The 128,294-nt window shown below is 31.9% G+C and overlaps 10 protein-coding genes, 1 long non-coding RNA gene and 1 pseudogene across 14 annotated transcripts; 5 read left to right on the top strand and 7 right to left on the bottom strand.

Annotated features, from left to right (window-relative positions):
- The first annotated feature begins 474 nt into the window (after positions 1–474).
- Positions 475–4,770, top strand: LOC118042208 (Golgi SNAP receptor complex member 1-2). The gene is made up of 6 exons (XM_035049816.2): positions 475–813; positions 892–1,085; positions 2,153–2,242; positions 2,330–2,401; positions 4,292–4,421; positions 4,526–4,770. The coding sequence occupies exons 1-6, from the start codon at positions 675–677 to the stop codon at positions 4,621–4,623; spliced, it is 723 nt and encodes a 240-aa protein (XP_034905707.1). The 5' UTR covers positions 475–674; the 3' UTR covers positions 4,624–4,770.
- A 9,520-nt stretch (positions 4,771–14,290) lies between these two features.
- Positions 14,291–17,157, top strand: LOC118042207 (axial regulator YABBY 1). Its single transcript, XM_035049815.2, has 7 exons — positions 14,291–14,667; positions 14,864–15,013; positions 15,264–15,381; positions 16,181–16,229; positions 16,452–16,527; positions 16,678–16,752; positions 16,858–17,157. The coding sequence occupies exons 1-7, from the start codon at positions 14,572–14,574 to the stop codon at positions 16,924–16,926; spliced, it is 633 nt and encodes a 210-aa protein (XP_034905706.1). The 5' UTR covers positions 14,291–14,571; the 3' UTR covers positions 16,927–17,157.
- A 7,713-nt stretch (positions 17,158–24,870) lies between these two features.
- On the bottom strand, positions 24,871–27,397 carry LOC118042206 (protein GRAVITROPIC IN THE LIGHT 1). Its single transcript, XM_035049814.2, has one exon. It carries the CDS (start codon positions 27,012–27,014, stop codon positions 25,545–25,547), a length of 1,470 nt encoding a protein of 489 aa, XP_034905705.1. The 5' UTR covers positions 27,015–27,397; the 3' UTR covers positions 24,871–25,544.
- A 4,389-nt stretch (positions 27,398–31,786) lies between these two features.
- LOC118042205 (zinc finger BED domain-containing protein RICESLEEPER 2-like) lies at positions 31,787–33,637 on the bottom strand. Of its 3 annotated transcripts, none has more exons than XM_035049812.2 (3): positions 32,304–33,637; positions 32,126–32,212; positions 31,787–32,018 (listed from the first exon to the last, which is right to left on the bottom strand). In XM_035049812.2, the coding sequence occupies exons 1-2, from the start codon at positions 33,514–33,516 to the stop codon at positions 32,172–32,174; spliced, it is 1,254 nt and encodes a 417-aa protein (XP_034905703.1). In that variant the 5' UTR covers positions 33,517–33,637; the 3' UTR covers positions 31,787–32,018; positions 32,126–32,171. The 3 variants fall into 3 exon arrangements, 2 of the variants coding, with proteins under 2 accessions (XP_034905703.1, XP_073263893.1); XM_073407792.1 differs by having other exon boundaries at positions 32,176–32,212; XR_012169291.1 differs by having other exon boundaries at positions 32,126–33,637.
- A 53-nt stretch (positions 33,638–33,690) lies between these two features.
- LOC140955328 (uncharacterized) lies at positions 33,691–36,282 on the bottom strand. The gene is made up of 3 exons (XR_012169290.1): positions 36,149–36,282; positions 35,975–36,034; positions 33,691–34,442 (listed from the first exon to the last, which is right to left on the bottom strand). It is a non-coding gene; the product is annotated as an uncharacterized lncRNA (long non-coding RNA).
- Positions 36,283–47,067: 10,785 nt separating this feature from the next.
- Positions 47,068–49,068, bottom strand: LOC118042204 (protein RGF1 INDUCIBLE TRANSCRIPTION FACTOR 1). Its single transcript, XM_035049810.2, has 5 exons — positions 48,819–49,068; positions 48,550–48,732; positions 48,378–48,452; positions 47,971–48,111; positions 47,068–47,846 (listed from the first exon to the last, which is right to left on the bottom strand). Exons 1-5 carry the CDS (start codon positions 48,819–48,821, stop codon positions 47,508–47,510), a joined length of 741 nt encoding a protein of 246 aa, XP_034905701.1. The 5' UTR covers positions 48,822–49,068; the 3' UTR covers positions 47,068–47,507.
- Positions 49,069–59,742: 10,674 nt separating this feature from the next.
- On the top strand, positions 59,743–62,963 carry LOC118042202 (vesicle-associated protein 1-3-like; annotated as a pseudogene).
- A 2,346-nt stretch (positions 62,964–65,309) lies between these two features.
- On the bottom strand, positions 65,310–68,366 carry LOC118042200 (scarecrow-like protein 6). Of its 2 annotated transcripts, none has more exons than XM_035049808.2 (2): positions 67,119–68,366; positions 65,310–66,992 (listed from the first exon to the last, which is right to left on the bottom strand). In XM_035049808.2, exons 1-2 carry the CDS (start codon positions 67,720–67,722, stop codon positions 65,524–65,526), a joined length of 2,073 nt encoding a protein of 690 aa, XP_034905699.1. In that variant the 5' UTR covers positions 67,723–68,366; the 3' UTR covers positions 65,310–65,523. The 2 variants fall into 2 exon arrangements, with proteins under 2 accessions (XP_034905699.1, XP_034905698.1); XM_035049807.2 differs by having other exon boundaries at positions 65,310–67,010; positions 67,119–68,364.
- Positions 68,367–76,911: 8,545 nt separating this feature from the next.
- LOC118042201 (autophagy-related protein 8f) lies at positions 76,912–79,671 on the top strand. Its single transcript, XM_035049809.2, has 6 exons — positions 76,912–77,167; positions 77,286–77,342; positions 77,434–77,489; positions 78,392–78,444; positions 78,625–78,743; positions 79,344–79,671. Exons 2-6 carry the CDS (start codon positions 77,306–77,308, stop codon positions 79,445–79,447), a joined length of 369 nt encoding a protein of 122 aa, XP_034905700.1. The 5' UTR covers positions 76,912–77,167; positions 77,286–77,305; the 3' UTR covers positions 79,448–79,671.
- Positions 79,672–96,516: 16,845 nt separating this feature from the next.
- Positions 96,517–99,795, top strand: LOC118042199 (scarecrow-like protein 6). Its single transcript, XM_035049806.2, has 2 exons — positions 96,517–97,709; positions 97,818–99,795. Exons 1-2 carry the CDS (start codon positions 97,094–97,096, stop codon positions 99,308–99,310), a joined length of 2,109 nt encoding a protein of 702 aa, XP_034905697.1. The 5' UTR covers positions 96,517–97,093; the 3' UTR covers positions 99,311–99,795.
- A 6,996-nt stretch (positions 99,796–106,791) lies between these two features.
- Positions 106,792–110,093, bottom strand: LOC118042198 (vesicle-associated protein 1-2). The gene is made up of 8 exons (XM_035049805.2): positions 109,848–110,093; positions 109,622–109,692; positions 109,443–109,524; positions 109,226–109,341; positions 108,964–109,128; positions 108,802–108,852; positions 107,821–107,898; positions 106,792–107,196 (listed from the first exon to the last, which is right to left on the bottom strand). Exons 1-8 carry the CDS (start codon positions 109,897–109,899, stop codon positions 107,086–107,088), a joined length of 726 nt encoding a protein of 241 aa, XP_034905696.1. The 5' UTR covers positions 109,900–110,093; the 3' UTR covers positions 106,792–107,085.
- Positions 110,094–117,330: 7,237 nt separating this feature from the next.
- LOC118042197 (SPX domain-containing protein 3) lies at positions 117,331–120,454 on the bottom strand. The gene is made up of 3 exons (XM_035049804.2): positions 120,062–120,454; positions 118,088–118,253; positions 117,331–117,871 (listed from the first exon to the last, which is right to left on the bottom strand). The coding sequence occupies exons 1-3, from the start codon at positions 120,305–120,307 to the stop codon at positions 117,501–117,503; spliced, it is 783 nt and encodes a 260-aa protein (XP_034905695.1). The 5' UTR covers positions 120,308–120,454; the 3' UTR covers positions 117,331–117,500.
- Positions 120,455–128,294: the final 7,840 nt, after the last annotated feature.

Raw genomic sequence — 128,294 nt, 5'->3', positions numbered from 1 at the left:
TCTAGGACTGTTTTACGCAAAAATATCACCTAAATAAATCCATTTATGAACATGAAAATCTCTTTTCAAAACTAAATTATAAGAAAGCAACGTAAATCAAAATTGGCATTAAAAGAAAAGGTTAAGTTTAAGGCATGAGATTGTGACTTTAAAATCGTTCGAGGAAATAATGTAGTATTGGTACGAGGATATCTCTTATCATTAAAAAAAAATGTAAAATTATTTAGTAAATTTTTTTGGATATATTTATTTCTTATTTTTTTTATATGAGGTTAAGAATAAAATTACGGTCCTATTAAAAAAAAAAATTACAATTAGCAAGTTCTCATTCATAAATCAGAGAAGCCAGGTGGAGCTTAAGAATACATTTTATCGGCCCATCGAAAGTCTCATAACTGTAGCAGGAATTTTAGAAGCCCAAAGAGATTAAGCCCATCTATAAATCCTAAGCATTTGAGGCCCAGTCAGAAAGAAAGGGAGTGCCCCCCCTTGTCATCTCACTCTGCTTTCTTTCCCTGCGATTCGAGTGGGATGAAGCATCCAATACAAGCTAGAGAATATATATACATAAATAATAAATCCGTGAGGAAAATAAACAGTGATACCGTTGGATCACGAAACAAGGCAATAGCAGTGGTAGGACCAGATTGTAGTTCGTGAGGATCGGATCCAAAATGACTGATCCAAATCTAGAGTTACAAGAATCGGGTTGGGAAGAACTTAGAAGAGAAGCAAGAAAGATCGAAGGAGATCTCGATGTCAAACTCTCTTCTTATGCTAAACTTGGCGCTCGATTTACTACTCAAGGAGGAGGTGAATTTTGTTTTAATTTTGATTAATTAATTAAGTGGAGATTATTTTAAGTAATAAGAAGTGATGAGTATGAATCAGGTTATGTGGAAGGTGGTTCGCCAACAGTTGGATCCAGTAGGTCATGGAAATCAATGGAAATGGAAATTCAATCTTCACTTGAGAAGTTACTTGATATAAATGATGCTATGAGTAGATGTGCTGCTGCGTCCGCTGCTACTTCAGTTACTCAAAAGCTAGCAAGGCATAGAGATATACTTCATGAGTTTACGCAGGTTTGGTACCTGTTTTTCTTATGATTTTGCTTCTATCTAGTGTCTTTTTTCTTTTTTTGTACCGAAATGTTAGGAAATTTCTGTGTTGTGTTGTATGTATGCGATGCGCGTATTGGCAGCAATGTGGATAGGAAATTCGATAGAGTGTTTTTTTTTTAGATTAATGTGGCTTAATTCCGATCAGAGAGGGGGGGGGGGGAGATAGAAATAAATGTGGCTTTTATTGAAAATGGGACAAGTATAGAATGGAGAAGAAATACAATTTACAAACTAGTGTACGAACCTTCATTGGGATATGGAAATGATGGTGTGGGTGTTTTCGATATTTTGTTGTGAGAAGATAGTTGATTTGGTTGTTACTGTCTTTGTGCTTAATTTCCATCAGTCTGTCATGATTGCAGGCAAAATCCGTTTCAGTTTTTTTACTTTTCTTGCTTTTTTTTCATTCGAAGACTGTATGAATCATGCTCTGTTTTCCGGGACTTAATTCCTGCACCCTAAACAGCGAGAAAGAATGGATAGTAACAAGTTAGCTATTTGTGCTTACATGACTAAAATTTCAAAGGGTAATTTTAATTTAGTGGTATGCATCTGATCTCGTAGAAAGTTTTTTTCAAAATGCTTCTTTTATTCCTGTTGGCGTCTTAAGCTCAACTTCAGATCTTATTCAAAATCTCTCTTTCTATTTGGCAGTCGCTGGTTTAATTTTGCAGTTGTCAGTTTATGATCGAATAGCAAAGCCCAAGATAGCACTTCAAAAATTTGTGGCAGGGGATAAGAAGAAAGAAAACTTGCTATACTGAATTGCTCAAAAATTGATTTTGTTCATCTCTTATGTCATGTTCTATTTAACTAGTTAGCGGATTAGTTAGATGCTAAAAAACAAGCATATTAGGAATTTTTCACACCACTTCTATTTTGACAGTTTTTTCCTTTATGAATGCTTCATATTTCATTACATCCTAATCTTTTTTATTTCATTGTGGACACAACTTCTATATTCTTGTGTTAAGAATTGCTGTTTTAGTGGCTTCTGTCTCATTAAGCAAATAAAATTGTTACTTTAGGAGTTTAGACGAATCAAGGGAAACATAAACTCAATGAGGGAACATGCTGAGCTTCTGAGTTCTGTCAGAGATGATATTAGTGAGTACAAGGTGAGCGTCATGTGAACTCTTAAAACTGTTCTATGATCTCATTTTTCATTTCTCAAAATTGATGTTTGTTTATCTGTGTACTTACAGGCATCTGGTAGCATGTCACCAAGAGTGCAGTTACTACGAGAAAGAGCTGCCATCCACGGAAGCATTGCTCATGTAAAACTTTCTCACTTTCTTTTTGCCATATTTACATCAGATTCTTTAGATGAAAATTTTGCCCTGCTCATTTCTTGCCGTTTTAGTTGATGGAAAAAGAAATAAGGATGTTGGAATGAACAACTGGCTATGTTGAACAGGATAGAGTTAAATAATAGGTTTTCTTAGCTAGGATGTAGAGACAGGATGAAATACGGACAGGATGAACAGAAGTCATTAACTAATTCAGGATGCTACAAGAAGAGGAAGCTGGAAAAGGCAAAAAAGAATTGTGAGTGCAATAAATTTCAATAGCCTAAGAGTTGGCATATCTGGCATAGATAGGGGAAAATGGCAGGAAATACATGTAGTTGGCTATCAATAGTGGAAGTTGATTTTTTTTTCTCCTTTGATGTCCACCAGTTTTGCTTTTTTGTCACTAGATCTGTAAATCTAATCACCACCAACTCCTTTAATTGGGTATGAACCCTGAACCTCTACAGCATTGCACTTTGCGAAGTGACAGGTACATCACTCAGCTAATATGGACAGTGAGAGTTTACTGCATTTCTAGTTTACTAGCAGTGTGCTGCAGTGGTGGATTTTGGGAAAGTGAGATAAATGTTAAGTATAGCCGCACTTTCTTTTTGCCATATTTACATCAGATTCTCACCAATGAAAATGGGTGGAAGAAAAATATGGTGAGGAATTTGGTTTTCCGCTCATCTCCTGCAGAAACAAGGAACTAAGGAGTGGAATGAAAGAAATTTCCTTTCCATGGCCACTGTATCCATTTTTTTCTATTTGGAGAGAGACTTCAAAGTACTTTTATGATGCTGAAGTCATAAATCATATGGTTTGATTTGGATTGGAAGAGAGGAACAACACTGCACTTCAATAGAGGAAGAGAGTTGAAGAACAACAAGCGCGAGGCACTATTTGTAGAGAAATTAGTGTATTAGAACTGTCTGTCCATCTATAATGAAATAGATATGGATTGAGATTTTTACCAATCTATGATGTTTATTCTGATGATGATTCCAATGTTAATTATGGAAGCAACAGTGAGAGTAATGATACATATGATGTCTGCACAGAAAAGTCAAAAGTTGAGTTAGAAAAGAATATCATAGTAGCAATTCAACAAAAGGAATACATTGGTCTGTGATATACTGATCCTTTCGACTACATGATAGAACCTCAAAACATAAGCATTTACAAAGATTATATGTTGATTGCGGATGTTGATAATAAACAGTTGTGCTGCCTAAGACAACAACGGAAGAGGAACAAATTTCAAGGTCAAGTTTGTTGTGCTAATGTTACCATACATTAAAGGAAACAACTATTCAGTTTTGGATATGTACTTGAAACGCCAAAGAAAAAAAAGGATGGCAACTCTTGATTGGACATTCATGATGTTGAGGCAGGAATGGTTTCAACTCGAGAATATGTTTCTTCTAACCTAGGGAGAATGACTTGGGAGCTTTGTCATTTTATTATATTTCTGATATTAGAGTTAATTTATTTAGGGTCATGTGATTAAAATATTTCTTTTATAGGCCAAGTAATTTTACTTGGAGACTCAGACTAGAAAACTTTTTTCCCACAAGGACATGGGACTTGAACTAGTATAAATAGACTGCGAGGTTATTCTAAAATGTAGCTTTTGTTAATCTATCAATCTATTCAGATTCTTGAGGTTTCTTATGAACCCTAAATTCTATGATCATGTTCCAACTTCATTTTATCCTAGTTTTAACCATTATTCTGCTGTAATTTTTTTTTTCTACTGCTTCCCTCGTGCCAATCTATGTCATGAAGTCCCCTGCAATAACCATTCAGTTCTTTTGTCAGCAAGTTGTTCGTTGATATTAAGTCAATTAACAATGTTGGTCCACGTCTGTGCAGATAGATGATGTTATTAATCAAGCTCAAACGACCAGGGCTGTTTTGGGTTCTCAAAGGACTCTTTTTGGAGATGTTCAAGGGAAAGTGAAGCTTCTAAGTGACAAATTCCCGATTATCCGTGGCCTTCTTGGTACTTTACAAAAGCCATCTGTATTATAAACGTTTATTTCTTGATATTCTGCAACATTAAATAGTTATATAACAATTCTTCTTCTTCTTCTTCTGTTTTCTAAGGTTCTATCAGGAGGCGCCGATCGAGAGACACGCTCATTCTGTCTGCAGTCATTGCTGCTTGTACATTGTTTCTTATAATCTACTGGCTTTCAAAATAACGTACAAATGCTATTTACTGCTACAAAACTTACAAAACGATAATGCTCTTCCAAATCAATTTTGTTTCTGTAATTTGTTAGGATGGATTAAGTTGTGTATGCATGCATGTGGTACCATTACGCCAAGGTATACCATTTTGTTTCGTATGGGATTTTGCTTGTTCCAAACACATGGCTAGATGTTTATTAATGTTCACATGAACAGCCACACAAGGATTTAGATGTCAACAAAAGAGACATATCTCGTTGCTGCATAGGAACTACCCGTCAGCATGATGGTTCCTTGTCATGCCTTGAAACATCAATTTCTCTTGTGGCGCAGCTTTTGCCCTTGTTTGGATTACATTGAAACCTCTTCTTCATGGATTTTTCCAGCTCATCAACCTCACATTGAAATCTTGCCGGACGGGACACGTGAGTGCCAGACATGTCTCTTGTTGTATTCATTTCTTGATATGGAATTCTCCATCTCGTCCTTATTTGTTACCGTTCTAATGTCGGAAGCCATTCTTTCCAACGCTGCCCTCGATTAAACTTTCTGGAGCTTCCCTGTCAGGTTGCACCTTCTTATTTCCCGATTATAACATGTAGCTGCACAAGATTTTCGAGGTGGAGCCCAAGTTGCTTACAAGATGCATCCAAAAGTCAGAATTTACCCTTGCCTGAGCCGCACATTTGGCCTAGAAGCCAGCAAATTATGTTAGCTCGCAATGTCATATTGGTCTTTTCCTTTTAGACATGTCAAATACAGCTTAATTATCTTGCATTCAAGACTTGAATCCAATAGCCAAGGAGCAGGTGAATAGCAGTTCTGTATGCATGTTTTGTCCTTCATTTTCTGGCAGAAGTAACCAGCTAATTAATGACCGGAAAACAGTCGCTTTTGTGACCACAATGATAAATAAAACAGAATAGTAAGAAACTTGGCGTACGCTATAACCACATGAAACTTCAATTAACAGAAGTTCCACCAATGGCTTCCAACGCGTCTAATTAGCTAAAGCCGAAGAAACTACAAGTGAGATGGCCCCATGCCTTCATTAGACAATCATCATTCATTACGTTCACATGATAACTTCCAAGTGGTGCTTCTTCAGACACATATAAGATTTAGTTTATCATTTTCGATAGGAATTCTAATTAAATCCACTCCCACTCCCAACCAAAACGGAAAAAGACAAAACAAAAGAAAGAAAGATTTTAGAAGTGGGCTTCAGACATATTTCAATTGTAAGAACAAAAGAAGACAACTTGATGTAATCAACGCATGCACTGCAACAGAAAGAAGTTGAGGTGTGAAAAACAATGGCATGTGATAGATTTAAGGATACGCAGTATCTTATTCATCGAGAAGTAAGGGGAAAAATACAAAACAAGAGGGCAAACAAGTTTTAAAACCTAACTGGCTTCTTTCTACTAGCTAGGTTGTATTTTGGCAGAAATCGAACACCATAAACTGTTGAATTTATACCATTTATGGTGAATCAGTGAACGTGGTAGTTCTGTAAAAAAACAAACAAGAAATGGATCTAATTTTCATGTCTTTTGCGACAAGCCTCGAGGCCTACAGCTTGAGATGGCTCTTTGTAACAGGGGCTTGGCTACCTCCCTAACTCAGCCATGTTGATGTAGTAGTAGCAGTAGTACTTTTTTGTGACAGTCAATCTGTACACTACCACATTCACACACCACCCTATTACTCAGAGCTTGAGATGCCAAAACAAACTGCACAGCCCTAAAACCATCATCTTTATTGGATTTCTACCCTTTTCTTTTTCTTTCAGGCTTTTTACACGGAAGGCTTGTTTTAACTTCTGTGCATGTATGTACATATGCCTTTTCATAATGGAAGATGAGATCACTTATTGTTTGGTTGTTGTTGTTGTTAATTATATGTGTGTAGTTGTCTTATTCTCATATGGAGTCTGGTGTGAATGATGTTGGAAATTTGAGGCTTTCCGAGAAAGAAAAACTACGATATTACTTATTCCCAGTAAATCCCAATATATAGTTAAAATCCGATGTTCCATTTTCATATGGAGGTCTCATATTTAAATCCTGAATGTTTTATGGTGATGAACTGGGAAGGGAAGAGGACTATAATTGGTTCGACTTTTTGCATCTGCGAAGAAAACAGTTGATGCCAGAGAATTAGCCGGTGGTTGCTTGTCAATATATAGTGTGAAAATGCTAAAACTTGGATCAATTTGGATATGGTACCTGCATACTGTGCCTGAAATTTGTCTTAATTAAAACTCATTTTCCATCATAAAACTGTTGGAAAACTTTGTATAAGAAGGCATAATTAGAACCAAATTAGGAGTGAGGTACATTTACTTTTTAGGTTAAAATTTTATATTTTCAATATAAATTCTTTAGCATAGAGCATTAGTATAATTTAAACAAATTATAAGTGAATGAAAAATTAATCTTAAAAAATTATTGGTTAACATGTTTTTAGTAAAACTTAAAACCTTCTAAAAACTATATCCCATATTAAAAAAAATAAAACTTTGTTATGGTTTATTTAGGGTGAAGTGAGAAGAGTTAATATTGGGCTTATAGATTTATGATCAGGTTTTTAAAGGAAAAATGATCTAAGTAAATATGTTTTGGATTTAAACTCATATGAATCCAAAAGTATTTCGTTAAGAAAGGTTTAAACCCATAAGTTATGTATCTTGATACAATAATCTACCAAATCAGTATCTCTCAATAAATATTTATATAGGGGATATATTGTTGGAAAATACTGTTTAAGAACATGTTTAATAAGCACATTTAAGATCAAATTAAAAGTGGGGTTTACTCACTTTTGATGTTAAAACTTTATTGAAATTTAATCTTTAATATAAGCTCTTTAACATAAAACATTAACATAATTTAATTAACTAATTATGGGTGAATGATAAATTAATATCAAATAAGTCTTGGTTGATATGTTTTAGTGAAACACAAAATCCTTTAAAATCTGTATCTTACATTGAAAAAAAACAAGTTTATCTCGTGGCTTATCTAGTAGGATGATGAAAAGTTAATATTAAATCCGAAAAACACTTAAATTTTTAAAGTGGAAAGAATCAAAGTAAAGTGAGTTTTGGGCTTAAAATCATATGTATGCAGACTTGGCTAGTGCTTGGGCTTGAGTTTGGGTTTAGATTTTTTGTAAAATAATTTTTTAGGTTATAAGAGATTAGTTTTGCCAACCTATTATAATTTTGGACTTGGACTTGAGTTTATAGTTTTTTGAACCATGAAGAATTAATCTTGTGAGCCCGTGTTTTGTTCGGTCCAGCCTATAAATGTTAGAACCTGAACAATATTTTTTAAAAGTATTTTATGCAAATTTGAATAATTGTTTTTGCTCAAAGAATTCAAAATTATGGCCTAAACATTCAAGTTTAATTTAGAATTTAATAGTGAAAATTAATTCTGATTGTTTCTGGAATTAGTTTTTTTAAATCTTTTTAGGTTTGAAAACCCACTATAAAAGGGTGTGAAGAAAGAGATTTGCATAAATGTTTTCTAGATTTTACACTCTTTCTCACCTCATTTTTATTTTTATTTTTATTTTGTCATTTTTAAAGTTTTGACTTTCCTTTTAAATCTAGAACTTAGATTTACTTTGTTAAGAAATAATTGAATCCATTTAACTTTTGTTTGTAGACCTTGTTTTGAAGTGCATCCCAACAAAATAATGGTGCTAAAATCATTAGAGACTTATTACAAACATTATAGTTGCACCAAGTTAAGAACAATAAAGTTTTAAGGACAAAATATCTATCATTAACAACAAAAAAAGCTTTATTATTTTAAAATACCTCAACAAGCAAGCACCCTTTTTAATTTTAATTTAAACATAAATATTTAATAATATTAGTATGCATACTAGGATTTTGATTTGATATTAATTGTAATTTTAAATATATACTTGCATACTAAAATTCAATTATTATATTTGTGTTGAAAGCATATTTTTATATAAGTTTTTATGTTGCATGCTTATATATTTAAGTTTGCATGAACATTAATGTTTTTTTAAACAAATTTTTTATTTAGCATCCCCTTTAATTATAATAATAAATTAAACAATCTATATTTTTTTACTAATCTAGTAATTTATGAATAACGAAAACAACTCCCTTAGTACCCTAAAAAACAGGGAACATTGGAAAGTTACAGTATATTTGCTCAGTTGCAAGGCCGGTGCCTTGCCAACAAAAACAAAAATTGAGGAAAAAGGAAGAAAGACAGAAAAGAAAATAGGGCAGCTCAAGTCCTTGTCAATTAATCAAGCTCATCGTACTCTTTATATTTAATATCTGATGAGCAGCTCATATATAGCTTCCCCCACCTCTATAATAATAATAATAATAATAAGTTGTGTTTGGTATAAAAGATAAGTTAATTAACGTCTAATTAAGTAAACATATACATCGAAGGGATGAAAAAATCATCAACTAATTAAAAGAAATTAACTAATACGGTTAGTGATTTTACCGTAGCTTTTTTTACTATACCTCTTCGCTTATTAGACCTTTTCACTCGGTAATAATATGGATTGAAAAAATAAAATTATGATTTTGTCCTTGTCAACAAAATATAATTGGTCTTGGCAGTGGCTTTATAGTGATTTTTTTGTTGTTTTGTGCAAAGTAAAATGACTAATTTAAAAAAAAAATTAAAAATACTGTAGCTTTTTTATTGTACCTTTAGAATTCGTAGCACTATGACTTGGAGCTCTAAAATAATGATTTTGCTCTCACCAACAAAACACAAATGGCCTTTACCGGAGGTATTGTGGTTTTTTTTGGTTGATTTGTGTACAGTAAAATGATTAATGTATCTTTTGATGGAAAAAATTAATGTACTTGCAGACAAGGGCATTTTTTACTATTTGATTTTAGAAGCACATTATAATGACCACAATTCTTTTATATTTATATTGTCTTGAACCTGAGTTAAGAGGCTTTTTTTGTATTTTTAATATGTTTTTTTTTTATTATTATCGAGTCTGATCAAGAACAATTTATTATTTTAATATGTATAAAATATAATTTATTTTCAAAAGATGAGTTGCCCGTGTAAATAATGTGGACGTGCATGCGTGCTCTCTTGCTCTTTGAATGACATGTACCACGTCATCCAACGACCAAACTTTAGCTCCAATGACAATGTTTTAGTTCTCACAATATCGTCTTCATTTCATTTCTGTTCAGTGCATATGCGTCTAAAAGATATTGAGTTTTGTGCCGATCATTGTTTCTTTTTTTCATTAATCTTTCCTTTTCATTTCAGAGCCTTCCCTTGTATATTTTCAAAACATTTATTTGATTTGTTTTTTTTTTAAATTTCTTTTGTATATTTTTTTTACTTTATTTTAAATAATTCATAAATTAAAATTTTCTTTCAATTTAATTTTTTTTTCATCTTTCAGATTTAGTTTTTATTTATTTATTTGTATTGTGATTTTTTTTGTTCCATTCTATGTGATATGTCCCGCAACGAATAGTATAATCAGCATGTACAGGAGAAGCTGTGCTTTGTCGAGACCTACCTATCATACGCACACCTTAATTAATGTCGACCTTTTCTGTCTCCTTAAACTATTAGCTTTGTTCAGAATATTATGAAAAGGAAATTGGCAAAGATCCGATCGAGTTAAAAATCTTTACATCTTGAAATTACTACATAATAATAAACCATGTTCGTATGCACCAAAACACCTTCAGCTTCTTATAATTGATTGATGCAGCTGTAAATCTAAATCCCGTGTTTGGTTTGATTCAGTATTGTACAAAGAACTATAAATTAAATTATTTTTAAAATTTTATCTAGCAATTGAATTGATTTTTAAATACAATATTAAAATTTTAATGACCAAATAATTTCTGATTCATATCTTATCACCCTTGTTTTATCTAATTAAACTAATAAATTAAGAACAAAATAGTAATGTATATTTACAAATTTCAAGTTTAACATATTTTCATTTAAAATTATATATTAAAAGATAATATAAAACAATCGTCAAAACTTCTTTAATGATTTAAATTTTTAAATTGGGATGGTTTTTTTTAACATGATGAATCATTTCTAAGCTATCCTTTCAAGCCCATAGATGTCTTAACTTTGATTCTTTTGGTAGCGACTTAACTAATTACTCTGTAATTATTACAGCTAACAAGGAAAAATATGATTATAAACACATTTTTACCTTTAAAAGAAAAGTACATACCATTCACTTGGTGACTTATTATATAAATTATGAACTATTAACAACATTCACTCATTGTATTTGTAAGAAACTTATCATTTGATAATTTTGCAAAATTTAAATGAATGTATGGGTGATATTTCAGAATAATTAAGGAAGATAAAATCGAGAATAATTAAGTGTATTAACCTAACTTGTAATTACCAATCACACTTGATTGACTCCTGAATACAAAAATTCGTAATAAGCAAAACCAACAAATCCTCAACATAATGGTTAAAAGATGCCATAATTTTTAATCCAATTATTTGACCAGACTCAATTTTTCACATGAGATTCTCTTGATCCAGTTCTATGAAGGTACAATTTTTCCATTGATTTTCATGGATTTATTGTGTTATTTTGAATTTTATGTTATTTTTTTATATATTTTAGGATTATGATATTATTACTTAGTCTAGGTCTTTTTTTTTAGCCTATAAAAATATGGTAAATCTTTTCCAGAGGTAGATTTTATTTCATTATAATAAATTGTGAATTTAGAGTTATATTACCTTGCACCTTTTTTCACTCATTGAGTTATTTTATTTTATTTTATTTATTGTTGTAATGTTTTTGTGCTTCCTGCATCACATGCTTCATTGGTGGGCTGGTACTGGGGAGAAGATGATAAACAAACAAACACCCCCTCCACGCCATTTCCCTGAACCAAAGCCATTTTTTATTGTATCAAATCGCCAATGCTAAAAACAAATCATAGATAGACCGATCTTGGAATCCCCATAAAAAAATGAAAAAAAATAAAAACTATGCTGTATAATTGATTAAGAAGTACCTAATTAAAGATGGCAAGTCAGGACTCACTGTCATTTCTAACCGCGTGACTGAAACTTTTCCACTGATCAAGCAATTTCAGGGAAGAGAGAACCCTTTTGCACCCATCATGAGGGAGGATGGTGATAGTTTTCAAAAAATTTAGAGAAAAAACTGCAGCCATCTTTTTCAGCAAGCGCAGGGGTTGGTGTTGCTTCGCAAACATGTTGCATAAGAAAGTAAAACCTCTCTGTGAAGGTGACACAGTATAGGCCTTAGTGGGCTAACTAAATGAGCTAAAACTAGTCCTAAATATAGAGAAAACTATCCAGGACAAAGAAAGTTAAAATTCAAATAATAAAGCATCTCTGGCTTCCTGGTGTCCCTGACAACTACGTATCTCTGTACATGTGTGTGGGTGTGTGAGAAGAAGAGGGAGAGAGGGAGAGAGAGATATCTGAGTAGTCAAATCGGTAGGCATATAAAAGTTTTATTAATTTTTCCTAATTTTATGTGCTATTTTATTATTTCTAGTGTATATAACTCTAATGTGTTATATAATTGTCACTACAATAATGTGATTGGTTTATTTTCCGTGTATTTTTTGAGTTTTTTTGAAAGTCACCGGAGAATTTAGTTAATGAGTATTTGGAAGTATGGTGGTTTTTTATTTTTGATGTGTTTTAGTTAGTGAAATATTAAATTAATAAATAAAACTTGATAATCCTTAATTATGGGATGTCGGGTACCTTGAGTGGTGGGGATCTCCAACAGACAGCTCGATGCCCTCTCCTACCATTTGTCTTTAGCCTCCCATGTTTCTTTTCTTTTCTTTTCTTACAACAAATTCCAGACCCTAAGGAGGACGAACCCTGTTGGGCGTTTTGTATATATATATGCAATGTATTTTCAAAAAATCACGCCAATCCAAAATAAGCTGCAAGGAGATTTGACTTGTCAGTTCAATTTCTACCATTGAATAGCCTATTAATTCTTATTTCTTGGTCACGAAGCTTGGAATTAGTTTTAAAAAAATAAATCTTTAAAAGTTATTACGTACGTGCGTATAACCCAATCCATTGGAATTACAATAATTGTTTGATATTTGGGTAATTAATATCTCAACAGAAGCACACTTAATTAATTCTTAATTCCAAAGAGTCTGCTGCATGGATTTGGTGTGCCTTTCAACTAGATCATGAACCAAAACCTTCCTTATTAATATCAAGATATTTAATTTAGATCTTCAATACCTATTTTTCCTCATGACAACTCTTTTCATTCACCATCTCCGGACTTATAATTAAAGGTATATATTCAACATGGCCGAACTATTTTAAATACATTCCAAACAGCGTTTTTAAAAAAAACTTTTAATTATTTTATAATTAAAATCTTTTATATTTTTTAATTATTTTGATATGCTAATATTTTAACATATTTTTAAATAAAAAATACTTTAAAAAACAACCACTAATAAATTCTCTCAAACACTTCCTTGGAGATGTACATTATCTCATTTTATCTACTATATATGTGCGTCTGCCTCTGGATGTACAGTTTTTTGTTGGTGAAATATAAATTATGCAAAGCATGGGAATGGACTGGCTCCGAAGCTAACCGAAGGACTAAGAAAACCCAGTTTAACCAGTCTCAAGCAGTTGTTGAACTAGTTGTGGTGTCATTAAGAATACATATATGTCCTACTTATTTAGTAAGTGGTTCAATAATAAAATCTTGACATTAAAAGATTTATTTTTCTTGTAATTTCAAGTTCGAGTCCTATAATTACTGGTATAATTATTATTTGAGAGTTACATCATTATTAACTTTAAAATTCATAGAATTAATTAAAATATATATAAATTAACCTAGATATTCATTTTAAAAAAAAAAATACACATACACCCTGCTACCAGTAAATAAACAAAGAAAAAAAATGTGTATATCTACGCACACACGCACGTAAAGTTTCAAAAGAAATTTCGTGAACACATGATGATCGACATTCGAGAATGAAGAAGAAGAAGAATGCAGCATGACCTCAAAGAAATTGATGGCTGACAGACGATGTGATACATGGAATCTCTAATTAATACCTCAAATAATTAATTTGGAAGAATAGGGTTAAGTACATCGGTTAGACAAAAGTTCTGGAACCAAAACAGAATGAAATGACAACCTGGGCTTGAGTGAAGGCTTATTATTATTACAAGTAAAATAAAAATAACGACCAAAGCGTAGGTGCCCGAGTTGAAGGGCTTTTATTCATCAAGTCAAGGCGAGTGTAAAGAGCATCAAAGATGGGGTGTTTTTTTCTGTGACCTTATCGGGGGGGTACCATGGAATTGTAGTGAGCAAAGAAAAGTAAGGGAGGGTTTTTCCTTCTCGCCATCTTAACTATGAAAACAACAGGTGAATGAGCCAAAGCCCATGCAAACGTCCTTTTCTCACTCCCCACCTCTGCCGCCTCTGCTCTCTCTCATCCTCTCAAGCAGACAAACATCCATTGCCCATTGGGAATGCCAACCATTCATTTGCTCTCTCTCTCTCTCTCTCTTACTGTGGACTGTTCATGATAGATACATCAAGAACTTGTACAAACAACAAAACATGTAAAAACGTTAGCAATAATTAATAACAGTGATGATAAAATTCTAGTATTAAGAAGCGGAGAGAGAAGATGAGCACTTTCTGGTTCTTCTCTATTATAGTATATTAGTAGTATCAACATCCTCATTTCTCTCTTTCATATATATCTCTCTCTTCTCTCTTTCGCTGAGTAACAACTCAACAATCAAGAAGATCAGATCAAAGGAAGAGGATCTTTATCTGTTCCATCAAAATACCCACTGGTCAGACAATCCATCAATCAAATCAACAAAATCTCAGAAAGAAAGAAAAGTATCATAAAAAAGATGTCCTCGTCTTCAGCTGCCTTTGGACCAGACCACCTCTCTTCCTCCGAGCAGCTTTGTTATGTCCATTGCAACTTTTGTGACACTGTCCTCGCGGTATCATTTTCTTCCCACTTTTTGCCCCTTATCTTGTCCCTAATTTTCTGTTCCATTATTGTTCTTCTTCTCCTTATGGAGGCTTGAACCTGAATCTGAGCCAATTGACCAAACCACCACTGGCTTCTTCTTTTTCTTATTCTTCAATGGGTTTCTTAAGGAATTCAATTGTATTTTTTGTGGGTTCCTTTTATAGGTGAGTGTACCTTGCACTAGCTTGTACAAGACTGTTACGGTTCGATGCGGTCACTGCACCAACCTTTTGTCTGTGAGCATGCATGGCCTCCTTCCTGCAGCTAATCAATTTTATCTTGGCCATGGCTTCTTAAATCCTCAGAATATCCTGGTATATCAAGCTAGAATGTTTTAGGGTTAATTTCAAACATCTATTTTTTTAATCCATTTTTTTAGGTATTTATACCCTAGACATTAGGTTCGAGTATATTTTATACTCAAACTATAAAAAAGACTAGTTAATTTCCTTTGATTTCTCTTACAAAAGTCCATATATATATATATAAAAATTATGTAAACTTGGATTTTGATTCTAGTAAGTGTTTTTATGGTTACTGGGGTAATACATATCTATATTCTAGGAGGAGATCAGGAATGGAGCACCGCCGAATCTGCTGATCAATCAGCCAAATCCAAATGAATTGGTTATTCCAATTCGAGGCGTTGAGGAGATCCCCAAACCACCTATGGTTAACAGACGTGAGATCCTTTACATTTCTCTCATTTCTTTGACATAGCATTGGCTTTTTCAGTAGTCTACGAGAAGCCGCACTCTAAAATAAAATTGAGTCATTATTTGATTGAATTGACTCCACCAGTCTTCTTCAACTTTCTCGATTTCAATTGCACTTTTGCATCTCTTACACACAGTAGCTATAGTCTCTTGACTTATCAAGGGAAAAAGTAGGTGAAAAACAACAGTGCCCTAGATATCTTGGTTTTGCCTTCAGTACCAAGCATCTTTCGGACACTACTATCATATCTGGCCTTCTTCATGCTATTCAACATTTATTTTGTACTACCACAAAGGCTACTGTAGATTTGCAGCTAATAGGTCAGTTGCATTACTTTGAGACTTCCATGGCTTATCCCATCTGCTCTAGTGCTACTTCTTCCTTATCTTTTTTCTTGAAGAACTCTTAACTATCATGTCCTGAAATTTTAGTGTATCTTTACTCAAATGGGTCTTTGAATTTCTTCCATTGCTTTTATTATTTCATCAATAACCCTAAAATATGAAATGTAGCTCACCTTTGTCTACTTCTACGCATGTGATAGAGTTTTCAGTTTTCTCCCCCGGAAATATAGATATAGAATCCATGGATAGATAGATTGGATAGACCCTTTAGAGATGATGATGAAGCAATGATGAGGGCGGGAGAGAGAGGGGAGAGAGAGAGAGAGAGAATAAAAGCAGATATCTTACACATAGTCAGCGAAGTTATTTTAAAGATCTGTCTGTTTCTTTGTCGTTGATATGTCTGTTTTCCATGTTCAGCTCCGGAAAAGAGACACAGAGTCCCATCTGCCTACAACCGCTTTATCAAGTAAGTTATTATAATCTTACAAACTTTATAATATCACAATTATGCACATACAAAATGAATTTCTTTGTTACACATACCAATATAGGCGTAAATAGATTTTAATTAAGCTACTCTCTCATTGACTTCTCCATATTAACTGCAATTAATGGACAGGAATTTGTATTTTCCTAAATATGAAGCATATATATGCATGAATTGACATTATAATGTACCGATTTGCAGGGACGAGATCCAGCGCATTAAAGCTGGGAACCCTGATATAAGCCACAGAGAAGCATTTAGTGCAGCTGCAAAGAATGTGAGATCCAAGAAAACTCAAAATGTTATTACTATTTAGTTCGGGTTTCATAATGCAGCTATTGCTACTTTAGCTATGATTAGTAATTAGTTAACTAATGACTGTATGGGCAAATATAATTTTCTTCATTTGTTTGTTTCTTTCTTTCAGTGGGCCCACTTCCCACATATCCATTTCGGACTTATGCCTGATCAACCTGTGAAGAAAGCTAACGTGCGTCAACAGGTACTTCTGATTGAAACCCTAAGAATCCAAAACCAGTAGCTAGAGAATTGGAGAAACAGCCCACTTTCAAGGCATCTTAATTAGTTTTAAATTTGTGTTTTGTAGGAAGGAGAGGATGTGCTCATGAAAGATGAGTTTTTTGCTGCTGCAAATGTGGGGGTCACTCCCTACTAAAAATGGAGCTCTTAGGGTTTTCTTTGTTACTCTTCCCTCTTAATTTACCCTTGTCTTTTAATTTTCTTGTAATTGTTTTCAAGGTACTTCTTTTAAGCTCTCTTTTTAGAAGACCCCTAAGAATTAATGGGGTTGCTGTTGGATTATGTTGGTGTTGGTTTGGGAGAGGGTTTTGAAGCCTCTAATGTATGTGAAGCCTAGCTGCTAAGCTGCCCCGATCGAACCATCCAATCTTTGATGTTGATACTTGGTACGTATAGTTCTCAAAACGTTAGCTATGATTACTAGTAATGATGAGGAATTCTACTATCATACCCAACTCTTTCATCGAACGTTTTTTACCCATCACTTCTCTTCAATACTTCTGTGAAACTATATGTTAAAAGTGTGTTAAAGATTGGTTTAAAAGTTTTTTTTATTTGAAAATAATATTTTTTATTTTTTAAAATTTTTTTTTTGATATTAGTATATTACAACAATCTAAAAATACTAAAAACAATTTATTATTTTAAAGTAAAAAAAAAAAAGCAATTTCTTTCAAACATACGTGGATTAAGGCACAGGTTGTACCTGTGTTTTGTCCAAATTTGAATATTTTTTTTTTTTTTGCTAAAATTGAGTTCAGTTTGTACTTTTTGGATCGTTTTGATGTGCTGATATCAAAAATGATTTTTAAAAAATAAAAAAACATCATTGGCATATATTTCGGCACGAAAAGCTATTTGAAAAGCAACCGCTACCACACTACCAAACACGCTCTAAGTAGTTTTTCGATTCCAGCTGGAAGCTACACGCGCAGTGTACACAAACTGAGAATGAATGAAAATATTGTTCGACGAAAAGTATTTGATTTTAAACCCATCGATTGTCTCAAAGTTCTAAAACTGGGGAGAAAAAAGAGAGAAATTAAGTTGCAGCTAACTTAAATTCAATGAAAATTCCGCTAGGCTTGATAGCTAGCGTTGAGATTTTGTATTTGCTTGGGCAAGAGGATTTTGCATTGCACGATAATATTGTGCACCAAATCCCATGCATGAATGATTTTTATCTTTTAAAATTATTAAAAACAATATTATCATATATTTTTTCTTAACTTCCCTTACAATCTATTATTAATTTCTAATTAATCTTCCTTCTTTCGCAGTTTAATTGTCTTTTTTAGGATTCTCGTTCTTTCTTAATTGCTACCCAAAAACTCTCTATCATGTGTTTTTTTTTTTAAATAATAATAATAAGAACCGTCTATATTTATCTCCACTGCCAAGTAAATTTGTGATATGCCTTAATTTGTCAGCAATTGAGTTCATCTCAATTTTCTTTTCATGTAAGTTTATTAATTAATATGGTGAACCGAATGCCTTGTATAATATCAGATGAAGAGCGTTCACAATTTCTTGCTTAACACATTAGATTCAAGATCCACTTATAATCAGATTACATTGGACTTGTGCAGAGTATTCAACTTCAACATCCCAAAGGGAAAGAATAAATTAATTTTGTTAATTTAATTTTGTTAAAGGATTATATATACTAAATTGACATATAATAAAATCGTTTCTCTTATCTTATCATCTTCTCTATCTTCAATCTTTCATACTGCTAGAGTTTGGTCCAAATTAAACCATTCAAAGATTACGGGGCCGGGTGTGTATATATGTCTGTATCTCCTATCTTGAAATGAGATTTCTCAAACACATTGCGGGAGTAATTAATTTATCAAATAATAAATATGAAATTCAATATAATTCTTTTCATCTCTTTTTTTTTTTTTCTCCCAAATATTTTCTTACAAAATAGTTAAAGCCGTACATATGTACTTCAACAGCATTAGCTCTGCTAATGTTCGGGACGAATGTCGTTGAATTATAACGAGAGGGACTGCATGGCCCATTAATTGGGCCCAGCTGGTTGCTTACAGTCACCCGGTCCCGGATGACATTAATTAATTTGAATATTTGACATTAATTTCGGGTAAAGTTTGTGACAATAAGAACAATATATTATAGTATGAGCATATATAATGCAAAAAATTCTTGTGCCAGTGCAAATTCTGGTTACATTTTCACGTGCATAAAAGCACATCAAAGAAATCCAGAATTAATAATTAATAAAAATTATTGTTATGTGTTCAAACAAACAAATTCTACTAATTTTTCAAACACATGAAACTTCCACTTCGATCAATTATATATTTGATGTTTAAGAGACTAACAACTCCGTAATTAAAACATTTGTTAGTATGGAATTTTTGAATGGTTTGTTTGTAAAATATTGCTTTTCTTCAATCAAAATGAAGTGTCGGTGATGATCCATAGTTAGTGGCAAGACTTTTATGAACCTTCACCTAGAGCATACAGATATCTCGGGCTGATGTGATTGCAGAAACAGAAACTTTCAACTACGGCATAAAAATATGAAATAGATAACAAGAAAAATAAATGAGTGTTCATGTAATTTTTTTATTAATAAAAGATTAACAAGTGAAATGAAACATCTCAGATTTTTTATTAAAAATACAAAATCACATAAATAAAAATCAATCAATAAAATAATATTATATAACAGTAAAAAATGACTTTAAAGCTCCTATAGGTTTCTATAAATAAAAGCTCTCATCCTAGACAATAAAGGAAAAAGATTCTTGAAGATATAAAAATTTTCCTCAAAACAAACACTTTCAAGCAATGAAGCTCTCTAAGAACTCTCAAACCCCATTCATCTACGCTTGAAGTCTACAAAAAACAAAGATTTATTGAATCAAGCATAAGCGTCTTATAAGAGTTTTTCAACAACACTTTGAAGACAAATCAAAGGTACTCTCCTAATCACCAAGTCTCATTCTGCACTCCATGCCTAAATTTGTGTTCTTGCAAAGCACAAGTCTTGATTTGATTGCACAAATAAATCAAGTCATCACATATTAAATCCAAAGGAAGAATTAAAGGGTTGTTTTATTCTTTTGTTAGAATATTTTAACCAAAAAAAATATTTTAATAAAATAAAATATATGTACAAAGTGCTTGTTTAATTTCAAGTGCTCAAAAGTCTGTCTACAAATTTATGGCGACTTCACTATAGGCATTTATACCTCTCATCTCTCCTCTTTAAGAAAAAATTTTCAACAACCTCTCAATGGAAACTAGGAAGAACATGATCATCGTTGTCGCTTCAAAAAGTAACAAGAATACCGATTCAATTCGTTGACATACCGTTGAATATTCTTCAACCCTGCTATTAAAAAAATCCATTACTGGGTTGTATGAGCAAACTAAGCCAATTATCAAGCTGATGTTGAATGAAAAAGAGGCACGAGATCTTGCTACTCCAAGGTTAAAACTACAAGTAACTCCATTATAAAAGTCAATTGAGGAACATAGACTTTTCTTCATCACTCAAGGTGGCTACATCAGCAATTCACCCATGGAGACTTCTCCATGTCAATCACCAAATAAGGCTTCGGGTTTTGGCAGCTTGTTAGTGATACCAATCAAGACTACAACTTTGAAGGATCAAGTGTTTAACTTAACAAAACTCGTTGAGGGACTTTCGACTTCACTCAAGGTGAACTAACTCAAAAGCATGAATGAAGGAGGTCAAACTTTGGCTACTAAGTCTATGCAAGTAGATCAACTAGATATCATTAAGGATTCTACAATTAAAGTTACAAGGAATATTCATGGTATTACTGATGACATCTTCACCATGAATCAACTAAAAAAACTTATCAAGGAACTTATCATAGACCAAGTAGAAAGTTTATTTCAACCTTTGTATTCTTATATGAAGTCATACACTTAAAGGATCGAATTGCTAAAGATGCCTCTGAGCTATCAACCAAAGTTTGAGCAATTCGATTGAAAAGAGATTCCAAAACAACATGTGGCTCACTTTATGGAGACTTGTAACAATGTTGGAATTGATAGTGATCTCATGGTAAAACAGTTTGTCCATTCCTTGAAAGGTAATGCCTTTGACTAGTATACTAACTTAGAGTCTGGCTTAATCGATAGTTGAGAACAGTTGAAATGTGAGTTTCTTAACCGTTTCTACAACATTAATGGTTAGCATGATTGAACTCACCAATGCACATCAATGAATGAAGGAGCCTATCATTAACTATATTCATCGGTGAAGAATATTTAGCCGAAACTATAAGGTTCGACTAACTGAAATTTTACACTAGATATGTGTATTCAAGGGATGTATTGGGGACTACGCTATATCTTACAAGGCATCAAATCAAAGTCTTTTGAAGAATTGACTGTTTGAGCATGCAACATGGAACTTAGCATTGCTGCAGCCGAAAACTCATCATTACCTATGCAAGAGCTCAAGAGAAATAAGCATGAGCATTGTAGATTTGAAAAGAATACTCCAAAAATCAAGGGAAAGCAGTCTTTAGTAATTAACTCTAATGTCGTAAAGGTACCAAATAGATTTAAAAGGAATAATCATCAACACTAACTACTTTTAAAAGGGTGAAAAAAAAGAAGTCATTTTAAAAAAAAAAGACAAGAAAAATAATATTCATTCCCTGAATCAAACATATCTAGAATGGTAAATGATTTGCTTGAAGCAAATCTCATTGACAATCGAGATTTTTTTCAAATATCATCATTTTATCAGTCATACCGTAGAGAAGTGTTTGGTGCTAAAAGACAATATCATAAAGTTATATGAGAATGGGGATATCATTTTTTAGGATGAAATGATAGCTTTTAATATTACGACCATGGTGACTTTAGGTTAATAATCATGTATTTAATTATTATTTTCTCTAATACTCTTTCCCTTTACCAATGCTAAATAGTACTACAATTTGGATTTGTAACTTCATTGTGTTTTGTAAAAGCTACTCTTAAATTTGTAATGTTATAACATTAGCACTGAATATACATTTTTGTTTTCATATGTTGTTCTTTTTTCTAGGCATTGCAGAAATGGGAGAAAGGGTCGTGGTTTATGTGTTAAAGACTATGTAAGTTTATATGAAATTGGAAAAGAAAGTCCAACCTTGATGAGATATTGCAAAGCTAGTTCCTACAACCCTACATGCTTTAAAGACTTAAATTGCTCCATTGATAATGAACTCAATCAATGCATTATTTATTGGTAAAAAATTATAAGTAAAATTTCGAGTCAATTTTATAATATGTAACATGTTGATATAGGGTCATGCTTTTAAAATCATTAAAAAATTTTATTCTTTGTTAATGAAAAGTTAATCCAAAAATACCTTCTACCATAAAAAAATTAGAGAAAAAACTAGAAGAAATACTAATAAAAATGTCATTTTCTTCTTTATTTTCTTTCATTGTTTTTTCTGTATCCTTTGTCATCCTTGTAATTTGTTAAAAGATAGGAAAGAGAGAAAAGCAAGAAAAAATACAATGACCTCAGAGGCTCATCGAAACTCTGATAATGACACCACTAGTACCGTTAAAAACATCTCGACAAAACAAATTTAATGACACCAAACAATCATAAACGGTGTACAAAGTGGGTCATATGAGTCGTCCAAAGGTGATGAGGTTCATTTGCATTTGGCCCGCAGTGTGGCCTAATCTGACCACTAGTGACCTTACTTGGTATCATTAGATTTGTTTTATCGAGATCTTTCCAATAAAATCAGCGATGTTGTCATCAAAGTTTTGGTATACCTCTAGGGTCTTTTTCTTTCTTTCTTTCCTTTTTTTTTCTCTCTCCCCTCTCTCCTTTCTCTTTATTAAACTTGTGTTCAGTAATTTTGCAATGTCATATGTGACTCTCTAAATTATGTTACTTCTCTAAATATTTTTTTCACTATGTTATTTTATCAATTTTCTTTACAATGCTAGAATCCCAAAAAGCTCTAGGAAATTAAGGTTAAGAAATCTAATATTGATTGTTATCGCATATATTCTTTTTGCAATATTAAAAAAAAAAATTTAAAAAAAAGACATTAGTTTATCATTGTACACTAAGGCACGATCACAGTGGATTAAAATAGTGAAATAACTATTTTTTTTTCTTCTAGAAAAAACCAATAACCTTACTATCAGGGGTAAAAAGATCTTTTTCACATGAACCATTAGTCATTTCCAGATATATTTGGACAAAATGATCTTATCAATTGTTTTAGCACTGTAAAATAACTTAATTAACCTTAAAAGCAAAAAAAAATAAACTTGCGTAGATGAGTTTTTTCATCTTTTTTATTTTTTTAAGCACAACAAATAATGTAATTACCTAAAAAAAATGAAATTGTCATCCAAGGGATTTTCTTCTTTTCATTTTAGTTTTTTTATTATAATCAAGTTCACTTAGGAGCTATTTGGTAATTTAAAAATATATATTATTAAACAAAGTGTCAAACGTGTGCGTTGCATGTGTCAGCGCATGGGCAGCGCGTGTGATATCATCTGATAACTAAACATTGCCTTTCATGATAGTGTTTGAATTGTCTTAACGACCCCTCCATGATCCGGTGGCACATGTGGTCAATGACCTTTCATTTCACCATTCAACATTGAATTATTTAATAATTAAATTTTATAATTTTATTTAATTTGCTTTTGATAAAATTATCTCAATATCACAATGAAGTCATATATTTGGCATGTTAATCTAGATGGGCTCCAGTTAGGTTTTTAAACCTTTTTTTATTGTCAATGTTTTTTTACTTTATTTACCGACTTTGTATTTTTTTTTTTTTATTCTTGTTATTAAGTTAATTAAACTTATTAAATTCAATCGAATGAAATCTCAAAAAAAAAAAAAACTTTTTTTTTTTGCTTTATTAGAAATGCTTGCTTTACCGTAGCATTCTTTTTTACATTAAAAATAAATCAGACCATACATTCTTTTTTTACATTGAAAGAAAAAGGAGCCAAAAAGTAGCGCCACCATTGCAGTTAAACGAAAAATAAACAAATATTGTTTATTGATGGACGACAGGCGCCAGAAAAGGGGGCAAAGCCGGCAAAGTTTAGTTAATTAGAGAAAACCTCAGTAGAAATTCATGTGCAGCGGAAAGAATTGAAGTATGGAGCTTAATCCTGATAAACTTCATAGCAGTATTCCATAAACAAATAGTTTTTGGAAATCTAAAGGTGGAGAGGAAAGCTGAGCATTGCTAATATCCCTTTTTCAGTACGGGAAGGTCACCTTGAAGGCACATGTTCCGTACAATTAATCGTTTCTTTTTCTGAAAATAATTTGCGTTTCGGTTTTGCTGATTGGGAGTTTCATAGCTGGATTTCTAAAATGAAGCATCCATTGCAGTAAACCAGGTTCAAGGATAAAAACAGGAGCAATTAAAATAACCACAAAGGCCTAAACTTTATGGGAGAGAAAAACCACCATCCAGGGATTCCTAACTTAATCGGTTTATATAACATCACAGATTATATGTGCTCCAGAAATATGCAGACCTGTGCACTGATACGAACCAGTAAAACAGAATATAGACAGATACCAATGGTTCTCGAATCCCAGAACCATTATCAGTAATGAAATAATCCATTGACCAATGCAATTGCCTAACTGGAAGCCTATGTACTGTAATGCACCGTTATCATTCAAAGACCATTGGTCCAAATAAAGGGACATTAACACAGTATTTTCATCAGAGAAGAACTCACAATCACACCCATCACCCCATAGGATCAACATAAAACCCCGATATAAGTAATATATTAATAAGCTAGCCAAAGAACAACTAAAACAGTGCTTAAATACTCTTATCTACAACAACAAAATTTTGGACACACAACATGGAGTAAAAAGAAGGCAAAATCTTTAAGACGGCAGACAAGTCAAACTAAGCATAAAATCAAATGACCAAAACATTAGCAAAAACTAAAATGCAATTGGTCGAGTCAGAAGATGTGTTATGGATGGCTGGATTCTCAAGCTAATTGTTTCAAATAATATATAACAGAGTGATTCTAAACAGCTGACAGGAAAAAATGGATGAACATTATCCATTCAAAACCAGAAGAATTTCACAGTTCTTGGATAAAAAGGAAATGGAATATTACCCACACCATTGGTTTAATGTCTAAGACGATTGCTCTCAAGCACTTAACAATATATCTTCAACACACGGCTTATGATAAACAGGACCATGTTACAGCTCAACATTCCGTTCCAAGTAAATTGTTTTGTTACAAATGAGGCAAAGGTCAGATACACATTTTGGTAAAGGTTTTTTGTGTCAGAAGAGAGCTTGCAATCAATACAAAGTAAAAAACAACATTTACAGATATTTTTACACAGGACTTAGCACAATGAAAGAAAGATGAAAGGGGGTGTGTAAATTCACAACCTAACTATAAGTATAATTCTATAACTGCACATCAAAAGAAAGCCAAGAGCTGCATACCATTGTTGCTCTTAATGCCTGGTGCAACAGTACAACAAAAGGCTGGATTGTCTCATCATATATATTTCCAATTTCTCCTTGAGCATAGTCAACTGGTGTATGCATTAAGAACCTGACCTGAATCCTTTGGATTCTAGTGTCACTATAGTTTGGCCACAATCCAAACCCTCAGTGTTCGAACTTAGCGCAGGATATCCAACCTAAACATATTACTTTGCTTAGGCAGCAAACGTAAAAAATTACTCATTACATGTCAAGCACATAAATAAACCTGAGATTGGATTACTGTTCTTCCGATTTTAAAACCTGGAACCACTGTGAACCCCACCTTTAGCCTGGTTTTATTAGGCATGGTGCATCTCCTCGTGACATCTTCCATATACACCATTGAAAAATCAACCCCTCTTTCCATTTGAAAAATATCAACCACGGGATCAAAAGAAAATGCCAGTTTATGAAGTGTCCATACAGAACTGGCCATGTTAACAAATGAATCGTAGAACATACTAAGTGACCTCCACGAATTCAACACAACTTCATTTTGATCCAAATTGCTGAAAATTGACGACTCCATTGCCGGGTGCATAAGCTCTTGATACTTCTTCTCGCAAAACCTCGAAAATTCACAAGTAGGATTCCTACTTAACAACTCCATAGGATTGCTAGATACATGCTCAAGCAATTGCTTCAATGAACTGTTACTCTTAACTGAATCCAATCCAAGCCCGTTACAAGAAACTTCACCCTCACTCTCCAAACCAAACCCTTCTAAATTAAAACCTTTAAACATCACCAAAGAAACATAGGATAAAAATGCATAACGATTATGCCCTTTTTTCACATAATCAACATCAGAATGAACAGAATTCGCTGCCAAGTCCAAATCCCACCTAGCTTTTCTCATCAAATCAACCAAAATCTTAGTAAACTTATGCATTGTTCTACAAGCATCATTTAACACAGAATCAAAAACCTTAACAGTCAACAAAACCTCAGAATTCAAATTCAAATTCAAACTACTGCACAACTTCTTAGACGATAAAGAATTAAACCTTTGTACCTCACTCAATTTCTTCTTCAAAACCGAAACTTCACTATCTTTTTGATCGATCTCTGTTTGCAAACTATTGGAAACAGTCCCCAAAATTCTCAGCTTGCTTTGATTCTCTTCTACTTGAGCTTCCAAACAAGACCCAATTGGCAAATCATCACCAAAATCAGGATTCTTACACAAATCCCTATAAACTTGCTTCAAATCAGACAATCTCTGAAGAGCTGAAACCAAAGCCTTATCAGCTACTTTAATGCTCTCTTCATTAAAAGGCACATGCGCAGTTTGTAACTGCAAATAAGAAGCTTCAAACGAAGAAACTGTAGATAAAACTGAAGAAATCAAAGTATTAGCTAACTGGGTGTTTAAAGGCTTGATCTGGGTCTCGCCATTTTTCACTGCCAACTCTTTCTGTGGCAAGAAGTTTTGATTTTGACTCAAGGGTTGGTCAGGCTTCAAGATTATGACTTTCTGGTCAGGGATAAAATCCTCAGCGGAATCAAGGAGAGAGAAACCGGCATCAACGTCGGTGGTTTCATCGGCGGCGGTGGTTTCATCGGCGAAGAATTCGAAAGTTTTGGTCTTGAAAGCAAGAGCAAATTTTGAAAACATCTCAGAGATTTGGGGTTGTTTTGGTGTTGTAGAGGTTGCAGTTTCCATAGTTTCCGTCATGACAAAATGGGAAATTTAAACAATAGAATCAAATCTTTCGCTCTCTTGTCTTTGTGGATTGTAAGGATGGAATGGAATTGAATTCCCTTCTTCTAACTTTCTCAAGGAAAGAAAAATCGAGAGAAAGTGAGAGAGGTAAAGATGAAAATTTTTGCAGCGTACTGTGTGGATTGTGGTTCGTGAATTGTGCTTTGGATGTCTTGGAAGGAAGGTATTGTGTGGGTGATGGGTTAAGGTAATGCTGGGTTTGGTTTGCTGCGCTTTTCCTGTGTTTTCACTTGATTTTTTGTTTTCTTTTGTGTTTTTTTATTATTATTTTAATACTCCTCTTTTTTGAGAATGAATAATTTTTTATACTCTTTGCTTGCTTGACTTCTTGGACTCCTATATTTAACGGTAACAAGGAAGAGATGACAGTGTGCCATGACATTTGCAGATGAGCAGGACCGCCCAATGGTTAAGGAGGGATGAAGTTTACTCGAGGATTGAGTTATGTTTCAATAATAAATGGATAGAGTTCAACTCTTGGAGATTAAAGTATTTGAAAAAAAATATTGTTACTATGAAAAACTAAAAACTTAAATTGAAAATAAAGAGGAGAAACATAAACACGAACCGTAGCGAATGGCCAAAGAAAGAGTTAAGATGATTAGAGTAATTAGTGTTTTATAATTTGTTCTTTTGAGATGACAAAAATATAACCTCTTTTAAATTATGTAATCACATCGTAGAGGTTATAATCATATTTTTAAAAAATTAAAATTATTTTTTATATCAATATATTAAGATAATTTTAAAATATAATTTTAAAAAAAAAATATTTGACAAAATATTATTTTAAACACAATTCTAAACAACCAATAAACAAACGTTTAGAAAGTGTGTGTGTGTATTCGGTCAATGTAAAGAACGACATAATTCACAAATTTGACAAGAGATTAACAATCAATCAATCAGTTAATGTTGTTGGGTAATACGTAGATCTCAAGGATTGATCTGAAGAAGATGACTCTTCACTTGAGCAATTTTTATTTGTCCGGAATTGTTTAGATTTGTCTACATTCAGCGACGTTCATGATTTAAAGCGTGTTTGGAAATGTGGTTGAAGTTGCTTTTCAAAATGTTTTTCACTCAGAAAAGCATGTTAATAATATTATTTTATTTTTTAAAAATCATTTTTAAGATCAGCATATCAAAATGATTTGAAAACATCAAAAATATATTACTTTAAAGCAAAAGAAAAAAAAATTCAAATTTTTTGAAAAGCATTTTTGAACCGTAATGCCAAACACCCCTTACGAGAAAAGAAATTCAAAAGGAAAGCAAAGATATTATTATTATTATTATTATTAAGTAATACTCTAAAAATTTTAGGAAAAACACGGTAACTTCTCACGCCTTTCACTTATTAATATGTTATATTATTATAATTATTATATTATAATTATATTATATTATATTATATTATAGAACTGTTTTTTTAATATATTTTTTTATTTGATTTAATTTATTAATGTTAAATTTTTTATTTAGTTATGCCTTTCACTTATTAATATATTATATTATAATTATTATTATATTATAAAACTGTTTTTTTTCTTTTTTAGTTTTTAATATTTTTTTAATAATTTTTTTTGTTTGATTTAGTTTGTTATGTTAAATTTTTTTTATTTAGTTATCAGATTTTCATGATACGAATCCCGGATTTGATGGGTTAATTAACGAGTTAACCCAAATTATTTTTTATTGAATTTTTTTATTTAGTTTAGTTTGTTAATGTTAAATTTCTTTATATTTAATTATCAGACTTTTATAACACGTATCTTAGGTTTGATGGGTTAACTTGGTTCGATGGGTTAACCCAGTTAATTTTGGGTAAACCCGTTAATTGTTTTTTTCTATTTAGTTATCAAACTTTCATGACGTGAATCCCAGATTTTACGGGATAACCTAGTTTAAAGGTTTAACCCAATTGATTCAAATTTTTTTTCTTTTTCTTTATTAGTTTTTTCTTCCTGTTGGTTTTTTTTTTTTTTTAATTAATCTATTTAATTATTACACTTTTATGATACGACTTTATAGCCAGACCCACGTCCAATATTCCTAGGTCCAGTGTTACAGTCAGACTCACTTAAACTTGGGTCATGCAAGCTTAATATTATTATTAATATTATAAATATTACTCTTAGGTTAGGCGTTACAACCAAACACAAAACTCTTAAGTATAGCTTTGCAAAAAAGTCCAAGACTTTTAAATCTTAATTTTTTTATATATTTTTTATGCAAAAAAAAAAATAACCTATATCATCGCGCAGGTCATGTAACTAATACAATATTCTAAAACGTGTTAAGTTTTTACTTTAGTAATAAAAAACCCCACTTAGTTTTTTATTTTTTTTTAGAAATCATCAAATGTTCGGCCATTTAGGGTAAATTGGTCTTTCAAGGGGGCATATTAGTCAATTGTCAAATTCAATAGTGTTAGACCGATCTTTTTATATTATTTTTATAATAATAAAATAATTAAAATAATATTGGAAACAAAGAAAATAAAGAAACTGGCATATAGGGGCTTTATAGGCATTTTTTAAGGGTTTGTTTTTGTCTTTTACATTTGATTTTTTATATATATACTTATGTTGCATAAGAGGTGATTTGGTCTTTTTATAACTATAAAATATCAATAAAAAATGGTCGGCATGTGAGGGACAGAATGAGTAGACGCGGCCCACACCCTTCACTATGTTTTAATGGTGAAATTTTACCTTTCATTGCTAGGTTGGAAGTGTGCTAACATCCTCTTTTTAATGGTACAATAAATGTATACCACAGTTTGATTCTAGTGAATTTTTTTTCTTCTCCTCCTTTTCTCTCTTTTTTTCTTGTGAAAGTGTGAAGATGTCCTCTCATTTAATTTTTATATCTAGTTTAGTTCTTGTTTTTTTTATTGTTATTTTATTTTTTTTATCTTATTTTGACTGACTGTTTTTCTTCAATTTCATCTCTTATCATTTGATTTAATTTGATTTTTATATCAAATTTATTTATCATTCTTTTAATTTTTTTTAACATGTTTGCTAAATTTTTTTTAATCTTATCCCTCACCATTTGATTTTAATTTGTTTTTATCTCAAATTTTGTATCCCTCAACATTTGATTTTAATTCTATTTTTTATTGTTGTTTTTACCCTTTTTATTGTATTTTTTTTCAATCTCATCACTTAATATTTTTTAAATTGAGATTTTTTTGGTTTTAGGGATTGATTTTCATGTCTTTTTTTACTTTTCTTTCTATGAGACTATTCTAGTCTTATGCCTATGGCCACGAGATTAGTGATTGACCCAAATCTTTTTTTCTTGTTGCTTTTTTAAAAAAAAAATTTAATTTCATCATTTAATATTAAATTATTTGATAGCTGGACTTCATAATTTTATTCAATTTACTTTTGTTAACGATAATTTTTTTCTTTTTATTTACAAAAATAATAGTTTGATTAAATAAAAAATTTATTCTTGAAAACAAAATTATTAAACACAACTAAGTACATGACACATATTGCAAAATCATATATCTTAATCCTAATTATTTCTTGATCAAATATTGATTTATTTAATTAGATGTGTATATAAGCATTATGATATTTTGATTTATAATTAAGAAATTAAGTTTAATTTTAACTCACTTTTATTCCTGTTCTTTTTTTTGGTAGAAAAATCAAATTAAGATCCATTAGGTTTGGATCTTCCTTTGCTAATCTCTTCTAGTCTCCCTTTTTTTTCCATAGTAAATAAATTTTTAGATAAGTGTATGGTTAATCAAGACTAAATTTCATCTTTTAATGATTTTAAAGATATATTTCTCACGCTAATTTCATACATCTAGAAAAAAAAAATCTAATTATTGACCTTCCACTCAAGAAATTTTTTAAAAAAACTAAAGTAAGGAATATATCATGACTTCATCGTCTTGAGTCTCGAAAAAGCTCACATTCAGGCTTGTTTTCAACTTCCACCAAAGGTACTCGTTTTAAACCAAGTTAGGAGAACTCATAAAGCGCTTAAAATTCATTGGAGTTCTAGCCAGCCAGCTAACAAATTTTAGGTCTCTCTTCTATTTATTTATTTTATTTTATCTTATTATATTCAAAGAACTATGTGTCTTTTCTTTTGGCATTTTGGAATGATTATTTTCGCCCTTTTTAAAAATAAATAAATAAATTATCTCACCGCTGTCCGGCCACTTTTAGGACCCGGAATTGCTTCCACTCAAAGAGAGGTTTATCCAGTCACGGTGTTACCATCGCAATATTGTATTTGTGTGGGGACAATCATTGCACATCGATCTCAGCTGCAGTTAGGGGTGTTCACGGTTCGGTTCGGTTCGGTTTCAACCATAAAAACCAACCGAACCAAGTACCTCATATTTTTTAAATTTCAAACCGAACCGAACCGAATTCCGGTTCAAACCGAACCGGTTCGGTTCGGTTGAATCCGGTTTTGCAGCTAAAAAACCGGGAAACCTAATCATTAAATTAATGGGCTTTTTTACTTTTTTTTAATGGGCTTAAATTAAATTGGGCTGTTAAATTTTCTTGTTGGGCTAAATTTATAGGCTTTTTAATCAAAACTCTTTAAAATGTTATAATTTGATTAATTTTGTTATAAGCTTTCTAATGAAATTAAAATATTGAATTTTTTTGAAATGCTTAATTGCTTATAGTAACAATAAATCTGATATGTTTTATCTTACTATTTTTAATATACAAAGAAATATGCTATGAAAAATCAAATCAATGCAATATGCAAGATGCATGATCAAATTTGGACACCTCAAATTAAAAGAGGTGTTCACACTAAAAAAAAATTTACATTAGCAAATAGCAACTAGTAATAAATTATCAAAAACATTCTGCATAAGTTGAAAAAAAAATCCGACACCAGCACTACAGCAGCATCCAAAACTTCCAGCAACAGCAAAAGCCAAAAGATCCAGCAAGGATAATGCTATAAAAAAACACTAGCAAATTAGCAACATATTATTTTTTGACAATTAAAAAAATTAGAAATGCAAAATTTTAAAAGGAATTAATAAGGCAAAGTAAATTAATTACCCAAAACAATTATATTCCAAGATTGCACCAACATCATCAATATAACTTACAAATAATCAGTTGAGATTTTTAAACTTTCACCAAATTCTACAAAAACAAAAATTAAAATGTTAGATTAAACATATGTAAATAAATGATATTATAAAATAACTACATTTAAATTTGTAAAAGAAATTACCTGATTCAATTATCTCAGAATTTTCAATATAATCCATGTAGTTTCCGATGTTGATTGGAATTGATGCTAAACTCAACCAATTTTGACAACAAACCAATGCTTGCACTGTTGATGGAGATAAAGAGCTTCGAAATGGATCTAAAATACGACCACCAGTACTGAAAGCTGCTTCAGAAACAACTGTAGATACTGGAATAGCTAACACATGTTGTGCTACCTTAGAAAGAATCTTGTATTTTGTAGCATTACATCTCCACCAACCCAAAATATCTAATTTAAAATTATTAGGATTCTCACAATCATCACTCAAATACCTCTCAACCTCATTTTTTTTTTGGGCACCCCCTTCTTCCTCTAAATGTTTTATGAATTCAGAAGCCAAGTCATCCAACATATCATCATTTACCGCCATTAAATCAACATTAACATTTTCATTTATACTAGTTACAACACTATCAACCACCTCAACATTCTCATCAACATTCATATAATGCTCAAACAACCTTAGCAAAGTATCTTTAACCTTAATTGTAAAATTATCAGCCTCTTCAACATCATACAATCTTCCAAAACAAAATCTCACATACTTCAATTTGAAACGTGGATCTAACACAACAGCCACATATAACAAAAAGTTTTGTGTATCTTGATCCCCCCAATATTTTTTATACTTTACCATCATATTCGTGGCCATTTTACTTACATAAACATCTTCACTTCTACAAAGGTGAGATATGCTTGTATGCATGGAAATCAATTCATGAAAGAAAGAATTAGATGTCACATACAACGAGCCAGAAAATTTCAATGTAACCATGTAAAATAGTTTCAAGAACTTGACAAAAGATTTAGCCTTTTCCCAATCTTCTAATGCAGGAGGACCTAAGTTTTTTTGTTTTCCTTTTGAATTAACCTCAAAGTAACTCAAATACCTGGGATCTGTTTCTTCTAACCTCATAAAAACAACATCAAATTTAGCAGCCGCATCTAGCATCATATATGTAGAGTTCCATCTAGTTGCAACATCCAAGCAAACAGATTTTTTACTCCCAATTTTCAACCTCTCGGCACATTGGTTAAAAACAAGTTGTCTAGAAGGAGAAGATCTAACAAACCTCACTGCATTCCTAATCTTAACAACTGAATCATCAATATCTTTCAATCCCGCACATACAATAAGATTAACAATATGTGCACAACATCTAACATGCATAAAGTCATTTGACAATATATTAGTTGCCCAATTACTTGTTACTCTCTTCAAATATTTTATTGTCAAATTATTTGAACTTGCATTATCTACTGTAACTGTTAAAATGTTATCAATTCCCCATTCCAACAACAACTCTCAATTGCTTGGCCAATCGTTTCACCTTTATGATTAGAAACTTGACAAAAATTTAAAATTCTTTTATTCAAGTTCCAACCTTCATCAATCCAATGGGCAGTCAAACACATATAATTAATATTTTGGATTGATGTCCAAGTATCGGTTGTTAAACATACACGTTGATCCTTAAGAGCTTTCTTTAATTTTTCTTTCTCAACTACATAAATTTTCAAACAATCTCTCCAAATCGTCAAACGAGAAGGAACATCAAATCTAGGTTGCATTACTTGACAAAATGATTTAAATCCTTGGTTTTCAACAAAGTTAAATGGTAGCTCATCAAGTATAATCATTTTTCCTAGGGCTTGCCTACACTCTTCATAGCTATAACCCACTGCCTTAACAGTCACCAGATTTTCCTCTCTATCATTACCCCCTTTTATTATAGGCTTAGGTTCTAAGACTAAAGTTTTTTGTTTTCGATCAATCATAAAAGGAAATTTTTTGCATACATTTAGATGACTCCACATGTTACTAGTCCCATTGAGTATAGTATGGCATGCATAGTCTTTTCCACAATACATACATGCAGCCCTAGGAGTCTTAACATTACCATCTAGTTTTTTAAAGTGATCCCAAATTTGAGATGTTTTTCTTTTATTTGATCTGGAGGCTGGATTACCTTCACTTTCAGTGTTGCTATTTGTACTAGAAGTAGCAACTGGAACTGGAATTGGAATACGAAAAGAATTGGGTTCCGAACTTGAAGGATTTGATTCAATTGGGGTAAGATCTTCCCGATTATCCATCTGAAATTAAAAAAACCAACAACAACATCAATCAAACAATTCTGTCGTACATTCCAATAAAAGACCCAACAAACTTTAAAAGCTCTAAGCCAATTAAAAACAATCGCACAACAAACAAGCAGGACACGAGACTTTGAAGTAAAAAATTATTATAATGACTAGCACATCGGTGCTCCTTGGAGGTGACAACACCAAATCTTGTTTAAATGATTCTCCTCCGATAAAGATTCAAAACACAAAATATTCTGAAACGCAAAACCTGGCCCAGGCTAGTAAAGAAATTAAAGAAATAAACCAAACTGTGGGCTAAAAAGCAAAAACCATGGGCGTTAAAGCTCACATGCAGATATGCCTGAATGGAAGCAAGATATTCTATCCAAAGCTGTCAACTAGTGCTGTAGGCTATAAGTTGGTGGGGGGAGAGAGTTAGTTTGGAGTTAACAAATCTGCTGATGATGTCGCTTTTATTGTGTCCAGCTGCAGCATCAACAACAAGCCCAAATGTAAAAACCTGGCTGCCAAGATAAGTGTGGGAATGTCAGTGTTCCTTACCCCTTCGGGATCTTGGAACGAAGGTGTGCCATGAATCCTCACTTCTTTCTAAACTGCAGTTCAGACGATGAACTGTTTTTTGGAATAAACATGCCTGCTCGCAATATATCAGTGCTGGAGGGCACTGTCACTGTGGGCATTGATGCAGCATTCGACTGCTATAACAAAACAGGGAATATAACAGATGATTTCACACAGCATATCAGACTTGGATCAGGCCCCTTCATGTTCTCAGACACCCGAAATGTATTCACAGCTATTGGTTGTGATACCTTTGCTCAGGTGACCAACAAAGATCGTACATACGGAGCTGCATGTCTCTCCATATGTACAGAATATGTGAACATGTCAGATGGAAATCCTTGCACAGGTTCTGGATGCTGCCAAACCTCGATTCCCAAGGGCCTCAAGTCACTTAACATTTTAACTTTCAGTTATAACTACCACGCGAATGTTTCGGACTTCAATCCTTGTGGATTTGCCTTTTTAGCGGACAGAAGCTCCTTGAAGCTTTCAGATTGGCTGCTCTCTCGCAAGCCAAAATATGGAAATGATGCATATAGATCAGATACTGTGATTGAATGGGACCAATGGGTAGTTGAAAATAAGACGTGCGAACAGGCTAGAGCTAATAAAAGTGCTTATGCAAAGAAGGGTTCGAAGGAAATCCCTATCTCCAAGAAGGATGCCAAGGTAAACTGGTTATTTCTTTTCTTTAGGCTTTAATCACTTGTAATTATGCTCATCTTGTTCCATGTGGTCTCTAATTGTCAGTGCGGTGTTCATCACGTACGTTGATATTTCTTTTTCCACTAATATTTTTAACATTTACAACAGATATGGATGAATGCAACTTGACCCAACTTGGTCTCTACACGGCTGACCACGCTGTTTCTACATATATATATATATATATATATAAACATTTCTTCTAGCAAAAAACCATACATTAATCATGAAATAAACAAGATGAAATTTACCTTGCTGTCGTTGCGAAAGATGGAGACGGTTTCTGGGAAAGATGAAGATGGAGACAAGTTCTGGAAAATAAAAATATGAAGATGGAGATGGAATAGACTTGGAAATTTAGAAAATACTTTTAAAATTCAAACCCATGAAACAAAGAATCAAAGAAGATGAATTAAGTCATTTACCTTACTGTAGTTGCTTCAATAAAGAAGGTTTATGGGAAAGGAAGATTGTGAATTAATTATTGAGAAAGATTGAGTTTTTGATGGAAATGGAAAGGAAGATGAAGACGGCTGAGAGAACTGAGATGAGAGAATATGTTAGGGTTAGAGAGGGAGGCTAGGTTAACTTAACTATTTATAGTATCTTTTTTTTTAATGGTTTAGTGGGTCCGGTTCGGTTTGGCTCGGTTTCTGGGTCAAAACCGAAACCGAACCGGACCTGTTAACATTTATGGTTTTTTAAATCGGTTTAATCGGTTTTTACTTTCGGTTCGGTTTTTTCGGTTAATTTTTCTTCGGTTTTCTCGGTTTTCTCGGTTAATCGGTTATTTTGAACACCCCTAGCTGCAGTGATATGTGCTTCAAAGTAGCTTTACAATATGCCCTACAAACTTTCCTAACTCCTACCCCAATTAATTTTTATAATGTAATCCCCTGTATATCATGCTAGCTTTATGCACCTTTAAATTGCCTGTGATGCTTTTAGCCGACACATCTCGGTGGCAAGCCTTCACAGGCCGAGATCCTGTGCGTCCTCTGTCTTTCCGACCAGTAATACGGCGGAGGAAAAAATAATAATTATGCTCGTTAAGAACAAGGGCGATTTAGCAAAATGATTGCTGTAGGGCTAGCTCTTCAAAACGAACGAACCCCATGGGAGGTGGTTGACTCTATTTGCAAGTACCAACCAACCAAGGAAACACTTTATAGGACTAGGTTGGATCATGGATGGATTCCATGAAGTATGCGGCTGACTCTGGACGGCTTCGCCGGGACATTATTTATCTGTAAGTAGTTGGTGAAAACGGGGGCCACTCTCCTGAGGTCAGGTTGCTCCGTTCGGGGTTGGTTTCATGGGAATCAAAAGAAGACCCCAGAAGCAAAATATGCTGTGATCTTGTCACACTTGAAAAGCAAGATGAATTAGGCCTTTTTTAACGATAACGACACCTGTTTAATGTAGTTTCGGCTTTATAAAAGTGCAGTGAATCGGATAAAATGTAATATTGTGATACCTTATCTGTTGTCATCCATTTAGATCGATTGAGAATAAAATAAGATTATCAAGTGTGTTTTATAGTTTTGTTCTGTAAGAAACAGCGTTCAGCAAGGCTTTCTTTCCTAAGTTGTGTGGTGAGGGATTGGACGATTGGGACCCCATTGATAATTAAGAACTCAAGCAACTAATGATTTATCAAAGCCTTTTCCTCTTAATCATTCTTTTTATTTTTATTTTTGTTAAAAATTAATGTTTTTATATATTTTAAATAGCTTTAATATGTTGATTTTAAAAATAATTTTTTAAAAAATAAAAATAAATCATTTTAATTTTTTTCAGGTAAAGAATGCACTTTGTAGTGTAATGATTTAACATCAATTTGATTAAAACATGTGGGTTACACATGTCAGTGTCACCTTGTCTGAATGCAAATCTCTAGTTGTTGACAAAAAGGATACAATCCTAACCAGTTCATTAGTTGTTAACCCTCCCCTCTAAAAACCAAAATCTTTTTTTCAATTAAAAAAACATCTACAAGACAACAACGACAAGAAACAGAAAAAGGCTCATAGTGTTCCTGCCGTTCGAAAATCACAAATTTAATTATGGATGTGATTTTCAAAAAGATATAAATTATAGTTTTTGAAAGCTAAGCATTACCAAACACTTAAAGTTATAAATCTTTGTTGTGTTCATAGCTTCCAAAGTATTATTAAATACATAAAAGTGATGGCGGCTGCTAAAAATTATAGTTTTTTTATTTAAAGTATTTTTTTGTTTAAAAAATATAATAAAATAATATTTTTTAAAAAATTCCTATCATTAACCCATCAAAACATTCTAAACATAATTAAAAAAATTATTTAAAATAAAAAAAATTTATTTATTTTCAAAAGTTTTTTTATATGTAAAAGCAAACAAACTCTAAAAAATATTTGAGAATATAATAATAATTGTTTTTTAAAATAATTTTTATTTATAAATAGATTCAAATAATATTTTTTAATTTTAAACTGGTGTGTCATCAGCTTCAATTCAAATGTCATTTTTTTAAAAAATACCGATGTGAAGGCCTCGTCTCTTCTTTCTATAATATTTTATAATTCTCTTTCTATTATTTTTCTCGCGTTTTTCACTCTAATTTTTCTCCGGCTTTTTAATTGATACGTTCACTTTCCCTTTACCTATCAAGAAAATAAATTAGATTTATGGAATTACATCGTACTGAGCTCATTATCTGCTAAATTAATTATCAGTTTATTTTTATTTTTTTGTGATTGACTTTTTGAGATTAGCAAATAATCTATCATCGTCTGTCACAATGAAACCAGGATTCAAGAAAAATCACAAAGATTAACAACAAAGAAAGCAACACAATTTATGATCTGATAAAACTAAGTATAATAGTTTTAAATAGAGGCCAATTAATTATTGAAATCAAAGCATGTAACGTTTTAAAAAATAGAATTATGTGTTCTGTATTAAACTAAAGTATGTGTTTTAAATAGGTTGTTTTTTATTATCTATTTATACTTTAAAAAAAATTACCGAGTCAACAAAAAATTTCACATTTGACAAAATTATTAAATTACCCTTACATATATAATATATATAATATCATAAACACCTTTTAGATTAATTAGGAAATTTTTCTTTTTCTTCGAACATGATTTTTTTTAATGATCTGAACCAATAAAAACTTAATCTAGTACTTTTAATTTATTGCTCTCTTCTAATGACAAAGACAGACATGATTTCTCTCTTCGCATGCTGTTTAAGTTTTATTTTAAAAAATATATATATTTATTTTCTTAAACCCTAAAAAAAATTCCAAATCGCACAAAGACATTTATTCATTGTTTGACTCTTCCAATGATGAATCACTTTCATCCCAAAGTGGTTCCTGGGAGAATCTATTTTGTGTTATAACAGTTTTTGTTTTTTAAAAATATTTTTTATTTAAAAATATGTTGAAATAATTTTTTTTAAATGATTTTATATTAGTAAATCTAAATAATTTAAAAATACTAAAACATAATTTTTTTAAAAATAATATTAAAAACACTTTTAAAAATAAACGGCTCCGAGTCCTCTATAAATCACTTTTGGAAATGTCTTTTTCATTGATTTTGGTGAAGTATTTTGTTTAGACTTGTTAACGAGGTTCAAAGCTGAGCAACTAAGAAGAACAGGGAATGACAAGAGAAGCTCCCTGTTAATGTCCTGATAGCAAAAGAAATAATGTCCTCCAGAGCCATCTATGAGGTTAAAGCTTTCCCCCTTCTATCCTCTCGCTATCAATTGAAATTTGCTCACCTCTACTCTCTGCGTATTTTTAACTGAAAGCATGGTTAAAGTATCAATGAAATATATTTTTTTAAAAATAATTTTGAGTTTGAGTTTATGCTGCCTGGGTGCTGATAATTCATGAATTAAAGATTCAGAATTGAGATTTATTTTGCTTCATATGTTTTCTTAGCACAGTCCTAAGTTTGTGTTAGTTTCGTAAATTTGGTTATTGTCTTTTTATAGAGTGTATTCTTGGATTCTAATTCTTGTATAGGGTGAATATATAGATCTCCCTGGGACGTAACAAACGATGCCATTAATACCATAATTCGACGCAATGAGAGTATGGAAACCAGAGAGCTTCTTCAACCTTGCATTTACCCTGTTCTTATCACTTTTTTAAAATTCTTTAATATTTATAAACTATTCATTCAATTGTCAACTGGTTGAAGATATCTATTATCTAAGTATTATTTGAATTTTTTTTGAGAAATTGTTATAAATAGTTATATAGATTTATTATTTTTTAAATTGATTCTCTCTGATAAAGATCAGAAAGTGATCTATAACTCCCTGTTACCGTTGTACAACTACTTCCACATCTTTTATGAAAATAATGACCAGTTCTGCTATCTGTTGAATTAATCAACTAACAATTCTTTGTTTTTATTTTTTTGTAATTTATTTTTCTTCGATACAGAATTAGCAACTGGTGATGCATCACTACCTGTCACAATGAAGCAGAGCCCAATAAAAATCGCAACACCGACAAACAAAAGGACCCAGTCTATGACATGACAAACCTAAGTAGAGCACTTGATGTTATAGAAGACAAAGACAAAGCATTCTTTGACTTTAACAAGGTAGCAGAGGCATTTAATGTAGCCGAAGAAGAAAAGGGAAGAAGACAGGGAGGAGAAAAACAAAGGGAAGTACGTTTTCTTAGATTCCAGGTGGTGTTCTTAAAAGAAATATGCAATGAACATAATGCAACAAGCAAGGATGCAGCAATTGAGTGTCTGTTTCTGGGTGTCACCATGTTTTTTTTTTTAAAATGAATGTTTTTTCTTTTAAATAACAACAATTATTACTATAAAATTAAACACCATCTAAAAAAGCTGCTTAGAAGTGTAATGTTTGCTAGGATTTAACAAGCTTGCGGCCTAGTGTTAGCAAGTTTCTTCGTCTTTGAAGAGGTTTTCTGGTTCGACTCTTGCTGGAGAGTGAAACTCAACTCCTTCCCCTCCATACCTTTGGAGACCAAGAATGAAAGTTGTCAAGGGTGGTGAATTTATGAATTTATTTGTTGGATTTAGAGTCCTTTTAAGTTAAAAGATTTAAAATCTTATGTTAAATGATACATTTTTTACATATTTGAATTTAAATTGAATAACCTCATTTGGATTTTTTTTTCTTAGAAAAGTAATTAAGATTTTAAGATTTCGAGTTGTCAGAGATATTTCAAAAACGGCTATAATAAGAAAATGAAAACATTTATACAAGTTTTCGTAAAGCAAAGTGTAAGGGCAACAATAGTTTCCAATAAAAGGTTGGCACGTGTAAACGCTCAACTATTATATATTGGATATATTAATTGAATGTGGGTTTTTTTTTTTTTTAGATTTCATCAAGCCTGGCCAATTCTAATTTCTATAACAATATTGATTGAGGAATTTAAAAAAAAAAATGAAAGCCATGGAGAATTTACAGTGTCTTCACACGTCACTATTTACTGTAATAATATAATTATTATTTTGCCCTTCCAATAAAAAAACCAATTAGCATGCTATTAGACTAAAATGATATTCTATGTAAGCTTCAGAATAATCAAGTTAGTTTGATTTTTTAACCTTTTAAATGCATGGTATAAAAACTTTATTAGTTTTAAAAGAATTGTTTTTAAGAGGTTTATCGGAAATAATTCAGTTTTTTATATTTTTAAAGCATGGTGTAAAGACTAAATTACTTTAAAGTAATTTTTTTCAAATTATCATTCATGGTTTTTTTGTCATTTCAAACTGAATTTTTTATAGCTATCAAGTCGACTTAGAATAATTTGCTCATTTGATAAATATAAATATTATTTAACTATCATGACCCCCCGATCTTTATGTGTAATGGTCAAGCCCATAACAAAGTTTGTTTTCTTTTCTTCTAGCCCAAAATTTATTTCAATATAAAACACTTACAAAGTCCAGCCCATTACTAGGTCTGTTTTTCTTATCCTTTGACCCACACTATTACATAACGTCTGCTGTAATTAATTTAGTGTGTAACTATTACACAGACAAAAAGAAAGAAAAGAACACCAATTACAAAAAGAATGTTGCCTGACAACGATAGTTATTAAGAAACAACTTTTTGAGTTCTTGCAACTTACAAAGCGTGGCATAGACTATCCCGGAAAAGCTTCATAATTTTGTACACGAAAGGCCTCTTAAACCATTTCAATGCTAGATGAACTGATAAATGAGACTAGAAATTACTTCGAGAAGTTCGTCAAAGCATTGGAGAATGTCCTATCCAACGCGGGCTTCCATGATGAAGTAGAAGATCACTGGACTTTTTTCAATGAGCTTGAATTTTGATTGTTTGGAAATACAGAATCATAGAAAGATTCCAGTTATTGATATCAATAGTAAAAAAGAAGGATTTAGTTTTTGGTGAGGAAGGAGATTGATACCATCAAAAAGCTTAAATGAGGCAAAAAGCCAGCGACAGAAACACCCCCAGAAATACAGTATGCAAACTTCATAGAGGTAGGTCACAAACATGCAAAACTGCAGAAAGTTCCAGTTTAAGAAACAAGAAAAAACCCCTACGTTGCTCAAAGAACTTCAGTCTGACATATATTGTAGCTGAAAGCACTGCACTAAAGACTAAAGTAATAGAATTGACCAATTCTGCAGATAATGAAAGGCGCACTGCACATGCCCAAGAGATTTCTTCACGCAGCAACAAATGGAAGCCAATTCTGTGCAGACATCAGCAAAAAAACAAAAAAAAAAAACAAGAATTGAGTGAAGTGCACTAAGCAATAGATGACATAGTAAGCAGAGTGAAGATTCAACAACTAGAACATTGTCGCAACAAAGACAACTTCAAAAAGAATAGATTACAAAGTTCAGTGACCAAGTATAGACTCTAATTTTCTATCACCATTATGAAGTTGTGGCAAAAGCACACCTCAACCATCCTCGTGTAAACTAAAAGCTGCATCAATAAGCATAAACAAAGTGCAAATAAGATTGACAAAAGGCAAAGAACAAAACAAGACCAAGGTGAAAACTATAAACTGATGTAGAGACCCAGCTATGATCGAAACCATTAATACCCTAACTCCACAGTTTCCTCAAATTCAATTATCTCATCATTCCTAACTTGATTCAGACAAAAGCTTCTGCCCCTTTTTCTACCCTGTAATGACCATCTTTTCTTTTTGTCGTTGATCAAATCACCTCTAGAACATCAGGCACTCAAACCAGCCCAACTTTTTGCAGATACAAGCAAACCCAAAATTCCAATGCAAATAATAAGATAGTTCTAGTAAAATCACCAAGGTAATAGATGGTTGGAAATTTAATCTCCAAAGTAAGTAAAACAAAATCCCAGTTTCACCTACCATTAATCCCATATTTATTTCAATTCATCACCGACCCACGATTCAACATAAAAGCCAACATTCGAATAATCCCATTTTACGATATAAATTTAATACTGTATCACTGTATGAACTAAAACAGATCAGCTAGTTTGCTTCGTTTTGAAGCATAAGCACAAAATAATAAATCCACGGTTCTTCAAAATTCCGTCAGCTCAAGGGATTTTTCGGAGAATTCGGAGAGTAGATCAAGTGGTTTTTTGGAGATGTTGCATTGACTGCTTGTGGATGAATAGTGAATACAGGGCCCATAATGAATGGAGGGTTTGTGGGCGATGGGATTTTTCTTGATCTTCATTTATAGAACCCAGTAAGCTAATGATGACAAAGAAACAAAGATGCATGCAATGTCCATGGCTAGATTTTGTTGATACTGTCTTTTAAATAATGTCAAGTTGACATTTTTTAAAAAAATTAATCAACACTATTGTATTGCGAGAGCAAACCAACATCATAGTTAGTACATACCAACATATATGTGTATTACACACTTTGCGCGGCTACCACCACAGATTTCCAACAATTAAAGGTATATTATACACCATTTATGTTTTTTTTTTTGTTTTTTTTAGGGTTTAAGGTTAGAGTTTTTTTAGGTTGATTCAAAATTTTGATTAATTAAATTTAATCTAGATGTAGTGCGAGCTAGAAAAATAAAAAAATAAATTATTAATTAAAAAAAATACAAAGGCTACCAAACATATTTTAAAGAAGTAAGGAAAAAAACACTACTTAGAGTATAGACCCAACATGATAATATGACTTGATAGTAAATACTCGTGTAATGAAAAAATAATTTGTTGTAAGTTATGCACTTATCCCATAAAAGGTTCATCAAAATCTTTCAAAAGTTTATAAAACCTAACTATATTTATATTTGATTCTTTATATAAAAGGGTGTTAAGTGAACCTTTACTTGAATAATCCTGATTCATTTTTATTTATATTAATTATCATATTTTTATAAGAATTACTATTATCATCTGTAAACCCACATAATGACTAATAATTTATGTAAGTTATGCACCTAAAGGTTTATTATAATCTTTCCAAAGTTTAAAAAACTTAGCTACATTTATATTTGATTCTTCATCTAAAGGGATGTTGCATGAACCTTTACATGAATAATCATAATTCATTCATATTACATCCTCCATCATACTCCTATAAAGATACTATTATCATTTGCAAACTCATGTATGTTGTTATAACTATAAGTTGAACCAACCATTCTTTATAATATGGTTTCATAAGGAATGTATGATTCTTTGTATGTAAATCAATATAAATCTTTCTCAACGAACTTTTTTTTAAGTAGATGCATTACCACAATATCTTTATAGCAAAACTTTTTTTTTGTATACTTCACATATGGATATCTAATTTTGTCTGCACTAATATCATTTGGTTTAGAAAGTACATGATTAATAAAACCTTTAACACCTTGAGTATAACCTTGCCTAAACAATCTTTCATGTAAATTTTGACATATCCAAGAACGATTTCTCATTACTTACGAAACCTAAATAAAATAATGTTGATTTTATCAATTCTATAAAAAAAAAATCAATTTCTCAAATTTCTAACTTATAATAAAATTAACAAAATGTGATTGTACCCATTAAAATAACTCATCATTTCTTCAATTATATATATATATAAGTCACACTTCATCAAATGATAACAAATTTTATTTTTTTCTAAATCTCAAACAAACATTAACATATAAATCATACATTAATAAAATAAATCTCTCTAGAAAAAAGATATACAAGTAAATTACATGTACTGCAATAATAAATTAGTATAAAAGAAATGACAAAATATCATCAACTTTTTTTTTTTTAGTGGCCTGGCAACTCCATAAAAAAAAATAACAACGAAATAGTATCGGTTGATGTTTCCATTTCTATTTTCTAATTTTTTTGGTAGCATATGGTTGCGGTACTTGGGACAAAAGAAAAATATATCTGCTAGAGAGAAACGAATAACAGCCAGCCAGCCAGCCAGTAGTGAGTAGTTATTTGAAAAGCATCCGCGTGCTTAAAGGATAACTGCCCCTGGATTGGTGCAAATATGTCCTGTGGGACATGTCTAGACAAAGCTTAAGCTAAAGACAAAAATGTAAATGTTTTTAAGTCTAATGTGTGACTGTAACGTCACAATCGGTGCATCATATTTATATGGAAATTAGAAAATTCACAGGAAGAGATTATCTTGAAATTGAATAGAACGGGACAAGTGCGAAAAAAAGAAGGAAAAAAAACACCTTTTAAATATGAAAGTGTCCATACTAAATTCTTCTTCTTATAGTGTCTTTTAAATACCTTGAGCTGTACTCGAAATTCTGTCATAATTTAAAAACTTTAATTTTGTAATTAATATCAAAATCTTCAATAATAGGACAAGTGATTGAGTTGATCTCTTAATTATGCAAATTATCGGCGTAATTATGATACTGACACGTTTGCAATTCACAATATTGCTGGATGCTCAAAAACCCCCGACTGATATCTTTCTTGTTTTGTAAGATTCACGAATAAGATTTATTACAAACTTGCTAGTATCATTAATATTTGTTCATTTTAAGCAAATATCGCTATATATATATATATATAATCCATAAATATCCTGGGGGGAAGAATTCAAAGGAAACGACTGTGCCCCCTCCAATTTCGTTGCTGGAGCAAGAGTCGGGGCCCCAGATCCAAACAATCAATGGTCTTCTCAAGCCATTTATGAGTCCTAACTAACTGTGAAGGTACTTTTTGACGAAAATTTATGGAGTGGCATAAATTCTTTCCGGTGGGGTATATCACAGCAGGAGAAATGCCATGGACAGCTTGTTTCTATGTATATCTATATAAAACACATGGAAACATGTCATTTATTCAACCCTTATTGTGTCCAAGAAGTCTTCTCTTCGCAGCATGCACTATTCGCTCAACATGAAATGAGTTCATGATATATAATATATATACCTTTTTTTTTTCAGTTTTCTTTTATATATATATACATACATATATATATAAGGTTATTAGGGCTGATGGGGAAAATATTGTTTCTCGTTGCTTTGGGACTTACACAATTTGCATGAAACAGAGAGATAATAATTTTAACAATAATACATCAAAATAATTTAAAAATATAAAAATATTTTTAAAATATAAAAACAAATAAGTTATTGCAAACTAATATGGCATGAATTAAACTACATGTGTTACTGTTTTTTTTTTTTAGATTAATATAAATATTTAAATTAATTTGTATCCACCTCAATTTAATCTTATAAATCTTAAATTTAACAGTTATATAAACCTTCAATAATCTCGAGAGAGTCGAACTAATAATTTTTTAAGAGCAGATTCATGATCTAATGAGTTAAACTCCACCCATTAAAATTATATGTTACTGTAATAAACCGGCAGTCCCTTTCTATTAAAGGATACTATAGTTTTGTCACCAGTTCGCTACAGAAATTGAAAATTGAAAGCAAATAACGATCGAGGAAGCTTAATGGTGTCACCCGCATAAATTATTGATTAACGTTGTCCATCAATTTTACATCTATTGTGCCCTAGGGAAGAAGAAAGAAAAACATGAGGGGGGGGGGGCAGTCTCTGGAGGATAAATCACCTAATCCTCTATTTTTTTCCCTCAAAGATGATGATGATGATTACGCTCTACTTTTATTGACATTAATTCACAAAGTACTTGTATAAAACAAGCTTGAAATGCCAATTTGCTATTCACTTCCCTGTAATTTAGCATATAAGATAAAATACGATCACAGGAATTACAAAGAAAAATCCAAGTACAGATGTGATTTTAGGGTGCCCTGTTAAAAATCAAAGGGACATGAAAATGGGCATTCAACATCAGGATGTGTACGCTTCAGAGAGAGTCCCATTGAGATCATCTTGCGACAAGTAATGAAATCAAACTAATAATTGCCCCTTGAAAAGCAGGACATTTGAATTTGATAGCTATAAAAGTATAGATAGGAAATGATAATCGGCAACTTGCAAATGACAATTACCCCATCAATCAGAAGAAAAGGGCAATAAAACAGGGTCCTCCTGTCACTGTTTCTCACTGTAGTAGCTCTATTATAAGTAACACAAAGGAAGAAGAGAAGACAAAAAAACAGAGGCATCGAATGATTTTGATCTGCCATGAGACCCCTCTCCCCAAGGCTACCCGCCAGTCAATCCCTCAGCAGAATTGAGAGGATTTCATTTTCCTTTTCCTTGTGCTAATCCCCAACTTACCCTCCAAGACACAGCAAATTTACCAATTCTAGACAAACCTCCCCGTGCCACTTTCTTCTTTCCCAGTCCCTATGTGCTAGTAGGAGGCCGGCCACGGTCAATTCAATAAAGAGGAGCCCGGTTCGGTGCCTTCTTTCTCCGGTTCATTAAAATGGTCGATATTACGGTATCTCTTGGAAACATCGTCCGGCATGAATTTGTCAAGCTGCTCCTCTTCTTTCTCACAATCTCCGTAGTTGCAGTACAGGCAACAGCCCTGCAAGCAACCCCACCATCCCCGCCTGAACTAGAACTTGTCTTGCTCGAAGCGGCCGGTTCAAGGACCGAAACTGGAGTCATTAAACCGTCATCTGAACCCGGTTCAGACAAAGGCAAGAACTTACAATCATACAAGAAACTTGAAAGCCCACTTACACCTTTTGTTCTCAAAATATGATCAACCTGAAAAAAGAGAGGATTGGAGAGAAATGAGAGAGACCCGGATGAGGAAGCACGCTGTGAAGTGAACTGGTTAGAGATAGAATAGTGAAAGAGTAAAGTTTTAAGCATGGTAATTACTAGCTACCTTGCAAGAAATGGAGCAAAAGAGATGAGGGAATTGCAGACCTCTGTCACACCTGCTACAAATGTTGCCTCTGATATTCACTGGCCTTGTTAGTGGCCTTTGATTTAAAAATATCACTTTTGCACTGTTTGTAGTATAGGACTGGAAAAAAACAGAGAATTGGAATCGGTCATGGTCAAAATGGTAGGTGCAATTTGCTTTTTCAAGAAAGGAAGGCATTAAAAAAGCAGTAGCTAAATTTTCTCTGCGTATCAAAATTCAAAACAAGAAAGAAACCATATAAACAGTAACAAATGTGTACACGGACAGAAGTAGCATAGAATTATGCCACGAAGATTGCGATATCTATATGTTTTCCCTTATGTTTCTTGAATTTGATCATGTTCATGTCAAGATTTATTGCTTACTTGAACAAATGCAGAGTCGAATAATTTCTGCGCATCATCTAGCCTTAAAACATCATTATATACATATCTTCTTATCTGAAACATACAATGAGAAAAATCTCAAAACTTGTGAAATACATGATTTGTCATGTGAGAGCAAAAACTTATCTTAGCAGGTAAGTCTTGAAGGAACCTGCAAGAGACGGTGAGAGCCGTGAGGAGACAGACAGTGAGGGCAGATACTGATGCAACAGTCTAAGCAAAATATGTTCTTTTCATTCTTTCTTGCTCCTTCGTGAATTACACAAGCATTGAAGAATTTCTCTGTAAGAAGTGCTTGAAGCCAAGGAGGTAGTGATAGATTTGATGAAACCAACTGTACACAAAAACACGAAAATCAGTACTACTGCTAATAATTCAAGAAAAGAAAAACAAGAGTTTATAAAACAATTCAAAACATACCATTTTGAATTTTGGTGAGGGAGATGTAGATCAGTGCTTGTGGTCAGGGCTTGTAAAGATGGTGATGTACTAACTATTACTGCAGAGAGAGATAGAGAGAGACGGCGCCTGGCAAATTGGTGACAGTACTGCAGAGAGAGAGAGAGACAGAGCAGGGAGGAAGGGAGGTGGGGGGGTGCCTGGCCTCAGATAAAGGGGTGCGTCTTATTATTGTGTTTTGGACAAGAGAAATATACACTGACCATCTTTTTAAAACAAAAACAATTACGCGATACCTAGCTAGTGGTATGCTATACGCTACTTTAGTGTAAAAGGGAGGTTTGGAAAAATGAAAACACAAAGGGCAGACAAGATTTTTGTAGTCAGACGATGAAGCAGAGGATCAAGGAAACTCAAATCAAGATCTAAGAGTATGTTTAAAATCAGAGTAATATTTTAACTTTTTTAAGATTTTAGAAAAGGTAAAGTTAAAATTCTATATTCAAATATAATATTTTTCCATTTAAAAAACTGAAAAAAAACTAGTTTTTTAAGTTTTTGAACTTACATTAAACTTGAAAAATAAATTTTAAGAGTTCTTGCAATTTTTAAAATAATTTTAAAAAAAAAACATGATTTTTTTATATGCAAGGGCTTTTTAGTAATTTTACATTAATATTATTTTTTATTTTTAATATTTAATTATTTTCATAAGTTTGATTTTATTATAAATCTAATATAAATTTTTTTATTTAATAATATGGCTTTTTCATGATAATTTTTTATCGAGTGAGATAAATTAATATTCAACAATTATATTATAAAAAATGTAAAATATTAAGAGGGTTATTATAAAATATGATTTTGATTTATTATAAAAAATAGTTATAATTCTAATGTTTTTTCGGAGAAGAAATCGTTTTTATTTAAATAAATAAACATGTTTTTTATTACAAAAATTAAATTGAAAAAAGAAACAAAGAAAAAAATGTTTTTGTTAATTAGAATTTTTCTTTATGTTATGCTTGCTAAGAGCCCATAAGGCGAAAGACCTCTAACCATTTGTTTCTCTGTAAATGGTTGGCCTGGCCTGGCTGCAGGTGTCTGCTCTTTACTTTTATCTCCTCGTGTCAGATGCTGTTTGAAAAATATAATTATAATTATATTTTAAAATGTTAGAAATATATTAAAATAATTTTTTTATTTTTAAAAATTATTTTTAATATTAATATATTAAAATGATATTAAAATTATTAAAAAAATATTTATTTAAAATAATAAAAAAAATTAAAAATAAATCAAATTTTATTAAAAATACTTTTAAAACATAAAAAGTAAAAACAACTCAAGTATGACATGGTAATGCAATAAAAAAAATACTTTTTAAAAATTTTAAATTTTTTGTTTTACTTTGAATTAGTATGTTTTTAATATTTTAAACTATTTTGATATATTTATTTTAAAAATAACTTTTTAAAAATAAAAAAATATTATTAATATATTTTTTTAAAATAAAAAAACTACGCCAATTCCAAAACAACTTGAAACAGCTACTTTTCTTCGTTCAATGTGGAAAACAGTAAAAAGGGAATGGCAAGTGGCACTAAAAGAGATCTTCCCTAGAGTCACCTTTTTTATTTAGATGGGATTTTACAAAAATATATTTAGCTTTGGTAAATTAAAGATATTAACAGAATTTGAAAAAAAACATTTGTAAAATAGTATAACATTAGTAAAATATTGATAAAAAATAATTTAATGTATTTGATTAAGAATGTTTTTGAAATTGAAATTATAAAATAATTTTAAAAAATATATATTTAATATTAATAATTTTTAATTTAAATATTATAGATTTAACTATTGTTATTACATCATAAAATAAATAATATTTTATATGAAAATATTTTTTTATTATTCTATTAAAATTATTTATAATTCCATCACGTCTAAAATACATCCAATAGTTTTTTATTATCTAATTAAAAGAAAACTAATTTAATTAATCTCATTTGATGTTTGCTATAATATGAATAATTGATTTTTAATTTTTTTAACGAACGTTAATAATATTTAAATATTATTTTTAAGAAAAAAAAATCTTGGACCCTTCGTACCTAGTATAGTAGCTCCTAAAACGGCAAGACATACGATTTTTTTATTGCCACAATACACTTGGCACCTCAACTGAGTCCAAATAATAATAAAAAAAAAAATAAAAAATGGCCACAAATTGCCATCGAAACCCGAAAGCGACCTCATTCACAAATGAGAAAAACATGGAAGACAAACCCAACGCCTCTCGTCGACGGCCAATTTAGCAATAAGCTAAAAAAACCTCAGCCTGCCATTCTCAAAATCAACAGCAAAGAACGAATGACGAATAATAGTGCACCTGAAAATAAATATCCAAAATTCTTATTTCAATAATCTCTTATTAATTAGTAGCTAGCCTTTCTTTTTTAAAAACAAATTTGCGATTATTGCCGCCGCCGCCGCCAGTTAGGGAATTCAATGATCTTGTATTTTTGAAATATTGTTATTTAAATCATCATCAATAATGTCATTTTGTGTAGGGCAATAGAAACCTACTCTACAGGTCGTAGTTTGAAGGAGAAGTCATGTGACATGCATACATTCTTCGACCTAGAAAATTGTTCTGACTCGTGCGGGTTGAAGGTAACAAAAGGTGTAAAGACTTGGTGGTGGAGAAGCCATTTACCTCATCAACTAAAATCAATAAAAATATGAAATTGGGTTATTGGCCAGCGGTTGAAGTGATTTATTTTTTTTTTCTGTATCCTGGTTTTAAACCTTATTATACACGCCTGTCATCCTTGTGGTGCCTTACGTGTTCATTAGATTTGCAGGATGTTCAGTAAACCGTGGGATTAGTCGTGATTCGCGCAAGCTGACCCGAACACCCACATAAATAAAAAAAATTCAATAAAAATATTGTGCAAGGAAAAAATCCAGAACGTTTAGACTTCCTTCTTGTATAATTATGTTGAGTCATTGACGCTGTAACAATCTAAACATATATCTTATACAAAAACAATGGTATATTCTGTAAAAAATTTCATATCTTTTTCCAAATTCTAAAAATTAACTAGGTGCGCTGCTTAGCACTCCAGATACTAGACGCATACCTAACAGGGGTGGTAGGCAAGCACCATAGTATTTTATGAGCTTGAACACTCATCCTAATCCACCATGTTGGGGTTTAGTTAATGAATATAGATTTATTTTTTATTTTTAACAAGCTTATACAACTCATCTTAACCTAATACCACTTCATAAATTTTTTTAGGGCTTCATGTGGGGTCTCTTAATAATTTTTCAAGATTTTAATATGAGTCCCTTAATATTTTATAATAATTCAATATACATTATTTTAAGTGGAATAAAAACTCAAAATATCATATTAATGATTTTTTAACCTCTTCTTTACATTAAAAATGACAATGCTTGTAAGTTATAAACATCCCATAAATCCTCCAAATTTAAGGTTTATAATCTACACTTTCTATTATATTCATATTTCAAAACTTATCTCTCTTAAATATTAATATTGTTGTACTATTTTTCATTGCAAAGAGACTTGTTGAAACATGTGAGAGTTTCTTCTCCACCATAAAAGATATTTTACTTATATTAATAACCGGTCACTTTGATTTACAAAACACTAGTCACCTTAACTTACTTTACGAGTCACCTTAATTTTCAACATCAAGCTATCAGTCAATTTGATTATAAAAAATGAATTATATTATGAGAATTAAGTGATTAATCAATTATGAAACAAATAAGTTTTATTCCTCAACTATTTATTTAGATGTAAATCTCTTTTGCTAAATAATGTACATGGGTATATTATCCTGTTCTAAATTCACGAGTGTGTGGTTTTTATTACATCACAAGAGCCAATGTGGATCTGACTTGCTTCGAACATGAAGAACCCAGATTTAAATTAGAAAGCAATCAAGATGTGTACAGTAATATGAATTAGCCAGCAAAAGTTCATCGCTGATTACGTGTTCAAAATGTGAAAGAGATATGTTGCCGCAAGGCGCTGCAGGCAGGGACGGATCTGAGGAATTAGTGTCTAAATTAAAAGCGTGTTTGGTAGTGTGGTAGCGGTTACTTTTCAAATACCTTTTCGTGCCGAAATACATGCAAATGATATTTTTTCATTTTTTAAAAATCATTTTTGATATCAGCACATTAAAACGATTCAAAAAGTATAACCGTAACTCAATTTTAGCAAAAAAAAAAAATTTAAATTTCCCAAAAACGCAGTTACAAACGCAAATACAAACGCTTCCTAAGTGGTAAAATTTTGCGACAGCAAAGCAATGTATGCAGCAGCTGTTTCATCGCAAATGGGTTGGACAGTTGTTTATTTATTTATTTATAGCAACAGTAGGACCTGACTCTAGCAGCCCTATCCCAGGAAATAAATAAATAAATAATCAGCTAGCGTAGCCTAAGAGCGTGTTTGGTAGTGTGGTAGCGGTTGCTTTTCAAATAGCTTTTCGTGCCGAAAAGCATGCCAATGATGTTTTTTTATTTTTTAAAAATCATTTTTGACATCAGCACATCAAAACGATCCAAAAAGTACAAACCGAACTCAATTTTAGTAAAAAAAAAAAAAAAAAAAAATTTCAAAATTTGACGAAACGCAGTTACAAACGCAATGCCAAACACTCTCTAAGCCCTCGAGTACTAGTATCATCTCAGCAGGGTACTTTTCAGATTCTCCTTTATTGCCTGAAAACTGACTTATGTGTGGTCGCTGATCATGCTTTTGGCTGGTTTAACTTGTGTCCTACGCTCTTGATACACACATATCTTCTCTGACGCTATCCCATATAAAACGCTGATTGTTTTTTGTTTTAAAAAAAAAAATTAATTATTTTTTATTTTAAATTATTTTAATATATTAATGTCAAAAATATTTTTAAAAAAATAAAAAAATTTTGCTTTAATATATTTTCATGAAAAAAACACTTTAAAAAACAATCACAATTACACATTTAACATACCATGAAATTTATTATGGTATATATCATCCACTGATTATTTGAACAGCGCAATATCATGGGGTAGTAAATTTTTTATGAGGAAAAAAATTTAGTTTATTTTAATATAAAAAATTTAAAATATTAATAAAAAATGTAATGCAAATATTTAATTAAAAAAATTAATAATCATTTATGTAAATAAAAAAATTTATTAACAATAACTGAAAAATAAAACTAGAAATTTTAAGAGAATAATGTAAATCAGCCTAAGTTTTAATTAGTTAACAATAGAAAAATCACTAACAATAACCGAAAGATAAACTAATATGATAAACTTGTAACCCAGGGAATAAAAAACAAGTCAACTTAGATTAACTTTGCAAAAAACATGATCAGAGACATTAGATCGGAAACATTATATCTGAAAAAGACTATGAAACTCAATTATCAGCCAATTAAATATTAACAAATTAACTTGAGAAAAGAATATCAATTACATAAAAGGATCTAAAAAAATTACATTTAAAATAATAGGGATCAAAATTAAAATAAAAAATAAATCTTATTTTTTATTGAATGGTGAAATTTAAAAGAAAAATAAATTGAACCAAAAGATCAAAAAACAATTAAAAAAAGGTCGATCAAAATATAAAATAAAAATAAAAATAAAATATTGATTGAAGGGTGAAAATTAAAAGACAAATTAATTCAACAAAAGGCTAAAAAAAATCAAAACAATGAGGGCCAAATTAGAAAGCATAATATATGACAAATCAAGATTCAATGAATGAATTTGAAAACATATAAAACTTCCACAAAAGGGTTATATACGAAAAATATAAATTAAAAGAATAAAAACTAAAATTAAAATATCAATAACAAAAAGGATTAAACTGTAATTTTAAGGGGAGAGAAGGGGAAAAAAATAAAGGTCTATTAGCGATAAACCAAACAATCATCATTGAAACGCCACACCATTGGCAGGAGGATGCGACAATGCTTCCAACAACACAATAAAATGATGTTTTTGAATGTTAGAAGCAGTAGCACACGCCGCCAAAATAACGTGACCGACTCTCGAGAAGTGCACCACACATCCCCACTTTTTTCTTGCATTTGATCAATTACTAAATTTATCTTGAGCTGATTGATAATAACAAAAAAAAAAAAAAAAAAACCTCTTGACATCAATTTTAAAATTCTTGTTTTTAAGGGTATTTTAGTCGTTTCATTTTATTTTTAATGTTTTTTATTGGTTAAATACTAAATCACTCCATGCTATAATAATAATAAAAAATATTGTGAAAATACAAAAAAAACTCTCAACTCAAGTTTTAATTATTTTTTTCTCTAAGGGTACTTTAATTGTTTTATAAGTAATTGAAACAAAGACCATGTTTGTTTCCTGAAAAGTAGTTTCCGGGAAACCATTTTCCAAACTTTTCTGTGTTTGTTTGTCATTAGAAAAGTTGGTCAACGGAAAACATTTTCCGGTCAATGGAAACACTTTCCAGTCAAAGAAAAATTTAACTTGGTTTTCAGGAAAGTGTTTTCCCTTAGGCTCCGTTTGTTTGCAGGAAAGTGAATTCCTTTTGGAAAGTGAATTCCGAGGAAAGTGAATTCCTAGAAAGTGAATTCCGAGAAAGTATTTTTCAATGTTTGGTAGTATTATGGAAAATAAACTGGAAAACACTTTCCAGTGTTTGGTTATGTCATGGAAAATGAGCTGGAAAATAACTTATTAATATTTTTATTTTTTTAAGTTTATTAAAATAATGAGGAACAAATCTTACAAATTAAAAGGTTGAATGAGAATGAAATTGAAAAAAAAATATATAATTTCATAAATTATCTCAAATAAAACAAATAATAATCAAAATAATAGGGATCAAATCTAAAAAATTAAAGAAAAATGAAAAATGAAGAAATTAAAATAATAATAATCAACATTTCATAAATTATTTCAAATAAAATAAGTAACAATCAAAAGAATGAGGATCAAATTTGATAAATAAAAAATTTCAATAAAAAAATGATAAGAAAAAGCAAATAGCAATTATAAAAAATAAGGACCAAAGTTAATATAAAAATAAAACTTTAAGAGATGAAATTGAAAAATAAATATTCAAAACAAAATATATATAGCAATCAAAAGTTTGAGGATCAAATTTGATATAATCAGCAGATAATGACATTTCTAAATTTTTCACAACTTCCGGGAAGTGTTTTCCCCTCAAATTTTTCAGGAAAACACTTTCCTGAAAACCAAGCCAAATTTTCCTTTTACTTGAAAGTGTTTTCCATTGACCAACTTTCCTACTGACAAACAAACACAAGAAAGTTTGGAAAGTGCTTTCCCAGAAATCACTTTCCGGAAAACAAACACAGCTAAAAGGAAAACACTTTCCTGAAAACCAAGTCAATTTTTTTTTTTGACTAAAATTGACTGGAAAGTGTTTTCCGATGACCGGAAAGTGTTTTCCGTTGACTAGAAAGTGTTTTCCGCTGACCGGAAATTGTTTTCCGTTGACCAACTTTTCTAATGACAAACAAACACAGGAAAGTTTGGAAAATGGTTTCCCGGAAACTACTTTCCGAGAAACAAACAAGGCCGTTGTGTTTGTTTTCCGGAAAGTGGTTTCCGAGAAATCACTTTCCAAACTTTCTTGTGTTTGTTTGCCAATAGAAAAGTTGATAAATGGAAAACACTTTTCAGTAAAAGGAAAATTTGGCTTGGTTTTCAAGAAAGTGTTTTCCTGAAAAAATTCAAGGGAAAAACCACTTTCCAGAAGTTGTGAAAAATTTAAAAATGTTATTATTTATTGATTATATCAAATTTGATCCTCAAACTTTTGATTGCTATATATATTTTGTTTTAAATATTTTTTTTTCAATTTCATCCCTTAAAATTTTATTTTTATATTAACTCTGGTCCTTATTTTTATAATTGCTATTTGCTTTTTCCCTATCATATTTTTATTGAAATTTTTTTATCTATCAAATTTGGTCCTCATTTTTTTTATTGTTACTTATTTTATTTGAAATAATTTATGAAATGTTGATTATTATTATTTTAATTTCTTTATCTTTCATTTTTTTTTTAATTTTTTAGATTTGATCTCTATTATTTTGATTATTATTTATTTTATTTGAGATAATTTATGAAATTATTTTTTTTTCAATTTCATTCTTATTCAACTTTTTAATTTGTAAGATTTGTTCCTCATTATTTTAATAAACTTGAGAAAAATAAAATATTAATAAGTTATTTTTCAGCTCATTTTCCATTATACTACTAAATATCAAAAAATACTTTCTTGACATTCACTTTCTAAAAAAAAATTATTTTTCAGCAAACAAACGGAGCCAAAATAAAAAACTTATTTATCCTTGATTGGTTGGTAATAACTAATGAGTTACCTGAAAAGATTTCAATACCCTTACAAGCTACTGTTATGCTTTCTTAAATGAAAAGATAAAATAATCATTAAACTGTTGTAAATAGTGAAAATAGACATGGACGAACAATGTTTTTTTCAAAAGAGGTTTAGCATTTATTAATTGTGTTTCTCTGGTTTCTGAGTCTCTGCCTCTAGAGCTTGGACTCGTTTGAATTAGAGCAACCGCTGCCAAAGACAACAGTGGAGGTGGAGGTGGAGGTGGAGGTGGAGGTGGATTTATTTGATGTATTTGAGTTGCTAGATAAAATGATTGAAATATAATTTAAAGAGAGAGCAAAAGATATTTAGTTTGGTGGTTGTTTCTAGTATATTATATATGAAGGTAGCTTAATTTTTTCACTTGAATCTGAAAAAATTATATTAATTTAGAATGTAAAATATAATTTTTAAAAGAATGAAAGTAAAATGAAAAAATTACTAAACCAACGAACGACTATGATAATATTTCCTTAAATTATCACAACTTACCATAATTTAGATATTCCTTTCACTAAATTTATTGTAGATAAAATTTTTTTTTTTATTTAAAATAAATTGTAACAAAGTCATAAGATAACATGTAATTGAAAAAAAAAAACATTTAGAGAGGCTTAATATGTCAACAGAAACTTTATTTTGTGTAAAATTGCATTTAAATAGCATTTAAAAATTAATAAATAATAAAAAAAAACACTAAAATAAAAATAAAATTGGCCAAACTAAGTAGCGAAGTTAATACTATTCATTCACTGAGATGACAATCTCATCTATTTTTTCTGTAATCTTTATATGATTCTTTTTAAGCTATAAAAAAAAGAGATTTTTATTATATTTTTCTTTTTTTAAAAAAATTACAGGTTTGTGATATTTCAGAAGGATTATTGTAATTTATTTATTTAATTTAATTTAGTTTTGTTTCTATTGGAACAATTAGTGTGCTAAAATCTTGATGAATTTGCAAACGTTCTGAATTAAAATTAATTACAAGGCATGTCAAAGTGGCTAAATAATTAATGTTTCGGGATTTACTAGCGTTCTGAATTAAAAAAAAAAAAAAAAAAACTTTATGCATACATGCATGTATGTGGAGTATTACTTTGAAATAATCCATGTTGAAAGACATTGTACGGAATCTTTTTTTCTAAACTAGCTTATACACCGATTTTTTTTTTTTTTTAAATAATCTTAAAATACCACACCTTTGTATGAAAGGATTGTTTGGTGCAACAGTTGAATTACAGTTTTGTTATTTTTTTGAAAATTTACTTTAGCTTTTTAAATATTTTAATATATGCTAATATTAAAAAAATAAAAAATTTAAAAATTAAACACATAATATTATTTTAATATATTTTTAAATAAAAAATTATCGATTATAATACTGATAACAATAAAAGAAGGGGGGTAAGAATGAGGTGTTAATTTGCTTTCATCATATTTATTACTTTAAAACAAAAATTTGTGTCTTGAACATTGTTTTTGGTTTCTCTGCATTCATTCATTCATTCATTTTATTTATTCATTCATTAATTTAATTTAGATTTTCTAAAAGTTATTTTGAAGTTCTTGAGCAAATTTACAAGGTGCCTAAATTATCTATACTGGCTTGTAGCCTTCTAGATATTTGAAAAGGTATAACGCGGAATGGCATAATTAATCACAATGTGGACATGAATTATTTAATCACAAAAAACATTAAAAAACAAAATGTGTACATAGAAAGGTTGATACTTTTTCCATTAATAGAAGATCTTCATAATTTAATTGAATTCCAATCGTTATCCCCCTAACTAGTTGCATTCAAGAAAATAGATACCCACATTTTTAAAAATTATTTTGAAAAATGTGCATATTACTCTTAATCGTTAACAAAAATGCTTAAGTTTTAAAGGAATTAAATAATCGAATTCGAAACTGGTCTTGCAACCCTAATTCATATTTCTATTTTTCGGTTCAGAACTCAAGTATATTTTATAAAAAAGAAGTGTTTAAATATTTTTGAGAATTATCCTCTATCCTCACATAGCCTGCTTGAACACACTGTGCAAAAGGCTATATATATATATATATAATAACTTGGTCTTATTAAGAATCATGGCTCAAAACAATATTTCATAAAAAATATTTTTATTATCATTTTAATATGTTAATAAATTTTTAAAAATAAAAAATATATATTTTAAAATAAAAAATATTTTAAAAACACTAACTATACAGTAATACTAAACGCTACTTTAATGACCCCTGGTAAACAAATTCAACCATTCAAAGGAAAACCTAAAAAAACAGAAACTTAAACCCCCTTCTTAAACGTCACTTGCTGTTGACATTGCGAAGATAACAATCCTACTCAAATTCAATACTCTCACAACATTTCCTTAGATCGAACGGCTCACATCTGTCACCCAAAATTACAGTCATCGTCGTTTATTCCCCTAACAAATCTCAAACAGTAATTATATATATTTTTTTAAATTTGTTTCTTTCTACCACTATTTCTCTTTCCTTTCTCGTTAGATCAGGTTCAAAAAAAAAAAAAAAAAAAATCTCACAAAGAAAAAAAAAATTGAAACAAATTTTTATTTTCACGGATTGATTTTTTTTTTTTAAAATCAATCATGAGCACTGGAGATCTTCTTAATATTCACCCAATAGAGCTTTAAATTCCCATGTAAGTTCCATTCTTTCTTTTCCTTTTCGTGTTTGTTTACCGAGAAAATTAGGAAAACAAGAAAATCTCCGAATTTCGTGATTTTGTTTCGAAGTTACATAAGAATGATCCGTACTCCTAACTAGGAGCCAAATTGTTAGTCACACTGTGCTCTCGTAAATTTCTGTTTGGTAGCTGAGAAAATCATGGTAAAGGAAAATCAGAATCTGAAATTAGTTTCGGTGCATTATTGTAGATCTAAAACTTTAGTTTAATTGTTGGGATTAATAGTCTTTTTATTTTATTTTATTGATGAAGTTGAATTGAGGAAGCAGAGTTCATGTTCTATGCAAATTAACTAACAAGTCAGATAAATATGTGGCTTTTAAGGTATTTCCCCCCTAATTTTCCCTTATTGATGTTATTAGTAAATAATAACTGTTGTGTGAAAATGTAATCTTGATGGGTTTTGTTGAGTTTTAGGTTAAAACAACCAATCCGAAGAAAATACTGCGTTCGTCCCAACACCGGCATTGTCATGCCCGGAATCCACTTGCAGCGTTACAGGTGAATACCCCGTAATCAATAGATGATAAAAATTTCTAAATCGCTTTTTGTTGGGATTTTATGAAATTCAAATCATTGGCGGTAAAGCATTTGGCTGATAATACTATACCCAATGATAGTGTCTTGGGTAAATTACGGCAGTTTTCCTGAAGTTCATGACTTTTTCCGATTTGTTTTAACTGTGCATGTTAGGCATATCTTTTAGTATATTATGGTTTTAAGAGTTTTCAACTATTCTTGTATGGACTGTGCTAGTTACCATGCAAGCTCAAAAAGAGTCACCACCAGATATGCAATGCAAGGACAAGTTCCTACTTCAGAGTGTTGTTGCGCCTGATGGCACAACTACAAATAAGATAACTTCTGAAATGGTGGGGTGGCTTCTTTGTTTCTTCTATCATTTATGTCTGTTTAAAGATTGGGGGTTATGTTTTCTTGATGTAGAATCAAGGATGGAGTATTTTGTTTTGCAGTTTAATAAGGAGGGTGATAAGGTTGTGGAGGAGTTCAAATTGAGGGTTGTATATATCCCTGCAAATCCTCCCTCTCCTGTCCAGAAGAGTCTGATGAAGGATCTTCTCCCCCTAGGCTTCTGTGCTTGAGAATGGTTACCAGGATAGTTCATTACTTGATGCTGTAAGTATATCTTTTTTTTTCCCGTTTTGAGATCTTCTTTCCTCCTTTTGCTCTTAGTGTATGCAAATGTGCTCATTTGTGTCCAGGAAGCTATGATATCTTTAATTTGTTTGTGGTTGTTTTCTAGGTATCCAGAACTTTGGAGGAACCTAAAGAGAAATCTTTTGAGGTAAATTATCTTCTTACCATGTTTTTTCTTAAATTGAATGACTTTGATTAAAAAATTTAATCTAATGGTCCTTTGTTTACTCAATGAAAAATATATTATTTTCATGGTAAGATTTGAACTTCATTGCATTAAATCTGAAATACACAAGTTCATAGTGATTCTATAAACTATAGTCCTCACTGGTATAAGATGTTCAGCTCTTACATTGTTACTTCTTGCAAAAAACTAATGACTGCTTTGATTTTATACTCACCGTGCTCTTTCTATTTTGAAAATCCTCTTAAGAATATGCAAGTATGTTGTGAATGCTCTGCTATATTGGATATTGAGGAATTTAGTGTGGCACCGCAATTTTAATAGAAGGATCATGCTGAGATTGTGAAGCTAAGTGTCTTTTCATTCTTTTGTTTTCTGTTTTTGGGGGGAAAGGCGTTTGCTTTGAGGGCTGCTGGCAGGGTACATGTGCGGCATTTGAAATATCTAGCCATATGCGGATATGCCTCTAGGAACTGTATATTAATTGCTCAATTTCTGGACAAGTTATGTTAAAATTCCTGTGCGCTGAAAGCTGACCATGTTTGGGCAACCATGTCAGATAAAATTTTCATTGTACTCTCTTTTGGAGCTTACTTTTACGAGAGTTCATAAGTTCATAATTAAGAGGTTTGCATTGTAATACCATTGCTTTTCCGTATTAAGGTTGTCAAGGATTAATCACCATTAGAGCTTCCATAGATCAACATTTTCTTAAAGCTAAATGCTGCCACTTGAAAGTATTTTGCTTTATGCAACACCTTTGTTTTTGCAATTCTGGGTCACAATTTTCTGACCTATGTTTGAATTTCAGACATGGTCTCTGATTTCAAGGTTGACTGAGGAGAAAACTTCTGCCCTGCAGCAAAATCAGAAGCTTCAGCATGAACTGGTATGAATTAAATATTAATGTCATTGTTTAGGCTAGATAATTGGTTGAGGGGAGTTTGGACAAGTTTGTTGTTGTGCTTTTTTGGGACTGGGATTTCCATTAAAATGCACTACACGCTTTTGGTACTTGAAGTTGATGATGTGAAATTCTTATCTTGTGTCAATGAATGAGATGCCATATGGTAGGTATAGTAGGAAGGATAGTTTGTATATCTTCTTTTGCCCACATGAATTCCTTCTGGTCAAGTTTCTTGTCTGTGAAATGCCTCTAGTTATTCAATGATTTTTTTACTGTTAGTGCTCACATATTGTGCTGTTGTGTGCGATTTCCTGCAACAGGAACTGATGAGAAAACAAATTAGCAAAAAACATGCCGGGGGTGTCTCTTTATTGGTTGCATTTCTGATTGGTTTGTTTGGCATCTTGGTTGGCTATATCTTCAAGTGAACACAAGGACATCCAAGTGACTGAGATTAGTTTGGGATGGGTTGCCAACAGAGTGTGCAGCCTTCCCAAAGGTTTTGAAACTTTGTAGTGACTTCCTCACGTAGTTTGTAAAATCATAGTCTGATGCATTGTTGGTACTTTTGATTATTGATTTGTCAAATGTTTGAGCAAGAACTTAGTTGATTTAGGTGGTGGTTAGACTGTCTAGTAGCCTGTTTAACTTAAGATATCTTGTGAATGGGTTGAATTGTAGTCTAATTAGTGACTGCCCTTTCTCTTGCAATGAATGGATTGCTTTTTCTTACCGAAGCTCAGCCTATCAACTACTGCTCACCAGTCTTCTTCCTGAACCCGAAAATGTACGTTCTTTCCTTTCCATCTCTGATTCTTCATTTTTTTTTATTGCGTGTATTTCTGTGGTTCTCACAACCTGCACGATGCAATTTATTATTAATCCCATAGTAAGGGCTGTCGGTTTTCCCAAGTCACCGGCACAAATTCGAGACATGAAATGTCCTGGTAAGGCGATATGAATTTATGGCATGGCTGCAGTATGGGGGAACAACAGATTGAGCTATATTGGAGGCCAGATATTGAATGATAAACTTTCAGCCTCTGCAATCTTGAGTTGCAGTACAAGAGTTGAAGCACATATTATGCTTAAACGAATGAAGGGACCGATCCACTCTTCAATCAAAACCAAACATAAAAGCCAATTACTCGTATGAAACCGGGAAGGAAAGAGGAAAAACTTACAGGCATTTACATAGAAACAGAAGCGCCCCATTTTGCAGACAATTCACCTAGATCGGCATACAATTAAGACTAGAGTTTCTCCAGATGGGATCGAAAGGTAGGAGCCGGACCTACGGTGATGGATCAATCATTCAGAAGAGTCTTGTCTTTTTTCTCGCTGGGTTTGCGGTAGGTTTCTTCAATGTGTTGTGGCCATGGAAAGGCCTGATTCAGCAAGCTTTATTGTGTGAGGCTCGTTGTGGTTCAGGGTTATGTAGATCTGTGTGCCAAACATGAACGAGAGCGTGCTCCTTATTAGACCTATTTGAATCTCAAAAGCTCTTCAATAACGGAGTCTGGGAAAGAGAGGGAGAAAATGAAGAAAGAAATTCAGTCTCGAGAAGGTGTGGACGGGATTCATATATAAAGCTGTGGTGTCGTCATTCTCAAGACTCGAGGGGTGTGTAATTCCCAAAAAACGGCCACTTCTCCTTCAAGGGTCAAACCCTTCTGGCTAAATGCTTGTTTGGTGATATATTAGATGTTTTTTAAAGAGTTTTTCAGATTTATTTTTTATAGGGGCGCTGCCTTTTGTTTTTTTTTAATAGAAGTGTACACAGGGACGGCATCCATTCTGCTGCCTAGTTCTTCAAAAAGCTCTGCTATCTCAGGATTTAACAAGCCAAAAGCTCATCAACCACCAAATGTGGTTCAAGACCTTCTCAGGCAGTTCTTCTATACACCTCTGAATTCTCCTTACAAAATCTAAAACTAACCCTGCCACGCATAACAGCTAACAACAGACTCAAATCATTTTAATAAAGACAACAAAGTATAATTGGGTTGCGTGCTCTTGTATATATGCCAAGATGTTAGTTGTTCTTCCTCACCCCAGACCTCTTCAAATAATGGGATAGGGTTGCCCTCTTGCTCTAGGTGAAAGGGCAGTAGTAGATCCGATTTGGACCACCTATTTTCTCCCAACATTGGACCACAAGATGCACAATTAACAATGCTCTGCTCGATTATCCCAGGGCTACTTGAGTAATGATTCATACAGTCCGAAGAGCCGACGTTGTTGTTGATGTTGTTTTCAAATCAAGGTGGCTTTTATCATTAAGATTATGTGGTTGATGATGTTCAACTAAAGTATTATTAATGAAGATGATGAAGAAGAAGAAAAGGACTAGAAATCATCATGCAATGGTCCAATTATACAACACCCATGTGACTTCATAAAATAAATATACATAGCCCTTGTACTAAATTAAGTAGCTGGTGCACCCACAATCATGTAAAGTATCTATTAGAGAGAATTTAGGCCAACATCCGATTCTTGAGACCTTCAATGACACAAATCTATGAACCTGAGACACTGATCTTAGCAACTAAATTTGTTTCGATCATATTAAACATTTTTAATCCAGAGTGGGGGTTTCAAGCATTCAAAATAGCAACAGCGTCCAGATTCCGATAACATTAACCAAAGGTTATAATAAGCAGGGCTGTTGGAACTTAAGTTAAAAATCCGAGCTAGTTCAGTTGCAGAGCTAATTGAAGCAGATAAGTTCCAGAGATTAGGAATCATTATTTCGAAGCTTTCTTAAACTAAGTCACGAAGGAATATAATTACTACGAACATCAGAAACAGGACTAGCAACAGATCACAGAATGCGGTTTTTAGGATTGCTAGTGTTAGTGAAGTTTGGGTAACAATCGAGGAAGTTAAAGATAGACAAGAAGAAAAGTTGACGAATTAAATAAGGAAAAAAGATTATCAAATCTGCAAAAGAGTCTACTGGTTTGAAAAGGGTTGGTTATGTCTTCTCCATTTGGTTTTACCTTGTCCTCAAGTGTACAACAAAGAATTACTAGCTTAAACAAGAAAAGCACCACAACCAGCTATAAGCAATAACTAAGTGGCAGAAAATAAGAACTGTACACCCATCCAGTTACTAAAACATTCAGTTTCTTGATTGGAAATAACAGGCCTGCAGCACATGGACACTTAGCGAAAGAGAACCAGTGACAGGAAAATCACACACACACACACACATATATATATTAGAAATTAAACCAGGGGTTACGAGCTCAGCACCTTGGAACCACTATCCAAAAAGCTAATTCCCATTCTTTAACACCTCCAAGCAGAAGCTGAAACGAGGTCCTTCTGTTGCCAGCAAAGAACAAGCGAAGATTGCCTCTTTTCAACATGGAAACCCCTAACTGGAGTACGTTGCACTAAATACTCAGCCTGTGACTCGGTAAAGTTGCTGAAAGTCAATGGAGTAAAACCATACTGCAAAAACAGACTTCTCCAAGGAGGAGTCCTATCAGGGCAACTATGCCGACCCAGTACTGCTTTTTCAATGCTTGGTTGGACCAAAAACCTCTCAATCTTTTGCACTGAATCTAAATTCACATTCACAGCATCCAGTGATTCAAGCAGGCTTGTATAAGATTGAATGGCATGATTTACATGGTGTGCAAATGGGAGGTCGCTTCGGTCACAGCCTCTGTCCAAAGAGACCACAACTTTGGGCAAGAGCTGTTTCACAAAGCGAAGCACCAAAGGAAGAGTTGATGGGTAATTTGAAAAGGAGCCAACTGGAAGATTGACAGCAATTACTTCCTTTTCTGTTAGGCGGAGAGACATTGGCCAAGAACCAGAGCTCAAGGATTCAAGGCTTAAAATTTCAATCTCAAATGGCATGTTGATTTCTCTTGCAAAGATTTTTAAGTTTTCTTGAGTGAAACCAAGCTCAAGCTCATCATGTGAGGAAGGAGAAGAAAAAGCGGTGATTTTAAGAGAAGGGGCACCTCCATTCCTCAAAGCCAGCTCTTGCATAAGGGAAGCCCACTGCCCACCATACCCAATATCAAAATCAACAACGTGAATTCTCTCAAACCCCTCAAAAGCCTCAAGAAGGGCTTGGTTACAAGTAAAACTCGCAAACTGAAGGATCGGTGATATCTCAGAGAAGGATTTATAAGCACCAATCTTGAAAATCAGGTTACAAGCAGTACCAATGGAGTTGTTATTGTTCATATTGAGAAGTAACTGCAAGGCCTCCTTGAAGTAAAAAGCAGTCCTTTGATAAGGCTTACCGATTGGAACAGAGAGCTGGTGATTGAGCCGCGCCAATATCCCTTGCGCAAGTACCGGATTCCCAGTTTCGATCAGCTCTGCTGCTTGACATATCGGGTTTATTATTGCCTGTTGAAGCTGCTGCTGGTTTGCCAATTCATCACTTGCAATTTCCTGCTTCGTAATCATTCCCTGCCTTTGCTGCTGCGTCATTTGAAACTGATGATTCTGCTGCTGCTGTGGTGGAAGAAACAGTTCTGGAGGCCTCAAATCAAAGACTTTGGGCACATGATTGGCTCCAACAGGCCCAGCATTCAGCCTTTTCAATGGCGGTGGTGATAAGGAAGGCAGGTTATTATGACGCTCTTCTAATTGTGCATATGACAATGGCAAAAGCATAGCTGGGTTTTGCACAAACTGATGTTGATTTTGGTTGATCATCGCACCTGGATTCAAAATCTGAGGCTTCTCGTCTTGATCAAATGCTGCCTGCTGTAGGTGTTGGTTAAACAAACCTGACATAAGATTGATCCCTGAAGTAAACAAAACAGGATTTGGTGTTGGATTTCGGTTAAGTACACAACCAATATTAAAACTTGTAGTAGCTTTGAGGTTAACGAGAGGGGAATCAGGAGAAGTACCATGGATTGAAGAAGGGTCAAAATTGTTGTGGTTGATAGCCAAGTGGGCACTTGCGGTACTCATATTGGGTACTTCAAAGCCAAAAACTTGATCTACTGCACCGAAACCTGATGCATTAAGCTCCATATCTTGAGACCTACTTCCACTTTGTAACAGCTTGTTAAGTCCTAAAGATGGGTCCTCAATATCACCCATAATTAACCTTAATATGGACTGTTCTTGACTAGGAGACCCTGACAACACGCTCTCCCAGTCCTCCATTCCAAGTTGCGGTCCGCATTTTTCATCTCCACTAGGGCTGCTTCCACAATCACCTGCCGCGCCGTTGGTGGTGTCGGTGGAGGCTCCTCCTCCACCACCTCCTCCGCCTTGAGAAGAAGACAGTGTTGAGGAGGATGTTGGCGGGCTTTGTCTGCTTATTGTGTCAAGCACAGATGTGGGCTCAGCACTGCCAACAAGCAAACCACAGCTTTCTTTCCTGTTGTTGTTTTGCCACTTGTGGTGGTGTTGATGGAGTGGATCTGGAGAGGAAGAAGAAGAAGAAGAGAAACCCAACAACCCCTTCGCTTGAAAGTCCTCAAAGGGTAAGGGTATGGCCTTCATTTAACAAAATCAACAACAAGAAACAAGAATTGAACAAACCCAGATATCTCCAGTTTATTTTCAAGAAAATCAAGAAACCACCCCAGCCCACCCCAACCAGTTACCACAGCCCCTCAAAGTTTAACACTCTGCAGAAAGAAAGAAAAAACTGAAAGGAAAATATTTATGGGTTAGTTTGAATATAACAAAACAGGAGGTTGTACCTTGCAACTAGAGACAAAAAACACTTTTAAAATCAAATTCAGATTTTTTTTTTCCAGAGAAGACAAGTTGTTTAATGCACAAAGAGAGAGTTCAGAAAGGAGAAAAAAAGAAGAACATAAACACCCCATTTGAGAACACACAGTACAGAGAGAGCTTGTAATAAAGCTTTTCTTCTTCTTCTTCTTGGGCACTCATCCAGTTAGCTAGCTCATTCTCGGTACCATCTTTTATCTCCTTGATTCTTATAAGCAAGTTAATTTTGTTGGATCTCTCTCTCTATCTCTCTCTCTCTGGTTCTTCTCTTGCCTACTTGCTGTGGCTCTGCGGTAGTACTCTTGTCTTCGTTATATTTTCTGCTGTGGATGCGAGCAACATGTAAAAGTGGTGAAGTGCCCTTCAATCCGCCCTTTTCTCTTTTCTCTCGTTATAGTTTCTTTTATTATTATTATTATTTTTAATTGTAATTCTTTATGTGGCTTTTGTCTGTAGAAGTAGTTAATTAGTTATCTCTCTTGTAGGGTTTCTTTTATGGGCTGTCATTCCACTCTCCCTTGATAAAAACAAAGTTATTGATTTGTAAGACACAATACTCCCATTTGCTAAATATGAAGAACGTAGTTGATTCATATTTTCGTGAAGGAAAAGGATATAGATCTTAAATCATGGAATTTAAGCTTTGATTTTTAAGGAATCGGCTGAATTTTTTATCCACGAATTTCATATAAATAATAGAGAATTCCCTATATATATACGTACGAATCTTGTAAAGATTATTAATTATAAATGTATCGCTAGCTATAAATTAATTGTTCAATACCTTTTTCATTGTAAACATATCAATTGATTTTATATATTTTCCTGCAATTCAACACTTTGTTTTCATTTTGCTAACGTTAAATTAAATAAATAAATGATTGGTTGAAAATATATAAGCACTAAGATGCATACATTAGTTAAAAAAATCCGATTAATTTGTGCCAAGATATTGTTATGATTTATCTATCTATTTTTCTATCCATCCTATACTATATACTATAAAATGGTAACATGCTCTTCATCACCATAAATTAACTTTCTGCTTCTTTTTTATTGTGATTTAGATGTTTTGCTTTTTAATAGTAATTAATGCAAGGTTTTTATAAAATAAAAATTGGTCTCTTGGTATTAATTAAAAAAATGACAATAGAGAAATTAAAGATAAAATTTTAAAAAATAAAATGAAAATTTTATAATAGTCATTTTTATTTTTATTTTGATTAAATGAGTGATTGTATACCACATATTTTTCATTAAACATAAATAAGAAAAATTTCTCTCAAATCATTTTATTTCAAGGTGTTTTGAAATTTATTTTAATATTTAGGCTAAATTATGTTTCACGTACTAACGTACACTATTATTATTATTTTTCAATTAAGTAGTTTCTAAATAAAAATATTAAATTATGTGATATAACTTGTAATATTGATTGTTTTTAAAGAGTTTCAAGTGAATATGCGCTGAGATATAAGATATCTGTGTGTGTGTGTTTGAACTATTTTTTTATTTATTTATAATAATTTTATTTTTTATTTAAATTTAATTAATAAAAAAGTATACAAATAGTTGTTCAATTTGAATAGATACATATGTTTGGATTGAATAAGTATGATATAAAATAAATTTAGTAAAAGCAATGAAACAATTCAAATCATAAATAGGTTTCTAGTAGTTGGGTGTTAATTGTATTGAAATTTGAGTTAAAATAATAACGAAACAATTTTATGGAAGCTAAGTGTTGATTGCATTGAGATTTGAGTGAATAATTTTGTATTGATATGGAATATAACACCATTTTCCTCACAAATGCTTGCACTCGCATGAATACACACATTAAGAACAAAATTGGTGAAGTTAATTAAATTAATTAGCATGGGTCACCGTATAAAAAATGTATTTACTAGTACAATAAATAAGTTACGTGCATCATAGGATTCAAAATATTGCTATAATCAAATTAAAATAATTTACAAACAATGGAATTATCAAAACTGAGTCATCATACAAAAAAGTCTAGACGGCAAAGTCAACATATATTATATGATTTATAATAATAATTCAGTTGTTTATTTATGAAGAGTATTATATTGGTTGCTTATATAAGTTTTGAAATTGTCACATCCATCTTTCTAGAATTATAGATGTTTAAATATTATACGTATTTTTTTTTACTGATGATTCACTACATTAACTCTTTTAATATTAAGTAAACAAGGTGTAACGTTGTAAGCTACGTGTAGAAATATTTATAAAAATGAATTAACTATTCTAAATTGTATATAAAAAACTTTACGTACAATTATATATAAAATGGCCTTACAATCGACTACATATTGATCAACTAATGACCACAAAGTGATTAAACAGCTCTACCATCCAATTTCCCGTTCCCTGTAAACATAGCAAGTTGCTCCAATTAAACTTAATTCGATGACCATTAAAAAAACTAAAATACATAAAGCATTTGAACTTTTTTTTTCTCCGATTTACTGTTATTCAATACACATACATTTAAATTATGTTTTCAATCTCTTTCTTAAACTAATGTTCTTAAACACATAGTTTAATAATGAGGTGCTCTTCTCTAACTTATATTGATATTCAACACACACACTTTAGATTTTGCATACATGACTCTTATATTTATAGGAAGATTACAAGGTCAAATCATAATCCAATAAAAGTTCTAATTAACTAGTTAAATAAGGATTTTAAACACAATTTTTTATTATTATTATCAAGGAAACCTCTTTCTATGTCAATTAGGTATCCTTCTTCCGCGTTTACAATCCTTCTCTTAAATTTATGTTATTAAATTTTCATTTAAATAAGATTTTCTTGAGTGCAAACATCAAATAATATTCTAATTTTCACAAAACAACTCAGATTTGAGTTGTCTTTATTTTATATTTTCTGTGGAGAATATAAAGGAAATCCAAATGACTCTCTCTGTTCAAGGAGGGGTTGCTGAGATATTAGTTAAAATTGTAGTCTAATTAGGAATCATTTTTCTACCAGCTCAACATATATAACATTTATTATGACCTTTTTATATTATTATTTTTCTTTTTTCTAGGAAAGGTTAATTTTCTATTTGGTTTCATGATCAGGTGTTGGTTTTTTATTTTTTTTTATTAATGTTCATATATATTCAATTAAAGGCATGCAAAAAAGAAATGATATTATTAACGGAAATGTTGAGTACAAACAACAAAGTAGAGCCGTGGCTATAAATGGAATTCTGTGTTGTTTTTTGAGAAATTTAGTTCGAGTTTTTTTCTTCCTTTACTATGAGAAGTGATAGATGCCATGCGTACAATGGGGTAAATCTTTTATTCCTTGGTTCCTCAAATGATCTACACACTTTTTTTTTTTTTCGTATTAAAACTAAGTATATCAATATTCTGATTTGATTAAAAGGAATAGTCTCTATAATCTCCCAAGACTGATAATTATTGTTTTGGACCTGCAGTTATATAGTTTTTTTGACTCCTTGCGGTACCAAGCAAGGAATACAGCTGCTTTCACACCTCAAGGCCTCTATAGACAGACTGCATTTTATTAATTTCTTGTTATACACCATGGGGGGAAAAACATTAAATCCTTATCCCTTTTGCATATCGTATAAGTTCAATTTAGATGGTTTTTTAGTTGGGGAATATATTACAATCCTCAGAAACGAAACCAGCTTCCGGTAAAAAGAAATTCAACAAAGGTACGTAATGGTGTTCTCATCTGAGAGTACTCAAGAAGCAAATTAATTTGTGAATTTGTATATAGGCAATGTGTAAATATATCAGTCAAATATATGATGAAGAAACAATCCCTTAAAAGGGCGGGATATGACGCGGAGCTAGCAACAGTAGACTCTGAATGTTTTCTGTATCTTTTTTCCAGTACCAGGCTTGGACACATTATAGCCTTTCATCAGCATGTTTGGTTTCCATGATGCTTTCAGTTTTCTATGTTTTCTCATTTTACCTCCTATAGAATCGAGAATGGGTTTGGTCAAATCTGTAATGGGGCACGGTCAATTAAGACAGTACTGTCACCTTGCTCATCCACAGATTCACTGTCACGCGTATGCAGATGGGCATGAAGAGGGCAGGACATGTATAATCGTTGTGAGACAATAATAGGAACCAACAAGGGCATTAAAGCAACTTGAAGAGGCAAGTGGTTTGATTGTCCAGACAAGATTTCAATATCTGGTGATGAATTGTGAAGATACAAGCAGGGGGACATGGTTAGGTTTGTCAGGAATTGTTTAGGGTAACCAGGATTTGGACATGTCAGGAAGAAGACTTAGTTTATCCTTACATCGCACGTGAAGGCTCAAGAACATGCAACCATCTCTTCCTCCTCTTATGAAGTGTAAAGTGACCCAACTCAAACTCGCTTTACTTGCCTCTCTCTTCCCTAGCTAGCTCGTTTTGTTTTTCTATTCAAGATTTTTAATTTTTTGTCTCCTTCTCTTTATCCTTCTCTACAAGTTTTGTTTCTTTGTTTGCCAAAAAGGTTGGTCGCAAGCTCTCTCTTTTGTCAAGATAGCCCGCCCCCCAAGCAAACGAAAATACACTAGAAAATTTAACCGGCGCCTGCTCTGGCCCCCTACGTATATCAAACCTAAAATTAAGAGCACTTTAAAGCACCAATATTGTCATTGAATGATTTCCAGAACTTGTTGCTATTGTTTTATTGAAGGCTCCTCGTATTCTTTAAAATCATAAGCGACAAGCTTAGTTGTTAAGCTAACTACAGGGTTAGTTGACAACCTAGCTAGATCAACACACGAGGAGTTGTCGCCCGGCTTAAGATGGGAGAGGTTTCTGGTTCAATACTCACTTAGTTTTTTATATTGGAATTCCTCGTGGATCAATTTGTATGAACCTCTACAAAGAGCTATGGCGCCCTGCATCGATCGATGTGGTGACCTTGTTGTGGGCTCTTTCAACGTAGTGGAAGACTATTCGTGATGTTTTCAAAGGATTTTTATATACCACGCTGCATTATCAAATAAAAGAAGAACTAAAAATCAAATAAAATCAAATTGGGATTACGCATTTAGAGTAAAGAGAATTAATGGTACCAATAACTCATCTGTCGTTTTTTCAATTAAAAAAGTCTTATAGATTTAGGATTTGAATTCCAAGAGAAACTGCAAATGCTAATATAATGTTTATTATCATCTAAATATCTTATATTTTAGAAAGTAAATTTATAAAACTTGAACTGGTAACTTTTAAAAAACAAATTTAAAACCTTGACCAGTTAAATTATACTTTTTGTAATTTAAATATTTATGTTTTGAGGTATGGAAGGAGACACAATGATATATTTTATGAAATTAAAGAAACAAAAACATTAATCCAGCCGATAACTACGTCCTCCTTCTAAGCAAGTCTGATGTTTTTTAATGCTCAAAACACTCATGTCATGGTTATCAATATTTCTTGCCAGTTATTCTTTTTATTATATAGTTGGCAGGCCATGGTTAAAGTACAAAAATTTAGATGGCCGGCAGCGGTTTTAGACCACGAGATCGTTTCGAGATACATAATGCATGCATGCATGCATTTGCATTTGCAAATGCATATTATTATTAGATGTGTTGTCCTTTGACTTTTATTTCTCCACTACTATTGTTATGAACGAACTCTTGTATAAACAATTGTTTGTATTCTGTCTCTGGGAAATGATGTTTGAGATATTTCTTTCTAATAGTTTAAATTCAATGACTTCATGTTTCCGGTCATACTTTGATATGAGTTAAAGGTCACGAAAAAAATTATCCTACTTTCTGTTATATAGCTAAATTAAAGTGAGTGTTTGAAAATATAGTTGTGGGTTTTTTAAATTATTTTTTATTTTAAAATATATTAAAATAATATATATATTTTAAAATTTTTAGATTTATCGACAAAATTTCTTATCAGTATTTATACTCAAGTCTGTCAACATGAATTTTACTGACGAGTTTCATGAATATAAATAATTTATCAGAAAAAACTCTCATCTGTAATTTATAATCAGTTGGTAAATCGCTAGTAATAATTTTATAGGTGGATTTACTTACGGACAAAGCACACAAAAAAAAAAACTTTACCTGCTTCATTTTATCGGTACTTTCATCTCTAAATATAACATATCATCAACAAAAAAAATTATATGTCATCGGTGATTTTTTTGTCTATTGATATGTCCATAAATAAATTTAATATGTAACTGTAACAGATTGTCTGTCACTTCACTTGGTGAGTAAACAATAACAGTGATATTTGTATTAATTATTTTTCCAACTCTTTAGAATATATTGACAGACAATGTCCTTGAATAACCCATCAGTAATAATTTAAAAATATTTTAATTTATTTTCCATCTTATATTATTGGTAATTTATTTAAATAATGGTGTGATTTTAATTATTGTTTCATTTAATAATAAGGAACAACACTTATTCTGAATAGTTTTATATCTTCAACGATGTGTGCAGGAGTCTCCATAATTCCTGGGAGAGGAAAACTACCCTCCTTGTACATTTTTTGAATATTTGGATTCAGAGGAAAAAAAGGTCCTTGAAATGACAAAAAAGAGGGCAGCTTGCTTGTTGATCGTCTTTCTGAACCCAATTTGGTGCTCGAATGGGTTTGGCAAGTGCCAAGTCAATGGGCCTAAGGTAAATAGCCCTTTTATTTATTACTTGGGCCTAGGCTCTTAATACATGGGCAGTCTGCAAGGTTGGGAATAAACTCACAATTCATGAGCACCCTGCAAGGTTGAGCACAGATTCACAATTCATGAGCTGTTTTGTTCTAAATAATAGTTTCCTTCCAGCGTGTATAGTGTTGTACGTGACTTGTTTGTTATTGTATTTTAAAAGAATTTTGAAATTTTTTTTTTTTTTAAATTATATTAAATTAATATTTTTTTGGTATTTTTAGATCATTTTAATGCACTGATATCAAAAATAATTTTTTAAAAATAATAAAAAAAATATTATTTTAATGTATTTCCAAGTGAAAAACACTTTTTAAAAATAACCGCAAATATACTCCCAAACACCTCTCGTTAGGTAACAGGTTGATGATCTATATTATGCTGTAAGTTGGGTTAATTTTTTTAATATATATAAAGATTTTTAGGCAATATTTCTGTTTTAAAAGAAGCAATAAAATTTTGGGATCCAAGATATTAATTTAACAAGGTTTCATAAGTTGGTTTAATTTAATAATATAATTAAAAAAAAGTATCAACACTTAATAAAATGAATAAAAAATTAGCAATAATTTATAAAAAATAAATAAAAAAAGTGGTTGAACACTTACAACTCATGCGTCAGTATGTGGGAAGTGTCCTTGCCTTTTAAAGGCATGTTCAAGGCCTTCTAATGGCTAAAATTCTTTTTTTGTTGTGTCGTTAAAAGCATCATAGTATTCCTTTTCTATAGGAGGGGCACATGTGGTTGGTGATGAAATGGTATGTTACCTACAATGCTTCCCACCCCCTCTATTTCCCTGTATTTTCTCACTCCTTCCCTCAATTTTTACACTGGTTATACAAAATTCTAAAGTTGTCCTCTAATTTATAGGGATTTACACTTCAATCATTCATTTTTTTTTTAAAATTTTTTTTTTGTTAAGAGTCCTCTTGTAAACTTTTGATTTATTTTTAATTTCATCATTTAATTATAATTTGTGAAATGTTATTGTTTCAAATTTCTCTTTATTATTTTTTTATTGTTTTCAGGTCTTTTTGTTAAATTGATTTGTCTTTTCAATTTCATATTTCAATTATTGTTTTTAATTTTATTTCTTATGTCAATTTCGATCATTCTTTTGATTTTTAAGGTAGTTTTTTTATTTTTCTTTTCAATTTCATCATTCAATAAAAAATAAAGTTTATTTTGTATTTCAATTTTGATCCCATTCTTTTAATTGATTTTTTGTATTTGAATCCTTTTGTATAATTGATTTTTTTTTTTCAATTTAATCCTTCAACATTTGATTAATTGAGAATTAAGTTTCATTGTTTTTTCAGATAGTATACTTCAGGTCTAATAACTGGGGTTATGAATTTGAAAAGTTAATGCGGGTTGACATTAGTTTTTTTTTTATAAAAAAAAAAAACTTTGTGATTTTTTATGTATTGAGTTATCTCAATTTTTTTTTTCAAGTTATCGTTACGTTTTTTTTTAAATAAATTGTTCATTTATTGTGATTATCCTTTTCTATAATCTAATTTAAATAAAACAAACTTATTTTATTCAATCCAGTTAATAACCTGATTCATGAATTTTTCTTGTTTTTTTATATTGCATTTGCAGCATTTAAACATTGTTTTTCACTCAATATACCAAATAACTTGTTCTTTATGCGTCCAAGCCTAGTTCAATTCTAAACATAGAAAGAAATTCAAAAGCATAGTTTTAAAACCCGGTTTGACATGGTGGGTTGACTCAAGACCTGATTGACCCGGGGCTGAAACCGGGCCGGGTTAAAAAAAAAAATAGAGAAAGTAACAACCTAGAGTAATTCTTCCCTGAAAAAAAAAAAGAATTCACGAGTTGATATTTGATGGCGAGAAATACTTTTTGTCAACTAAAAAGAATTTAACCAAATAAAAAAAATTATGAATCAAATTCAAATATCTATTCGAGAATCACCAATTTGATTTTGATTACAGTTTTTAGCTGTGATTATAGTTTTTAAATATTTAATAATATTTAAAAAATCAATATAACAATTCTTTTATGCATTACTTTTAAAAATTATAGCCGCAGCTTTTCTAAACGGAGGAGGTCGATAAGTCCTTTGTAGCCTCACTTAATGGGTGATTATAGTTAGGATAAGTTCGTCACTGGATTTGGGCCTCACTTAATGGGTGGGATCATAAGGACACGTAAGCTCTTTGTAGCTCTGCAAAAGAAACAGTTGGTCCCATTATTAATTTTTTATCCTTAAATCCTCATCTACGGTGATCGGCTTTTAAGTTCCTCCATTAACCAAACACACAAAACCACGTACTCCAAAGTCCAAACGTCTCCCCTTTTTTTGACCTGGCGACCCTTAATTGCCAACTGTCCTACACCTAACACAATTTAACCGGAGAGGAATCGGATTTTTGTATAAATAAATTCATCACTCCAATCTTTAAACAAGCCATCACCTTCTTTATCGATTGTTCCTGGAGAAGTTGTATCTGTGTAAGGCTTTTGTTTGCCGATAAAATTTGACCAGTGCTTGGATTTTGAGGTTTTTTTTTATTCAACTGATCTTTTTTAGTTTCCTAATAATCGGCGAATGATTTTGTGTTTTTTGCAGAATATTTAACAAAAAATAGTATGACTAAGAGCAGCTTCAAGCAAGAACATGATTTTGGTGTGATTTCTTTTATATTGGTTTATCATATTGTCTGATTCCGTATTACTGAGGAAACAAACCCTAATTCTCTTCTTTTTTCTTTCTACAGAGAAGAGGAGAGCTGAAGCTGCGAGAATCAGGGAGAAATACCCAGACAGAATTCCGGTAAGGTTTTTTTTTTACTTTTTCTCTCATCAATTACTGTCGATTGGGCTTGAGCTGCTGTTGCTCCTTTTACATGATGATTTATGAGGCTGTTTTAGTTTTTAACAATCGATTGAAGCTCCAATCTTTCATTTTGTGACTGTTGGGCGAGGGTGTCTTCTTATTCTTCTCGAAAACAAGGTCATTCAATGAAATTGGGGGATTTGCTAGGAGTTTTTAAGTTTTGGCACAAAATGATTGTAGGGTTATATAATGAGGAAGAACTTCCTAAATATTTCGTTGTTCATTTTAGAGCGCAGATCACGAAGTCTTGCGTTTATTTCTCTTGTTGAAAGAAGCTTCTTAAATCTTGGAACAATTTAGGTGGCAGGACTTGCCTTAATCTTGTATGTTTTGAATCTTTTGATATGGGATTTCAGGGTGCTTTGATAATTTGAGCCTGATTGTTGCATTGGCCTGAAATTTGTGGTTGAGTGTAGTTCAGCACCTTATTCATCTATTGAATGTTTATTACATACGCGCAGGACCGGATACATGGTGCTCAATTTGCATGCCGAATGACATTGTTTGCTCAAATCATGTCTCTATAGAGAGCGATTGACATTGCGGCCAAGTTGTTTGCCCAAAATTTGATTTTGTTTTTGCTTAAAATTATTTTTGTGTGTTTTTGGATTGTTTAATGTGCTGATGTTAAAAATAAAATTTAAAAAATAATAATAAAAATATTATTTTGATGTATTTCTAACCGAAAAACACTTTGAAAAACAATCGTTACTACAATGCCAAATGGGAGCTTAATCTATAAATTCTACCATTGATAACCTAATATCAAGATGCAGTGTCATTTGGTACCTTTCTCATCCTGGTTAGCCTGTCTAGCTACTAACTCTTTCAACTTTTAGGTAATTGTGGAGAAGGCGGAGAGAAGTGATATTCCCAATATTGACAAGAAAAAGTAAGAATCACTTGTAAATTGCAAATGCTTTCTTTCTTGGTTTCCTGCATGTTTCCACAATATGGCAGGGCTCTCCCTTCAGCATTTTTAGTCATAGTAATGCAACTTTTTTGTCCTGTTCTTTTTATTTATACATTTTGAAGAGCAAAAGATAGTATTGACATGGATTGAATTTTACAGATATCTAGTGCCTGCTGACCTGACAGTGGGTCAATTTGTTTATGTGATCCGGAAGAGAATTAAACTGAGTGCAGAAAAGGCAATTTTTATATTTGTGGACAATGTTCTCCCACCAACCGGTAACAATCTCTCTCTCTCTCACTCCTCACCTAATACAATGTGCATACGATTGTAAGCTTCTGAAAAATAACTTTGAAGTTTCAACTAGTTGGGTTAGCTGATATCAATCTATGTATCTCTCTCTCTCTCTCTATATATATATATATATAACAATGGCTTCTGGTTGGGAGCAATTGCAAGACACTACTACTGAACTGAGTTTATGATAATGAAACTCTTCTATGTGGGTAACTTTTCCTTCAAAATCAACCAAATAAACTAGTTAATCACAAATTAAATGGTTTGTGTTAATTTTTTTTTTCCAGCTGAAACTAGATTATCGCTTAGACATCTAATGATCAAATTCTTTTTTATTTAAATTGTCCTGCTGCTCAGCGAACATCGAAAATTCCCATCATGCATGGACATTAATTTGTATAGCAATATGAACTTTGTTTAGCACAAATTAGTTCATATGCAGTGCAAGTATATCAGTTAGTCTATGTATTTGTTTATGTAACTGGTGTGTTCCCATTAAAATCGTGGATATTTTTATATTATCTGGGCAAAACATTTTTCAGAAACCTGGAGTTATAATTATTTAATCCAAACGTATGCAGGAGCAATAATGTCCACAATCTATGATGAAAACAAGGATGAAGATGGATTTCTCTATGTTACATACAGTGGGGAAAACACATTTGGGTGTCATGAGTTGCCATAGCCAAGTTCTTTCAGTGTCTTCCGTTCTCTGTCGTTACAAATTGACAAGATGAAGCTACCACCTCTCATGTTTCCTTGGACTTAAAACAGTCCTGGCATTATGCCCAATGATTTATGACCTTGTTGTCTTTCTTGTAAAGTTTGTATGTTGTGTATAGCTTTTCTGCAACTGAAATGGTATCAATTGCTAAACTTAATTAATATCTTTGATATGATTTCTTTTTATCTCATAATTATTTCAGTTTTCGCCTCCATAATGGGGGAACAAATATCTTAGTTTACTTTGGAGTAAATCTTGAATCTTGCCCAGATATAATTTACTGTAAAATGAATATGGTGAGTGCCAAAACGGAAAAGAGTGAGGATGGGATTTTCCTGAGAAAACTGAGTGTGTATGATACGCTTGCACCGTGGAGGTGGTTGTTGTCAGCCCGATAATCCTCCTGTGATTTTGGCTCCCTCCCGGTGTCGGACGCTGCAGACTTCGGTTTGGAGAAGCGATAAGTTACCTGTAGGAAGCTGTTGCTATTATTGTTTGGATAGTTTAGCCCCCATTGTAGGACAGTGCAGATATCTTGGCTCTCAATGTAGGACTCGCTGCGTTATTAGAGGAAAAGGGGGTAGAGGCCTCAGGCTGACTTTGAGTTTTTTATATTTTTTCGATAAAAGCCAACGGCGAGATTAAATCCCTTAATATTGAGGTGGATTTGGTGTGCGATCCGTGTAGCATAGATAGTCTATTCTAATTATTTTGGAATTAAGATTTGGCTGTCGTCGTCGTGATTATTTCTTGGTTGAGGTGTAATCACCTGGGCTTCTGCAACTATTTAGGTAACCCTTTTTTATTTTTTTCCCGTTTTTTTGTTGCTGGATTGCAATATCTACACGCAGATGTCTTGCACTTCCATTTTGATGTTGCAAATTCGTTTGGGCGATGAGTTAATGTAGTTTTCAGCACCAAAACTTGCGTGTTCCTCTTCACTTATACCCCAAGAATCTGAACACTTGAAACTGATACCAAGACAGAAACCGTTTGTTATATTCAATGTTCAGATGCGAATCGATGTACCTTCTTCTGTTTAGCAATATGGAACAAAATATTTTCAATTCCTTAAGTTTTGAAATTTGATCGCTTTATCATAATAAAATTAAATCTTCTATGCAAATAAAGCCACCAAATCATTTATATTTAAAAATAGAAGATACAAATTTCTTAAAGAAGTAACAAAATGTAAGTGAAAATAAAATTAAATGCAAAGAGTTAAACCATGGAGCTCGTTAAAAGATAAATGTAAAACATAAATTATTTTAAAAATAAAAATTAATATTAATAAAAAGAAAACTAGACTGTTGTTTCTATTAAAAGTATCACTCATTTTATGCTAAATTAATTTAATCACATTGAATACACAAATTGCATTTCTTATCTCATAAAAACTAAACATAGATCTCAAACAAAGAGAATTAATAAAGTGTGTATTTATAAAACTCGCTAACTAAGACGCCTTTACTTTATTTTTCTTTCGAAATTAGTAAAGCAGTAAGTATGGATTTCTTTCTCAACATTAGACATGATGATTTCAAGGTTCTACTTTCTTGGTTGTTCCTTTTTTTTTCCTCATCTTCGAAATGCTTTTAATCTAAATCATATATACCAAAAAAGAGAGAGTTAACTTTGTATGTATATTTTAAATGTAAAATGAGTCTCGTGCTTCCATCACTGCATGTTGTCAATTTCTTACAAGATCACTATCCTAAAAATAAAGTAATTTAGCTATTTAAACGATTAAAATAATTAAAGTTTAATAATTTACCATGCTTAATTAAAATAATTATTTACAAATGCTACTAATTTAAACATCTTACCTCTCTACTCCAAATATCATTGGAATAATAATGATCCTGCATATATACAATTGACCTATCATCAAAACTTACCTCAACAACCATGTGGTTCTGTTTGTCGACACTCCTAAAAACAGTAGAACCTCTTCTAGTCTAAACCACGCCTCCCTTGAGGTTCTCTATCAACAAATTATTAGCTTTTGCAATATAATTGAACATCCATATAGTTGAATTAAAAACAACAATTAAAGTTTACATAATTTAAAACAAAAATAAAAGTAATATTTATTATCTAGTTCCATAAGTTTTTCTACTATGACTATTTTGACAGCATATACCATATCTATTTAGTGAGTACCCCTTTCTAGAATCAATCTCGTTATATAGACAAGTGGATTTTCTTAGACCCTAATTTATTCATCATTTAATTGGACATCCTTATACATCTGGACCAATATATATAGGCCACAGTGACATATCAAACAAGGGTTGAAAATGAGGACCATATGCATTTTTGTATGACAAGTTGGAGTAGAAATCATCAACAAATGGCACATAGTCCATGTTTTGTAAAGTGCAACACATATTAAGTATGAACATGATCGATAATACTTGTTTTATTTACCACAAGTACAAGTTGCTTCATTAATGCTAATCATTTATTGCACTTCTCTTGCAACACCAACTGTTATAGGTGTCTCAGACTGAAATATCTAAATTCTAGAATCAAATAGAGGCATCATGTGTGATCTAGAAGTTGTCGCATCAACAAGTAATTCAGTTAGGATCTTTAAAAGCCATAATACAACATGATTTAAAAAATCTTCATCTTTTCTCTACGCTCCACAAGATATTTATTACACCTAAAAAACATTATTTGCACTATAGCCGATACAAGCAAGCCACATATAATTTTTTAAACATTATTAAAAATCTCTAGCTAATTCGTGGTTGTATTGCCATAACAACGACCACTAGAATCATATAACAGTCTCTTTAAGTTCAACTTCTAGTTATGCTCTGATCGCATCAATATCAGTCTTCATAAAATCCTTATATAAAATGTCAAAATCTTATTTAAAAGGATTTGTACACATCCTATGTAACATATTTTTCAAGGTAATATTTTTTAACATAATGTTGAAGTTACCCACAAAGTGTTGTGAACAATATCAATGATATTCAATAGACTTAGAAAAAAATTCAAGCCATGGAATTTTTAATTGCTGCATTTCTATCTGATATAATACATAACCTGATGTGATCACTAATCACATATCAACAAAACAAATCTGAAAACCAACTCTAATTATTGTTTGTCTCTTTTTCAACAATAGAAAAACACAACGAATAAACTTTATTGTTCACAACATAATCAATTGCAACCAACAACTTTGCCTTATACTTACCATAACGATGAGTACGGAGTACCGTCGATATTAATTAAAGGATGACAATATTAAAACTCGTCAATTGAAGCACCAAATGCTCAAAATACTCTTAAGTGTTGCTTTATTTCCATTAACCATTTTATAATTTTAAGTGACAATTGTTCTTAGATTTGAATACTTGATGGCCAATAGCATTTTAGGTAGGTTTTGAAATAACTATTCGAGTGCACCAAATAATCACTCCAATATTTTATGTTTAGCCATCCATACCTTTCAATAGAAGACTTCATGCTCATAATCTCTTTCCATAGTAACTTGAATTGTTGCAACACTTGTACTTAAATCCCTATTTATAATTGTTAACATCACCTCGACAATGAGATCTGGGTCAATTTGATGATGACGTTGCAATATAAGAGGGTTCTAACATGTGTGGAACCCTTTCAGTTTTGAAATTTCCTATGAATTAGATCTTTGGTGATATCTCTCATGCAAATACCATTTATAAACTGGTTTCTAAACACATAGCAACTGAACATAAGTTTTAGTTGAACGAATTGCAATGATACATTCAAAATTGTCTTTGGATTTTTTCCAACCTTCAATTCATCGATTGATAAGTTTGAATGCAGGTGACTATTAACTCAATCATTGCATTTGTATTGGTCATCCGCACTCACAACCTCAAATTTAGAAGTAGAATGAACCATGTATTGATTAATAGGTTCAACGAACCCAACATTTTCATCTTTCCTATCTTCTCCATCTTTCTTCTCAACCTTAACTCTATCAATATAGGTGCTGAAAATAAAAGTCGTAGATGGTATATGTGAACTCATGTCACAGTTGCTATCTACTACTTGTAAAACTACTCTAAATCCCTAAATTGTTTTTCATTATGTTACTTTACAAATTTTTTTAAAACTGTGATTAAAAAAAATCCTCCTATTTCCCATATAAAACTTCTGAAAAGACATGTATCAAAGGCACGTTGCATTTACCAAGACATTGAAGAATTTACCCTATACTATATAGCACTTCAAATTTATATATTGATACTCGGTACCTTTAAAATGGATGCATGCATCAAACAATGTAACGCATGTTGGCTGCCTCTGTCTTTTTTTGTCTCCTGTTAAGGTAATTTAAATTAATCATAATACACAGATTGACATACAAGGAACAGTTATAATAAACATAAACTAAAAAGGCAACCTGCTTTTCATTAATAATACAATATATGACTCATAAAATATTCATAACAAGTTTTTCAAGGTAAAAAAAAAAGGCAGGCAAGGGCTAGAAACGAGGCAGGAAGTATGCAAGGAGCGAAGGTTTAACACAAAGACAAAGAATGGAGTTCTTCGGTAGAAACAATGACTCGAATGAGGGCTGCACTAGCTTTCTTGAATTTGTCAATGTTAATTTAACATTGCATATTCTATTCCTGCTTCCATTTGCTTCTTAATTATATATTGTGATATTTTTGTAAGGAAAATCTCTCTTTTGACTCTCTCTCTTCTTCTCTCCCCAGAATATATATCTACTGGAGAGGCTCTAAGCTCCTGTTTCTCTGGTGGGGGCTGAGTCTTGGTACCCCATTGATATAATTGTGAAAGAGAAGGGACAAAGAAACCGACCATATCTTCACACTTTCTCCTTCCTTTTCCTCACCCATACATTTGCATGTTCTGCAAAACAAAGACTTTAATCTCCTGAGATACTTGCATTTAATGCTCTTCCAACAAATCCCACCAGTGCCACTGCCCTAACTACTACCACTACTACTCACCAGCACTCATATACAGGAAGCTTTTCTTGCATTTTTAGAACCTTAAAACACTCTCTAGCCAGCTAAAGCTTGTCCTCCTTAATATGTCAGTGATCACATATCCTTGCTATTTTCTTCTTTCACTTTTATGCCTTTCTTTGCATGCATGTACCGCCAGACCACTTGCTGACATTAACAATAAACCTGAGAAGAAATTTCACATAATTCCCTATCAGGTTGGTGCAAGTTGCTAGTTTTTTTTTTTTTGAGCTTCATTTGCTTGCATGACGTGCTGTAACATTACCTGGGTCTTTTACAGAATGATCAGAAGGAGATTTCGGTTACTACAGTACCCACAGTGGAGTCCTCTTCGTCAAAAGAATTTGGAGCAGCAAAAAAAGATAGCATTGCAAAGACTCAATTGGGTGATAATATATATGCTCAAAAGCTGAAGGACTCGAAAGCCAAACAGAAGTTGGACTCGGTCGATGAGATAGAGAAAAATCCAGGTGCTGATAAAAAAGAGTCTCTTGTTTCAGTTTCTTGGCGTGTGCCTCAAAAGAAACGTGGTGAAAGACATCCTGGTTTCAACTTGGATTATTCTCCACCAGAGACTCACCCTCCTTCCCATAACTGAATACTTAAACCCACGTTTTTTTAGGTTATCTTGTAAACCTATGTCTCTCTATAAGTCCCGCTGTCAGCCAAAACAATCCCAAGTGCTATATAATTAAACAGTAATGAAGAATATGAAGTTAGAGGGACTGATCAGGAGAACCCTAGTTTTGATTGAATGATCTCTGCCTTCTGCATAGCTATAACATCGTATTTTAGATTATATGGCATAGGCTGCTAGATTTACTGTTCTGGCAAGAGCCTCTAATCTTTTTAGTTGATGTACATCAAAATCTTAATTTTGCATCACTAACTATTACAATGTCATGACTCATGATTATCGCTGGCCAAGGCCTCTCTTCATCTTATTCTTCTTCTTGTTTATGTTAAAATTACTAGACGAGGTTTTCCTTTTTATCATTTTGATGCTCACATGTCCTGTTTGCAGGAGATTGCACCAACATTAAAATGGTTTATCTCTCATTGCATGCCAACATCTTCTGCGAGTGTCATTATCCATTGGATACAATCTAATCACATTTTGTGCATGCCATTTAAACGTATTGATTGGACTGGTTAAATGTGAGTGTGTGGCTGTAACTTGTAAGTGCAGTAACTGTGTTTGTTTAGATAGTTGCAAGATGTAATTCCACACGTACTTATAAGAATATGGACCGATGATCTCTTGTTAACTTTCACGTAAATGGAGTTTCCATAAATAATGAATTTGTAACTTCAAGGGTTTTAAATGAAGGATATTATATGCCTTCTTTCTCTTCTCTTTTGCTTTTCTTTCATTGTTGAATAATCTGCCTTCTTCTTCTTCTTCTCTTTTAAATGAAAGAAAAGCAAAAGAGAAGAAGAAGAAGAAGGCAGCTGATGACATTGATATTATATGGGTAAGCAACCAAGAAGGTTAATTAGCATATTTGTGAGTATGATAGTTGATTTCTGCACTTGTTTATCATAGGTTGCTACAGTTACAATCAACGTTTGAAATTCTCTGCCCACATGGGGAATTGGTATTTTGGTCCCAAGCAATGAATTTCTTTATCTTCGCAGTGAATGGAGGAGGGGATAATGTTTTTAAGTGACTAGACTGCTCTTTTGGAAACTTTGGCTAGCTAGTCGTAGCTATTTGATTTAGACCATTCTCAGAGGTTAAATTAATAAAAGACATTTTTATATTTTCAACAGCATTTCAAGAATTGCTAAATGACGGTGAAGCAAAAGACAAAAATGAATAGCAATTTAATTTTTATTTTATTAATGAAACACGAGAGTTTTATTAAAACAACTGTTAAATTTGATTGCTGTGCACCTCCTAACAAATGCAAGCTTCGGTGGAGTTTAAAACTTGCAATTCCATTAATTCCAAACTTAATTTGACAAATTATTTTGGTTTGCCAAATTTCTTACCATTTTTTTTCCCTTGATTTCTCTCTACAAGGTTATACGTGTGTGATCAATAGAAACTTAATTGGAGATGAAAGGATCAGCACTCGCAACATAGAAAGATAGGAAAACTGAATCGGATATATATTTCTATATAAATTCATATGAAAATGGACATTTTTTTTTTTTTTTTGTGAAATGATTTTTTCTGTATGGCGAAGAATTAATTTATGGTCGTAGCTCGTCAGCAACAGAGTTCTTTGCCCTTAAAACTTGGATTCATGCTCAGAAAACTCTCAACGACAAAAGAAAATATAGTCAAAAAGTAATCGAAGGTCTTTTAGTCGTGTCTGTGAAGATGGTTGACCGAGTCGTTTCTCGTTTCTAGAGTATTTTAATTTTGACACGACAAATCAAAGACAAGAATAGAGATCTCCATGTACTTGTACATGTGTGGGTGTGTTCCAAGCTTAATTCGCTCCTAGTAATGATCTTCAGGCAGGCTCGATCGGGACCTAACAAGAAACATGATATGCATCAATTCCCAGAGTGTTTCCAAAAGAAATAAATCTACTCTTGCAAAACTTCAAAATCCCAATAAAGAAGATCCAAAAAACAAAACAGATTTTCTTACTGTAATACAAACACAGACATCCGTTGTTGAAACTTTAGCGTTGAGCGATTTGCCGGTGAATGAAACATTTTCCCACTCATCAATCAAAGGGTTGAAACTGCAATCCAGTTAGTCCCCCCTTCCCACTAGCCACCTAAAATAAAATAAAATAAAATAAAGTATTTGCAATGTACCATGGAATGTACCGAAGTATAATTAATTATCACTTATGTATTCTATACAAAATACTAGATGTGTAATTCCACTGTACCACGGGTCAAGCACATTTTAAAACAAAAAATTCAACTTGAATTGTAGCCTTGGTCATATAAGCTAGATTTTTTTTCAATCAAATGATTAAAAAATAGGGCAACTATAGTATACAGATAGAAGTTATATAAAAAAAATAATCACAATAACTTAAAAACAAAATTCAAGAGCAAAAAAACAATATAATTTAATTTTCAACTAATTAAATGTGAAATGATGAAATTGGTTAAAAAGAAAATAAAAAAATCAGTCCAAGCCAACCCAAATTAACATGATAGATATATAACTTGGATAATAAAGGTCAAGTCAGCCCAGGTTAACCCACAAAGCTAATTTTTTTAAAAAATTAATGTCAAACGATGAAATCAGAATATAAAATAAGCAAATAAAAGGATGTTAACCTCTGTTAATTTTTCAAACTCGTGACTTGGATCATTAGACCGAAAGCACCATAAATAAAAAAAATAATGAAGCCCAATTCTTAATAAATTAGACGTCGAAAAATGAAATCGAAAAAAATCAATTACACAAAAGGATACAATTTTTTTAAAAATATATATAGCAATTAAAAGAATGAGAATAAAAATAAAAAAATAAAATAAAGGGCAACTAAGAATTTTCTATTGGAGGGTCGAAAGTGAAAGAAAAATAATTTTAACAAAATGATAAAAAAAAACCCAAAAGAATAAGGACCAAATTGAAAAAAATAATATACTATAAATTTGGATTGAATGATAAAATTAAAAAGCCAACAAAACTTTTACAAAAGGTCCAAAAACAATTATAAATCAAAAGGATAAGGATCAAATTAGAAAAAAAAATAATATAGAATAAATTAATTGGGATTAAAGGATGAAGTTAAAAAAAAATAAAACCTTTACCAAAAGACCATGAACAAAAATTACAAATCAAAATAATAAGGACAGTAAGCGAAATACCACAAACAAAGAGAGCTAAGCTGTAATTTTATGGAGGAGAAAGAAAAGAAAAACAAAAAAAGTTAAACTAGTGACAAAACCATTTTGCTACAGCTGACATTGTTGCATAAACAAGAAGAGGACATGACGATGCTTCTAATAACATGATTGAAGTATATTTTTGATCATTAGGAGACGTTGCACATGCTAGCATGCACTACATAGGCATTATTAGTTTTTTCTATTTAAATAATATTTAATCTATGTAAAAGGACAAAATAACCCTCAATGAAATTGGTAATTAAAAAATCATAGAAAAAAGACCAAAAAGCCTTTAGGTGCATTTGTTTTTTAAGGGTATAGTTGTCATTTTATTATGTTTCAAAGGTGAAAAGACATAAATATCTTTGCCAATCACTTTAAATTTTGACTTTCAAAGGTAGTTAAATTATTTTATTGTATTTTAAAAATTAAAAACAACAAACATCTTTAGTCCATTTTTAATAACTAATCAATAATATAAAAAGTCTAAAACACCTTTCCTTCCTTATTATCAAGGCATTTGATTTTTTTAGGAATTGCAAAGTGATAATTACATTGTAGTTATGAAATGAATAAATTTACCATACATTATCGCTTATGAATTATATACAAAATAATATACGTGGTGTTTCTTTAAAACAAGCACTAATTTACCAAGAATTAATCGGATTGAAGCTGTAACAAATACTAATATATATACAACTTGTGATTAGATGAGTGAATCCTTACCTATATTTTGAAATCGATGTATCAGATGAAATTGTCATCTCTAACAACAAAAGCAAAGGGCTGGTTATTGAAGCCCAATAGAAGCTTAAACTGTATGTAGTATGTACACGCTGTTCCAAAAAAACTAGGTTTAATATTTTGGGATTAAAAAACTATTTTTTTTATTAAAACATAATCTTATAATACTTAAACCCTTGTCTAAAAAAACTAAGAATTCTACAAAATGCTGGAAAGGCTGGTTGGAAACCATTTCAAACATTGTCTTGCCTGGTATACATCGTCTGTATCTCCAATCGTTTGAGACTTGTGTTCAAGGGCGGAGCTAGGAATTTTTTCTATCCTAGGCTATAATATAAATATATATAAATTATTTTTTAAGATCAATTATTAACTTGTATATATAAATTTATCAAATTAATAATAAAGTTTCAATCCAAATACATAATACAAAATATAAATAAAATAAAATTTAAAGTATATAAAATTGAAAATAAAAATAAAATACAATATCAAAGTTGCATCATTCGATATTTTGTAGAATAAAATTCATCTATGATCAAATCCGAATCAATATCTTCAACAAGCTCTCGTTCAAAGTAAATCATTATAGAATACGTTAAGAACTATTCTTTTATTTTATTGCGAAGCACAATTTTAACATGTTTTATAGCTAAAAATGTCTGCTCTGTTGTGGCAGTGTAGGCAAAGTCAAAACAAGACGAATCAACTTGTCAATCAAATGATAGTGTTGTGATTTATTTGTTTCAGCTAATCCTCGACATAATTCAGAAATGATAGACATTAGGGGTAAGCAAAAAATCCAAAAAACTGATTAAATCGAGAAAATAAAAAAAATAACTGAAAAAACTGAACCATAAAAAAACTGATTAAACCGATTAAAATTTTGAAAAAAATTGACTGGTTCGGTTTCAGTTTTATAAGCTTAAAACTAAAAAAACTGAGCTAAACTGGAAAAATCAAGCCTACCGATTTCAACCGGTTTTTGTTCTAAAAAACCAAACTGAACCAAAATTGTTCGATTGGAACAAGTTTCGGTTTAGTTTAGGTTTTTTTCAAAAAAAGATTTTTTGGTTTGGTTATTTTTTTTTATAAAAACCGAACTGAACCGAAAATGATCACTCTTAGTAGACATATTCTGAAAGCTCTTATGATGAATCACATCAATCTGATAATGCTCTAGCTAAAATCTTAAATAATATATTTCTTGTTCATTGAAATCTTCAGGATAAAATTTCTCAGCAAGCTTGGAAATAGCATCAGGTTTAAATGATTTAAAGTTGTCCTTAAGTTCTAAAGTGGAGCTAGGTATAATTTATATTTTTTTATTTGAATTATTTTATAGAATTGAAAATTTTTTTCAATTTCATATCCTTGTAATTTTTAAATTTATTAGATTTGATTTTCATTCTTTTAATTACTATTTATTTTATTTGATTTTTTTTTTGCGATGTTATCCTCCATTTTTTATTGTTATGTTTTTAAACCTCAGCAAGTTTTAAAATTGATATATATATTATTTCTTACTTTAACATGATCTGGGCTTCTTGGTAGAGCCTGATTTTAGAATTTAACGAGTTGAGAATTTGGGACATTAACTTAAATTTAGGTAATTTGTCTGAGTTTTTTTTTTTAAGTTCATGTTTTTTTATTTCAGTTTCATCATTCAACATTTAATTTAATTTTTTTTTAAGTGTGGGAAAAAACTCAAAAATTAAGTTGTTTTTTTTTTTTTAAGTTTACTATGCAAGATAATTGAAATTTTTGTTAAAAATAATTTAGTGGTCGGAAAAACAAAAGATAGAACTCCATTTGCGTTTTGGTCTGTTAAAACCAAATTTGATGGATATTTTATTTCCTAGCTTTTGTTCTTGAAAATATGCTTCTTTAGTAACTGTGGATTTTTATTCGTATTTTTTTTCTACCTGGGCTACAGCCCTCCTCAGCCCTGTAAGTACCTCCGCCCTTGCTTGTGTTTTCTGGTTTGAAGAATGACGTGGCAAGAAGATTTTCAGTTGACAAAAACTCTCAATTCCAACTCCTTCTGCGCATCTAAATTAACTCCTCGTTATGATACAAAGGTTCATTGGAAACCTGGCGTCAGATTGGGACGTGTCATGGAATCATTGCATCACTGTTACTACGATGCCGTAAAACTACGTTTCAAATCACATTTCTTTATATTTTGATTTTTTTTAAATAATTTTTTTATGTTCTTAGATTTTTTTTTTGATGCAGTTATTAGAAAGATTATTTTGAAAAAATAAAAAATATATATTTTAAAATAACCACTTATGCTGTTTTTAAGTGTTTTTAAAAATATTTTTATTTTAAAAAATAAATCAAAATCCGCATTCATTGCTCAATCATTGCTCCTACCAAGGAATTGGGACCCAAAACTGATTTTTCATTTTCTTTTATTATTTTTCTATTTTTGGGGCAAAGCATGTAAAAAAATAAATAATAAAGTAAGATCACATCCACACATTTTTAACTTTAGAAAAAGATCTCAATCGTTAAATTTGTATCGATATTTTCAAAACCCCGTTATCTCGTGTAGTCAGATTCAGTTTCAAAATCCTGACTAGCAGAACCTGCTTCTCATGATTACTTAAATACCCCTTCCTTCACCGATCCTTCCCCGTAAGCAAAACGAGGCTGGTAAGGGTATTATGGAAATAAGGATAAATTACAAAACAATCTTAGATCGCTTTTTGTCTGTCTCGTTGGTCGCTGTAAGAGGAAATTATTAACAAGAGAGCACACAGAATGAGAAGCTCACGCGCTCTCATTGAGTGTACTCCTCTATTGCCTACTACAAAAATAAAATAGTAAAAAAACTTAATTTAATTGCTAAAACATTTTCATTTTTTCTTTTCTTTTCTTTTGTGGTTTTAATGGTCATGGTACTCATGAAAGTTTTGGTGTCGAGCATTAAAATTTTCTTTCTTTAAAATTTAATCGGTTATTCAAAAAGACATAGCAATGACTTGGGAAATAAATTTTTTTCAAGAGCAAAAAATGATATAATTTAACTGTCAAATTCAAAAGTTTTCAATCATTATTCACGTGAAAATCATATATTACTTTATCCAGGTTACATTATATTTAAAAAAATATTTTACCCCAATTCTCAAGGAAATCTCGTCACTGGCCCGAGTGCTATTCGATGTTACTCACACCATGTATTTTTTTTAATATTGATGTGGTGCCATTCATACCTTTATAATGATTAGTTCAGTAACTTAGATAATTATGATCACCCCCAGAACAAATCAAATAAAGCATAAAGCATTATACAACAATATGCAAGAATATAGCCAGCAAAGCTTTTAAGAAAGATTTCTGCACTCTTTCTTACAAACTCTTTATGTTAAAATGCGTGGAAAAGATTGATGTTTATAGAGGTTTCAGAAAACTAGTTGTTATTCATAAAATCGTTTTTAAAAGGACAAAATCCTGCACAAACTCTATTTGGCCACACCCATGCTTTTTTATCACGGCTTTTTAGCTACAAATACAATAGCCAGCAAGTATGGTTTTTTCCCATCGCACCCACACTCTCCATTGACTCTCTACTCTAGCTTCGTGAACAGTGTTTGCTAGCATAGCGAGCACTGTAGCACTCGTTATTTGATGTTGGTATAAAAACTGTGGGAAGAGGTACATAGGGAAAACAAAATGCTCTCTCTCTCCCTCTCTCTCTGTATTATCACCATTTGCGTCTCAATTTACTTTCGCTTCTTCGTCTTGATTGGGTGTGAAAATCAAGTCCAATAAAACAAGCCTAGCAATGGGTTTGAGATTTGAGAAATTGAGAGCTGCTGTTGAAAGGGTTTGGAGATGGAATCCATGGCTGCGACAATCGGGGTCCCAGTCCCAGTGTCAAGGTTTCTTCTATGCTTTGTGGTGATGATTCCAGTGAGTTTCTTCCACCGATTCGTGCTGAGTCCATTTGGCAAGCACTTGTACGCTGCCCTTTCAGGGGCTTTCCTCTCATATTTGTCATCTGGGTTCTCCTCAAATCTTCACTTCTTGGTGTCCATGCTGTTGAGTTACCTTACGATGGTCCTGTTGTGGTCGTACTGTGAAATCCTCGTGTTTTTATAGGAGTCTTAACTGTTATGTTTTTCTGTCATGGAAACCATTGTGATGTCAGAATGGATGGTTCCTCAGGAAGAATCTGAGTCATCAGACTCTGACCATGGGAAATCTTACAAGAGAATAAAGGCATCGAGCTTGTCGTCCTTCACTGCTCTCTCATGTACAATGAGATGATGGCTTTGTACATGTCAGTTGAACAACTAGAGAAAGTCTCTCTATTTATTGAAGAACTGAAACGTCAGAAGATTGCTCCTGATATCTACAACTCTAAATATTGATCAAGCTAGAAGGATTTGGATGAGATGAGCCAAGACTCTGGTGTTAGTGATGACTGGATGATATACATAAAGATAGCGAACATACACGTCACAAGCAACAATTTGGATTTTTATCATTCTTACATGTACAGTTTATTCATTTTTCCATTAATCTTTCAAATAGTTTGTTGGATAATAATCCCCATTGTTTTTTCATTTTTATTGTAAAAAATATTAGTAATTGATTAATTATTGGTCAATCAGCATTATAATTATAAGTCTTTTGGTTGTTTGGATTTTAATTTGTTTTTGTCTTTTTACACAAGATTCAATAAGTTCTTTTTGAAATATTCTTAGAAGAGTCTTTGTTTTGCTATGCAAGACTTGGAATATTTGTAAATTTTGGAAGTATATATTTGTCTCACTCAGTAATATCTGTTTTTATAATGAAAGTAAATAACATTTTAAAAATAAAACAAATAATACTTTAAAGATAATGTTATTTACATATTAAAAGGCATAAACCAATCATATTTAGAAGAATTCAGTTTTTTTATATATATATATATATATATATATAAAATCAAAGTTTCAATTATTAGTTAAGATCTAGTTCCTTTTAAAGGAAGAAAAATGAACTAACCATACATTATCAAAATTGAAACTACCGATGAAAATCTAATTCCCATTGCGTTAGAATAATATCAATGAACCGGAAATGTATGCCCAATAAATTCTTACAATTATTTGATATGTGTTATATGGTGGGTCAAATAATTTTTTTTCAATAAAAAAATAGATACATTTTTTTTTAATGTGTTTTTTTGATATAAAAAAATCCTGAACATAAATCAAAACGCTTATACATTCATTTAATTAAATAAATCAAGAGAACCATGAATATCAATAAATGAAAATAAATTCATTAACGATAATTAAAGACAAAACTAGAAAAATCAAAAGATAAATATAGATCAAGATATTTAATCTCGTAAAATAAGTCATATACCCGATTTTGTTTAATGACTTTGTTTATTAAAATCAATTTTCTATTTAATCAAATGATAATACAAATAGACACATACATAAAATCAATTGAAAAAAATCAAATGAAAAAAAATATTATGCAATATTGCACATGTTAGAAAAAAAATGCTATCATTTTATGTGAAAACCAAATAAAAAATGAACAATACTTAACCAAATAATAAGTTGAAAAGTTGAGAGATAGATATCGATGAAGATATTTTATCTTGAAACATGCGCTATATACTTGATTGTTTTAATACTATTGTATTGAAACCAATGTTTTATTTAATAAAACAAAAATAAAAAAATATGTATAGGAAAGTGATTTGATAAAATTAAAAAGAAAAAAAAAATTGAAGTAGGGATGCATGGAAAGAATGCCTTATGAGTTCAGAATTTGTTTTTGAAAGTGTATTAGTTAACCAAGTAACAATAAATCATATTTTATTAAAAATACATCATGAAAATCTATAAAAACTAAAAAAACAATCCAATAAATTTTTTAATAAATACCCAAAACTAAAGAATGAAACTGGTAGCGAAAAAAAGAGATAAAAAAGGTCTAAGGGCAGGGGCCCGTGCATCTAGGTTTTTTAAAAGGACTAAATAAATAGTCTAAAAAAGATTCAGAGGTGCAAGTCTAACAAGCCAAAAACGATTGTCTAGTTTATTTTGATGAGAGAGACCTTATATTTTTTTTTATTTGATAATGTCATTCACTACAATTGTTTTTTTTTTAAATAAAAGTATATGACGTATCATCTATTTTTACCCATATTCTAACCTTAATAGTGGTTGGAAAATCAAGGTTGATAGTTTTTTAACCTACAACCCATTTTGCAATCTTTACACACACACACACACTTAAAACACCTATAAAATACCCTAAACACTTTGATAAAACCAATATATGACCTTAAACGACTCAAAAATCCAAAATCAACCTAAAAAAATAAAAAATATAAGCTCAAATCTACAATCTCATGCAAATTAAAGAGCAAAGAACATACGAGATAAACTCTCCTTATCAAATGAAATTTATTGGCGCTAAAATTGTTTTTTTTTTCATGGTTAAAATCGATGTCAACCGAGACTTATTTCTTTAGCAAAACAATTTGTTCATATTTTCACTTATCTCTCAAATAAGAGACTAAAAATACAAGGAAAATAAAGTTTTAGACTAAAATTAATTTTTTCAAAAAATCAAGGAACAAAAAGTTTATAATTTAAAAAGTATGATGACCAAAGTGAACCTTTATGCATTATTTTTGAAATTGTCATCCTATTTATATGCTCTTTTCACTTTAGTTTTTTTTTTTCTTTTAATCTTGTCCTAGATCAACAAATTTGAAGTAATTAGATTTTAATTTGGATATAAAAAGATGCAATCGGTTAAAGCAAAATTTAAAGGTCAAAATGAAAAAATTAACATAATAAATTCATAATGGAGTGTAATTAAGAATGTGTACAATGTTTCAGTTATAATAAATATCTTGTTTATTGCATGTTTGAAATTTTCAAAATTGAATTCAATTAAAATGTTTTACAGTAATCTAATGTTTAGAATTGAATTTAAAATATAATTTAATCTCTAAAAATTATAAAAATAAATTATAAACTAACCACTATGATTTACAATTATAATAAGAAGGAATTTAATATCAAAACTAGTTTCTCTAAAATACTCATCTTTCAATTTTTTTTAAAGATCCTTTTAAGAAATAAAATGAAAATAATAAAGATAATATATGAAATGAAAGTAATAAAAATAATATATAAAAGAAAATGAATTAAATTTTATTTTTTAAAATATATAAATTTTATTTATCTATAATTTTAATTTAAATTAAACATGACGAGATAATTGATTTTAAATATCCTGTTGGACTTTTTTATAACAATCATAATCACATGCTGACGAAATCATTACCATTTTTTTTCTTGAATTTATTCATTTATTGCTTTTCAAGCTAATCTTCTTCTTGTACACTCGCGATGGAAGTGAGAGTGGGATAACGATCAACAAGAAAACCCGCAAGAGAGATAACCACGTCTACAGTCTACAGACAAAATCCACATAGAAAATTATATACTGCACAAATTAAAAAATAAAATTGAAACAAAAAAGAAACGAGAGAGAGAGAGAGAGAACAAGACGAGGGAGAGAGGGCATTGAACAGAACGTTGCCACTTTTACATTTCGCAGGACGGAGGACGGCAAAGCCACAACAGAAAGGCAAGACAAGAAGAAGCTGAGAGAGAAAGCAAAAAAACACAAAAAACCCAGCAAAGATAACTCACTCGGAATAACCATGGAGATAAAAGATGGCACCAAAAAATGAGCTAGCTTGATGAGTTCCCAAGAAGAAGAAGAAGAGAAGCTTTATTTTAAGCTCTCTATGTGTGCTCTACAAGCTTTATTACTAACAACTTGTCTCCTGTAAAAAAATCAGACTTTGATTTTTAAAGTTTTTATTTCTTTTTTTGTCTTCTGTTGCAACTAACCCCCTTTCCTCGGCAAAGTATTAAACTCTGAAAGAGTTAGTCGTAGCTGGTAGTGGTGGGGCGGGGTAGTTTCTTGATTTTCTTGAAAATAACCTGAAGATATCTTGGTTTATTCAGTTCTTTTATCTTATTGTTGATTTTGTTAAATGAAGGCCATGCCCCTACCCTTTGAGGACTTTCAAGGGAAGGGGCTGTCAGATTTCTCTTCTTCTTCTTCTTCTTCTACTACTTCCTCTCCAGATCCATTCCATCAGCACCACCACAAGTGGCAAAACAACAACAGCAAAGAAAGTTGTGGTTTTCTTGTGGGCAGTACTGAGCCCACATCTGTGCTTGACACAATAAGTAGACAAAGCCCGCCAACATCCTCCTCAACACTGTCTTCTTCTCAAGGCGGAGGAGCTGGTGGCGGAGGAGCCTCCACCGAAACCACCAACGGCGTGGCAGCTGCTGGTGGAAGCAGCCCTAGTGTAGATGAAAAATGCGGACCGCAACTTGGAATGGAGGACTGGGAAAGTGTGTTGTCAGGGTCTCCTAGTCAAGAACAGTCCATCATAAGGCTAATTATGGGTGATACTGAGGACCCAGCTTTAGGACTTAACAAGCTGTTACAAAGTGGAAGTAGGTCTCAAGATATGGAGCTTAATGCATCAGGTTTCGGTGTGGTAGATCAAGTTTTTGGCTTTGAAGTACCCAATATGTGTACTGCAAGTGCCAACTTGGCTGTCAACAACAACAATATTGACCCTTCTTCAATCCATGGTACTTTTCTTGATTTCCCTCTGGTTAACCACAAAGTTCCTACAATTTTTAATATTGGTTCTGTACCTCACCAAAATCCAACACCAAATCCTGTTTTGTTTACTTCAGGGATCAGTCTTTTGCCAGGTTTGTTTCAGCAACACCAGCAGCAGGCAGCATTTGATCAAGACGAGAAGCCTCAGATTTTGAATCCTGGGGCGATAACCAACCAAAATCAACATCAGTTTGTGCAAAACCCAGCTATGCTTTTGCCATTGTCATATGCACAATTAGAAGAGCATCATAATAACCTGCATTTCTTATCACCACCGCCATTGAAAAGGCTGAATGCAGGGCATGTTGGAGCCAATTATATGCCGAAAGTCTTTGATTTGAGGCCTCCAGAGTTGTTTCTTCCGCGACAACAGCAGCAGCAGCAGAATCATCAGTTTCAAATGATGCAGCAGCAAAGGCAGGGAATGATGACGAAGCAGAAAATTGCAAGTGATGAATTGGCAAACCAGCAGCAGCTTCAACAGGCAATAATAAACCCGATATGTCAAGCAGCAGAGCTGATCGAAACTGGGTATCCGGTACTTGCGCAAGGGATATTGGCGCGGCTCAATCACCAGCTCTCTGTTCCAATCGGTAAGCCATATCAAAGGACTGCTTTTTACTTCAAGGAGGCCTTGCAGTTACTTCTCAATACGGACAATAACAATTCTATTGGTACTGCTTGTAACCTGATTTTCAAGATTGGTGCTTATAAATCCTTCTCTGAGATCTCACCGATCCTTCAGTTTGCAAATTTTACTTGTAACCAAGCCCTTCTTGAGGCTTTTGAGGGGTTTGAGAGAATTCACGTTGTTGATTTTGATATTGGGTATGGTGGGCAGTGGGCTTCTCTTATGCAAGAACTGGCTTTGAGGAATGGAGGCGCCCCTTCTCTTAAAATCACTGCTTTTGTTTCTCCTTCCTCACATGATGAGCTTGAGCTTGGTTTTACTCAAGAAAATTTAAGAATCTTTGCTAGTGAAATCAACATGCCATTCGAGCTTGAAATTTTAAGCCTTGAATCCATGGGCTCTGGTTCTTGGCCAATGACTCTTTGCACACTGGACAAGGAAGTAATTGCTGTGAATCTTCCACTTGGCTTCCTTTCTAATTACCCATCGACTCTTCCTGTTGTGCTTCGCTTTGTGAAGCAGCTCTCGCCCAAAGTTGTGGTCTCTTTGGACAGTGGTTGTGACCGAAGTGATCTCCCATTTGCTCACCATATAAATCATGCCATTCAATCTTATACAAGCCTGCTTGAATCACTTGATGCTGTGAATGTGAACTTAGATGTGCTGCAAAAGATTGAGAGGTTCTTGGTCCAACCATGCATTGAAAGAATGGTGCTGGGTCGACATGGTTGCTCTGATAGGACGACCCCTTGGAGGAGTCTGTTTTTGCAGTCTGGTTTCACTCCATTGACTTTCAGTAACTTTACTGAGTCACAAGCTGAGTGTTTGGTGCAACGTGCTCCTGTTAAGGGTTTCCATGTTGAAATGAAGCAGTCTTCACTTGTTCTTTGCTGGCAACAGAGGGACCTCGTATCAGTTTCTGCTTGGAGCTGTTAAGAAACGAGAATTAGCATTTCGGATATTGGTTCAAAGGTGCACAGCTCATACCCCCCCGTTTAATTTCTAATCTTTTTTGAATTTTGTTCTCTGGTTCGCTTTCGCCAATTGTCTTTGTGCTCTAGGCCTATTATTTCCCATCAAGAAACTGAAGATTTTAGTAACTGGATGGGTGTACAGTTCTCAGTTGCTTTCACTTCAGTTATCTGCTCATAGCTGGTTTTAAGGTGGTAATTGTTTGTTGTGCACCTGACAACAAGGCAAACAAGATGTGCATCTTTGGCAGTTTTGCTGAAGTAGGTTTTTTCCCCGATTTGATTCATGACTCATCTTCTGTTAAGTTTCAACAACTTGTCCAGAGTTTGCTAGTTCTCCTCGCAGGTGCTCTTGTTTCTGATGTTCAAAGTGATTATATTCTTACATGATTTAGTTTAAGAAAGCATCGAGACAATGGTTCTTATAATCTCAATAACTTATCTGCTTCATTTATGTTTTAGTAGTACGCCACATGATATAATCAGCTCTGCGCTCAAAAACTATCACTAGAATCTTTGGCTGAGGCGATCAAAATCTTTAATGATATTTGGTTAGCGTCATCAGAATCTGAATGTTCTTTTCATATGGGATGCGTCAAATCCCCATTTAGTGTTAAAAGTTTTACAGGATTGGATTGTTTCGTTCTCTTTTTTGTCTCGGTTGACGGCAGCCTTAGCTTCAGGGCATAGCAGATGCATCTGTAAATGAGTTTGCAAATGTAGTTTTATAGTTTTACCAATATGATAAAAGTAAATTTAGTTAATTCGATTACAGTCTTCCAGGCTTTATAGATTTGTGTCCTTGAAGGTCTCAAGGATCGTATGGTGATATTTATGTTTTCAGTATAACCCTCCCTGCTATTATTTATACACTGAATTTGCTTTTATTTTTCCTTGGTTTCTTTATCCCTCCCTCCCATGGAGGAGTCAGCCACTTGGGGCCTTGTGTCATTGGACCATTGCATGATTATTTAAGTCCTGCTTTCCCGTCATCCTCATCAATAAATACACCAATCGCATTATTCTACGATAAAAGCCATGTGGAAAGAGCGAGGACCCCTTATTTAATATTATATCTCAAAATAAATGAATAATAGAAAGCCAAAACCGTCGGCTCGATGAACTCTGTATGAATGCTCAAATGGTCCAGCAAATTGACAACCTTAATACGGTCGTTAATGATGATGTTATGGTGTCAACCAAGGTTGTTAAAATCGCGATTTTAACACGGCACGGAAAGCCTTTCACAAACTCGGATCGTAAAAACGGATCGTAAAATCGCGATTTTAACAGGAAATAATTAAAAATCAATTATTTCTGATTAAGTTACCAATTGTTAAACTTAACAACCCAACGCTCCAACACTCAAAACAACACACCCAGTAATAATTTCGAAATCTTAATCAGTAAACTCTTAACGTAATTACACCACCCTCTCCTTTCAAACAACCAAACATTTCCCATTTCAGTCCTCTCTTTGTTTCCTATCCTCATGAACTCCAAGTAATTATTTCCTTTCTCCTTTTAACTTGGTGCATTTTATCAAGCAGTTGGTGGGCGTTGCTGATCGAAGTGCAGATATTGTTGGGTTGGCTTCACTGGTGTCAATGGAAATGAATGAACTGGTTGCTTTGGATGTGGGGACAGTGAAAGGTTTGATCTTGATGTTAGTGATTCGAAAAAGGAAACTTTCAGTGGCTGCTTGTGATGCCATTTTGGATTTGTCTACTACTTTGATTGGAAGAAACAAAACCAGGGAGGAAACAGAGACGAAAAACCAGAATAATACAGGGGAAAAAGAACAAACAACAGTAAAAAAAAAAAAACAAAAAGGAGCATGCAGCAGAGACAGCAACAGAGAAGGAGAGAAGTTAGCTTTGGCCAATCAACACATCTCCGCCGTTGTCTTCGTCATCAAGCTCCAGCACCAGGCAAAAGCAGAGAGGAGACGAACGAACAGGAGGAGGAAGGAGAGACTCGACAAAGGAGAAGAGAACAGCCAGCCATTACGCCATCGTCATCGTCTTCGTTCCGGTGCATGCAGCAGAGACAATCTTAATTCAATCAGTTGAGCAAACTGATTGAATTAAGATTGTGTTAATTGTTTCTTAATTACCTTCGATCTGTTAGAGCCAATAAGAGGGCGACACGTGGCAGAAATATTGAATTAAAATTTCTTGCGGGCAAACTCGTGCAATCGGTGGTGAAATCGCGATTTCATGCGATTTTGCCCGATTTTAACGTTTTTAACTGTTTGAAATCCGATTTTGCTCATTTTCGAGTTTTATGAACGATTTAGTACGTAAAGTCTATATTGACTCGTAAAAACGGACGATTTTACGAGTTGACTCGCGATTTTAACAACCATGGTGGGACTGTTACTTGAGCGACTTTGTGGTCCTATGGTGGGAGAAAAGAGGTGGTCCAATCGGGAAAGCACTGCTACCCCCTCACCTAGAGCGGAACAGCACGGCACCCAATTTCTTAAAAGGTTTGAGGGTAGCCATGAAAATCGACAAGGGCAAAGATGCAAGTATACAAGAGCAAGCAACACGATTATACTTGGGCCCCATATAGCGTTCAAGACAGGGTTGGCTAAAATTTGATTTTTTTAAAAAATTATTTTGATGTGTTGTTATTAAAAATAAAAAAATATTATTTTAATATATTTTATTTAAAAATATATTTTAAAAAATAACTATTACTTCAATAACTTGTCAAAAAAATACATCATTACAATGTCAAAAGATAACTACCAAATTGCTGTGGCTGAAAAGCAATTCTTTCTCCATTTCTCTCTCTTTTTTTTAATTAAATAATAACAATAATAATCATAGATACTATTACAAATTGTAGAAAACAATTAACATATTAAATGCCAATTTCATTGTTTTTATTTTGTTTATCAAATGCTATAATGCACAAGTCTTTTGTTTCATTTAATTTTTTGGTTAAAGGAAAATTAATGTTATTGTTATTTTATGAGTTTTAAATAAGTGAATAGAGAATTCAAATGAATAATTAAATTCAAAAATATAATAGTATACTTGCCTTCAATGGTAAACAGAGCCATATGAATGGCTTTAAATAAATTTATTCCTTGCGTAGGAATGGATGTCTTTGCATTCCATCCATGCAGATCACTAGCAAAATAACTTGTTGATATGGAAGTAGTAGTTGATTTTTAAAATAATTTTTTTATTTTTAAAAATTATTTTTAATATCAGAACATTAAAATGATATAAAAATAAAAAAATAAATTAATTTAATACTAATAAAAATTATATTTTTTAAAAAAATACAGTTAAATCACATTATCATATAAAATCATGGAAAGAGCTAAAGGCAAACAATTTTAAAGTTTAGAAGTTGGGTGTCTCCATTCTCCAACATGTGTACTGTTGCCAACAAATCTTCCATTTCAAAGAACTTCAAAAAAACGTACTTGAAATGGTCGGAATTGTGGAGGGGTGTCTCCAACAAGTTCTGCTAACATGTGATACGCAAACAGCACAACAGTTTGTCCTAACAACCATGATTTTTACATGGAAAACTTGTAACAAAGTTTTACATTTCTATCTTATGAATAATGTCCCCTCATCTTATGAATAAAGTCAATTATTAATGAGATGAAATCCAGAAAATATTCACTATCAAATTAATAGAATTTTGAAGCTGTTTTTTTTTTTTTTTTTTTGGCATTTTGAAGCTGTTTTTTTTTTTAAAAAATTTGATTTGTTTTGCTTCAAATAATTTTTTTTATTTTAAATCGTTTTAATGTGTTGATATTAAAAATAAAAAATATTAATTTAATATAATTTTAAATAAAAAATATTTTAAAAATAATTATTATCATAATATTAAATATTCTTTATCTGTTTTTTTGGGTATGTTTTAAAAATATATTTGTTTTAAAAAAGTATTAAATTAATATATTTTTTAATGATTTTAATTTATTGATATTGAAAAAAAAAAGATTTATTTTAATATATTATTAAAAAAAAAGTTTAAAACACCCTGTACCTCATGATACCAAATACGCATGAAGATGAAGATGAAGATGAATTTTTTTTTTATAGTAGAGTTTAAGAAATTATTTGGGAATATGGTTGGAACTGTGTTTTAAATAATTCAAATTTTTTTATTAAAATTTAATATGATTGGTATATTTTGGATCGTTTTGATATACTAATGTCAAAAATAATTTATAAAAAAATTAAAAAATATTTTTATCACATATTTTAATATAAAAAATTATTTAAAAAATAATCGAAAACACATATTTAAATTATTTATATAACTTCAAATCCAAGTGGGCAGGTCTATGTAGGGGCTAAATGGTCTATACATTTGCCCCCCGTAATTTTAGGTTAATAGAGGACAAGTGTCTAAAATGACACTGAAGTCATTACAAAAACTACTTTTGTTATGGGCTTTATAGGTTGTATCCCATTGATGACGTCTCCTCGAGGTGTGCTCCATGCACATTGGTTGACGATAATGGTCCCGATATTTGGTGTTTTGAGTAAATTTACGTGTTGTTTAATTTTACAGATTTTAAAATTAATAATAATATAAATTTTTAATAATTTTAAATATAAATTTTTAATAATTTTAAAATTTATAAAATCAGTAATTTTTAAAAAATAAATCTAGAATCTAACAAATAATAAATAAAATACATCTCTCAGAATTAATCATAAAGGTATTTATACTTGGGTATAGATGCCTCATCTGGAATTTGAATGGTGCATAGGGAACTCTTCTTGCCCGAGGGTGTTCGCATCTTGTGGCGTGTTGGGCTATCAAGGCACACCGGGTCCAAATCGAAGGAGGCGTGCCCTCGAGGGCCACTAGGATACCTCGGGCTCAAGCTGGAACTCATGATCACGCAACGTGGAGACTTTTCTGTTCGATTGTGAAACTTTTCTTTTCGATCGTGAATCGCCATTTTAGTTGTTGCTGTTTCTTTCAAGTGTTTGTTGTTAATATTTTAAAAGCTAATATGGCAGTCTTTTCCATGTGTTGTTTTCAAAAGTCACAATCATACTTAATGTTTATTTTTGTGTTTAAAAAATATTTTTAAACAAATTTAATTTTTTTTATTAATTTTAAATTAATATGTTTTTAAATTATTTTGATGTTTTAATACCAAAAATAATTTTTAAAAAATAATAAAAAATTATTAATATTTATTTTAACACAAAATATTATTTAAAAAACAACCACAACCAAATAAACTCCACAGTTTTCGCAAACGGATACTCAATGGTGTGATGGCAAGAACTCCTCTACTTGATATGGTGTGCGTCATTGTTTCAACATTTAATTTATATTGCCCCCCCCTTTCCCTTTAGAATGATAATTAGTTAAAATGAAATCGCCTCTTGCATTGGACTCTCTCTTCATATCAAAATGGTGTGATGGAAAAAATCCTATATTTATTTATTTATTATTTTGTCTTCTCACTCACAAGATTTATTATAGCATTTCAAAATGTATACACACCCTTCCATGCATGCTGTTAACATTCTTCCCCTGCCACGTAAATCCTATCACGTTAAGAATTACAATTGTCCACTTCTCATCTCATGCCTCGCACTCATCTGTTTGCCTCTCTATCTGACCCTTGTTAGTGCACAACTCTCAATCTTATACTTCCACTATTTCAAAGTATGAGATATAGCTCCTTCCTGGTATTGCTAGACAAAAGGGTGTTTTGGTGTCCAAAATCCTTTCCTTCCTAGCTGGAGTATAGGAGTATTATGCATTGATTGGATCTTTGTTGATATCGCTTTTGGTTCTCGCATTTAGGAACATTTTCACGTTTGCCACTGGAGCTGGCCCAGTAACTGGTCTTATCATACCAGAACTTAGCAGTGCCAAGATGCGTGGGAAGATTATGGGGTTCAGTTTTTCTGTTCATTGGGTAGGCACTCGGTCATTTTTCATAATTTATTCTCTGGAGAAAGGAAAAGAAAAGTTTTGCCAAACCTTGTTGAACGTCCATGTCAAAATATCTAGCATTTAAATTAGTGGCCTTTTGTTCCATGTTTCTAATTGGAATTGTAATGGAAAACAGAAAAGAAGCAGCACCGTTGCTGTTTCCTGTCTTGTGTATTTTGATTGTAAGTGCTTTCATATCCTATGATTTCTGCTTCATGATGCTCCTTGTGAATTCTCCTTGGACATTTGATGTATCTTCTTTCAGGTTTGCAATTTCTTGGTGGGTTTATTATTTCTTGACTTGGAGATTTTTGGAGTTCATACCGGCCTTGGTAGCGTGTCCTTGTTAGCAGCAATGCTTGCAAGTATTCCATGGTGGAAACTGAAAGGCGATCTCTGCAGGAGATTGAAATGTCTCTGAACCCCAATTTCTCTGTCAGAGATAAGTAACCATAAACTGACCCCAAAGCTAAGATGACAGCAAAAGATGGAATTGTAATGGTTCAGTGAAAGGTTGTGACACCCGATCCTTGTTGCCAAAGTGATGAAGTTGTGTTGGAGTAAACTTAAATTTTCGTGTACATAACAGTTTTAGATACCAAGTGACCGGAAAAATTCTATGGATTTCTTCTCCTTTCACCTTTGCCAAAATTGTGCAGGAAGCCCTTTCATGTAACGTCAATCAAATTTGGTTCAAAGCCTACTTCATATTGCTTATTGGATCACTTTTTACCGAACTGTATGAAGCCATTGGCTACCCTATCAGTACATTCTTCTCCTTCAACCATAATTTATGCTTCCAAATTTTCATATAGAACGTAGACGATTGTTTTACAATCTTTATCGCATGTTCTTGTGCGTGAGTTTGTGCAGAATACATAATGGTAAATAAATAAATAAACCCCCGATTTTTCATATCGAACCAATTTGATAATCGAGATGTTCAGAACTCCATGCCCGACTTTATTTCTTCCTAGAGAATTTCAACTTGTTAAGGACATTATGAAAAGAACAGTTCGAAGGGTTGAACTTATTCGGCTTTAATTCTCTCTGAGCTCTTAGGCAGCTGCAGCCACAGAGGTTACTGATCACTGAGACCACGATGTGGGGAGTCCATAGATGATATTGCGGGCGACCCGTCATCACCAGTACCAGAGTCATCACCCGATGGCACTGGTCGCAATGGTTCCGCCCTCTGGCTGAGAATCTGAGATTACTCCTCGGAGCAGTCTGAAAGGTCTGTGATCAATATTATCTTGTTTCTACTTTAGGAAAACCTTAAGCATTTAGCCTCTACTTCTTTGTTTTGTTCAAGCACTGGTGATGCTGGTACGAGAAAGAGTTTCCGAGAGAGGTTCCCCGAAACTCGAGAAACTTTGTTCCTCCATAGTTACTTCTTAGAGAAAGACACAAAAAGATAGGAGAAAACAGAGAATCATTTTTTAACCCAAGTAGTGATAGAAAATGTAATTTTTTTTCTTTTAGCATTGAATCTGTGGGTATCATAAAATAACTGGTGGAGTGATATAATTTTTTTCGAAATCGGTCACAATTTAGCAAACCTGGGGCGTCGGCAATTACAAAACACTCAGTTCCTTGATGTCAATTTCTGGTAAAAGGTAATAAAAGGAACAGCAGTTCCCTCTTACCAGTCACTTTTGGCATGTTCCCCTAGGATAGATACAGACCAGTACAATAAAGAGTTACATCCGATCATCCACACATCCGATGAACCAAGTATTCCACATTTCGACTATTTCGCTACAGATGTGAGTCATGACTGACACACACTGGTCATGTCCTTTTCATGAGGTACCCCAAAATGATGCCTACCAAGCCAACAAGAATTATGTACATGAAGGGGATGCCTCCTCGACTTTTGCTAGAATGATGCCTCAACAGCTCCTGCATACATTGCACACGAATTCATTTTTTAAAATGGGCTCCGCTGATACTGCCATTAATGTTAGCTGCTATTAATTTTCTATCACAGAAACTAAATCGTAATTCTGTTTTGTTTTGTTTTTTCATTTTTTGGATTGGGTGAGGGGGTGCAAGTATAATGATCATAATCAGGAAAATACGAACTATATCATGGCTGTCGTTTTTCATAACATTTCACAGTTAAAGGTGAAATACAAGAAAACATGTTGGATTATGCATATATTTCCTCGTACAATAAATGAAAAGAGGTATCACACTTCAGTATAAAATTGCTTTCATACAGAGAAAAATGCATAAAAAGCAACAGGATCAAGTGCATAAAAACACATTTATTTGCCATCTCTAAAAAAGTTTAACCATAAATTTTGACTCAAAATTGTTGTATAATTTGTGGCATTTGCTAGATAAGCTTCCCCTTATCCTCCCTTACTGAATTCATCAAAGAATATGGATTTCTCTTAGTATTTTTCTTTTCTTGGTACCTAATATTTCTTGGAGTCACAACTGATCTAAAGGCAAAAGGTTGTCTTAACAGAATTTCACCAATTAAGCTCACATGATATATTCACATACTAAGTGCCTTACCAGTTCTTGTTGAAGTTGCTTTTTTTCCTGAATAGCAGAATTTCTTTCCTCAGTCAGCTTGGAAATAAGAGCCCTTGCCTGAAATCACAAGTATCAGTTCAATCACAGTTCAAGCACATGACAAGGTCTCCCCATCTACATCCTAACAAGTCTATTCAGTGTCAAAGAAACAGCATTTATACACCACGAGTTCATAATTTTTTTTGTTTTCTATGCATGTGACGCTGAATAAGAAGCAGGGAGAATGGTATCTCTGTGATATATCCTATAATGTGGAGAAAATTAAAGGTGCAGTCTCACCAAAATTATCCAGAGGTTGCATAAAATATCAAGAGTGGTGGCCAAATCCTAGTCGTGCAATTGTCAATGAATGGGAGACAAATGCAGCCCAGAAGCTGGAATTGATAAATGGCTTGGCTGAGATGTTATAGAATCTAATGCAAGGCAGGACTACCTAATTATCAAAGCTTGTTCAAACTGGCTTGGCTAAACAGCTAATGAGGTATTTTGAAATCTAATGAGAGGCAAGACTACCTCATTATCAAAACTGGTTCACACTAGAGGATAGATGTGGAATCTGAGTAGCTCCATCAATCATAGTGATGCACCAATCAACCAAAACAGGAGGATTTTCTTCCTCTTATCAAAAGAGAGTAGCACCCCCTACTAATACTGACAGCATGTTTCATCCTAACACATATTCCCTCCCACTCAAGAGATAATCGGTACAATTTAAAATCAAAACAATGAAAATCCCAAGAACTGGGATTAAATAGGAAAAGAGAAGATAGCTGCTTCACAAACAAAAGAATCTTTTTTGTTAAATATAACGACACTCATCAAACACAAAATTGACCATATTATACAAGATAAACAAATGAAAACATGAACCACTCATTTAGCATGTCCAATCATGCATCATTCTTAGTTTTTCCAACATTTGGGCTCCAAAATTTATTAACATAGGAAAAAATGACAAACCTCAGCCGAGTTTTCTTCAGGTTCTGATCCCTGGACATAAGACCGTGAAACCTACAGAAATGATCCACGTTATAGAGAAACAGTCAATCAAAATGAAAAGGCAAATATAAAAACTAAAGCCAACCATAATTCAACTCAAAGACCAGGGCATCAGACACTCACAGCAGTCTGTTCAGAAGAACTAAGATTCCCATTATCCGACACAGAAACTCTAGGTGAAGAACCTTCCTCTGATCCTTCATGCACCGGCGATGGTGGTCTAGGTGGAGCAACATAAGCAACCCTCAATTTGCACTCTTCAACTTCATGTCCTGCCTCCTTATTAAACTGCAAAACACAGAACATTAAAAAACAATTTTCATAACCCATAAAATCAAGCTAATCAAAACTCAAAAGCATAAAATCCTCGCAATTGTGTCGTTACCATCTCTGGAGTGATATCCTTAAGTGTAGCTCCAGGACTTGTAATTACACTTAGAAGTAAGAACTTGTCCTTGCATTGCATATCAGGTGGCATCTCCTTTTGTGCTTGCATTGTAACTGACATAAACAAACAGCCCGTCAATAAATAAACACAAATTAAGTAAGATATAATTAGTAAAATTGTTAATAATTAAAGCACAAAGATTGAAAAGACAAACCTATAACATCACAAGTGGACCTTGGCAACACGACTCCTGTGTTAGGCCTAACACAATACTTCTTTGGATTTGTTGTCTTAATCTATAATAATAAAACAGCAAATCAAGATTATGAAACAAACCCATTTGAAAAAAGAAAGGCAAAATATTAAATAAATTTTGGATTAATTAATTATTACCTTGAAAGCAACATAATAGTCACTCTTATTTAACAACCGGAGAGAACACGAGATCTGCTTCCTTAATTCAACTACAAAAATCATGTAAAAAATAAAAGCACATTCATAACAAAGAAGTTTTTTTTTAAAAAAAATATTCTTCAAAGGAAAGGAAACAACAACAACAACAACAACAACAACAACAACAATAACAGCAACAATAATTTCTTCACAGAATGGTACGTACAAGGGAATTGGAGCTCTTGAGGCTCGATGCTGAGAAGCTCATCGGTACTCATTTTGATGGGATCGGCGAGAGAGTCAGCGGAGATAGAAGCTGGGGATGGTCTCCCTTGAGAGAAAAGTGGTTTGCCGTGAAGGAGAGAGGCGAGTCCGGTCTTACGGTGAGAGAGAGACGAGAGAGTAAGAAGAAGAAAGGAATGAGTGAGGGAGAGAAGTCAGTGGAATTCTAGAAGAGAAGTAGAATTAGTAAAGTAACGACGTTACTTACATGGGACAGTGATGCCATGTCATGTTGGAGTTTCCTTCAATTTGGGTTTACTTATCTCATGTTATTAACCATTATAATTTTTGCGATAAAAGGTGTTTTTTTAAATAATTTTTTTTATTTAAAATATATTAATTTTTTAAATATTTTATTTTAAACATTAACATATTAAAATTAAAAAAATTCTAAAAATATTAATTTAATATTTTTCAAGTTAAAAACATTTAAAATTTTTTTTTTCCAAACACACCTTTTAAAAATATTTTGATTTGATTTTGAGCTGTAAAAGTATATCTATGTTATATATATAAAAAATTGATGGTGATATAGATTAATAAACTTATGGTCGAACAAAAAACAATAAAATTTGTAAGGTTATTGTCATTGAGGGGTCCAACGATCTTGTCGAAAGCGTTCATAATCTATACATTGATTGCTTATGAAGCTCGTTGACGGTGGAAATTATTTTTCGTCGTGATGGGAGACATCCATATCTGAGCAACACTTTTGGAAAAAATATTATAGTGGTAATACTTATTAAAAGCATGGTTATAATTATTTTTTTAAAATATTTTTTATTTAAAAATATATTAAAATAATATTTTTTTTATTTTTAAAAAATTATTTTTGATATTAATGTATTAAAATGATTTAAAAACATCTAAAAAATATTAATTTAAAATAAATAAAAATAAATGTTTTAAAAAAACACTTTTGGATTCAAGCTAAATTGAGAATGAATTAAATTTTGTTTCAATTAATGTAATTTTTTTTTTTACATTGTTAGCATATACTTTAATAAATAAATAAATAAAATTATTAAAGTTAATTTGATGTGACTTGAATAATTTTATGGCTCTAAAAACATATGTAATGATGTGTAAAAATCTAATTTGATTCAATGATTCTAAATTTAAATTTGTTTTTTACATGGAAAAAAATATGAAATTGATATTTTTTAAATATTTTTTTAATAATTATGATATGTTAAAACGGAGAATAAAAAAAACATGAAAAAAAAATATAATTTTAATTAAAAAATGATTTTCTAAACAGATACTTCTGCCAGCTCATTGTGGACGCGGAATAAAACAATGGTATGCTATTGATAATCCGGTCCTCGTTGCCTTTCCATGTAGTTTTATTTTTTTAATTTCTGACCATGGTCAACCTGGAACAACGAACACAATAATATAAAGTTGAAAAGCACACCATCAACCGAGTAAAAAATAAAAAAGAACGGCTACAGGGAATTAAAAAAAAAAAAAAAAAGGTTGAGAATCATTGCGCTGGGATAATAGTCAAATTTGACTCACGGTGATCCTGCAGACAGGTGGGATGTGCAATTGTGCATTGATATGTTCTGACATGGTTAGCCAGCCTTGTGCAGCAGTTTCACAGATTTGAGTTTAATTCTGGGAAGTGGGAAATCAAGATGAAGGAGTTCATATGTTCTTCATGAACCTTCCCTCTATGAAGCTTGCTTGCTTAGTGATGAAGAATGGAGCCATCTGGTCAATGGGACGATGACAGCAAGCTTAAGAATCCAAGAAACTTGGGCTCAAAGGGAAACGACATGGGAGATTTAGGAGCACGGTGCACAGATGAACATGGAACGAATAGCAGTGACTGTAGAGTAGATCTTGGGTGGGAGAGTGGAAAGTGGAAGCAGTGCTCCTCTGAACTTTGCTCGTCCAACCCATGGTCACTGCTCCGATTAAACAAATGTTCCTGTTCATGTCAACATCTAGAATTCCTTTGTCAATACACTGCTGAACTAGATTATTGTCCCGATCGAGTCCGTTGCTCAAAAGATCCAAAACTCCCAATCCATGTCAATATTTATAACTACTTTTCATTCCAAGCATCTTGTTAATAGCACATCTCTAAGATGTTGAGTGATCATCATATAGGGTTCAAACATTGCTCTAGAAGGTTATAAACGGTCATTAGGAAGCGATGCATATACCATCTAAAAAATACGGGCGCTTTCTATTTACACGCGACAATCATTTTGTTTTCTCTTTCTTTTTTAATTATAACAAGATCAAGACACTCTCGACCTCACGAAATAATTGCAAGAAAACTTAAGTTCAAAAAAATTAAAGTATCCCTTAACCTTAAATAATAATAAAAAAAAGTTGATCACAAGAGTTATGCAGTAATTATACTATATAAAAAATGTGAAAATTTTGAAAACGCCCATCAGATATCAGTCGTGGTGTTTTTTTTCAAAGGTATAAGAGTAATCTTACTCTGCAATAAATATGTGAAAATACAATTCTACCCCTAAGCATGTGTTTATTTTTTTAGTCATTGAATGGCTCATCATTCGTTTTACTATGGATTGAACTGTGTACAATCCACGATAAAACAATGATGAGTTTTAATTTTATTTGTAATTAGCAATCTATTTTGTAAAAAAAAAAAATCCAAATCATTCTATTGTAAATTATTTAAAAGAATCAGAGTGTACAATATAGTGGAGGAACAAAAGATGTTAGGAGCATCCATGGGCCCGAGCATTTAGCCCATTAGAAAGAGGCTTGACCCCTATGTCAATTCTTATAATTTTTTTTTATATGAAAGGGTAGTTGATAAGTCATCCATCTTTTATTTTATTTTATAAAAAAAAGAAGAAGAAGAAGAAAGAAAGGTGCATGTTATGCATCGTCTGCAACTCTATAATTTGGTAACTGAAGGGTTGTTAAAAAAATCAAGGTAAAAGGCATTTTATGACCAAAACCTTGATTTTCAATACATTTAAACTCAAAACACCTAAAAAATACCATAGAGACCTTGATAAAACCATTTATAACCTCAAATTACCTTGAAATTGATTTAAAACCCAAAATCAACCCGAGTCCAAAACACTTCCCGAGCTCGGATCTAAAATCTCATGTGATGAGAATGCCAAATAACATCCTAATGGAACTTTTTTTATTTAATGAAACCTATCAAGTTAAATATTGACCATTTTAGTAACTGAAATCAGTGTCAACTAAGATTTTCTCTTTCTATTATTAAAATTCAGCAACCCTCTTCTCTCTCAAATGATGAACAAATAATTAAAAAAAAAATTTTTTGTATCAAAACTGAATTTTACAAAAATGGACTAAAAAATTGATCATTTAAAAAATAAAGGGCTAAATTGAACTTTTTTATGCCCATTTTAAAACCACCATCAAATCTCGTTGCCTTTTCAAGTCTAATTTTTTTTTTCAATTTTAATATTGGCTAACAAATCAGAAATAATTGACCATTAATTTTGTAATAGAAGAACTCAATCAATAAAAAAAAAAGTTTGATAACTAAAATTAAAAAAATCACTTTTGAAATCTAGAATGATTTGTTAGTATGTGAAGAATGTTTTCTCTACAGTAAAACTACCATCTCTTTTAATTTTTCTACAATAACAACAATATCATGCTGCGAAAGCTACGGGCTCAGTTGTTGCCAATAGTATCTTGTTTATACGAGTTAACATGGTACATAACGTGTTTAATGTAATGTACATCACTCGCTACAGATAAAAACACAAATTTACAGGGAGCAGAGTTGTTTGATCATCAATGATCCCAGTTTTTTTTTTTAAAAAGAAAAAGCAGCCCTGTTCGTTTAGGCAGCCCAAACGTACACAGTGGTTGTCCACCACTGTCTGTTTGGGCCTACCCCAAACAGAGTCCTAAGACTCGGTCCTCGTCGATGAGTGGATGTGAGGACACCAAGCAATATTGTGTGACGCCATCTAATTGTCGATTTTAGAAGTAGTTGCACCGTGTAAGATTTTCACTGTACAAGTCTTCTAATTAGTCCACGTATGTGAAAAGAATATTCTCTTAATTACTAGTTAAAGGCGCGGTCTTAGCTATTTTTATTGCCCAGTAAATCAAACGATGCCGTAATATCTTTTTTTTTTTAATTAACATGGGTGTTCGGCCAGTTTGTACACACCTCGACTAATTTCACAGATCTTAAAATTAATAACCATGTAAATCTTCAATGATTTTGAGATTTGTAGAACTCGAATTAGTAATTTCTAAGAAGTAAATTCAAAATTTAACTAATTAAAATACATTATTTAAAATTACATCATTTTTAATCATAGTTTCGAAACCTGGATCGGCCTGACAGGTCGACCCGGAACTCGGCTGACTGGGCATGAGACCGGTCCAGGTCTAAGCAAAAACCTGTTTGAAAGTTGGCCCGATAAAACCTGGTCGACTCTGATAAACTCGGCTGAGATCTAGCCTCTTTTTATATATATATATATATATAAGTTCACACGAATTCGTTTCGGCTAAAACACTGAAACAATGAGATGAACGATGCACTGATGCAGAATTACTGCAATTGCCCGAGTTAGGTATCATAATTTAGCTAATTCACTTATTTTTAAAGCAAGATGTTCATTTAGTTCCGGATTCTCCTATGTTGGAGACTACGTCGTCGTTTGGTTCGACTTCTTCTTCGCCTTCGCTTGCGAATTTGCCTCCCCATCATTTTAATCCTGTACCATTTATTATTACATTTTTGCCTATAAGTGCATGAATGGGCTACATGTCAATCACAAATATTTGGAATTATGAGCATTGATACGTCATAATTAAAGTTAAAACGATCAAGATTAAAAAGTTTAGGGTACCATATATTTATTATTATTATTATTATTATTATTATTATTTGATTTACGTGGATGTTCGGGCCAGCTTGCGCGCACCATGACTAATCCCACGGCTCACTGAATATCCTGCAAATCTAGTGAGCATGTAAGGCACCGCGGGGATGACAGACGTGCACGGTGAAGTTTAAATTTAAGATGCAGAAAAAGAAAACAAATTCCTTCAACCACTAGACCAAGATTTCAGTTGCACAATATATTTATTTTTCCTAAACTCTCTCCGGGCTGCTGCTGTCCTTGCAGGGTCTAAACAATTAATCAACTTATGTACGAGCTCATCATCGAACATCTCAATTTGCTATCAATCTACTAACGAACGTCACGATTTCTTGTTTATTGGAAGGTACAATGGACCCTAAACTCCATAGTAGGTGTGACCATTGTCCGATTCTTGTACCCCCGTCAAATACTTTCCAATATATTTTTAGGAAATAAAATGCTATATTTTAAATTAACGAATGGGGACATCTGTAAGATTTGGAAAAATAGTTAAAACATGGTTAAACGAGTATATTTAAGATCAAATTAAAAATAAAATAAGTAGTTTTTAATTAAAACTTTATTAAAGTTTAATTTTAAATGTAAATCTTTTTTAATATGGAACATTATCATGTTTTAAATAAATTATAAATGAATGATAAATTGATATCAAATAATATTTGGTTAACATGTTTTGATGAAACTCAAAATCCTTTAAAAAAAATATATCCAACGTAGAAAAAAAATAAAACTTTCTTGCTATTTATAAAGTGAGTAGTTGAAAAGTCAAAATTAAGCTTATAAGTCCCAAGCTTTTAGAGAGGAGAGGTAATAGGTAAAGTGGGCTTTTGATTTTAAAATAATATTTTGGACAATAAAAAGTTAATTTTTTGCAATTGAGATTTGAACTTGGGCTTAGTCCATGTAAAGAATTTTTTCTTTCAGCTCATTGTTTGTCCAATTTAGCCCATGAATATTATCAATCTCTTCTAAAAGCTTTTTATTACAAATTTGAAATTCTAGATAGTTTTTTTTTTTGCTAAAAAAATTCAGATTTATGGTCATTATGTTAATATTTTATTCTTGGTTTATGGTAGATAATAAAATATTAATAATGGTGGGAACTAATTCTGATTATTACCAAAATTAATTTTTCAACTTGTTAATTTTCAAATCTACTATAAAAAAGGGGGTGAAGGAAGAGTTCAAAAAATATAATTTTTAGAATTTTACACTCTTTTCCTCATCTTATTTTTAGTGTTTTTTTCTTTTTATGCTTTGATTTTCTTTTCAAATCTAGAGCTTAGATTCATTTTGTTAAGAGATAATTAAGTTATTTTACTTTGGTTCAAAAACTTTGGTTTAGAAGTGTATTTAAACTAAAGTGGTATTGTTGTAATCTTGAAAGACATATTGCAAATATTCTAACTATACAAGTGAGGAGCAATAAAACTTTAAGGATAAATGACTTATTTTTTACAACAACAAAAAATCTATTACTTTTAAAGTGTTCTAATAAGTGAGTATCTTTTTTATTTTAATTTAAGCCTAATTATTTCTATTATTAGTATGCAAGCCAGGACTTTGATTTTATATCAATTGTAAGTTTGAATATATTTTTAATATACATGTTAATATTTTTTTTATTATATTTTTGTTGAAAACATGTTTTTCTTGATTTGTATTTTTATATTTTTATAAATTTAAAATTGTATGGACTTTAGACTTTCATTAAATAACTTTTTTATGTTTTACATGAGATGGTACAAAAAACTAAAAACCATTAAAAAAACTAAAATTTTGGATTGTTTTGAGTCTCATCCGATGACTGGTTTTTTTTGGTTGTCATAGATTGTTTTAGGCTGCTCATCCAAGTGCCCACCAGCGGACGACCATCATGGTTGGTCTTTTTTGGGCAACTAGAGCAGTATATCACCCATTAAGCAATTAAATTGATTGACCTAACCGGCTTAGTAACCAACCAATTTTCTTTTCTCTCTTTTATTTTTTCTCCTATTTTTTTCAACAAATAAAATTACATGACACATACTTTATATACTATCTTATGAATTATTATAAGATAATTTTACATGTAGCACACACTTTTTATGTCTCATCCACACAAGATTATTGCAGGACAGGTGCCATATTCTATTATCAATAGTTACCTTCTTGTACACCTACCACCCAACATGAATCCAAATAAAAATAAATACACATGTGGCATACCACCTTCTCCTCCAATCACATATCAGGCACAAAACCCATGGCAGATCATAGCTATCAATGAGCCACCATGGTTTGCCAATGACATGATTTTTTTTATCCATGAAGAAATTCCAAGGTAGGTACTGTATAAATACACTTGGTCTCAGTAACTAAGAAGACTGATTTTTTTTTTTTTTTACAGAGCCAAACAAAGGAATGAAGCCATACACGCCCAGAACATACCTTTACCTTTCCTTTTTCTATCCATCATTTTTTTTTTTTTCTCACAAGTACAACTTAAATACTAGATAATTCCTCGTTCTACAGAGAACTTGAAAATATGAAAAACCCAACATCTTTTGTGTTTGAATTTTTTTTTAGTACTTCATTAGTTTATCATAATAAACTAAACTTTACTCACTAAATAACTACATAAATAAGTGCTTTTGACTAAATATATATGTGTGTGTGTGTAAAATAAATTGTTAGAGCTCTAACGACAACAATGTCTAATAAATCCAATTTTATCGGACAATGGATATGGGAGAGTTTAGTTGGAATGACGGGATAAGATCAGAGTCTGGCAAGTTGAGAGGAGGCAGAGAGAAATGACTGTAAGTAGAGCTGCCTCTTCTAATTTCTTTCATGGTCATTAGAGCTGCAATTGCGTTCCTAAAAATTCCTTCTCCGGCGACTGTTATTGCTTCTCTTCCTTCCTTTCCCCTTTCTTCTTCCTCTACTGGGAAGACTGCATCTATCATGTTTTCGCATTGCTTGACAAGCTTCGACACCAGATCGGTGATGAAAAAAGGTTGCTCCAACACCTTTTGAATGAACGCAAGGCGCAGTAATCCACCTGTTCGCTTGTCATATTTTTTCAATATCTTGGCCAATCCTGCATATATATATATATATATATATATATAAACTCGTCAACTGAAAGTTAATTTTAACATAAGTTAATTTTACGTTTTAGTCATGTTTCCACAATTAACACAACACCTCATGCCAATGCTTAATAAATCAAATGTTATTAGCTTTTTTCTAGAATTTAATTGATCTTTAAAAGATGTTTTTAAAAAATGAGCTTGTTTGGCTAAAATCTAAATACCTGTGTAATTGATATTGCTGTAATTCTCCAAAAGCACCATCTCACCATGGAAATTGACGATGTCTTTTCTAATCTTACCCATCTCCTCTTTATACTCTGCCTCTGAAGGCTGACTTGCACTGGGCCCCCAAGTATCAATCACCTTCTGAATCCGCTGCTTTAACTCCTGCATTTACAGATTTTCTGTAATCACTTCGCTGGCTGTTGCGGTTCTCAAAAGTTGCTATAGATTTTACTCTTATAAGGCTAGATGGCGTTTGGTAGTAAATTTGAACCTTTGTTTATTGAAATTTTGATAATATTTTTTTTTGTTAAAATTAAGTTTGGTTTATATTTTTTGTATCATTTTGATGTGCTAATATTAAAAATAATTTTTAAAAAATAAAATAAAATTCATTGCATATATTTCGGCACAAAAATTATTTGAAAAAACCACTACACACTGCCAAACATACTTTTATATATATATATATATATATATAGTATATATATATATATGCATGTTGCGTCTAGTCTCTTGGTATAAAAAAAATAATTCGGGATTCCCATGTACAAGGTTATTTTCGAGTAATAAAAATTGTTCCAAATTCCCATGTTGCGTCTAGTATCTTCGAAGAATGCTGTTCGACAGCCAATCATAAAAATTACATGGAGTTTTTTTTATGTAGGATCCACACTCATGAATTTCATAGCCTTCTTTAATTGCTTGTGAAGCTGTTATTTCTAAGTTTCATCAAGATAAAACGTTTTTATTGGGTCAACTCAGTTGACTCACCATTTTTCAAAAAACCTTTTGACCTCATTTCTAGAACTCTAGTGATGATCAATTTCGTTATGTAACCTGACAAGTAATGGTAGAGCAATAAATTTTTTCTTCCCTGAACTATTAAATAAATATATAAATATCTTTTAAATTTAATTATTAATTTATATACATAAATTTTTTAAATTAACACTAAAGTTTTAATTCAAAATACATTACCTAAAATATTAAAAAATAAATTTAAAAGTACATAAAATTAAAATGAAAGTAAAAATAAACCCACTATTGAAGTTACATCCTTCAATATTATGTGAAATATAATTTATTTATAATCAAATCTGAATCATTATTGTAACAATCCTTCAACTAATATAAAATAACAATTTCATATCAACTGAAAAATAAAGTAATGAAATTTTTTTTCTATTTTCAATTCCTCATTCCTTCACTTGATTCTTCATTAGATTAATGTTTTATAAGCTGGACTTTATAAGTTTACAATATTATTCTCTCACTTTTTTTATTTTTTTTTTTGTTTTTCCCTTATTTTTTTCTCTTTCTCTCTCGTCTTTTATTTTCTTTCTTTTTTATTTCTGTTTCTGCCCATCGGCAACATATAAAAAAAAAGAAAAGCTAATTTGTTTTATTTTTTAATAAAAATAATCATTTTATTCTTAATAAGTCATTTTGTTTTTATTTGATTTTTTTTTTGTTAGTATCAAGCTCAGTTTATCCTAAAATTTTAATCAAATTTTATTCAATATATTTTAAGATTTCCTCATAAAATTTCAGCTCAATCTGATGATCGGATTAAACATTACTCTCAATAACGTAAAACTGGTCAAATATTGATTTTTCATCAAATTTCTGAATTTCTTTAAAAATTTTGAAATTTTAATCTAAGCTAAAGCATTATATTAGAAGGCTACATGTAAATTTTTACAATTTTTTGATGACTCAATGAAGAATTATAAATTATTTTTCACATAAAACTAGTAAAAAAATATTAATAAACCTTTAACATGCCTCTGGCCTTCCGGTGACAAGTATAACTCACATGATAGCTTAGTAGTTTTTCGCTCAACTTACTTTGCCTCCCTTAATTACCCACCAAAACTAGCCTCGAATATCCAACTTAATATCTTCTCTCGAACTCAGTTTGAAAGAAAGCAAGAAGAGGAAAAACTGGAAAAGAAAGAAGAGCTAATTACCTCATGCCGGATAATGAAATCCTCTTCTTGTTCCATGAAAAAAGCATTGAACTTGTCGATTTCACAATTCAGCAAACGCACAAACTCAGCCTCCGACTTTCCATATTCACTCGATCCATGCAAGAAAGGTGGCGCAGATGAAATTAAACGAACAAGCTTCTTCAATTCCTTGTAAGACAGAAACTTGTCACGCCAATCTGGCAAAGTTTCCTGAACTTGTTGCTTCAATCTCTTACCGAACTTCATTGTTATGTCTGAAACTACGTGTCTCGAAAAATCAACTCCTAATGCTTTGTTACCAGAGTCGAAAATGCAACTGGAATTGTAAAGAGAGTGTTGTACTGTGGGAAAGAGATGAATTAGCTAGTGGGGGTGAAGGATTAGTGGAATATCGGAGGGCATATGCTTGGCGTGATGAAGTGACGGTCAGAAAAGCTATGTGAGGAGTCGTTGGGGTATGAGATTTCCCAAAGCATATTCGGTTACTATATAGTCTTAACAAAGACCTGATTTATGAAAAATTACTTTATGGTATCTTTCTACATTAAATTTTAGCATATGGGATGACAGCTTAATGGGCCTTGAGGTTGTATAGTTTCTTTTAAATATTTTCATTCATTTTATCAAATGTGCTAATTGTTGTTGTTAATAACAAATGATTTCTATTTTTATAAAAAAAATTATATAAAAATACATCTAATTTATAAATAATATAAAGGAAACAAAATCAAATTAATTTCTTTGAAATATCATGCAACTAAAAAAAAATAAAAAATAGTCATTATTTAAAAAATACACAAAACTTACTCACTATAAATAATTAATGGAAAGGGATACAAAAAACTAAAGGAAAGAAATTAGACATTAATGGCCCCAAAAAGCACCTATTTTTTTTTTTATTTATTATCATTAAGCAGGCAACCTGTTGCCAAAGTTGCTTGTTTATAATCTAGCAACCATTATATTAGCTAAAAAATTAGGATTGGAGTTTTTTTGACATTAAAATTTATTTTCAACCAATTCTCACCCCAAAATACATGATACACATCACAAAAATCTTTATAAATCACTTACCAAATCAAAAACAGGTTGAAATCACTTAAAAAGTAAAAAAAAATATAAGCTAATCAAAGAAATATAAATGAAACCCGATTTATGTTTATAGAAAAAAAATCTCCACCATCAAACTTTCTTCATCAAATTAATAAAACTCATTGACATTAACATAAGTGAGTTTTGTTGTTGAAAAAAAAGGCTATTTATCATCTTTTTCGTTGTTTTTAGTTGAATTTCTCTTTTCTTTCAAATTTAGGGACTTAAATATTAAGAAAATATAACTTTTGGATGAAAATTAACATTGTAAAAACTAAAGGAATTGTAGAGTAAGAAAAGGAAAAGTAGATAGACTAAAGAGAACTTAATGTTCTAGTAAAATTGATATTGACTATGAGATTTTTTTCTTGTTTTACACTGTGGTTTTCTATTGATGAATTTTTTATTTTCTTAATAAATTTTAATAAATTGATTATTAATTTAGATTTAGAAGATTGCAATAAAAAAAAAGTGAGGAATGAAAATAAGAAAAAGTTCAAACTATTGTGAATTGTTGATGTATGTTACTTAGACATTTTAGTATATTTTTATAATATAATTGTAATTTAGGTTTCTTTTCGTTAAAAAAAAGGTAAGGAGCAAGAACGTCTCTATCCAAATATTATTATTTCTATTTGCGTTTTTTCTTCACTCGTCTAAACTCTAAGGTGAACGTCTCAGCTTGCACGTGCAAACCATTTTTTTTTAATTTTTTTTTTCCAATATCAGCTTTCCACGTCCTGCGTGGTTTCTTCGCTTGCCGCATTTGCCAGTAAGATTCTTCATTTTTTATGGGCCCTGGAGGAAAATGGCTTGGTCTTAATATGCTTTTCTTTTCCTTTTTTTTTTTTTAAAAAAAAAAAATTAGTTTCATCTTAATTTGTGTTTGCTATGAGGTCAAGAATTTAAAAGTTATATACTAATAAACTAAAATTTAAAGATAAAGCATTAAAGATGTAAATTTAAAGTGTTAAGCATGATAAATATTAAGGATATTTGATAAAAAGTTGAAAAAATCAGTGATAAAAGTGGATCCTAATATAAATCAAATCAATGTTTAAATTAAATAAAATTATTAAAAACTAAATAATATTATATTTGTGACGCAAGATGAGAAGTATAAGAGAAGATGGAATAAATTAATAGTAGATTTTTTCTTCAATGTTCCATTTCCACCCCTATGGTTTTTAACTTTCTCACTACTGCCCTCAACTATTCAAAACATTGTCATCCCCACTCTCTAAGAGAGTGTAAAATTTACCCTTAAAATGGCCAAAAGTTGGGTTAAATAAAATTTTAACCCCTCATTTCTATTAATATTTTTTTCAACCATTACTAATATTTCAACTATGTCTGTCTTTCCACTAACCATTTATCTTTCAATTTGTTAACATATCTTTAAAAATTAATTTTTATACCCTTAAAGATTGTTCTTGAAATATTTCATCCTCATTTTTTAATCTAAAATCAAACGCCACCTAAAGAAAGAAAATCAGTCTCTTTCTTATTTTTGTTATCTCTTTTGTGATGGCTCCACAAATTTGTGAAAAAAATGTATTTCTTCTTCTTCTTTTCGTTACTTCAAGTTCGAAGCTGTGGGCTTGTGGCATTCGAGATTTGAAGGGGAAAAAAATAGTTTGAGTTATAATTGAAGAAGAACGAGAAATCTTGTGAAGAACAATATTCTTATATGGTCTTGATCGCAATTAATCAGAGCTGAAGGTAAATTAGAGGTCGATGCAACATTTTAACTCGTTAAATGAAAAAATTCCAATGTTTGATCAAATCATACCAACTTGCTCTTCCATGAATACAAATTGCATGCTGATGGACAAAATCCAGACCCATTGGTGAAATGAAAAGAGAAAAAAGCTTCGTCACACGAAATTACGTGAAGGATTACGAATTGTACGAACCACCCCAGAAGGGTGGAAGACAGGAAAAACAAATTGCATGTTGGAACAAAAAAGAACAATAAATAAGGAGCTGACAAGAAGCCCTTGTCGTAAATATTGTTCTCTTTCTTTTGCACAAATTGTGTAAAATAGTACATGAAAGCCAGGGAGAGGAAGCTCCTTGCCGCATGGCAGCCTGCAATCGGCTCATTGCTTTCTATTTTATTTTTATCCATTCATGCAAGAATATGTCCAAGCATTCCAGCCATTAGGGGGCCGAGTAAGAGAAGAAAACGGATGGTTCTACCTCCTTCCTCCATGTATATCTCTGAAACATGCTTCTAGGGGTGGCCTAGCTGCCCCCCAGCCACCCTTGAACTTACATATTTAGAAGTTATAGCCCCTCCAAAGGAAAATTATATAATTTGACCTTCATGTGAAAATATGGAGATTGAAAAAAAAAAAAAAAAAAACGAAGAAGAAAGGGAATGCAAGTTCTAAGATGATGGCAAATTAATATCCAAACTAGGATACTTAAAAAGCAATGAAGAAATCAATTCAATGAGTGATACCAAGGATAACATAAAAAAAAAACTAAAAACTAAAATATTTTTCTAAGTTATGTGATACGTTTATTAAGGAATGTTTTTGAAATCATTCTAGGCTATTTCTTCACATTGAAGTTCACTAAATGAAGATTTTCGACCCATGAGCTATCATAATTAAGTTCATCATAAAAAAAGTTCTATAATAAACTCCTCTGCTAGCAAGGAAATCCCGAGTGCTGAGACTACCATGAAGTAGTAACCAAATGAAGACATCAATTTTTGGGGGTGCTTGACAATTCCAAAGGATATTAGGAAAAGAATGCTCTCCTGGAAACAAAATACAATAAAAGAAAAAAATTAGAGACTTCACGCAAGTCTGATTCTCTGTTCATCAGGTCACGAGTACTCCAGCTAAGATTAAAGAAGTTATTAGATGGACAAAATACCGCACAAACTGTTGCCTGCTGTTGAGTTGAGAGACGGTAAAGTCTCGGAAATTAGGACTTCAATGGAGCAATGCCACACCAACAATCCTCCCAAAACCAAGTTTGAAACAAACGCTGGAATATAGAGCTGCAATTGATCTTGCCGAGGAAAATGAACTCTGAATACCACGCCACGTAGGGGATAGATGGTAGTTAAAGGATGGAAGGGCGTTGCTAAATAATCTCCAGCCACCCGCCAACATTTCCACAATCAAGGTGCCAAATCCACTTGAACATCAAAGCCAAGTTTTTTCCTTGTAAAGAACCGAGCCCCAACCCTCCATGATCTTTCGGTTTAATAACCTTATTCCATGCAACTTTACACATTTTACTGACGTTTGAGCTTCCACTCCAAAGAAATCTCCCAAGGATCGAAGAAATTGTCTTAATAATGCCTTGGGACATTAGAAAAACAGACATATGATAAAGTGGCAAAGAGCTCAAAACAGACTTGATCAAGCAGATTCTCCCCGCCATCTTTCATTTCTTAAGGAGTAATCAAAACCCTTCCTTCATGCTCAATCTGAGAAACCTTATTCCTAGACTTGCGCAGACTAGCTGATATATGGAAAAATCAGGTATTTCTGTCACCCAATTTACACCAATTCAGACGAGATTTCTGCCTCCAGATATCCTCCATCCTCCTACTGATATCCCAATGCTCTGAAGAAAGAAAATCCTTTCCTTTTCGGACTCAGAAAAGAAGGCATCACCAATAATTCTTTTTAAGAGACCTGAGTTCGTGCTCAGCTCCAACAGGCTTGAGATTCTGATTTCCAAACACTGTTTTGTTCAAGATACACAAACTTTTGCCCATAACAACAAGCTTCTTAATCAATCTGAAATCCCCTGGAAAATCTCCGCAACTAGCACCCCAATAATTCTTTTATAAAATCAGGAAGGCTAACATGAGAAATAGAAGTCTTGATAGTGGAAAAGCTATTGTATCTAGTAGGAAGGCAATCAGAATATGGTTGCTGAAGCTCTTGAAAGAAGAAACCAGATGCAGTAGGCTCTCTTTCTCCCGCTATGCTAGCATTTAAATTTACATGTTCTTCTGCAAATCCAACTATCCCCCCTAATCTGCTAAAATTTTCTCTTACAACTATAACTGATGTTTCTTTAAACGTTACTGTAACACTATCCTTTGCCAAGGCATTGGTATTTTTGGAATGTTATTTGCAATGTTAATTTTAAAAGAAATTACAGGTAATCTTCTTTATGATTTGCCTTTGTATATTTTTCATAAATTAAATTTTATTTAAAATTCAAATTAATACTTTCAAAAAAATTTCAAAAAATAAAATAAAATGATTTAACTATATAAACTTAATTCAATTCACATTATTCTAAACAGCCCGTTAAGGATCAGCGCGTCTAGGACTCTAGGGATGATGAACTCGTGAACGCTTTCCCGAGCTCATCACTTTAGACCTCGATATTAGTAAAATGAGCAAGGGAATTTTATGTTCAGATAACAAGGAGTGGTGAGGTGTCACATCGATATTTAATGTTAGTGATAAAAAATGTAGAGGTTGGTAGCCAGAATTAGACCTGGGCAATAACCTTGAATTGTGGCTCATGGAGCACGTCTAGAGAGGGGGGCTCCTGGACCCTTCACGAACTCATCAGTTTAGACTTGGATATTAGAAAAATGAGCAAGGGCTATTTTATGTGAACCTGTCAACACCATTGCAAGTTAATTTCATTGATTTATTTCACTGTATTACAATTAGACGTTGAAAATTTAGAAATTCAAGATCAAAGAACAGTTGAAGATTCAATACTTTCCTCCTCTTTCTTGCTCTTTCATCACCTAGAAACTTATTCAAAGGTGAAATTAAGAAATAAAAAACCAAATCACGCCCACATTACCATATATCACCAGTAAAAAAAAAAAAAAAAAAAAAAGCCACCACCAGTCGACCACCTTCAATACAAGAGTATTCAGTCAAGAATCTTCCTCAAGCCATGCCTGGTTCACTTGTTATTATATGCCCAAAATCTCCACGTCTGCAGATTTGATGAGCTTTTAATAGAGTGAAAGATTATGAAATTGTTGGGCTTATTGTTTTTTTGGTTTTATTCAAGCGTAAAACTAAATTATTGAAATTTGGGAGATGAAAAAAGATGGAGTTGAATGGAAAATTCTGGCATAACCCAAGTTTGATTTTAGAGAAGGAAAGAATATCCGTTCAATCTAAAAGTAAAGATTGCGTCATAGGGTTGATATTGAGAGTTGACTTTCTTAATTGGTGGTGTCATAATTTTTTTAGGTTTTTTTTTTTAAATTTATATTTTTCTTTCAAAATAAAAAATTAAAAACAAAAACAGTAATAACAAGAAGAACAACTTAAAAAAAAATTATCTAAGAAAGATTTCAAATATGTAAAAGAGTCAAATTGAAATTTTAAATGAAATTGTGAACTTGATCATATCCTATTATATCTAAAATTAGAGAAATAATACAAATTTAATATCAAATTAAATAATAATAGAAAGGATCAATTCAAAAATTTAATTAGATTTTTGATAGATCAACTTAATTCATCATAAAATTAAAAGTTTAATTATGAAACAATTAATATTACGGGGTGTCGTTGTGATCTAAGCCAGGTTTGATTTTTAATCACTTCAGATATCGAACAATTTTACTATATATTGCAGATGTTTAAACGTAGTGAAGTACAAAAGAAGAAAGGGGAATCTCTAAAGCGGCTTGTATTGTACTATAGCATATTTCCGAACCGACTGTTTTTTTCTTTTTTATGATAAATTGTTTTTTTGCTCAAATTTGAAGTAAAGGGGATTAAATCTAGAGCCATCTCTCAAACGGGTCATATAGTTTAGGGTAAACATGCAGCAACTTCTTAAAAAATGACACGAGGCCGGAGATCCGAAGGTATATTAGAACCAACTGTTTTCGCAAAATAAAATGATTTTTTTTTCATAATCAGATTTTAATTAAAATATTCATATATAGAGTGGTGTGTTCATTGTAGATTTCTCTCGCTAAGCAAAGCCACTTGTCCACTTTAGTCAAAACAAAAGGCATATGGGTTGTTGCAGTCACCAAGGATTAGAGGTCACATGTGAGACACAACGCTAGTAGCTTGGTAGTGTGTGAGGCATTCGAGTGTGTATGGGCAGGGAGGGGCATGGAATCATGGTGTTTTGTGGCGTGAACCAAAGGTAATGTCTACATATGTCATAAAGAAGGATATTAATGCAATAAAATAGTTCACTGATAAAGAGCCCAAAAACAAGGAAGGTAACCAAAAGAAATATGTGGAACAACGAATGCAACCCAGAAAGAAAGATCTTAAGATGTCCTCAATTTATGGTAACAAGCTGTCAAGTAGCCATTTTTATTTTAGTTTTTAGATCCGGCCCGGTTTAAGATCCGGGTTTTGATCGGGTTGACCGAGTCAATTTTTTTTAAATTAAAACGACATCATTTTAAGTAAAAAAAAAAAATAACGAGCTGTAACTGATTTTTAACCGAGTCTTACTAGGTCATCAGGTCAACTAGGTCACACCAGGTTTTTTTTATTTTTTTTTTTTTTCAATCCGGTACGGTTCCAGTTTCGGATCAATCGAGTTCCTAATTGACCTGTTAGGCTAGTTAAAACGATGATTTTTAAAATGAAACACAAACCTGTTCTTTAAGTTCAAATCCTTTGTTTGCTTGCTGAGAATTAGAGAGAGAGAGAGAGAGAGAGGATCTCTCCTTGTCAAATAGTTAGGGACATTGTCGGACGTCTTGTGCGACCTTGGATTATCCAAAGCTGAGGTTGGAAGGATGTGTCTTTTTTCAAAGGTTTGGCTGTTGGGAACTCGCTCGATATATCACATGTTAGGTAATGGAAATCTTCTTGCAATAAAAGTCATGAAAGGTCTCTCTGCTTAATGGCAGTTAGGTTGTAAAGTTTGTAAAGCTTGTAATTAAGTATTAGAAATTTGGTTATTACATAGTTAATGAATATGTTGAATGAATGAATGAAAAGAAAAGAAAAAGAAAAAGAAAAAAAAAGGTGATAAATAGATCAAATATATAAAAAATTATTTTTAAAAAAATTACAGATTTGACAATACTACAATCACTGTGTTAAAGAATTGAATTAAATTTACAAATTTGTGATTTGTACGGTTGATTGCTACAAGCGAAAGGAAGTTTCCTCTTAGTATATTATATAATAATTATTATCAAGTC

Source organism: Populus alba, chromosome 2 (assembly GCF_005239225.2).
Source record: "Populus alba chromosome 2, ASM523922v2, whole genome shotgun sequence".
NCBI classification, from domain to species: Eukaryota; Viridiplantae; Streptophyta; class Magnoliopsida; order Malpighiales; family Salicaceae; genus Populus; species Populus alba.
The sequence above is the reverse complement of the archived record's forward strand: the minus strand, read 5'-3'. Positions and strand labels throughout refer to the sequence as shown.

Excerpts from the sequence above, each read along its gene's own strand:
- LOC118042208 (XM_035049816.2), top strand. The coding sequence starts at position 675 with ATGACTGATCCAAATCTAGAGTTACAAGAATCGGGTTGGGAAGAACTT. Across the intron at positions 1,086-2,152 it reads TACTTCATGAGTTTACGCAG|GAGTTTAGACGAATCAAGGG; the intron begins GTTTGGTACCTG and ends TTGTTACTTTAG. Across the intron at positions 2,402-4,291 it reads TCCACGGAAGCATTGCTCAT|ATAGATGATGTTATTAATCA; the intron begins GTAAAACTTTCT and ends ACGTCTGTGCAG.
- LOC118042207 (XM_035049815.2), top strand. The coding sequence starts at position 14,572 with ATGTCCTCGTCTTCAGCTGCCTTTGGACCAGACCACCTCTCTTCCTCC. Across the intron at positions 15,014-15,263 it reads TAAATCCTCAGAATATCCTG|GAGGAGATCAGGAATGGAGC; the intron begins GTATATCAAGCT and ends TCTATATTCTAG. Across the intron at positions 16,753-16,857 it reads AAGCTAACGTGCGTCAACAG|GAAGGAGAGGATGTGCTCAT; the intron begins GTACTTCTGATT and ends TGTGTTTTGTAG.
- LOC118042206 (XM_035049814.2), bottom strand. The coding sequence starts at position 27,014 with ATGACGGAAACTATGGAAACTGCAACCTCTACAACACCAAAACAACCC.
- LOC118042205 (XM_073407792.1), bottom strand. The coding sequence starts at position 33,516 with ATGCATGTTAGATGTTGTGCACATATTGTTAATCTTATTGTATGTGCG. Across the intron at positions 32,213-32,303 it reads TTCTGAGATAATTGAATCAG|AATTTGGTGAAAGTTTAAAA; the intron begins GTAATTTCTTTT and ends TTGTTTTTGTAG. Across the intron at positions 32,019-32,175 it reads AAAATCTCAACTGATTATTT|CATTATCCTTGCTGGATCTT; the intron begins GTAAGTTATATT and ends GTTTTTTTATAG.
- LOC118042204 (XM_035049810.2), bottom strand. Across the intron at positions 48,112-48,377 it reads TCGACTCTGCATTTGTTCAA|TCCTATACTACAAACAGTGC; the intron begins GTAAGCAATAAA and ends GTTTTTTTCCAG. Across the intron at positions 47,847-47,970 it reads TTTGCTCCATTTCTTGCAAG|GTTGATCATATTTTGAGAAC; the intron begins GTAGCTAGTAAT and ends CTCTTTTTTCAG.
- LOC118042200 (XM_035049807.2), bottom strand. The coding sequence starts at position 67,722 with ATGAAGGCCATACCCTTACCCTTTGAGGACTTTCAAGCGAAGGGGTTG. Across the intron at positions 67,011-67,118 it reads TGACCCTTCTTCAATCCATG|GGATCAATCTTATGTCAGGT; the intron begins GTACTTCTCCTG and ends TGTTTACTTCAG.
- LOC118042201 (XM_035049809.2), top strand. The coding sequence starts at position 77,306 with ATGACTAAGAGCAGCTTCAAGCAAGAACATGATTTTG. Across the intron at positions 77,343-77,433 it reads CAAGCAAGAACATGATTTTG|AGAAGAGGAGAGCTGAAGCT; the intron begins GTGTGATTTCTT and ends TTCTTTCTACAG. Across the intron at positions 78,744-79,343 it reads CAATGTTCTCCCACCAACCG|GAGCAATAATGTCCACAATC; the intron begins GTAACAATCTCT and ends AAACGTATGCAG.
- LOC118042199 (XM_035049806.2), top strand. The coding sequence starts at position 97,094 with ATGAAGGCCATGCCCCTACCCTTTGAGGACTTTCAAGGGAAGGGGCTG. Across the intron at positions 97,710-97,817 it reads TGACCCTTCTTCAATCCATG|GGATCAGTCTTTTGCCAGGT; the intron begins GTACTTTTCTTG and ends TGTTTACTTCAG.
- LOC118042198 (XM_035049805.2), bottom strand. The coding sequence starts at position 109,899 with ATGAGTACCGATGAGCTTCTCAGCATCGAGCCTCAAGAGCTCCAATTC. Across the intron at positions 109,342-109,442 it reads GTCCACTTGTGATGTTATAG|TTACAATGCAAGCACAAAAG; the intron begins GTTTGTCTTTTC and ends TGTTTATGTCAG. Across the intron at positions 107,197-107,820 it reads AGCAACTTCAACAAGAACTG|GAGCTGTTGAGGCATCATTC; the intron begins GTAAGGCACTTA and ends CAATGTATGCAG.
- LOC118042197 (XM_035049804.2), bottom strand. The coding sequence starts at position 120,307 with ATGAAGTTCGGTAAGAGATTGAAGCAACAAGTTCAGGAAACTTTGCCA. Across the intron at positions 118,254-120,061 it reads ATTTCATTATCCGGCATGAG|GAGTTAAAGCAGCGGATTCA; the intron begins GTAATTAGCTCT and ends CTGTAAATGCAG. Across the intron at positions 117,872-118,087 it reads CAGCAATATCAATTACACAG|GATTGGCCAAGATATTGAAA; the intron begins GTATTTAGATTT and ends ATATATATGCAG.